Source organism: Toxotes jaculatrix, chromosome 1, assembly GCF_017976425.1.
Source record: "Toxotes jaculatrix isolate fToxJac2 chromosome 1, fToxJac2.pri, whole genome shotgun sequence".
Taxonomy (NCBI): Eukaryota; Metazoa; Chordata; class Actinopteri; family Toxotidae; genus Toxotes; species Toxotes jaculatrix.
The window spans coordinates 28,498,176-28,620,071 of NC_054394.1; the positions used below are offsets into that span (position 1 = coordinate 28,498,176).

At 40.2% G+C, this 121,896-nt stretch overlaps 5 protein-coding genes across 7 annotated transcripts; all 5 read left to right on the plus strand.

Moving 5' to 3' along the window:
- Positions 1 to 43,370: 43,370 nt before the first annotated feature.
- LOC121181138 (guanylyl cyclase-activating protein 2-like) lies at positions 43,371 to 46,224 on the plus strand. Its single transcript, XM_041036959.1, has 5 exons — positions 43,371 to 43,386; positions 44,567 to 44,766; positions 44,863 to 45,012; positions 45,860 to 45,968; positions 46,097 to 46,224. The coding sequence occupies exons 1-5, from the start codon at positions 43,371 to 43,373 to the stop codon at positions 46,222 to 46,224; spliced, it is 603 nt and encodes a 200-aa protein (XP_040892893.1).
- Positions 46,225 to 48,074: 1,850 nt separating this feature from the next.
- LOC121181422 (guanylyl cyclase-activating protein 2-like) lies at positions 48,075 to 49,295 on the plus strand. Its single transcript, XM_041037372.1, has 4 exons — positions 48,075 to 48,275; positions 48,441 to 48,590; positions 48,922 to 49,033; positions 49,153 to 49,295. The coding sequence occupies exons 1-4, from the start codon at positions 48,075 to 48,077 to the stop codon at positions 49,293 to 49,295; spliced, it is 606 nt and encodes a 201-aa protein (XP_040893306.1).
- A 2,195-nt stretch (positions 49,296 to 51,490) lies between these two features.
- Positions 51,491 to 64,470, plus strand: si:ch211-210p4.6 (malignant fibrous histiocytoma-amplified sequence 1 homolog). Of its 3 annotated transcripts, XR_005894295.1 has the most exons (12): positions 51,500 to 51,540; positions 52,388 to 53,282; positions 53,977 to 54,274; positions 54,387 to 54,573; positions 54,663 to 54,856; positions 55,293 to 55,792; positions 56,083 to 56,240; positions 56,324 to 56,498; positions 56,676 to 56,743; positions 56,845 to 57,457; positions 61,277 to 61,287; positions 64,459 to 64,470. XR_005894295.1 is itself a non-coding variant. In XM_041042072.1 (10 exons), exons 1-10 carry the CDS (start codon positions 51,525 to 51,527, stop codon positions 56,925 to 56,927), a joined length of 2,559 nt encoding a protein of 852 aa, XP_040898006.1. In that variant the 5' UTR covers positions 51,491 to 51,524; the 3' UTR covers positions 56,928 to 58,732. The 3 variants fall into 3 exon arrangements, 2 of the variants coding, with proteins under 2 accessions (XP_040898006.1, XP_040897993.1); XM_041042072.1 differs by lacking the exons at positions 61,277 to 61,287; positions 64,459 to 64,470 and having other exon boundaries at positions 51,491 to 51,540; positions 52,403 to 53,282; positions 56,845 to 58,732; XM_041042059.1 differs by lacking the exons at positions 61,277 to 61,287; positions 64,459 to 64,470 and having other exon boundaries at positions 56,845 to 58,732.
- mapk8ip1b (mitogen-activated protein kinase 8 interacting protein 1b) lies at positions 58,970 to 102,616 on the plus strand. The gene is made up of 12 exons (XM_041042084.1): positions 58,970 to 59,104; positions 72,454 to 72,565; positions 87,509 to 87,766; positions 92,125 to 92,206; positions 93,767 to 94,906; positions 97,248 to 97,323; positions 98,824 to 98,996; positions 99,940 to 100,043; positions 100,465 to 100,581; positions 101,167 to 101,237; positions 101,411 to 101,509; positions 102,093 to 102,616. Exons 1-12 carry the CDS (start codon positions 59,028 to 59,030, stop codon positions 102,163 to 102,165), a joined length of 2,382 nt encoding a protein of 793 aa, XP_040898018.1. The 5' UTR covers positions 58,970 to 59,027; the 3' UTR covers positions 102,166 to 102,616.
- Positions 102,617 to 111,583: 8,967 nt separating this feature from the next.
- Positions 111,584 to 115,695, plus strand: LOC121185092 (N-acetyllactosaminide alpha-1,3-galactosyltransferase-like). Its single transcript, XM_041043119.1, has 4 exons — positions 111,584 to 111,588; positions 112,529 to 112,624; positions 114,593 to 114,730; positions 115,011 to 115,695. Exons 1-4 carry the CDS (start codon positions 111,584 to 111,586, stop codon positions 115,693 to 115,695), a joined length of 924 nt encoding a protein of 307 aa, XP_040899053.1.
- Positions 115,696 to 121,896: the final 6,201 nt, after the last annotated feature.

Consider the following 121,896-nt stretch of genomic DNA (forward strand, 5'->3'; position numbering starts at 1 on the left):
TGAAATATTCATGCTCTTCTGGTGGAAGTTGAGCAGCCTGAATTTTAAAATGATTACACTCTAAAAAATTTCTGGAGGGACAGGCAAAAGAGGAACAGCTCCAATCAGTAATTCTGTTTTTGCTTTATCTAAGTGTAGTATCTGATAAAAATGGGGCAGAGACCCATGGATTATTTGCAAGTAGACAATGTGATTGTGACTGTGCTCATCCTCACATATACATTTGAGGTAATTAAATCAAAAGGAATATGTGTGGAAGGAAAATTTCAGTCACGCAGTTGTCGGAAAGACTGGAGTTATTTATTTGTTTGTGGGGCCTCTTCTGTTTTTGCCCCTTCCTCTGTTTCCCCAGTAGAGCAGATTGGATTATACTGAGCAGAGGCAGTAGAATTAGTGTTGGATCGCTGCATCGCATATGCTCCCCAAGGAGAGATGGTCTTGAAGAAAGTGAGTGTGTGTGTGTGTGTGTGTGTGTGAAAGCGAGGGAGAGAAAGAGAGACAGTGAGTGAAGAGCAGATGGTTGAGTTACTCAATGTTCAAACATCCCTGGGCAGTAGTGGGGTGCACATTGTTGACTCTTCGCTTGTAATAACTGCAGTCACATTTCTTACAGCCACATTTCATGCTTTAGTGGGTGGATGATGTACAATGGGCTTGTGTGTAACTTCAGATCTGCAGTGATGGTGTAGATCCAGACGAGGATGATCTAAATCTCATGCTATGGAGAGAAGATTTTCTCTACTAAATTTTTAAAGGAAGCATGAACCCGAGGCTATGCAAGAGCCTCTCATGCAGTTGAAAAGTTGTAGGGGCAGAGCAGCAAAGCAACTGTTTACTGCAGCAAACCACACTATATTGAAAAATTTGAACTGCTTCATTAAGGCTATTGATTGATAATATAATCACAACCCTGCAACATATTTTATAAGCTCGCCACGTTTTACATGTGAAATCATGGAGTAGTCGCAACTAGTAACTATAGTTGTCAAATAAATTTAGTGGCTTAAAGGGTTCAGTATTACCCATTGAAATATAGTGGGTAAGAAATACAATACTCAAGGAAAGCACAAGTACATCACACGTGTACTTAAGTGCAGTACTTTACTAAATGTACTAAGTTCTGACCTTAAATCCCACCCAACACCTTTGGAGCAGATTGGATTGTTAGCCAGACTTTGCCTAACATCAGTGCACAACCTCATGAAATGACATGTTCAGCATTTGGGAGTCCACATACTTGTGGCCATGTAGTAAACATTTTGCTGCAACAAAGTAGTTGCTTTTTTCACTTCTTGTTCCCGATAACACTTCGCTACCAGCACTTTCTGGGCTCACAGTCCTCACTGCATCTGATTAATGCCTGCCCACTTAGACCTTTCCTCTTCCTCCACTTGCTCTCGCCTTCCACCGCTGTTATTAATAGCGGGAGCATAGAGGAGACTTGTTGTGGCACAGAGATTATGCAGCTTGCAGTGGCTCACCTGCTGACCCGAGGTGACTTTCTAGACCCCCGTTCTTACTGCAGTGTTTTTAGAAAAGAGAATCAGGTGTCTCGTGATGACCAAGACAAGACCTCATGTTGTTAATAGCGTGTAATTTTCCTGCCCATTATTTATCAAGATTTTTTTTTTTTTGGCCTTTTACAGTTCATGAAACAGTCTCTGAGTAGACTGACAAAGCTGACAAGAATTATTTTCAAACATTTTCGCATGATCTCAGCTTTTGCTACAAATTAGTGAAGACTTGGCTGCTACCAGTTAGCTACCTCATCTGGTAAACAGAGTCATAACTCTACAACTTGGAGTGATTATCATAACAACAGCTGACACATGCATACACATGGCAGACTGATGAGTTTAGTTATGCATGGCAGCACTACTGCCAGATATAATGGCTGCTGGGGACAAGGTGGCCAGATGTGTATTGTACTGTGATAACTCTGAGTATCTGGCATGTAAGAATCAAGACATTGCAAATGTTTTGTTTTCTGTTATTAAACAATTGCATTCAGCCAATTAGAAAAAACCCTGAAAATACTTGGAATGAAAATTCTGACAATACTTGGAATAAAAATGTCATTGCCGAACTGTTTGACTCTGTTAATCAGTGTTTTATCTGTGATGTTAAGCAAATAAAATGTATACTTTTGAAATGCAGCAACTTATAGTTTATTCATGGTCAATCACTCGTGTAGGTGTTGGTTCATTGACGCCGTGAGCCCAAGAACCTGTAAAGCTGAATGGCAGAAACTCGCTCAATAGGCTTCACTTGCCTGAAGTGAAGTGAATGAAGGCTGTGGAGGGGTTTACACTGAAACTGCAAGAATAAATGTTTTATAATAAGACAGTTCACACTGTTACTGAGTGTTTAAGGCTATTTAATGAAAATTGCTTTAAGGCTCCAAGTTTGAGTTTCCGTTTGGGAATCAGTGACAGCTGATGGAAGAGCAGAGTGATGTCTTTGGATGGAAAAATGTGTCACATTGCTCTGCTTATAATTTTACAGACAAAAAAAAAAAAAAAAAAAAAAAAAACCAAAAAAAATGGACGGTTTTCATGATCCTGAGTGGGTTATCAACAACACTGATTAAATCATGTCCTGACTCAATTTGTCAGGAGTGAAACTCTGCATGTTTACACTGCAGTCATCTCTAAAATGAGTTTAGCACATCTGGCAGATATTCAGTGTCTGGTACGTTTTAAGGAAAGTGCTGTCCATGTGTTATTGTTATTATGAGAAGCTTAACAAGTCATTTTATATACATCTGCAAATGTAGTGTTACACTGTAAAATTTAGAGGGTGGTTTAGAGGGTTTAATATGTGGCACTTGTGTTTATTTAAGTTTTCACAGTGGTAGAAGTGATGCTGGTCATGCTGCTCTCCATGATGCCAGAAGAATAAAATGATTGCACCTGTTAGAAAACTCTCTGCTGTGATTATTGATGCCAAGGGCTGCTATAACTTCCTATATTTTTCAGAGAGCTTGCCTGGACTTGCTGCGGTCGGGCTATATGTGTAGGTGGAGACAGCAAGAGCAGAGGCAAAGATAAAAATGGTCAGAGAGAGTTTACGGCTGAGAAAAAGTCACACCTGTACTAAGAACATGTCTTGTGGTGGCTGCAATGCAGTCTGGTCTGTTGAGGTTACTGTCAGTGGAGTAACTGGCATCTCTGTCTCTTCTAAAGTGGATTTCTGCCTTTAAAACTGTTCGGCGTGGGTGCAAAAATGGGTTTTCTTCAAAGCAGTGTATGGCCTGAGTTACTGACACCAAAACCTAACATTTATTTGATGTACTACACTGAACAGCTGAAAATGTTCTTCCTTTTAAGAAACTTACCCACAGAGGAAGAAAAAAATATATGAAGCCAAACTGAAATGCACCCATGAGTGACAGGAAGGGTGATTTAGAACATTTTATTTCAAAATAAAATAAGCACCATTGTAAAACAGTGACAGAGCTCTACATTCACCTTTTTTTTAATGACTGGCTAACAAAATAATGGCACTCATACTGCCTCCTATACCCCATACAGATGGTAAACCTCCATTTACATCAAGTGTGTTTAGCTGCAGACTCTCATGTGTATATTCATTTTGTTTCTGCAGGTAGGAACAATGATACTCAAGTTCTGGTCTTTGTCCTCTTCCCAGTAGTGCCGTTTGTCAGGAATGAAAACATAATTATACTGACTGCAGGAAATGGCCCAAAAACAAAAAAATGTTGTGAGTGCAGCAAGACTATTTTTTACAGCACACAGCCCCTTGTGCTTGGAAAAAATTATTTAAAAAAAAAAAAGGGGGCAAAGCTCATTAAAGCCACCACTGAACACATAATGCAGACTAAGGATTTTCCAGACGGTAGATTTTTAGTATAAAATGACGTACTATAATTATATCCAGTTCTAAAATTGCCCCAAATGTAAAGTTAGGCTAAGATATAATATGACTTACTGCTACAAATCCCATTAAGGTCTCCTCACATACTGTATATGATCTTTGTGTGACATTTACACACAACTCACTAATGTGCTCTTCAGATTTTTTTGTCTTTTGCATGTTTCTGTTCTGAAAAGGTCAGAATGAAAGAAGTTAATCATTCCTCTCTATCAATTATCAATTACTTTTTCCTATCAGTAATTTTAAAATGTAAGTACATTTCTTTACAACATTAGTTACATTAATCCTCACATTACTTACTTTAACTCTCAGCTCTATTAACATTTGTCTTCCAACAACTTGAAAGCCTCCAGCCCCACATGTCACAGTGTAAAGGTACTTCCTGCATCAGCAGCTGGTTTAGCGCCAATGACTGCAGAAGTCCTGTCCTCACAGTCAAGCTGCAGGGTTCACACCCTTTACAAAGCTCCATGTGATGCCTGAATGTAGACTCATCAGTGCGCTAGCTGACAATCTAAAAAAAACAAAAAACAACTGAATATCAACCCTCTCGTCAAATTCCTGGTAAGAAAGCAAATAAGTCAAAACCCCAAAATGTCATAGATGTAATACATTTCAGACTGTAATCACTTACAACACTTCATACAATCATATGATTTGCATTTGTTATTAAGAGCTATGTTGCTGCTCAACACATTTTATCTGGTTAGGTATGAAGACTTGTTGTGTGACGGTATGTGTTTGACTGTGCCTGTGCGTGTCCATTCATGCATGCATTCCCCTGTGTATTTTGTTGCCACCAGTACACAAAGGCAGTGTTAAACTCATTCTCTGGCCTTGCGGCTGTTGTGTGCGATGGGACTTCTTCAAAGCGAGTGATTCTGATTTAGCAGTTATCCACAGAATGCATCACCACCCTATTCTCATTCACTATCCTGAATAACAACTCTAGTCCAACCTTCAGACTCTCCGGAGCATTTTGTGTTTTTATTTGCCCCAACTCCTGGGCAGCCTCATGGGCTGCAGCTTCCATCTGGCTTGAACATTGAGCGCAGATAGACAGGGATTTTTCAGTTTGTCTCATTTTTGAATCATTTAACACCAAAATCTCCCAACCTGCTGCACGCTCATGCTACTCATGCTACTCATTTATTTTCTAACTCCCACAGACCCAACATCATGAATTTATAGCCATCACATTGCACGTCACTGCCAAATGAAAATTGGACTGAAAACTTTATTAATTCTCATCATAATATGGGCATATACTAACAGTTACATGACCAAACCTGGTTATTATTCCACTGACTTATTATGATTCTGGTGTGTGTTGCATTATGTCCACTCGGATTGTCCAGGTTGCTTGTTTAGCCATGCCTGCCTTACATCAAATCCCAAGACTGAGCCTGGTACTGCAGCTGCACTTTGCTGTGTTCATGTAATGAGCATGAGCTTGTGAGGAGGGATCAACATTATAACCTGTGCTTACAAGCCATAGACACAACATGTAATTCCCAGAAGTCACAACAAGTAACTACACAGACTCCCTCTGTTTTCAAAAATACATTACAAAATAACTGCTCGGGGCATTGCTTAGATCTTAATGCAAGCCATTCCATAAAAGCTATAAAAGCTAAAAGCAGCTCCCTGTATTTTTGCCTTTACTGGGGAGGTGAAGAGAAGAAGGCTGTGTGATAATCGGATAACTCACTGTACAGGAAGAGTTCAAATTGATTAATATTTGATTGATGTTCCACATGGTTCTGCTCTAGGACCTCTCTTTTTCAGCTTGTTGATTGTTGCATTGAACATTTTTACGCAAATAAATTTCATGTAAGTGAAAAAAACAATTATGTTTTTCAACAAATACTGTAGAGAACTATGTCAGGTGTCAGGTGAGGAGATCCAAGTTGTGCATCTTTGTTTTAGATTATTAGATTAGATTAGATTAGATATATGTCACTTTCAGAATTATCTGTCGCTTCTGAAGTGAATTTTTCTTACTATGACAATACCATAACCATACAGGCTGTATATCAACAGGTTCTCATGATCCCAAATACTGACCCTGGGAGATCTGATGTTTGCAAAGCAATATGCCCCTGCACTGACAGACCACTGTGTTCTACACCATGGTTTTGTAATAGTCTGTAAGTTGTTGTCTTCTTGCGTTGCATGCCTCAGCAACCTGTATCGTTTTTGGCAGGTTGTAAGAAAACGTAGGACATCCACACATCTACATTGTCAATTCATTCAGCTTTTCAGTTCATTCAGCTTTGTGACCTGGACAGACAGTAAGCGCCAGATGCTGTTGTCAACATACTCACCTGTTGTTATCAATGGCTGCAGGCAAGCTTAGGGCATTATGTGACACATCAAACTTTTTCGACACCACTCAGCATGACCATCTCCCAGCTACATCTTAAATGTCGGTTTTGGAGAACTGATGTGGAGGGGACACAACTTAAATTTGAAATTAGGTACTTGTGTTGCTTGTACACATTCCCCCCCCCCCCCCCCCCCCAAAAAAAGTGGCAGAAAAAGAAAATGAGGGTATAATTGCTAAGCGGTCATGCAGTCACATGTCCATCCAGCCTGATATCACCAAATAGTGTACGGATAAAATGACAATTCCTTTATGTGTTATCATTTTGTATTTTATGCTTTTCCCTTCACTCAATTCATTAGTCTCTACTGACATATTGTACAGACATATTGTGCAGGCGTGTTCTTTGACACAACATAGAGAAAAACATCCAGATGTTCATTTTTTTTTGTTTTGTTTTTTTACGACAAACTGCGAAGATATACAAAGTGGTAGAGCAGTTCTTGTCAGAGAGCTTTTTTTGTCAGTGGCTCAGACTCATGTGAAGGAGGAGAAGATGTAAAGTGTATGCAGTATTTAAAATGTAGGCCAGCATTGTAAATGTGTTTTGTGTTTTGAAATACTATAGCCAACAGTTAGCTACTTATTCATTAAATTAAGAGAAATATATATGAAATCTAAAAGGTGAAAAATGTCACCTACACATACACATAGACCTATTGCATGCATTTTGTAGTTCTCCCAGCCACCTCACCACCTAAAACCTCAAAACCTACAAAGTCGATCATCTTTAAAAGCAAACCCAGAGGCTCTTTCAAAAGCCATCCACTCTGTTCTGTTCTACTCTGTTCTGTTCTCTTCTTTTTCCAACTTTGTCATTCTGCTTATCCCCATCTGTTTTTATCTATCTTTCTCCTGTCTCTCTTCCTCCCTGGCTCTTTCTGTGTCTGTGTTTTCAGTGGCAGGTTCCACCAATAAAAATACACTGGAAGCTGCACTGCCACTCAGGGACAGCTCCTGCCGCTCGGCCTCATCAGCGTGGACGCATAAGATACAGTGAGGGGAGACCCCTAACCAGCAGCCATCAAGGTGGTGGGTTCTAATATTTTGAGATGGAGAATTAATTGTCTTGTTGCTAGTGGGTTGTTGTATTACCAGTGACCACCTCCTACCTCATACTAATTGTTAGCAAAGTGATCTTTAACAAATAAACAGCAATGATTGATTGTCATTTTAATGTGTTGCATTAATTCCACCAGTGACCGAGCACTGGGACAACACAAGGAGTTCAGCTGCAGGTCTACATCCTGTGTTCCACCATTGATTAACAAGTATTTAACACACTTTAGTAATTTTAACTACAGAATTAAGGATAGAGTATATGTGCTTATGCAATAAGCAGAGTTTAAAATATAAGGGTCTGTAAAACTTGGCACATCAATGTCCCTTTAGGTAGTGTCTGATGAATGAATGCTACATGCAAGTGTTGAAGTGATGTGTGTTGGTGAGGGCTTTAATTATATGATAGCAATGCAAAATGTGGTTTGGGGTCCAGAGATGAACAAAATACCTACAACAGTAATTGAATTAAAAAAAAATGTAATTGTTTCCTAAATAGAGGCACTGCTTCAGGAGCTCCGAGGAGCTGAGGTGCAGGTCCCCGAGCCTCAGACTGCTTCAAATGACTGGGCCACAAGAAATGTGATGGCAGCCGAAAGGTGGAAAGAGGCAAGACCTCAGCTCCTCCTGAATGCCCTGTCATCAGAGGCCATGCAAAGCCTGTGGCAGATGCCATGATAAAAGGCAGTGGTGGAGTGCAAGGAGTGCTTGCCTCGCCTCAATATATCTGAAGATGTGCATGTAGTAGGTCAGTGTATGTAAACTATAATTTTAATTTAGCTTATCTTAATCTATCTATTTTAATTTGACTTTATGCAGAATGACAAAAGAGCAAAAAAACTGCAGGATGATTCTAGTACACTGCTTGTATGTGTGTTTAAAATTATTATAAAATACTGGAAAATCTTCTTAAACCAGTCTATGCATGCAGGAAACCATCCACTAGGCTTTGGCCATTTCAGCAGGATAGTGTCTGTGTCTCCAGTCACTCCATTTTTATTACTGCTGTTGGAAAATAGTGCACAAAAAGTATCCCCTCCTCTTGATAACCTCCTCTTCTTACCAAACACGGTATGTTCAATTACTGGACAACAAAGCATGACAATGGGATTTCATGACAATCAGCAATGAGGAACACATTTTGTTTACCAGCTGCACAACACTAACATCCTTAAAGTCTTTTTTAATACCATTACGTTCACAACCACATCTAATTTACAACATATGATCGTCATGATCGTCTACTCTCTACATTAGGGGTGAGGGATGTTTTTAAATAGCTCTGCTTAATGCCAGTTAAAGCACTGTTGGGTGTTTTAAGAAAGCTCATTCACGCCACATGATGTAATAGTAACGATTCTTACCGTTGCAGCTGCAGCCTTCTCCTCCCCCATCTCTGGAGCTGCAGGCTGTTCATCTCCTCTCTGTGGAGCTGAAGTCTCCTCCGTTTAGGGGCACAGGCCTTGTAGGGCTGGCCCATGACACACGCTGGGCAACTTTTTGGCTCAGTATTAAATCCGCTGTTGCAGGAGCTGCAGGTTTGTTGGGTGGACATTTTTTCTTTAACAGAACAGATTCACAGAAAGCATGTTGAATACTTAGTGATGTAATGACTATATAACATATTAACATAACATATATTACTTTCTCTCTAAGGATTAGAGCTTTATTTGACTATACAGAGCAAGATCTTGAAATAGGTGGAGCAAAACATTTGATCATTTTCAGTGTGTATGCCATATGAAGTTAAACAATCTACAAGGGTAAGAGATATATAGGTATTTCTATATTTCTGTTTCTGTTATTTAGCCTAGACCCACTGTCTATCTCAAGTATAAGAAAAAAGTATAGATAATCTACAAACAGCAATGGCTCACCATCTCATTTTAATGTGTTGTTTCCAAAGGCTGTGTTGTGGTCATCCACCACCTCTTCCCTTAAAAGTGGCATGTCCACAATATCACATTGGTCCATCTTATTCTCCCACTGACTGTATCTCCAAGAAATACAGAGTAGATAGTTGTAGATAGAAATCTCATTCAATGAAATTATATTTACTCTTACTCACTTTTAATAGTGACAGCGGTGTTGTTTTTGATGATAAACCATTTTCCTTTCCTGTCATCCCTCATCAGGGCTGATATTTTCTTGCACTCTGGGTTGGAACAGAAACTGACCAATGACTCATAGAGCAGGGAGGCACAGTGCATGTCAGAATTCAGTCCATCACATATATCTACTATATTTGTATAGACAAACCAAAAATGTAATATACCGCTGTGCAAATACTGTGCTTTCCACATCCTCGTATTATAAGAAATTATTATACTTATAATACTTATACACACTTTTTCTTATAGTAAGAAAAAATGTTATTATTGTTAGCAGATACAGATAAAACTGCTATGCTTTGGGACTGGAATTCTTTGTTGCTTGGTTTTTCCAATATGTTTGACCTATTTATTACTTACATATGTAATGAGCTTAAGGACAAAGAAAATGTTTGTTTTCACAGTAAATCATTTACATATAAGGCATTTCATCTTTCTCTGGGTATCTGCTTTGATGTAGTAGTTTCCATTAATAAATGAACCAAATCATTCTGTCATATACAAAGAGTATAGCTTCATATTGTACCTTCTTTCAGCATCACTCATGAGAAGATGAAGGGAGAAAAGATATAGAGAATAAGGGAGACATAAAGGTCTAGCTAACATTATACAGTTGCCACGTGCGTGTGTGCGTGTGGGTCTGTGTGTGTGTGCCACAGTTGAGTAGGCTAAGAGTCAGGACATACTGTACTTATGCCTGGCAAAAGGCTGTGTGAAAGATAGAAAACAAAAATGTCTCCTCAGTAAGTGCATCCAAGCTTGAGTCTGACCGACTGGGCTGCTTATTCATACACAGAATTAGCTTAACCTCCTCATATGAACCTTGAAATAAATTGCTCCTCCAAGTGTAACCAATACACTCTTACGAATGCTTACGACTGTTCTGAGAAAGGGTATAACCAAAGAACTATACCTTGCTCGTCTGCAGTGGTATAAGCAACCTCTTTGGTTTAAAATAAAAGCTTGAAAGGCATTGTGAAGCCATATGTACAGCAGGCATGCTTTTCAAGGTAAGTAAGTGATCTTGTGTGCCATGACCTCCTGCTTTAAACAATTTTACAGCTATAACATGAGTTGTTGTTCTCAAAGATTCTTACCAACTGAGTCTATGTGAGGCCTATTCACATAACCCCTGACCATCAAATACGGAATACATTCCTTTCTTTGAGCTCACCCCTTATTATTATTGGCGGTGCTTATATTATAATATATTACCATCTACTTACAGTATCACTACTGCTACATTTTATTTTTTCATTTGAGCTGTCCACAGTAAAACTATCCACAGTTTGATAGAGCAGCACCTGCTCTGATCTCTAATTTTTGAGAGAAAAACTGCAGGTCACTCAGGGTCACTGCTCAAGTTCTGAGACATTCAAGAAAAAAAAAAAAAAAAAAGCAAGACACTTCTGCTTCTGAACAGATGAATTGGAGGGGATTAGCAGTCATTTGCATTCACGGTGCTAGGGATTGTAGGGAGATTACAACATTATGCTGTGTTAAAATAAAAGCTAAAAATCCTTTGATGGTTTATTCTGAAGACCACAGAAATAATGTGATATATAGTTATATATAGAAATAATGTAATATAATCTAAGCAGCTGGCAGTTATTGCTGCCTGTCCCAGTCAAAGGTTGTCATTTGTCTATTGACCTCAGTAGGACACCATTACCTAATATGAGCCAGTCAGGAAGCAGACACCATGGGTGATGGAGAGCAGGACGACAGAGTGGTGTGCAGCTGATAGTGTACCGTGACTGTTGCTGTTGAGAAAATGAATGTTAACCCTCATCCCTTAAGTGTTTTGGTTTAGTTTCTCTGTCCATGTCCATTTGTTGACCTACGTGACCTGAAACCAATTCCATGCTCAGTGCAGGCCCGGCAACCCGAGGAGACTGAGAGCAGAGAGCTGGTCCAGTTCACCTGGGTTCAGGTCTGCATCTATTTAGTTTCCCATACCTTCAATATTCTAAGTGCCATTCACAGCTATTGCAGAATAATTAATTAATAAAATTATTAAAACTGGCCCCTTTTTTTCTTTGAAGATCGCTTGTCATGTTTCATATCCACCACCATCCTGCTGCTCCTTTACACTTCTCAGCTACATTGTTCCATGTTGTTAGATTAATTGGTGCAATGATGGATGGAGTAATGGTGGAAAAACAATCATGATGAAAGCTTATGCAGGCCTAACAGATGACAATACAGTATAAGTGCTCATTATCTGAGCTATCATGTTCATGGTTCTGCAACAGCACCTTCGCATCAGTGAAACACTCACTTGTAGTGAACACTTGAAACTGTGGAGGATGGAGAAGTGAAGGTGGTACACTGACTTCGTCTGTCGTGATTCACTGTACTTGAAACGTCAAAAAGGCGGCACTCCAATCAAATACAACAGCCTTGCAGTACTCCCCCCTCCCCCCTCCCCCCTCGGCCCTGTCCCAGCGTATAAATCCAGGGCTAGAATATCCTTCCCAGTCCAGCCCTGACTTGAGTCTGTATAACCAATCATTTACCTGCACCTGGAGCCCTGTCTCCTAGAGGGAACATCTGTATACAACTAATTTGCTTTCCAAAATACACAGCTGTTGTAGGGAGGAGGTGATGGTGGATGGTGACCATGCAGAAAAGAGGAGTGTGTATATATATATATATATATATATATATATATATATATATATATATATATATATATATATATATATATAATGATGTACAGATACAAACTTTCCTCTTATACTGAAATATAACAAACCAGTAGACTGTACCAAAATATTACCATAGAAATGTACATCAAAACAGCAATCTAACATGTCTATTCTGTCACACAGCACTTGCACCATATATTTCTCTTTATTACTCAGAGTACTAGTACTAAAGTTATATATATATAAAGTGCAATGTATACAAATTCATTAGTTCATAGTTCATTTGTATGAAAGATGTACAGATGTACAATTTAGCATAAACTTCACTCAGATCTTTTGTGTAATGACAGGAATATTGAAAATGTGTAGCAAAGGCAGCTGTTTTAATGAAATGGAAATCTGTAATACATACATCTGTGTGGCAAAGACCTAAAAACACATAATGTTGTTGCTTCAGTGAATCGTACTTTATGCTTAAAGTACAATGCTTCGTCGACGGACTTGTACACTTTCAAAACACAAAGCCATTGGACAGAAATTCCTTGTTTCGTAATCGTTGTGCCATGGTACAGACATAAAGAACATATGTGTTCAGTGTGTGATTTGTGCTGAAATTTCTTTTTTTTTAAATTTCCCCTCAATGGAGCACAAAGACTATTGCAACATCCAGCAAATACCTCAATGCTCAGCAACTATTTCCAGGAAAAACCTCACTATTGAACACACATTTCATCATTTCTTCTACAAGTCTTTTTTTTCTGCCACTCTTTTTAAAATGTTTTGCTCCTCTTTATTCTTTATGTTTCTAATCCAACGCTTTGTTCCTACCCTTATGATCGTTCGCTCATTCTTCTGATCAGTCCTCCCCTTATTCTCTCTCTCTCTCTCTGTTCACTAAGCTTTTAGAATGAGGGGGCGAGAAACCCCAAAGCATGAATCATTAAAAGATGTGAAGAGAAAAATAGATCACTGCAGATGCACCTGCAAAAATAACAGCATGCAATGAAGAGAGAGGGAGATGGGGACAGAGGAAGAGGGGGAGGGTAGCATTTGGCTTCTCTTCTCCTCGTAAGACGGATTTGTCCTGTGCTTAGCTGTAGCAACTCTATCTTTACAAGTATAGCAGGCTATTACAAGCGAACCAGCCCAAAATAATCTGCTGATCATTTCCATTTCCATGATCATATGCTTATCAACACCTTTTGTGGGGTTTAAATATTTTTCTGAATGGCCTGTGCTGGTTTTAAACAGCAAAGTAGATATGTTGGCATTAGTAAATACAGGAGAAGGACAAACAGAAACTGATGAAGATCAACAGAAAAGGCAGATAAAAACAGAAACGTTTCATGAATACTAAATAATCTACTTTCATTACAGATACAACTGAAGAGGCATTTGGGACTTGTCCATCCTTTAGGGGGCCAGAGCATTTACTGTTGCACAGTGCTTGATGCATCCTCTTTGCATAGAGTTTCAGTATTATGTTAGTCATACTGACGTGATGTGCCAAATTAGTTTAAAGGCTTAATGCACAAATACCATAGGTTCTGCGACAACAGTGAGGTATTGAGCACTGCTGCTTGCTCTTCTAGCAAATTTTGTCATTTTTATTGAGACTTTCCTCCCACCCCAGTTTCCCTTTCCACCCACGATGCAGTAGCTAAATGAAACATTTAGCTCCACAGCAAAATTCAATAAAGGAAAAAAAGGAAAAAAAAAAAAAGAAATAACAAAACGCATAATGAAGCTTGGCAAAATTTCAATCAGGACAACCACTATTTGTCTGAATTGAGTCCCCTTTCATTACTCCCTGAAAACCACTCTTGGCTCCTATCATCCTCACATTTCCCCACTTCCCTCTGATATTATACTGTCTTATGCATTAAAAGAATATTTATGGTTCACACCTTCAATCATGTAAGCCTAAAACTACCACTCTTTCTTGCCCACAGGAGCCAATCAGTAATCGGTATGCTCTCTATGAACCCAATTAGCTGCACCTGTCGCACATTGCTATTGATGCCTGCCTCTAACTACCCATCACCACCAGCATTTAGTGGGGAGGATATGGGGGGAATAGAGGTCATATCCCTCCAATGCATTATTTAGTGTTATCAAGATGACTTTCACATTTAGCTTTCAGTCACTCAGTTGACAGCGTATGTAACAGCATAAGATAAAACACATATAGCAGGATTGAATGCAACAAGTCCACAGACATATCCCGCTCATAAAGAATCCGGGGACAAGTTCAAAAACAGGTTCAGATTGAGATTCATCCTATATGAAGTGCAGAGATGGTTAAATGTATTTATTGAGGTTTTCAGCCTCACCAGCTGCGTGTCAGTCAGCACAACGCTTTGGTCCAGACTAAAATATTTCACACGATTGGATGGTTTACCATGAAACTTTGTAAAGATATGATGCCCAGAGGATGAATGCAGGAATTGGACAAACAAATGGTTCTGGCAAAATAATATGGAAGCAGGCGGGAGGTGGTCTTTAGTATTACATGCAAGTGGGATATTAGAACGTTTAGCTTAAGCTAAAACAGACTAACACAGTGAGAACTTTATCAATTATCCATCTGGATTTTTCTCTCGCTGTTGATAACTGCCAAACAAGACAATGTGAAATGTTTTCAGTTATTTACAACATTACATTTTAATAATCAGGCTTTCGTGTCACTGACAGAATCATAGGGTTACTACAACAAAAACATACGGGCAATCAGTCATTGCAGAAAGGACAAAACTCCGTATTTGTGGGATTTTATATGGAATTTTGTAATTAGGAAACTGGATTTTTGTCATGTGCACACATTACACCCCCAAAACACCATCATGAGCTTAGTTTCCCTCTCTGCATTGTTATTTTTCTCTCCACCTACACATGAAACTTTCACACCTGTTCTCCGGGCATTGTTAAAAGTCATTTTAAAGTAAAGCAGATTACTAACTGAGGTAGAAGACTAGGAGGCAGAAAGAGGGAAAGCTGGATACACAAATAAACACATACTTGTAAATTGCTCTATTTCATTTTAATGCTTGTCTACATGAAGCCTACATTAATAATATTTTTTATGGAACATATGTGCGAGAGAGGTTTTTTTTTTTTTTTTTTTAAGGCAATTTCAGGACTTTCAGATTTCAGCTTTAAGGGAGAGAGGTTAAATTACCTGTCGTTAGACCACCTCCATGGAGAAGAGATCTGTGGGTAATTATTCTCTCAGCTCCTGCGGCGCATCAGACAATCGTTTTATAGCTCCATGTGGATGGTGTGCTTCTAGGTACACCATCATTAGATTGAGCTGTGATTAGAACTCTGTTAAGAGCAGTTGAACTGATTAGGACTTTGTTCAGAACAGATTCTCCCATTTGTTATAAAGTTTAAGGAACATTTTCTCACAACCATTATATCTTTTATAATCACGAGCTGATTACTTTCAAAACTCTGTCAGGACAGACGCACAGTGCAATGTCTGGTCTTAAAACAATCACAGGCATTTTAAACTTTATATCGTCATATTTTTTTCAGTTGGATATTGATATCTTTAGTCACTTTTGCATACGTGCTCTAAATTAAATAGCTTTAAACTCAATTATATGTGTACCAACATGAAAGAGGCTTGTATTCAGTGGTGCTGGTTGTTGTGTTTGTCTATTTCTGTACTTGTAGTCAGGAACTGCTATTGTGTTGTCATTAGGCAATATGATTCACAAATATCTGAGGCTTTTTTGTTTCAAACAGCGTATTATTCTGAGTAGAACTCGACCTAAACTGGATTTCTGACACCAATACAAATATCAATGTTACAAGCTACAAAATCCCTAAAACAAAACATGGGCCTGTATTTATTTTTCAGCATGAAAACATCTCGCATGAACAAACATTTTTGATAACAGTCCCTTAAATCTGATTACTGAATAACTGTGACTAAGATATTTATTTACAACAACAACATGGACATGAAGCCCTCTGAAGTCTTTGGTAATGAAATACACTCACACGTGTACGTGTACACTGAAAGAGTTATTGGTCGTTGTCGTCACTGTCGTCACCGCTGTTCCTCCTGACAAGGTAACGAAAGTGCTGCGTCCACCCCCTCAGCATTAAAGTAACATTACAGCAACTGGCCTGCTGCGTGTAGTTAAAAGCAAAGGGGAGCGCCTTGAAATCAAAATACTTGGCACAAAGTAATTACAAGTAAGGAAGCTTGTGTATGAGCCAGCAGTCTGTTTGAAGTTCTTTAACTCAGAGGAACCAAGCAGCAAGTAGTGCCTTAGCTGATAAAGATCAGCACTATTATTGAAAAGGGATTTTGAATCATGAATATACATTGAGTAGCCTCGACTCCCTCCTGTATAAGTCAGTGACAAGAGTGTTTTAGCAATTATAAACTTCAAAAGGATTATGTCCCACATACACTTTCTGCTATTTCCTGTGTGTTTCATCAGATAAAGTATTCAGGTTTCCCTTCATTAAATATGTACCGTGCTGTTTTGCTGCATATAGTATGTTAGCATCTTTCAGATAGTCTTCACATTGTCTCTTTTGAACGAGGCAAACAACACACTCATCATAGCTCGGGAGAGCTACGAAACACTGCTGGCTGTGTTACTGCCATTGTATCACCTTGACTTCCCCACTTTAGACTACTTAATTGCTGCTCGTGCTTCGACTACGAATAAGTGTAGTGGGCATCTATCATTGCTGCACCATTTTAGTCTCCAGGACCACTCAACACCATGTTCATGCACACCCGTAAGACTGAGATGAAGATTTTAATGTGTAAAGGCTCTTTCTTTGGAATATTTATTTTTAGCCAAATATTTTTGCACAGAGTAGTTCAGCTGCCATTTTCTGTAGCCTTAAATGACAACAACCATTTTTTTTTTTTTGATAACTGTTTGGCCTTTTGGGCTGGTAAGTGGTTTTAGCACACATTCCAAGGTAAAGTTGAAAGAATGTTGTCATTTGGATCGTCTCCCCTGGCTCCCTGTTAGTACTTGTGTTCCTGTCGTAAGCGTGCCATACAGCTATCGATTCGAGTGAAATGGCCTTTGACTAGGAGGTGGCGCTGAACCAGCAGCACATATCACTACTCTGTATTGATTGCAATTCCTGCTCTACAGACCCTTTCCATGTTTGTTTATTTAGGGCCTCTGGTGTGTTGACAGAGCAAGGCAATAACTGGCCAGCCACACAGGACAAGCGTGTCAAACCAGGTGGAGACAGCCCAGAGACCCCGTGAGTGATTAAATGTGATTCATTCACTTGTCAGTTATTGATTGCTTACAAAAAAAAGCTGCGGTGCACTGAACAAACATTAATAATTAGCATTAGCTGCCATTTGGGCTAAATTAAAGATAGGAACGTCCTTTGTGAAGAAAGTCTACGTGTAAGTGAGACAGTCTTTGTTAAAATGCCACTGATAAAATCTCAATTAGGGAAATAAGTCAATTAAGAATGCAAATGATTGCAGATGTGTATCTTTCAGCTTCTTAGCAAACTGGTGTTTTCCTGCTCACGAGGGGAACATCAGATTTGTTGCATCAATGAGGTTTACTCAAGTCGCATAGCTCATGTCAAGCTTTCACTCATTAATTCATTGTCTCCACTTAACCAAGGAGATTCACTTTCAACCATATTCTCCAAGGAACAGCTTTCCAGGGAGTCCTCGGCACAATACATCAAACTGTGATGTTGATACTGGGATGCAGATTTTGTTGTTTGCATCTGATAAATGATAAATGTTCCAAACTATTAGTTATTCAACCTGCCACAATTATGATCTCCTCGTCTGACCATTACTTACAATGGATTTATGTATTCTGACATCCATTTTACTCACTGCATGGTTCGGTTTTCCATTTCTCCTCAGACAAGGACAGAATTGCATCCATGTATTTTGACATGGGTTTCACTACCTAACATCACAACCTGACAGGGATTCTGTGATTCATTCTGAACACTCTCGCTCCTTTCACTCTCAGAAATCCTCATTTCAAGACATGTCTCACCGTCAGGTGCTTTTCCAAGTTGTCACAAGACCTGTCAACTATGGTGACATTCAATTACTCCTTCAGTGCCTGCCATCACAAAAGTGCCTCAGCCAGGGCATCGGAGGTCACTCCATCCCGCCTTTGATTGGTCAAGTTTCGCAGTCTGAAATGAGACACTGAGCGCATCTGACAGGGATCACAAGTACGCTGCAACAGGACTTGCTCTTTCTGATACTCCCCAGTTTTGCAGTTAAAGGAAAAAGCTCTGTGTACATTGCGTCCAGACATGTCTGTGTGCATTGTACTGAGTACTCACAGTCCCTCAAGGTTCTCAGACAACCACAGTTGGTCACTGATGTGGAAATAAACAACTCTCCCACACAAAGCTCTATGTATCTACATCTGAGAACATTCAGTGGAATCTAGTCCCAGTGCTACAGTTTATAGGTAGCCAGACCTTTGTGTTGCTGTCAAAGAAACATCATTGTGTCCTTGTTATTGACTTGACCTTCTCTAAAGACCTCGCTGTTTCTCGGGTTGCTCGCAGATTCCTCTGCACTGTTCTATCAGACCTGTAATCTCTAACTGGGAAAATGTCATGATCAAAATCAGAGAACGCCAGGAACGTCAAGGGAAATGCAGATGGATTTTGCCCTTCAGTTCGGGATCAAAGGATGGCCATGTTTGTCTGTCAGTCCGTCCATCAATTTCAGACTATAATATCTAATTCATGATACAATGAGACAATGAAGCCCAATTACTTTGGAGACTCCATGCCTTTTTCCTGTTGCACCACCATGAGGTTGATAAACATTGACAAACAACTACTGGATGGATCACCATGAACTTTGATGCAAACATTCATGTTCCCCGCAGGATGAACTGCAATCATTTTGGTGATCTTCTGACTTTTCAGCTAGGATCAGGTCAAAATCTTAATTGGTCCAGTGCTTTGGTTTAGGATACCTGCAAAAATAATCATATCCTCATCAGCCTCAGTTGTACTTAGCATGCTAACATGCTAAACTCAGATGGTGACATGTTACAAAAGCTCATGTTAGGATTTAGCTCAAAGCACCACTGTGCTGAATAAGACTCCTACAGAGTTGCTAGCATGAGACTCTGTTGAGACTGTTTGATTATAGAAAGTAAAATTGATATGTACCTTCTTCTAGATGTGTTTGTAAAGTGTTATTCACGTAGCCAACGACAAGAGAAGTGTTCCCTTCGTAAAGTTAGTATGTACTGCTAATATGAGATTTTCAGAAAAACCAAAAAATGATAAAGAAGTGTGGAAATAACCACAAGCATCTGATCTGACCAGCAGCATATCAGTTATATGGCAGCTGTGTGATGAACACACAGAGTGGAAATAGATTGCAAGAGGATTTGGGGCTAGTTCATTATATCAGCAAGCCCCCTGAATCACACTACAGAGAAACATCTGAGCCACATGTTGACTGGTTCCAGGGTAGTTCTTTATTGTGATTTGATAAATGTCAGCTTGAAGTTCAGACTTCCCTCACATCCTCTTTGCTTTATCCTGGATCCCTTTGAGTCAGATCACAGCCTATGAATTTTACCATGGGGATTTGTTTTGAAAAACATGTCTTCATCTTAAAATGGAACAATTTTCTGGACATCCAACGCATCTGCACCATCCCCTGACATCTAACCGTGAAATGTCCAGCAATGGCCACAAAGTCACCTTTGTTTTTTGTAAAAGCTTAAAATTATGATCATCAACACAAAAAGATGAGATTCAGCTATTTATGCATGAATGTGTGTGCGTGCTCATGGATGCATTGTAGACAGAGTACACAATGTGTTTAAAATCACAGTTCACCATGTTCTCCTTGGTGGTGTTTAAGAAATTATGCTAATTTACTTGGTAATGCTGATTTTAGGTAAAAAAACAAACAGTAAGATACTGTGTAGGGAAGTCAACTAATTTAATTTGCGAAACTGGCTTTGTTTGGATAAAACTCAGTGCTTTCCCAGTTCCTGACCTTTGCAAATGTCCCTGTGAGAACATAAAACTGTTACAAATAATCCATTAACAGGTGCATTATTAGTACTCACTACTTATTTATGAATGAAAGTCTGCTCTCTACAAGGTAACCCATTAACTTTCGAGGTTAAGACATGCTTTTTGGTTAGGATTATAGTGATGGTTATGTCAACATGTGTTCTCAGAGGTGTAGAAATGCAAACTTGTGTCTGCATGTGTGTATATCTGTACATATGACTTTACTACACCAACTGCATTTAATATTTACTCATCAGATTTGATGCAAATAACTCAGAACGATTGCTGCATGAATACACCAGTGAGGATGAGGGGTTAGGGTTAGGGTTAGGAGACAAGGAGACAAGCAGCAATTTCTGTGTTTTTCCTGATGCTCATATTTTCAATTCTTCAAATTTTGAAGTTTGGCAAAAGATAGAAGGGAGGGCCAACAATCCAGGATCATAACATAGATCTGACTGACGGTGTTGTTACTTTGTTGACCTGTGTTTATAGTGTCATTTCCAAGAGCATTATTGCTGTTATTTATGCTATATAATCTCAAACAGTTTGATTCCAGGGCCAGTTTAGCCCAGAAACCATCAAGCGTGATGAGTTGTCAGGAATCACACTGTGACAGGTGTCATCATGTTTTTTGCTAATTCATGTCACCATAGTCTGAGATGCTCAATTTGCTAATGACTTAGGACTATCATTGCCAGTTGTATCATGCTTGAATCCAGCTCTAGCAATGTCGAATTTCCATTATGGAGCCCTGGCTTGACATGGAAGTGTGACATGTTTGGTCCAATCACAAATTTGATACCTGACCTCATTAGCTGTGACTGGATGTGTGAGCTGAGCTATGTCACAAACTGTCTTCAGTTAAACCAAAAATAGAGTTACAGCTGCTGTCACATGGCATGCGATGCTTGTAAACACTTGTCATTCAAAGGGGCCGTGGCTTTCTCATAAGTTAGAATGTAAAGCTGCCTTTAGTCGCCTCAGGCATGCAGTTGTCATTCAACATTCCCTTGTCATTTTGTCCCAAATGCTGTGTTTCAAAACAAGATGTCCCTCTGAAATAAAGGCACAGAAGAGCCAGAACTCAAATCAAATTACCAGAGTGTGCATTTAAATTTTGGCTAAGCTTCAGATAAGAGAAAGAATGCCTCTGCTTAACACCCCAAGGGGACCATTTCACATCAGACAACCCCTAGCTAAAGGGTGAAGGCAATGTCCTAATGTCAATGTTCTAATAAAGGTGTCAGGTATTTTTATTTCATTGCTTCTAAAAATTTGCTGACTGCCCTCATTGGAAGCAGAACAAATGTCATACTGCCACCAGCACCCCAGCAAATTGAATTTTTCATAAAACCTTTAATAATATTGGAAAAACTTGTAAGAAAACTGCTGATGTTCAGCAGGCACAATACCATGTTCACCATCTTAGTTTTGTGTGTTGCATAGCAAACAAAATGTTCAGCTGAGGCTAATGGGAATGTCAATAGTTTAATGTACTTTAATTGATGATGATGGTGCTTTATGGTGCTGTATTAAAAGTTAGCTTTCACCATGCCATTACTGTTCATAGACATTTTACTTAAAACCACAAGTATCGGCGTCATGGAGGTATCTATTTAGGAATCATCAGGAATAATTTTGGAGCAGTCCATCTGGTAGATGCTGGGATATTTCAGTGGAAAGTCAGGCTATCACCAAGGTAGCAGTGATCCTCTTGATATATGTGCCAAGATTCATGGCAATCCTTCCAATAGTTGTTGAGATATTTCAGTGTGGACCATAGCAGGTGTCTAACTCTTCAGCAAAACAACAAGGTGAACCATAGAGCTATGCCACTAAAAGTGCGAAATTTTCCTTAACCTCTCTTGTGATGTTGAAGCAATGGTGTCCAGTCACGTACAATAGGGGGCAAAAGGATTTTTCTTTTTTTTCCCTTTTAATTTATTTGCTTATCGTCGACCTCAGGTTGTGCTAATATAGTGATTCTCTTCCTGGAGTTCTCTTAATATTCATGCTAGCCTTTGAGATGAAAAGACTGATTTATATCTAGGAAACCAGATGAATGTCTCCGAATGAAAAACCTGCAGAAATATCACCACAACTCGGGGAATAAACAGTGAGCCAAGTAACATACAGTAGCTGCCAAATAAAAGGTCAAGTAATACAGTTGCCAAACCTTTAATATAGTCTTCACTGTTGTCAGTTTAACAAAACTGCACCGTAAAGTGTTTAGCATCCTAATGCAACTTAATCTTCTCATTGTTGAGATAGCTTCCTTTAAAAATATAAGTCCAAACTCATTTTAGACGTATGATTAGTTGTCACACAGCCCGCTGTCACAGTTTAATTTAGCCAATTTAATTGCTTTTCTTTGGCAAGGTTACCTCATGTGTTTGAATAAAAGATTGATTCTTTAAGCTGTTATTACAGCAGTGACTGGAAAAAAAAAAAGCATAATCCCTCTGTAAAGTTGCAGACATTTTGCCACGGTCTGCTGTATCTCATAAACCCAGAGAGTCAAGCATGAGCAAATTAAATGCATCTCTTGTAAATTTGTGCATTAAATGTCTTTTGACATCATGGGGTTTAAAGAAGTAAATTCTACCTTTCTAGCCTTTATAGAGACTCTCCAAGCTGACAAGCAATTGTGTCTATATTACAACTCCCTCTCATCCAAATAACAGTTTTAAACTTCAAATGTACATTCTGAAGTCCAGTTTTGCATGTAGTTGATAGTTTATGGCGTACTCCCATTAGCAGATTTAGAGACAGAGTGTGTCTGGTTTGCACAGGGTTGCTTCAAGTGTCATGTGTAAGGCGTGGAACTTCCAACAAATGTATAGTTAACTGTAATGTTTGGAAAACATGTGGAATGTGGGTCTGTTTATTGGTCTTTCAGACTGTTTAACTACACTTTATAAATGAAATAATTTTTTTATTACATAGATTTCATTTATAGCTATGCAGTTTCTGATCATCTGTAATTTGATACCTAGCTTATTTGAAACAGCAGTAGTTTGGTCATTAATGTATCAATTAATTCTGTGTTCAGTTTAATTTTAGCTAAAGGGTCAATTGTAATTGGCTAGCTGCCTTAGTTAGATTATTGCCCCACTTTGTCCAGATAAGAAACTTCTCTCTGAAATCTGCTGAATCACCCGGAGAGGCCAAGGTCAATAGAATGGTGCTAGTGCAAACCTGTGTGAAATCTGCAGTCAAAACATTCACATGATGTTAGCGAGTCACATTTAATTTTCAAAGTTGATGAGAAGTTAGCAACCCTCTGTGTTTCAGAGGCTTCCATTAATGATATAACCGATGCTCTAAGAGTAGAAGTTGTCCTCTGAGCATGCCATAGCCACACACTGAAAACAAATCAGCAAAGGAAAATAATGTTCAAGAGGAGCTTAATTATGTTGAGCCAATGTCTATGTGCCTACGACAGAGTAAAGCTGACAGGGAGTTTTGCTCAGTATATTCCAATGACTATATATGAAGATGACAACATGACAGCTCCCCAGAGAGAAGCCAAAACATTTTGTTCGCCTTATATGCAGTCATGGGACACAGACAGTTCTGCCACACAGACAAGAAGTGACATGTGAAGAGCGGGTCAACAGTCACTGCATCCAAACCTAAAAAGGATGTACCCCGCCTCTCACCAAAAACCGGCTAGGAGTGGATCCAGCCCTGCCCCCATGACCCTCAGGAGGATAAGCGGTATAGATAATGGATGGATGGATGAATTAAAAGTTTAATGTAATATATTTAGGATATTTCCCCCACACGCATTGATGCATTCATTGAGATACTCCGATCACATCCCAACTTGCCTGCACACACTTTTGTGACTCTGGTTTAATTAGCATGTGCAATCAAAAGATAATTGCGAGCCATGGTGCTCATAAATCAATTCCACCAGCAATTTCCATATTTCCCGCCTTGAATTTTATATTCCATTCTTGGCACACCCATAAATACATATGTATTACTGCAACATGGATGAAGCAGTTTGCAAAAAGGCAATGAAAAAAGAAAGCGAAGAATGTGAAGAATTCTTATCTTTATCTAACATTTTCATGTTGAAACCACACATATACGTTAGATCAATATAGCCCAAATTACACACAAAAAAATTGTTGCACAATATGTTTCATAAGCGCTCAATAAATCTGCTGTTGACACACACACAATAATAGGAAGGGGGCCCATTTTTCACACTTGCAAATGAATGCAGAAACCATAACATCATTCTTCTGCTGATCTCATTAACACCTTCACGGACATGTACTTCCCTGAATTCACTCTGAGAGAGCACAAAGTACAGCTTACACAAGGGTTCATCAAATTTATGAAGCCATCTTCTGCATGCACTGTCTCTCTGATCAGTTACTGTGGCTTTGTATAAATTCTGTAACAGCCACATCTTGTCTCTGTAGTTGCGCAGACTCCACTACAATCCATCTTCATGTTTCTGTCTCACCAACAAGGCTGAATGTGCCTCGTTTTGAATTCTAATTTATCCTTTACCCTCTCTTTTAGTCACAAATCTATATGACTCCTTGAAAGACTCTTGGAGATCACTGACACTGTGTCCAATAGCAGCCAATTCCAGCACCAAAAGGTAATCAATATAAGCAGAATGAGATGGTTGAAAGAGCTTGACACTACACAAGAGATACTTGGTGAGGTCTAATAACAAACTAAACATTAAATCGAAATGGCATTTCTCTCTGCAATCTTTATGTCATGGTTTACATGGTTACAATTTACAGGATGGATCTGGCAGCCAGACGCACTATAAATTCCCATTCCAGTGTAAGGCCGATTGGTGTGTCTGTCAAAGATACAACACCTACAAATTGGCAGATGCTGACAGTCCATTTCTCCACTTTTCCTTATTGTTTAAAATCCAAAAGTTTGGGTCTGTAAAGGGGAAAATGTGTTTGTTGGTGACTGTGGCATGGCCACGCTCAGCAGGCACTAGAAGGCGAGAGAGATGACACTGCGGGTGGAAATCAAACCCAATTACAGCTTTGGTGTATTGGTTTTAGGGGTTTCACAGGTGGCAACAGTGAGTGGGGAAAAGAGGCTGGATGGAGGGAGCGAGTGATGATGTAGATGGCAGGGGAGGGAGTGAGCTCCTAGAGGCGCCTGTGAAAATCAGTGGCCCCCTGGGAGACCAGCTGAGCTCAATTACCAGGAGAATATAGTTGCAAAGGGAAGCCGAAAGGATACAGCATCGATCTGTCACACACTGACAGTGGGGAAGAGAGCACAGGCGGAGAGGGAGGGGTGGGTGGCAGACTAGAAACAGAGTGAGAAAAAGAGATGAAATTGGAAAAGGGAGCGAGCCAGAATAAATAGTGAGGTAAAAGAAGGTAGGCGTTGTGTGAGAAAAACAAATTCTGCTGTTTAAAGGTGGATCATATTACATATGTGTATGTGTTGGACTTATGATCTAAGACAGTGAAGTTTATATTTTTTGTCTCTAAAATAAATGAATCACCATCAGATCAGACTCCAGTCTTATGGTCATTGCAAAACAATGTACAGTCTAGAGTTATAAGTTTTATCTGACTCAAAAAAGTGGGTTTCTCCTTCTCATGCTTCATTTCCACTAACAGTTGGATTGGACACATCAAACGTGCATTTGTCATTTATCAATTCATAAAATTAAAATGCCAGCTTGATCATGTCTTTGAAAAGCCAACGAGTACATAGTCATGCAATTTAGTTAATTGTAATTAAGTTGCCTTTATAAATGTTTAAACCTTCAATCTATTCTTATTGTGATACCACAAATTTCATTGCATTTGCAATGAACTGATTTTATTTTGTCATCTCTTTGTCTTTTTGTTTGTTCACACTGGACATAGGGTGCAACATTAGTCAAACTCAATCAGATTTACAGGCAATCATTAAAATTCAGATTTTTTAATTCTTAATTTTGTGATCGCTGAATTTTGTAATTGACACTTACAAGCTGTCATCTCAATTGATTGGCTCTTTTGACATTTTGCAATGTTTTCCCTGAAAGTGTTTCACAATTCATGCTAATTGTCATTGTTCCTGTTCACTGAAATTAATACAGAATTTCAATTACTGCTCATAAAACTACCCCACATTACAGCAATAACATATTTAAAAGCAGAAGGCTTGTGGCATTGCCTTTTTGCATACACGATGTGAATTATTTATTAAAGCCTAACACTGCTAATTGTGAAATGTACAGCCTATTTTCCTATTTAACCTTATTCTACCAATTGAATATTACCATCACATTGGCTCTATCTTCCTCATGGGCTTGCAGCTCTCCACTACTCCGCCAGTAAGGATACATACACAAAGGCATATATGCAGCTTGAGTAAGATAAATACGCTGTGCTTGCTGTAAATGACCTTTACAACTAGTGTGTTGATATTTGTGATATGTGACCTGTAAGAAATAATTGGAGGAGAAAATAGGTAGAGATACATGTCTCAAATGTGGGACGTGCAAGACAAAAATATAAAAGAGGAATTTTTATGAATTATGTGAAAGAGAAGCTCGTGCGGGGCAGATCTGTTAAAATACAAGACTGGAGGTATAAGGCACGAGGATGCCACAGGCAACAGATCTGAAAACACAAATCCAGGTAAGACTTGGTAAGAGAGAGAGCAGGAAACACTGGAAAATACATCAGTTCTATGCAAACCTGTTAGTCATGACCGTGCACCACTTGAGTCCATGCAGTATCGAGCAGTAACATGACACAGTAGTAGAATGATTACGCAACAGATAAGTCTTAGCTTGGATCACAGGAGATCTGATGACAACATTACTGTAAAATCCCCTTTTCTTAGCTGAGCCAAATAGGTATTCTGTATTCACTTATCAATACTTTTATTTCAGAGATATAAAACAAGTCCAAGAGTCTACTTCCATACTAGTGGTTCTGTGAGGCTGTACTTGGTTAGCATTAAACAACATATAGTTGAGACTGAGGGGAACGTCATTAGTTTTGTAGGTATTTGGTCAATTTTTGGACAAATTGAAATGTGAACTGATGATGGGACATGTTATTATAATTCACTTTGAGGAGGACATGAATGTATGTACTAGATTTCATGGCAGTCCACTCAACAGCCGTTAAGGCTTTTCACTCAAAACCACAGATTTCAACCTCATGGTGGCACTAGAGAAGATGTCAGGGGATCACCAAAATCATTAGGATACATAATCTGGGTACCATGAATCTCTCTGCCCAATTTCTCAGCAAAACAATACAATATCCATCTAGACATTTCAATAAAAGCTAACAATGACAGCTGATGGTGCTGGAAGAAAAGTCAGGGGATCACCAAAGTCAGTAGGATTCAGTCTCTGGGAATCATAAAACAACAACAACAACAACAAATTTATAAACCAAATCATCCAGTAGTGCCAACAAATCAGTGTCTTTTTTGCAGATTTTGTGAAAACATTATGAAGGTCTCTGTTCAGCCTGTGATGTATTAGCGGGACTCTTGCTGATGAATCAGAATGTCATGAGTTTGCTGTAGACCCCAAGGCGAATGGAGCAGCTGCTCGCCAAGGATGATCTACAGCTGCCTGATTCACTGCTGCTGTGTGTCTGCTCAGTGGCCTCCAAGAGCAGTGGGATGCATGTGACTTGTGTCCTGCAGTCACCTGAGCACAATTAATCTTTTTAAAGAAAGCCTTGATTTTTGGCTGAAAGGATTCTTGCCAACAGAAACAGTGGCCAGGACACAAGCATGTGTTCACAATAATAAGGACCCAAACAGATCTCTCAACTACTTCAACTGTCTTTTTTGTTTTTTGCATTAGAGAGGCCACAGAGATTGCACGAGGTGCAAAAGAAATTAATTTTGCAATTTTAAAATGAATGGAGGTGTCGCAGCCGCAGGTGTTTGCTGAGGCTCATTTTCAGATGCAATTATTAGATTGGATCAGTAGGGTACGTGAGTAATCATTTGTGGAAAATCAGTTTTCATAGGATTTTGATGGCACTGTCTCAGCAGGCTAAAGCAGCAGATATTCAAATGTTGACTAGTGTGTTTGAGGAGGAGACAGTCACACTTGATTGGTGACTGATCCCCTGCAGCATGTTTTTTCTGGCTCTAATGAGGTTATCTTTTATGCAGGAAACTGTCAAAACTGTCTCTATTTTTCAGGGATTATGAAGTAAAAATACAGGCCTTCAGTCAAAAGATCAGTGCTAAAACACAATATTAAAAACAGAAAGAGGAAATTGCGCACACACTGCTGCGAGCCTTTGAACTTACTGTCTAGAAATAAAACACAGTGGAACATAGATGTAACATGATGTAATACTGTAACAAGAGGTCTTGTGTTGTCTTGGTTTGAAGCTTACTGTCATCTATTGTTTACATTTACTCATTTGGAGCTGAAGTTTGAAAATGAAATAAAATTTGTTCTGATCTATGCAACTCTTTTTTGAGCTGTGTTTGACTTTTAGGATTTCTTTGGACTTTTGGAGTCTTTTGTTGGACTTTTTTATATGTTCTACGCTTGAGTGAGTTTCTGTATTTCTTTGCTCTTTTGAGGGCTCCTGTCTGGTTTCTTGACTTTGGGTTCTGTAACTGTTTTGTTTGTACTTCCTGTTTTATTTTGAAGCCCTGGCCCCTGTGTATCAGTCCCCAATCTACTTCCTGTCTTTGTCTGGTTTCCCTCCTTTTTTGATATTCTGCCCCGCCCTGATTGGTTTCACCTGTTGTCTGTTACCTTGTGTATATAAGTCTCCTTGTTCCCCTGTGTCCTTTTCAGTTTGCCTGTGTTTGTCCTGTGTGCCTTTCTGTCCTGCTTCACCGTGTCACCTCCTGTGTCTGTTCCTGTGCCTGAGTGTAATGTTTTTCACTCCTGAACTTACCTTGGTTGCCTTTTGATCTAATGTAAGGACTTTTGAAGTTTGCCTTGTGTTTCCTGTTTTTGTTCCCCTTTGTGGAGGATTTTTAGTTTCAAGTTTTCGTCCGTGGCCCCGGTCAAGGTGCATCTAGGAGGTAAGTTGCTGTTTCAGGTGTATATTTGGTAAACCAGATGGTGTCTTTTTAAGAAATGTTTGTTGTGGTTTTGTAAGACTGATATGAATTCACCCTTGTTACATTTCAGATCTTAAAACTTACTGCAGTGACTAAATGTTTTACCATTAGAGAATACCATACACCACCAGTGTACCATACAGCTGCTTTCCAGTCAGCTCAACTGTTTTTCATGTAGTGACCAGTCCAACTTATTTCATTTTTAAAAATACAATAGCTGCAATAAATATCACAAGCTTGTGATAATTCAGTTTTCAGAGTTCATCAGAGAGGTGTCTCTTGTTCATTTTATGAGTCTCATTACAAAAATTATTAGTTCCATATACAGTGTTTTTCTCTGCATAGTCAAAGCTAATTCTTTACCTCTTTTATCAGGAAAAATTGAACTGAAGCTTCTCAAAATTGCTTTTTTGATTGAAGAAGAGAAGTACCATCCACACAGGGTAAGTTACTCTCAGGTGTATAAATTTATTAGCTTTTGTTACATGTGGTTTTTCAGAGCTAAGTCAAATTACCTGCCCTCTGTAATTTGGACACTCACTGGCACAATGATATTAATTTGTCTTCTGTATGATGATATGCTTTAAGCTTGAACTATTGTGAAGGTGTTCAATGATATGCCTTGAGGGCAACTTTGAATGTGAAGACTCTACTGTGGTTATTGGCTCTGTATTCAGGCCCTTGTTAGGTTGGGGATGCACTTGTTTTTTGTTCTGCTGACTTCCCAGGCTTTGACAATGACCCTGACAGGAAATGAAAACAGGTAGGACTGATTCAAAGACACTGAGATTTTCTCCTTACAATTTGTTTCAATGTGACAGGTTTGACATCCTCCTCACTCCACCGTCTCTCTGGAGAACATCCAACATGCTCGTTATTTTTCACACCTCTCCTGAAGCAACTCAGGACTTCCCTCAAGACATGTAAGTTATTTCTGTTATTGTTTTTTTTCCAAGGTGTATGTATATTTCATAACCAAATGTCAACAAAAGTTTCTGTTAAAAAAACGTCTGCTACCGACAGCAGCAGCTGGGCACCAATTAAGTGGGCAAATGAGGCTTTTAACTTCATTGCTCATTAAAGGGCTAATCTCCTATTGCATATTAAAACTGCATTGTAGTTGTAAAACCTTTTTGTGCACAGATAACTGTCAGAGATTGATGCACATTATTACACACATCTCAATACCTCATCTTGAGACACAAATTACGAGGAATTTCGTCTTTAACCTTTAAATCTCACATCATGAAAAACCCATCTCCTAAACCAGACAGCTTCAATGGCTCTGATCATCCACAAGCCAAATGTAGCAAAAGCATCACTGTACAGCTGCTTATTCATGCAATCATCCAACCAGCCAATCATGTGGCAGCAGTGCGATGTATAAAATCATGCAGAGAAAGGTCAGGAGCTTCAGTTAATGTTCACATCAAATGTCAGAATAAGGAAAAAATGTGATTTCAGTGACACTGACTGTGGTGTGATTGTTGGTGTCAGACTGGCTGGTTTGAATATTTCTGAGAGGGCTGATGTCCAGGGATTTTCACACACAACAGTTTCTAGAGTTCACTTGGACTGATGTGAAAAACATCCGGCGAGCAGCAGTTCTGTGGACGGAAACACCTTGTGATAACAGAGGCCAGAAGAGAATGGCCAGACTGGTTCGAGCTGATAGAAAGGCTACGGTAACTCAGATAGATCTCTTTACTGTTGCATTGAGCTGAAAAACATCTCAGAATGCACAACCTGTTGAATCTTTAAGGTAGAGGGTCTACAGCAGCAGAAGAACCCATCAGGTTCCACTCTTGTCAAGCAAGAATGGGAATTGGATTTTGTGGAGGCACAGGGCAGGGCCAAGGCAGGCCCAGATGTGGAAATCATATAGCATCTTCAAAACTGCTGTACGACTTTGAAGACCGCATGTATTCATGCATGAGTGAAACTAATCAAGTTTAAATACTACAATAGAACCCAAGCATTCGCTGATAACACAGCCAGTGGTACATTGAAGGAGGTACAGTATATTTGTGTTTCACATAATTGGAACAGGAGCTTATCCAGGTTTAAACAGAATGTGTCATTAACAATCATAATATTTAAATATTCTGAATACTGAAGGAGCAGCAATTCCAGAAGAGGCTCAGGAGAAAATGTACAAAGGCACTGCACAAAGTTTGATGCTGTGAGTGCTGTACATACTCCCCCTGCTTAGAATGAGTGTGTGCATTTTCATCTGTACAATGTAGTCACTGAGTGTGTCTTTGTGTGTCACAAGAAAAATAAGTCCAACCCTGACCTGAAACACTTTTGACTTTAGGTTTTTCACTTATTAATTTAACAGTACACATCACTGTGTTCACAGAAAGCTTTCAAAATAATGTAAATACAAAGTTTTTTTTTCAGTTCATTTGTGATTTCAATACACTTAGGCCCTCACACTGTCTTTGTTTATCTAGAATACATTGTGTCCTTGATCAAAATTCACCCACAAAAAAGTGAAGGCGTAAAATAACAGAAATGTTCGTAAACCACTGCATCTGAGCCATCCAACAGATTTGAAATGAAAAATGTTGACGAAACATACACAGCCTGTTATAAAACACAGGATACCTTAAAATGAAAACCTGAACAGCTCCACACTGACAATGTGGACATGAATGTGAACGAGTGCCTGTGACAGTGAAGGCAATCTCAAGATGCAGTTGTTTACCTCATTTTCAATTAAAAATAGGGTGAACTAGCACGTTAACAAAAATGTCAAGGGACATTTAAATTTATTCTATGCATTTTTGATACTCTTGTAGTTAGTACAAAGGTCATGGATCATTAATGTGTGTAATTTTACTAATAATAGTAAGGCAGTGCAGTAAGATGACTGTTTCACTTTGCTAATCTCCCTAATACTCTGTCAAATAGTGCCAAAGAGGCACAGATGCATTTACTGTACTTTTGTACAGTTCCAGAAATAAGATCTGTATCTGCTATTGTTTAGGGTCATGTTTTCCAAAGAGAAATGAAAAAACGGTTTTCATCTCTGCATGTGATAACACAAGGCTTCCAGCTTCTCTGTTCTTTATTACCTTTTTATCCTCACCCCCTTAGCTCCTTCTGGACCAATTTCACATGGCAGTAATTACAAAAACAGAATGCTTTTGGAGCCTCTAAGCTCCTGGACAGGGGCAGATAAGGAAAGAGTTCTGGACTGCATAATGGTCAGGATTAACCTCGCTTACACACAGACTTCTCCCTAAAAGCAAGACAGCTGACAAGAATGGAGAGGCTACCATCAAACGGTGCATCACAAAAATCATCTACTGCCAGAATAGTAAATCGCACAAGTCGCCTTTCTTGAAACCTAAATGGCCCCAAGTCAGATTCCTGAGCATTTATCCTGGTAATGTGATAAATAAAATGCAGTAATCAACAATTTATAAAAAGAATAAATAAAAAAGAAGCCAGCAAAGTCAGTGGAGGTAATTATCGAGTCTCACCATATCAGACAGAATTTTTGGTTTGACATTTTGGACAAAACTATCAAAATATCAGTAAATACTATACAAACTTTTTTTTTTTAAATATCAGAAAATATGTCGTTGAAACATCAAAATGTCTGTAAAATCTAGTCAAATATTACTAAGTATCCAAAATAAAATTTCAAAATCTGAAAAATATCAGTAAAATGTCTCACATCCATAGGTTATCTGAAAAAATACTAGTAACATAATGAACAAATATTAATACAATATCCAGACATAGCTGAAAAAAATTAATTAAACTAGAAGTACCGCATGGCGGTGGTATGCCGTGCAGTTAGGTGCCTGTATGTAGCAGATGTCGAGGTTATGGGTGTTTTGTAGTGGTAATGGCAATGTTTGGGAAGGTTAGTGTTGGGTGTTCACAAGCAAAACTTACACAAGATCGCAGTGGCCTTGACCTTTGACCTCAAACCTCCAAAATCTACTCACTTCATCTTGTGACTGTGAACATTTGTGCAAACTTTAAACAACATCCTTCAGTTGACATTTGTGTAAAGTTTGAAAGCCATCCCTGAAACGGTTCTTATCTTATTGCATTACGATGCAAAACATAAATATGGTCATAGTGACCTTGCCCTTTGACCTTTGACCTCCAAACTCTTTTCAGATCCGCCTTAAGTCACAGTCAACGTTTGTGAAAAGTTTGACAGAGAGACCACAAAACATTCTTGAGATATCGCCGGTGCAGAGGCATCAAAACTATACAATACCACTAAAATATCCTGTACATCTGTAGTGGGGGCGATTTTAAACAAATCTCTGACTTGGTAAAAACTATTGGGGAAGTACAGATGAGACTTCGATAAATCGATAAAATCATATTTCACATTCATAGATGTACACAGGTCACTGCTGATAACTATACCAATGAGACGCTAACCACGAGTCCCTTTTCCCCAGGCTTCATTTTTAAGTGAATTTCTCTGTGGAATAGTATGGTCTATATTTCCAGGAACCTGAAGCAGGACCTTGTCTGTGACTTTAATCATTGACCCAGACTCTGTTTCTAGAGACAAAGGACATGATTTAGAGACCACCATGGGTGTGCACACACACACACACACACACACACACCACAGCCCTCCCTGTCTGCTTAGCCATGTGGTCGATATTCACCGGTGCATGTCATTGTGTCTGGGGAAGGGAGACAAAGGTTAATGATGGGGTAAAGGGCAAAACCTCCCTCCCCTGTGTTCAGTTTGTTCCTATTTCAAATGGAAAAGACAACAGGCAACACACCACAGAGGGCTGAACAGGGATAATAATTGATGTACAGAGTTTGTGTGTGGATTTCCTCAAACTGTCTGTGATAAAAACGATAGTTTGGACTATATAATTTCTCATTAGGCGGACAGTATCTGGGTTATTTGACTTAATTGTCCTCTGTCTTATCTGCATTAAACTGGGAACACATAATAGAATTTGGTATGTGTTTGGCTGCAGCAATTTGTCCTAGATCATGGAGAGTTTGCATTGTTCTTTGTTAATGGCAGAATAGAAAGCTTGTTCGTGAAAATAATCTCCACAAGTCAGTCTTTATCTTGGTCGTGCCACGTGTTAAAGGGTAACTCTGGTTTACCACAACAGCTTTTCCCATCATTCCTATTTGTGTGAAATTAAAGTACTCGCCAAATTAATTTCTGAGATCTTAACTTACGACATTACATGATTTTGAAAATGGCTAAATTACCCCGGTGTTACTGGGAAATACAGTAAACCACCACCGGCCCTTCATGTGGTGATGCTAGCAGTCAGACTTTCACACGTGTGCTGCAACCATGTTCACCATCACCATGGTCTCTACTCTTAGTCGTTTCCTGTAGTCTTTAAAAAAACAAACAAACAAAAAAAGTCTCTTTCTATGTACAATTACTGTAATTCGGTTACAAATCATGGAAACAAGTGAAACTGGATTGTTGGCACACAGCAGCTTCAGCCAGCTTTTCTGTTCACATTCACACATTTTCCATGGTTGCTAAGCTTCAGAGGAAGTTTTGAGACGCTGACTGTGTTTCTTGCAGCGTAAATACTGGATAGGTAATAGGTACGTATAAAATACATATATATATAAATATGTTTTGTTTTTTTTGTTTTTTTAAAGAGCACCTGTGTAGAATTTTCTGTGATATCTCTGTTCTACATTAACGACCCCAGGGCTACAGTGAAAGCAGACTCCAGTTAGAAGCCCTGATGCCTTTAATCCTCTTTAACTGCACCCTGCTTCTCTCACTAAAGAGAAACTAGCAGCAGAAAATCATTTTTCTACTCCACATCCCATCAACAAAGGCTTACATTTGGCTCATGGCTTTGCTCAATTTACTCATGGAGAGCGTGAATTAGTGAGATAGAGAGAGAGTAAGAGGGAAAATAACACATCAACATCTGGTCACAAAAAACCCCCCAAAAAAACAGGGTGGCATGGCCACTTGGCCACTGTCATAGTAATTTTTTTTAATCCAAACAAAGGAAAACCCTATGCTTAGAAGAATTATTCGCTCTGCCTCAGTTTAACTCATTTTCTAATTAGCTGATGTTGGCCTTCACATCCCTTCACTGGGTATCACGTGGTGAAAATAATGACACTAACTGTTTTCATAACTCTCATGAGGCAAATCCTGAGACAGATCTCAACACAGGCTAAAAGGTTTTTACAAAGGAAATTCATTTGACACTTCCAGCAATTTGTCCCTCATAAATTCACAGTCTTCGCAGTCTTTGCATGTCTCTCCCCTCCCTAGTATTTCTTGTCTGTGTGTGACTTAGTTCCAGTTTTCCCACCAGAGCTCCTGCTCACCTGTCCTCAATCACCTCATCAGCCACACCCTCAGTCTGCAGTATATTAGCACCGGATTCTCACTCCACTCTTTACCAGATTGTCTGTTCACTCTGGTGGTAATGCTTATACTGGTTTCTGCTCTGCTCCTCGTTCACCTCTGCCAAACGGTGCCTTGTCTGTCCTCATCAGTGTCCAGTGCATTCCTGTTTTCCTAGCTCACCAGTTCCATCCCTGTGCCTTGCCTGGACGCACTCCACTCCTGTTTAAGTCTGTCAACAGTCCCTCCCAGTCTGCCTTGAACATTGTTCCTTTTGGCAATAAACTGTTTCATTCCTCCTTCCTCTGAATTTCAGTTCTGCATTTGGGTCTTTAACTCTAAACATAACTTTTTATCCTCCCCTTGTGACAATCATAACATAAACATTTATGACCCTAAAGAGTTTTTGTTTGTTCGCGTGTTGCCATATGACTCTGAGTTGTTGTGTTGTGGCAGAAATTTAGCCAGATTCTTTGTTTTTGCAGGATGACCCTGTGTTTCTTGGCCGGAGTCATCATCCCGCTTGCATCACTACAGTGGCTTCATTGAAATTAATAAGTAGGCTGCATTCTTTCACACAGTGCTAATATAGGTCTGAATATGGCCTAAGGGAATAGAAGAGCTCAGTCTGCTGTTGAGAGTGGTCCCTAGTAGGGTAGATGGATTTCTTGGATTTAAAAATTATTGTTGCCTGGAATTCCTGGGGTCTTCACCATGAATTAAATTCATTTTTTTGTAGATCATTTATCATAAAGTGATGTTTATTATCTACATTTTCTTATATCAAACAATTTCTTTTGAAAGCACAATATCTTTGAGCTCCTGAGAGCTTTGATGGGGCATAAGACTCATCCACATGGTCGCAATATTACAAATGATTTCACTGTTAAACTGAGAATCTCAGTTTACTTGTTGCTCCTCCTGAGGTTTCTTCCATGGTTTTTTTTTGGGGGGGGGGGTCAGATTCGAGGATCCGAGGGTGTCGTAGTGCTGTACAGATAGTGAAGCTCCTTGAGGAAGGTGGATGGTCTGTAAGCATACAGGAAACAATGAGCTGCTTCTTTGTTATGTTTCCATATTGATTTGTTGTAGTTTCTGAGTAAACCTTTAAACTGACAGAGAACCGTCTTGGATTTGATTCACAATTGTACATTTTCAGATTTAAGATTTACCACTGGCAATGAGGTTGTGTTTTCTAACCATTTAATTAGTCTCCATCTGCCTTTATGATATCTCCAAAACACTTGACTGTATTTCAATGAAATTTGGCAGATATTTGCCTTCAGATAAAAAACAGAACTACTATTTAAAGTTTGGTCTTAATCTGGGATTTCTGCCATCAGATGAAAAATATATGTGACTGTGAGTGACTAACACAGATAAAGACTTGATTCCAAACCCTGAGGGGGCGCTGAAGAAATCATTCATTCCTCTTCTAGAGACTTGTTGATCAATCGCAGGGCTGGCACACAAAGACAGACAACCCCTCACGCACACCTAGGAGCCAGTTAACCTAACGTGCATGTTTTTGAGGTTGTGAAAGTACCCAGAGAAAACCCGCGCAGGCACCTGGAGAACATGCAAACTCTGCACAGAAGAGCCCAGACTGGGGTTCGAACCTGGAGCCCTCTTGCTGTGAGGCGAGAGCTAACCACTGCACCACGGTGCCACCCTTCTGAAGAAATCAATTGAACTGAAATGTAAGAGATGGAAATGTTGTCTTCAAGTGTAATAGCATGAGAGGATATTCCTCAGCACTGGCCAGTGTTTCTTCTGTAGTGCTTTTCTTAGTTTGATTTGTCTCTCTGTAGCCTCCTCCGCGGACCTATGTGGTGTTTTTCCTGCTTTAGCTCAGCAGTGCTGCTAGGATCAAACTGTATAAATGATTCAGGATTTCCTATACCTCTCAACTCAAACCATGCCTGTTATCCCCACAACACCCCTTGTACAAAGAAAGCATCCACGTAAACACACACTAACACACCAGCACCACCCCAAAATAACTGCATTTGCAATTTAGAAGGCATCAAAGGGGCTTGCAGGCCTTTGTAGGAAATTAAACACTGCAGTAGTGTGGAATGGAAGTGGCTGTAAAGCAAAAATGTGCAGTAAACTTTATAATCTTTATTTATTTTGTTGTTTTGTCCACCCAGTGAGTATCACTCTCATTAATGCCCCATGTGGACATATCCTTACGATCTCTGTTTGGGGAGGGGTTTAGCAAACAGTCAGTTCTATTCTGCTTCATTGTACTGAGGAGGCATCAGAAGGCGGATATCTGAAAACCTCAGCACATGAAACCAAAAATATCTGCATGGTCAGACACCATAAGGTTATGCGTGAAATTAGTTTTTCTTTTCCTGGTAATTTGGCTCAACAGCCCCTTTGAGCATGGAGTTAATCATGGAGCACCAAAATGACCCAAAGTTACTGTACGCCTTTTTTTTTTTTTTTTTTCACCTAAACTCAAAGCTCTATAATCGATAAGACCTTTCCACTTCTGCCACCAACTGTTTTCTAATGAACACATCTCCCTGATCCATTACTCATAAAGTCACAAACCGTGCTGTGCACATCCTCCCTTGAGAAGGAAACCCATAGATTTTTGTCATTTCAGTCATATTCCCAGACAGTGTTGACACTGAACGTAATGGCCATCTGGGGAGATTATTAGGCCCTGATGAAAGTATATTCTCTGCTGGGTGCTTTTATGTATGAGCCTACAAATTATACGCTCGGTCTCTTTTTTAACCAAGGAAGTGGTTGGAAATTTCTTATTTAGTGGTAAATTGCCCACGCTATCTTAGAAGAACACAAGTTTCCATAAAGTCTGAAGTTTATTAAGTGTATTGTTCAAAGTCACCCATTCTGACTGCTGTTCATTGCACATGAGAAATTGGGTTGTGATAGAACAGGGGAAGGACCAAAGGACCTCTGTTGTAAAACCAGCAAAAGAATTCATCCGCTGTGTCCTTGGGATACTTTAGACTGGTGTGCTTCTGTGTGTGTATGTGTGCTTCTGTGCGGGACTGTCTACTTGTGTGTCTGTGTCTCTAAGAAAAGAACAAGGAAGCATTAGGACCATATGTTGACAGAGCGTTGTGCAGAGAGAAATTAAAAATCAATGCGTCCTCCTATCATCCGTGCTTTTCTTCGCTTTCATCACAAGCAGTGGTGACCATTGACCCCCACAGACTGTTCATCATGAGATGCCAGGGGGAGAAGAAAAAAGTCTCAGGAAACACTGCACCGACCTTGATTCTTTTTTTTTTTTTAACCATTAAATGATTGATGAAACTGGCCATTAGCTAAGAAATCATCAAACATTATCTCTACTGAAACTAAACCATAAAAATAATCAACAGTTTGAGTGTCATCCTCCCAGGTTTGAACCGGGGAGGTTTGAACACCTGTTCTTTCAGGATGTCTGTTTCAAGGACAGTTCATAGAAAAGGGATTATAACTGTCTTATGTAATACAGAACAGGATTTGGGTTGTTCGTTTCCCTCAGTAGAACAATGGAAACCTTACTGCATGATGCTGCAGGCACTTGGAGGCAGAATGACTCCACAACAAACTGACAAACTCAAAGATTTAATGTGTTATGGCTTTATAAAGTCATGATGAACAACATTTGGCTATTTACACATCCAGCCGACCCGAAGCAATGTGAACATTCATTTGCACTCATCTTTCTGGCCGTCTGACAACTCCAAGTCCAGTAGCTCCAAAAGTTGGCCAGCGCACTGAACTGGGAGACTTGATGGACACGCTGGAGCGATGCAGGACTATTGATCATCACAGGCAAAGACCTCACAGCGTTCAGTTGTTTCTCGTCAAAGCATTAAAACACTTTCAGTCTTCAAATTACTCTCTCAACATGGGTCAGTTAAGGAAAACCAGCTATTCGATTCTCCTTGAGCTGTTTGATCTTTATTTTGATCTTTCCTGCCTTGGTTGTAGTACTTCTTTGAAATACTGTCACCATTTTGTTCAGTCATTTGGTTTAAGTTATTTCCTTCATATTACATCTGGGCAGGTTTTTCCTTTGTTTTTAATAAAGTCTTTTAGGTATCCAGCACTCTTTATGCCATCCAACACACAAAAGACTTTCTCAGCTTTCTGATAAAGTGAGATTGTTGGATGTGTTGACATGGGAGAGTAGTTACATGCTATATACACAACCTTAATGGCTGTTTACAGATTTAAGGCTTTCAGAAAAGGAGGATTTCAAGAACTCTGTGGTTGGGGTACATATGAAAAAGATGCTTCCATTCTGCAAATGCTGTCTCTCACACTGGGAAGGATGTGAGCGTTGCAAAATGTGAAAAGCCTCTCGAATTCTACAAATAAACCTCCCAGCTGTGACACTGATCTTTTTCCAACCTTCCTGCACTTTTGCGTGAAATGGAAAACATTAAACAAATAAAGGGAGGGCAAGTTTTGTCCTCAAAAAGGACAGGAATTGGATACACCAGTTCTCTGTGTCACAGGTTGGTTAAAAAAAAAAGCAAGATGTAAATTCTACAACTGTATCACTGACAGGCAGGTATGCTTTCAGCATTTTGACTTTGACTCTTTTTATCTATTTGTAAGCGATTACTTCTTAACCTTTAGTTCAAGCACACAAAAAATGGTTGTTTTCAAGATGTTTGATTTTCATTCATCTGTCAAAGAATATAACACCTGTTAACTAATATCCATGTTATGACTTAAGTTATACATTCTTATAACAAGTGATGGTAACTGCACAGGCTCCATCTGCTGCAAAAACTGTGAAATGTGGTTGAAAACTGTGGTTTCAGTTATGTTTCAAATGGAGTTAGATCACAGGATGTTGGCCGTAGATTTGAAAAGCAAAAATTAGGGCTGGGCTCGGTCGGATACAGCACCTGCTGCAGCAATAGCAGTGTCATGCACAGCATATTGCACATGATCGGCATTATCTTACAGAAATCAGTTTGGTGCAAGTGGAAGGAGGGTGTGAATCATGCACAGATGAGAATGTGTCTTTGAGAATGGCATTTTAAACTCATTTTTCGTTTTAAAAAAGTTTTAGCAGAATCAGTAACTATAACACCTCAGTAATTGTACTGTGTTTGTTTCATTATAGCTTTATCACTTAATTTGGCATTGTATCAGTGCTGAAGTAACAGAATCACATGCATATATGATGTGCAGTAATTCTAAGTATCTTTGATGATAATGCAGTCCAGTAAAATGTCTAAAGTTGAATTCTGCGTGAAAGCAATGAGAAACAGTACAGTACGTTTATTAGACCGTGTGCTTCTGATGCCGGTGAGTATTTTCAGAGCAACAAACTGTTTCATTTCAACATTTAATTTGGTGACTCTTGAGTAATGTATAGCTGTGATGTATTAATTTTTGTATCAGATTAGATTCCCAATGGCCTGCATTAAATGAAAATCTCACTTCATCCACAATGTGCAGCCCCAGAGCTCCAATACTGATCCAACATTACCATCTAGTGGACATGATCTAATGTGGTAAATATGCAGTGTTTCTGCAGATGTTTCTGCTGTTTTGGTGTTGAACTCATGCAGCAAAATAATATTGAGTAAACTTTAACACATTTTGTAAAGATGAAATTTGGCAATACATTATTTATCATTGGACCAGTAAAGGAGTTCAAATGAGAATAGAAGAGGAAGTGAAGGTCAGAGCTCTGTGGAAAATCCCTCCTCAAGAGTCTAATCTTGTTAGGCTTGTTTGACTCTGTTGGGTTAAACATAATTGAAGACGAGTACCAACAAATCATAAACCCAAACACAGACCTAACTGACCTTAACGAGTGCGATTTGACTCTTCTTCTCTTTTCCTTTCTTTGCTTTTCTTTTTTTTACACTGACAAAAATTACATTTACTTTTGTCTAAAATAAGGTTCATTTTAACATTTACAGTGGGTTGGTCTTTAATCAGTTTATAACCAAAACACAGATGAGCTCATCACCTGCATCTTTAAAACTAATTGTACTTTGTCACAGTCTTAAATTTGGAATTTCATATTTTGGGAGCATTTTGAAGGCTATGTTCCTTTCCCTGTCAAAATAAACATTAAATAAAATTGTCTTCACAACTGAACTGAATATACAGAGTAGTGTGGAAACATGCATGCCTTACATCTTCATAAAATCATTGCTAATTTTTTATTTGTTTTTTTTTTAATCTTGGTAACTTTCAGACATGAGTAGAGTAACCCATGATGCCTTTCATCAAATCCTCTTAAGAGACAGACTGAGTAAAACCTTCTCTAAACTTGGACACGGCGGAGCTTCTAATACTAGATCCATAGTTTTGCTTTGTATTTAAGACCACATGTAGGTAGTCCTGCCTTGTGTGGTCTCTCTGACAGGTTGTAATGTGCATAATATTAAATGTAAGAAATAATTTAATTTTCCACACAGTGGACAAAGACAGTCATCTGAAAAGGACTTTCAAATTTCTCTGAGTAAAATGTAATTCTAATTTTTGAATGAGATACATAGTAATGCACACTGTACAGAAGTGTAAAAGCCACTGACAAGTAATTAACACATAGCACTATAAGGAGTTCACCAAAATACAGAGGTGAGAAAGGGTTGCAGGTGGTTTGCATGCCTGGGATAAATCAGACAGGATGTGCAAAGTGTTCTCCACTCATTTTGTATGACATCAGTATACAGATGTATAGATACAGCATTGATAAACTTCTTAAGACAACTTTCACAAAAGAACCATCAGCGTAGAGGAAAGTCACAAATGAACCCTCAAAAGAAGATCTGGAGTTAAAGAGCAGATCTCTGCTTACATATACAGGTTCACTTGCCAAACTTATTACCCGGTCTTAAGTGATTACTGAACTTGACAGCAGTATCAAAGCTTCAGTTAATGTGATTAAGAAAACCGCTTCGCCAGGTAAAATCAGCTTGTGTCAGTGTGTGGTGCAGTCAGCTGAAGGAATGGGTGTCATAGGATCACATATGCCGCTCTCATTTACATCCTTGTCCACACTAAGAATTGGAGCAACAAATTTATTATTTATTCAATCCTTAAATCCTCCTTAAACAGGCAGTGTCTTTCAAATCAGAATGGATATTTCAATCTTTTGTCATATACAGTATGAGGAACAATTTCTACCTATCCATTGTCCATTTTGCGATGCGGGTATATTGAGGTAAGGGTGCTGTTCTTGGGTAGCTGAGGATCTTAAAATATACTTGCACCCCGCTGCCAGTGTGGGAGGCAGGCAGAAGCATGCCAGGCTCAGTGCAAATAGATCCACAGATAAAGCCTGACAGAGCCACACAATTAGATCAAACACGGAAAAGTAACTGGGTTCTTTAAGGTCACAGCACCAAAGAAAGCAGCAAACAAAGCACTTTATTAAAAAGGATAAAGATATTATTTGATAAAGACTGTGCATTAACCTTATTCTGATTGGAAATGTTTCCAATGAAAAATAAAGCAACAAAATGTTTATACCTATTTGCACAATTTCTATGTGAATATCAAAGACATAAGCAGAGATACAGCACAGCAGCATGTACATGTAATTATAGGTTGTTCAAATATAAGTTACAGACATCATTTTAGTGGACCTCCTCTTGTGTGCTGATCTTAGTCGCCTCTATTCACCTCTCAGGGATTTCAAGGTCACACTCTTAATACAGTGCCGACTTACCAATGAGAAATCAGCATGAAAGGAATCCCAAACTATACACCTGGGATTATTTAATAGACACTGAGCAGAAAACACTGAGCAGTCTGTGCTAGCCGCAGGCACTGTATTCAGATATCAAAAAAAACATAATTACTTAATGATCTTGTACAGTAGCATACTGTGAGGATGAATCAGTAGCAGCTACAGAATGTTACTGGGTGCTAAATAGTTACGGTTGTCCATCCATACTCTTGCCCAATAGGTTTGGATGCTGGAACTTTAGTAAAACAGCAACTAAACAGCAGCAACCAACAAGTGATGATCTATTCTCAAAAAGTTGTCGGACAGTTATGGCTAATTTGGACACACTGAGGGATCCTCTCAATCTGTACCTTCTATTGGATTTGTCTCCCTTGCCTTTCCACAGAGCTAAAGCAATCTAATTAAAAGAGATTGATATACCAATTCCAAATTAGCATGGCCTAGAGCGAGACCTAAGTCTCTTAGCTTCTTTTTTTCTGAACAGAAAAACAACACAGAGACTGATTAAGGACAGAAGTACACCTGGACATCAGCCACTGCCACTTAAGATAAATTCATGGACATGAAGCCATGTGTTTGTATAACAGCTTTAACTCTCGCTTTAAAAGTCTTTTAAGGTAAATCCCTATCAGGGTAAGAAAGGTAAAACTGTTAATGGTACAAAAAAATCTGAAGAAGGCTGAGGAGTGTTCAGTTAACAGGATGAGCCAGGACAAGTTTGTTTTGTTCTTATCAGCATTGCTTTGAGCTAAATGTGAATTTTACCATGCTGATGAGCTCACAATGACAATGCTAACATGCTGATGCTAAGCAGGCATGTGCTCTGCCATGTTCACCATCTTAGTTTAGCATATGTTAGCATGCTAATATTTGATCATTAGCACAAAATACAAAGTGCAGCCCAGGGTAATGGGAGTGTTCTCAGACCAAAGTACGGGATAAATCTAAACTTGAGCTTATCTCTAATAAACCTACACTAACCAAATTTAAATGGCAGACATTCAAAATTACTAACAACTAGCTGGTTGAGAAAGTGCTACATCAGCTAAAGAGCCACCTGTGTGTTTTAGCCTAGACCCACATTTAGCTGCAAACCTAATTAACTCAGAGAGGAAACCCCACCAACGTAATACCGCAGTAATCCCAGGGCCACACTAATCACCAGTCTCATAAGCAAACTTGAGCTCTGGGATTCCACATGGTTATAAAAAACACCTAAGAGCATGAGACGCCCATTTCAAGCCTCGTCACTCCATCGGGAAGTAGGTACCCAAAGGCTACAGGACTATGGACTGTTGAATTACAAGCCAGCCATGGGACAGACACAGCAAACAGAGAACAGTGATGAGATTGATGTCAAAGCACTTCAGGATATGTATAAAAAGTTTGTCATGGAGTGCCCGAGTGGACTACTTTTTCTGCATGAGTTCAAGCGTTTCTTTGGTGTGGACCCAACAGGAGAAGCGTCTGAATATGCGGAAAACATGTTTCGAGCGTTTGACAGAAATGGGGTGAGAGAGTAAAAGCTTTTACAGTCTAACTTACTGTACATCTTTACCAAAACATGAAAATATGAACCAGCTTTTCTCATCCAACCTGTTTTTCAGGACAATACGATTGATTTCCTCGAGTTTGTGGCAGCACTGAATCTTGTTTTCCGAGGAGACTTGGAGCATAAACTTCGCTGGTCATTCAAGGTGTATGACAAGGACAGCAATGGCTATGTGGACAGGGATGAACTACGGTCAATAATTGATGTAAGTCTATCTGAAAGTCAACTAAAACAAAATATCTTCGGGGTGTTGCGTTCAGCTAAAATAACAGGTTTGAAAAAGGAGATTCCCTTACAGTAAGATCCCCTTTTACAGAATGGTTCTCATTCTCCCATATTCATTGCCACCCTCTAAAGTGCCAAAAGTACTTTTCTTTTTTTTAGTTCACAAACTAAAGAAGATGAAGACTAAAGAAAAAGGAAAAACAAGATGTGGATGTAGCCTATGGACAAGTGTTTTCCTTCAGAGGGATGCAATTATTTGCATGCACAAAGCACATTTATTTCAATGGATGGAGATAGAATCTTTTTACTGGTTGTGCTGAAGTGCTCAAATTATCTTGTTGACTTGGTATCAACTGAAGCTACACCATTATATCATCAACCTGGTAGTTAGTTACATCTCTGACAGCATAAATCCTCACTTTACCATGTTTTTTTTTTTCATTGAGATAAAAACAGCAGACTAATATATGTGCAAGAAACAAGAAACCTATATTTATTTTCTGAATACTGGGTTACTACTGTGTATTTTAACTGTTAACATATGAATTTGCATCTTTTTGCTGATGAATTATTTTTCATTTAAAGATGGTCAAAGATATTCTGGATTTATAGTTGAAAGAGAAACATAAAGCCAAAGTGAACATGATACTGTAATAAGAATTCTTAGATATCCAATACATAAATTCCATTATTGGATATTTGTGTTTTTGTGTGTCGTACATCATCACCAAGTGAAGCAGCTTATGCTAAAATGTGGTTCATAACAACACTGTTGTGTTAACATGAAATACAACAATTCCCTTTCTTCTTTTGTTTTTTCCCTCTAGAGCATCTATCGGATTAAGAAAGGTTCAAAGACAGACTTGAGCGATTCACAGCTTACAGTAGACGAGGCTGTGGATCGACTCTTACAGGCCGTCGACAGTGATGGAGATGGTAAGCATTTAGTCACATGTCATAATTTCAATGCAGTGGAAACACCTGGGAAGCAACAATTAGACCGAATATTCTGCTGTGTCAGCAGAGAAAATGAATCCTGCCTTGACTTTTTTTTTGTTCCACAGGTCAAATTAACATGGAAGAGTTCATTAGAGGCGCACAGCAGGACCCCTGGGTGCTCAACATGTTGAAGTTGGACATGAACCCTGCCAGATGGGTGCTGGAGCAGAGGAGAAAGAGCGCACACTTCTGAACCGTCAAAGTGCATAGGCCTTTCCCATGTGGACAAAATAATGTCTTCAAAATGTATTGAACACGCATCTTACAACGAAAATAGGGGTTATTTTAGATCCTTTGTCCACCTATGCAGTTTTATATGCACAGACAACAAAAGACACTTTTCAGAGCTGGCAATCTTTTGGCTTTTAGTAAAGGAACAATAGCAGCTGAAATCCCGGGAAGAACTGACAGAAGAAAAACCACATCAACACACAGAAAAAATGTGTGATCACTACTTCTTCCTTTGTACACTTTATGCTCTATTTCAGCTGTTAAAACTATAATAATGGTTAAACGTCATTTTACTTTATTCTCATTTATCTTTGAATACTTTTCAAGCAACAAACTCCTGTAATTTTAAACAAGTGCATGTATAAATTGCTTGCTAACTCAAGTCACAGCCTTTTTAAATTATCAGTGTCAACATGTAAATAGTGACTGATTATAATGTATGCTTTTTTATTGTTATGTGATTTTATTGTATTATTTTTTTTTACTGTTTTTAATTTTTGTTTTAAGCACATGATAACATCATTAGGACATATTTATATCCTTATTGTGAGTTTTGAATTAAAGCCCATACTATTTTACCTGATTACTGGTGTGAAGGGCAGGAGTTTACACCTATGAATTCAAGTTCACTAAAAAAAATAATAAAATCTTTATGTCCTGTTTCACAGCTGCACAAATGTGTGTTAATATTTGTCTTCTTTTTCCACTGAAATAGACCTGAAATGCATGCTCAGCTCTTTATAATAGTGTTTTACATCATGCTCCTATCTAGAACAACATGAGGTACAGGCACCATCTACTGAACCACCATCAGCCTACTTTCAGTCAGTGGCATGGCTCCCTTTTCTGAAATAGTCATACCCATAAACCCCCAGGACTTACTGAGTTGTTGAAGCTTTGCAGATTTACCTGCACAGGTTCACGTGTTTATCTGAGTGTCACCATGTCAGTTATACAATCGATTCTCTAGTGAGTCACGCTGACTCCATCTAAAGGCAAACTGCAGTTTATTATACACTGTGATTTGCAGTGTTTTTTTTTTTTCTTGTATGAATCAGGAGCTAATGTCACATGTAAACATAGTTTCTAGGAGATAAGGTTGCAATGAATGATTACATAGGCCGTCTTCACGGAAGACATTTCGACACTTCACACTGAACAGGTTCAAATAGTAAAACAAACAATGGGTGAATCACATTTAGCTGAATTTCATTAAGTTGAAAGAAGCAAACAAAGAGATTAAGCACTCACTAAAGGATGTCATTACTGTGCAAGACCTGACCAATAAGGACTTATTGAGCATTTGACAAAGTAGTGCAAAGCTAATTCAGGGTTGTTTTATATGTACAAGTAAATTAAATCAGTAGCTATTAGTCTAGTAAGTAGCAACAGTTTGCCTGCAGAGATTTCATTTATCCTGTACATAAACCCACACACAGGAAAAAGACCTCTAGTCATCTTTATGAGCGATCATTTCAGTCAGTAATTTAAGTCTACTAGTGACCCTGGGTCACTAAAGGTTCAAGATGGGATCAAGAATGAGGATTACTGCTTTAAACTCAGTTTGCTGAAGCCGCGGGCTAAAAATAAAATCTCTTGGTTGGGGTCAAGCATCACATGAATCAGTTGTCCACTTGGTTCTAGACCCCTGAGCTGTTGAAGAAACTTTCAGTAGCAGCCATGAAGTGGACACTGGACTATTCATTGCAGGCAGTCTTTGGGATATCATTCTACTAAAGTGTCTGCATTTATTTCTCATACAAAATAAGAAATTCACATTTTTTTTAAGCAGCGGTGAAATCTGGATACAGAATGGGTCAAAATCAACAAATACAGACACAAGCAGAAGAACTGGAGTTAAACAGTATCCAGGACCTCTACAAATCCTTCATCGTGGAGTGCCCAAGTGGATCTTTGTACCTGCACGAGTTCAAGAGAATGTTTGGGGTACAGAACGGCACACCTGAAGCACACTACATGGACAGCATCTTCCGGGCTTTTGACATGAATCATGTGAGTTACAAAACTGACTGTGAGGTAAAATGTTAAATTTCAAGTTCAAGAAGCCTGTACAACAATAATTTCATATCTGATTTGTGTTCTTGAATAAATGCTTTTCATCTGCCTGCACAAATACTCCATACTGGGGGTTTGGTAATAATGTGTCCCTATTTTCAGGACAACACTTTGGATTTTATAGAATATGTGGCTGCACTTCATCTTGTTCTGCGAGGAAAACTTGAAGACAAGCTGCGGTGGTCTTTCAAGGTGTTTGACAGTGATGACAACGGTCGTCTAGACAGACATGAACTACAGAAGATTGTAACGGTAAGAAGTCTTGATTTCAGAGGATCACTTATTCACAGTCTCATTGAAACAAGTGTTTGCTCTGAGGTATAGCTTCAGTTTTCATGTGTTTTTTGACAACAGTCTTTACATATGTAGTATAGTTGTGTTAACTACAGTTGATCTTCTTGGGACCATGAATGTCTGAACAAAATTGAATAGTTATCTTTCCGGTACTTTTTGAGATAGTTCATTCTGGACCAAAGTGGTGGATCCCTGGAACCATGCTGTCAGCATGGCCAGAAACATCACAATTTCTCAACAGCTTTATACAAGACGAATAAACAGTCTAATTCCTGGATTTGTCTTTCAGATCATCTACAAGATAAAGAAAAACTCTTTGTCTGATGAAACAGGAACAGGAAGCCTCACTATTCAGCAAGTGTGTGATCGTATCTTTCAAGAAGTTGACGTGAACAGCGATGGTAAGTTGTCTGCATACTTAAAAACAAAACATCTTCAAAAAAGAAAATCCCTCAAAAATAGGTTTCAACAATATTAAGTCATAAACAATTCAGTCATAGCTGTTCTCTTTGTGCTATAGGTCAGATTACACTGGATGAGTTTGTACAGGGGGCTCAGAGGAGTCAGTGGCTGCAGAACTTCCTTCGTCTCGATGTCAATCCCAGTGGATGGGTCCAGAGGTACTTGTGTGACAGGAAACTCATGAGTACCAAAGACTCCTGAAGGAGTCTGGTATATTCAGACCAGCCTGCCAAATGGAAAGGAACCAGACTGTGAACTATTGGGAAAAACATCAATTCTTCAACCAGCAGTTTTTGTGGCACAGTGTAAAACCAGCACTGTGGTGACTAAAATCTAATAATTTTTGTTTAAGCCCTCTAAAAATTCTGTAACTGAACACACTGAGCATTTTGACACCCTGAGGAAAACAAGCTTCCTTTTTTTCAGATGCAATTTTTGAAAGAATTTAAGATCAGTTTAAGAGAATATAATGTAATTGGTGACCTCATATTAATCTGAAGTGTTTATGTGTCATTGTTTAATATATACGTTTTTGTTTGTTTTGTTTTTGAATAAATACATTTTAAATAAATACTGAATTGAACTGGCACTGTATGTTGCTTGGTAGCACACCGTGGGGTTTGGTATTTTGCTAAGGCTACAACAGGGAGAACGTACTCTCATGTTTGATTTTATGTCTCAATGGAAATATACGGTTTACAAAACCAAGAAACAGAAGCAGTCGGTTTAAAGGGGGAACTCCAGTAATATTAAATTACTGGAGTTCCCCTCTTTGAACCTTTAAATATTGTACTTCTATTAAGTGTGAAGTGAGACGAGACAATATGAGACGAGCTTAAAATGATGATGCAACTCCATTGTCCTTTGTTTGACCCTTCCTAACTGGTAAACAGCGATGTCTTTAAACTCTACAGCCCTGATTGAAATGTAAATTTCCTTTTCAAAATTTCAAGTTTTCAAGTCTAAACCCAGGTAACCCTAACAACACCATCAGGGTAATTTTCTCAAACTTGACAAAGCTCCTCCAGAACCACAGAAAAAAATCAAACCACTGATTTCACAAGCTGAGTGTAGTCTGCCTGATGCGTAAAAGTGGTGCAGTGCCCCTTTAAATTGTCAAGCGATTGACCTAGTAATGTCAACATAAAGTATGAGTAAGTACAGAGCTGCATAAATCATGCTAATGTTAGTCTGTGTGTAATATACACACTTTGCTGGATGAGATGCTGTAATTACACTTTGCCTTTTCTTTGTGTAAACCATACCAAACAATGAATTATGACTGATTGTAACTGACTGATTTTCCATCCTGAAATTGTGTTTTCATGCTGTTTATCTGTGATGGTACACCACAGTGTTTACCATGGGATTTAGTCCACATGTACATGGTAGCATATGTTTAAATATACATCTGAATTGGTGCTTGCAGAAGCACTTGCAGGGAAGCTTGCAGGGAAGTAACATAATCAAGGAAGAGCAGACAACTCTCTATGCTCCAGACATGAAGCGTGGCCTGGGCAGAGTGTGCAAGTTTCTGCAACACAACACACCTGCACACACACACTCTTGTTAGGAATAAAGAGATGCACATGATTGTTGCAGCACACACACGCCACAAAAACAAGCTGAAAGAAGATTAAGAATAGTTAATGTCCTGTTAGAAAACATTGCACATGTTCAGAGCAAATTTCAAATTATTCCATTTAATTATCTTGTGTGTGCGTGGAATATGGATGTGTTTTTAGCAGCGAAACTGTTAAAGTAAAATTAAAGATGGTACCAAGCTTCTGAACACAACCAGGCATTTTGCAATTTTGTCTACACCTGCAGCACAGTGAATGTGCATGAGTACAGGAGTATTAAAAGCCACAGTGCAGCACTTGTCACTTTGGCCCCATCTGGTGGTAGCATCAAGAATGACACTGTGGCAGAGAGGAGTCTGTTGAACGGGTCTGAGGACTGCAGAATGTGTTTAATTTCCCACAAATAATAAGTTGTTATCTCAGCAATAATAAATAATTATGAAATATTCAATGTACTTGCAGGCTGAAACATAACACAGTCACCAGCTGAAGACAATTTAGATCTCTATTTTCTAATCTTTACTGTTCTTTTTATCACGACTTGCATTACCCATATATTTAACTTAACTTTTTTCTGACGCCATATGTGCTTTTGTTATATCTGGGTTACAGACACAACAAATTCTGATTTACATAAATGTTGTTATTTGTCTTTTTATGTACAGGACCACACTGATTTCTCTTTACAATGGGAAACAAACTGCGGTGGTGTATTCCACTTCCCTAACTCTGTGGGGGAAGCTGGTGGTTTGCGTCAGTCATGAAGTAAGTAGCCTGTTCCACCCTCAGCACACTTCCTGAGGACATTACCAAACAAGACACCACTCCACAAATATCTGTGAAGAAAATGGCTGCTATGAATGGTAAGCAGACTAATATGCCCTTTAAATATTGTTAGAGGCCTGTGATTTCTGTTGGGAAGTGTTTGCTATGGTGTAGGAATATTGTATTGAGAGATTTTTGTAAGGGTTGCATAATACATACAGTACAACATTAGCATGTTTGAGGTAGGGAACATCCAGTGAGGTCTTATGCCTTGAAAATGTATTATTTCATATCCTGAAAACAACTTCAACGTAACTTTATGAGCAACAGACTTAACCCAAATACCAAACTAAACACTGTTAGTTAAAGTTAATGATTCAGCCAGTAGCGATGATTGAGTCACAATAGTCAGTTCATTTTGAGGATTTGGTGCTGTAGATTCATTTGTACACAGCGTTTACACATCGATCAGTATGTAATGTGTTTTATCCTGTTATTGATCAGGATATGGATATGGTGTTCATGGGGAACAAGAGCATCCTCATTAATTTCACCCTAAACATCATTAGAATCTTCTCCAGATTTCTGAACTTTCTCTGTTTTCTCTTCAACTCCATGACTTCATCAACACTTGTCTGACTTGTACCAACTTCAGACACATTTCTTAACTAAATTCAGAGTCCATAATGGAGTAATATTATTAGCTGTATTACACCATTCAGTGTTATGTAAACCTGCTCTGAGTAAAAAGTTCTCCAGTGAAGAGATGCAGTATAGTTTGTACTTGAACCCAATTTATGCTTGATGCAAGGAGTTGATGCAGCTCCTACTCTACATACTTACAGTGAAACTTTAGATTTATCATTCAGGATTTCACCCCGTCATTATGCTAAAAAAAAAATTGCTAAAATTAGAGCATTTTTAAATGCTCTAATTTTTAAACAGAGTCCATATCTGCAGATGTATTCCACACAGCTCACAGTTGGGAAGTATGGGACCTATCGGGACAGAATCTGAAGTCCCTTCCTCGGGATCTCCTAACACATGCTACGAGTGTGGATTTGCAGAGGAACAAACTGAAACGGGTCATCGGCATCTCCAGATTCACCAACCTGATGGAGCTTAATCTCTCCAGGAATAAGTTAGTGGAGTTTTCTCGGGAAATATGCTACCTGCACAAACTAGAGATACTCTACATGAACCAGAACAACATCAGATCCATTCCAGAGGGAATCTTCCCCCATCTTAGAGTGCTAAAGTTTGTAAAACTCAGCACCAATCGCTTGACCAAGCTTCCTTCAGATATAAACCAGTGCACCAGTATCACTCACCTGGACCTTTCCAGGAACTGCCTGCAAAACATCCAGCCTCTAATTGGTCTCCCAAAATTGAAGGAGCTTTTGGTTGAGAGGAACCAACTGACCGAGCTCCCATTCCAGCTCTTCCAGAGCGGTAACTGTGAGCTGACTGTGTGCAAGGCCACGGGCAACCCGCTCAGGTGCCCACCAGAGGAGGTCTGTGCTGGAGGGGTCATGGACATCCAGAGCTACTTCTGTCAAATGGAGGAGAACCCAAATACATGCCATGCCTGGACAGTCAAGACCATGTTCCTGGGCTCCTCCATGGCAGGGAAGTCCACACTTTGCCGCAGCCTGAGAGAAGGAAAGCCTGTGGTGGTGGCAGTGAAGGACCGGACCGAGGGAATTGAGATCAGTCAGCTGTACACCCAGGAAGTCCGTTTCCTTCTCTGGGACTTTGCAGGGCAGGAGGAGTACTACCTGACACACCACGTCTTCATTACACCACGAGCCCTCGTCATCCTTACTATTGATTTAGCCAGGTGAGCGAGTGAAATGATTTTGATAAATCATCTTTTAAGGCAGTGATTCCCAATTGTTTTGGCTTTAGACGGTGTAATGCCAGGCTCAGATTATTCATTATTTATTCATTCATTTTATTTATTTAAAACCTTGGAAGCCTCAGACTGAGAGAGAACCCTCATTTTCAGCTGTGGTGAGGTACTGACATATATAACTGAAATCCCATGGCAAAAAAATAAAATGTCTATATCAATCAAAACAAGGTGAAAGTAACAACTTTAAAAAGTAAAAGACAATGAGACAAATAAATAAGAACAAATGCTGATCCCTCCTCACTGCTTCAACAAGTTCTTTTTCTCATAGATAAAGAAAAACTTAGGTTAAATTAATATTTAATGAAAAATTAATAATAAAATTAAAGTAATAAAAGAATAGCACAATGTTTTTTTATATTAAGTGCTAAGACTACATTGTTAATAACTAAGAAATTAGGAGAAACAGTTCTAAGCTTAGACATGAGTACAGACTGAAATGGAGTTCGTATGGAATTCATGGATAAAACTATTTCACACTACATCATATTTATGTTTTCTCGGGTGGTTACTATGTCAAATTACATTCGCAGTACATTGCCTAAATTCCTCCCGTGACTTGGCCAAGAGACAAGCCAAACATATGATGATCAATCATTATCTGATTTTGATTTTCAATCAGATACAGCATTGTAGACCCACAGTCTTTCAAAGACCAACTGTGGTTCTGGTTAAACAACATACAGTTGCGTGTGCCAGACTCAGTGGTCCTGCTGGTGGGAACACACTGTGACCAATGCAGAGACCAGGAGGAGGTGATGGAGAAGAAGGACGACATCGAGGAGAAGGTCAAAACCATGTTGGAAAACAGGAGGCTGGTTTTAAAACACCAGAAGAAAAACCTGGAGGAAAACATAGACACCTCTTTGTTCACAGACCAGGTGGATGAACTGGATTGCCTTTTGGAATACAATCTGAAGGTAAGAATGATTTGATTGATATACAATACTGTTCATCGTATTACTGTCTAAATGAACTTTTCTAACCTTGCCTACACAGCCTTTCACAAAATGCTCTTAACCTTCCTTTCAGGTTCTGGATCTTGTGACTCTTGACTGCACAAGGACTGAGGATATAGCTAAGCTCAGAAGTCATATTTTGATGTGCATTCAGTCAGAAAGTGTGGCTCTGTGTTCCGAGAGTATCTTACCGAAAAGCTATGAAGAAGTGGAGCAAGCCATTCATACACTTGTTGCTCTAGAACAAATTCCTCAACATGGTAAGTAGGACTGCATACTTTGTTTAAAGAAAAATAATATTCTGTTGACTTTACATCACAATTAAAATGTGTTGTTTCTTCCTTATCAGGTATTATTCTACTTGAAGAACTGAGTGACTTAATTCTAAACCATGTTAAACTGAGCAAAGAGAGTCTCTGCTCCATCTTGCAATTCCTCTTGAGATATCTGCACCGTATTGGGGTGATTGTTTGGTACGAAGACATCGATGTACTAAGTGACAGAGTGTTTATCCAACCTTCATTCCTCATCTCAGTGTTCAAGGTCAGCAGTTCCCCTCTATCTCCCCTCTATCTCCATCAGAGAAAATAAACCCATAAAAAATGCAGTTCCTACACCAACACCTCAACCTCTAAATTACACTTTCACTCTGAAAATACAACAGAACAAATTCAAACCAGCTTCCTTGAAAATATATGCCCTCTGGGAAATTCAAATAATTATATCACAGTTTATCCACTCTTTCTGCTCACTGGGAAAGCTGTTTTGTGAATATGTGAAAATAAACATGAGAAACAAAATCAAGGAATGTACCTTAGCAGCATCTACACCCATTTTCTTAACCATGATGAAAGTGTATATGGGTCTTTGGCTCATTTGTTAGCTGTGGGGCTTCGACCGTATGTGGAGCAGTAATAAAATTCCCATCACAGATGAGGTACCACCATTTCAGTCTCCTCGCCTCTTTTTCTAAATACAGAGCATTGTGAGACACGACCTGGTGGAGTGTCTGGAGGGGGTATCCAGAGACCATCTCATGCAGGAGGGGGCCCTGGTGAAACAAAAGTTAATCTGGGTGGATGACTTGAGGTGCAGAGGGACCCTACACAATGCAGCCATGCGCATCTTGGTCCGCAGAGAGTTAGAGAAACTGGTCGTGGATGATGATGACTTGATCAGAGAGGTGGTGGGAACCAAGAGGGAGGAGGGCATAATACTCACCCTGCTGCAGTATTTCGAGGTCTGCCTCCCCACTCTTGTTGGGAGTCCCCTGGACCCCCAAGCGCCAGAGTTCATATCTGGTATGAAGCAGTGGGAGTCAGCCAGGGAGGCCAAAAGAAATCCAGATGGAGCGTGTCTCTTCCCCATGTACCTGAAGGATGACCTCATAGTGTGCCAAAACTGGGGTCAGGACAAGCAAGATGACCTCAGGGTTCACGTCTACTTCCTTCCTGAGATTCCTCATGGCTTCTTTCACAGGTAGCATAGCACAGGTTTCATCATTTGGCATTTTCTGTATCACGTATAAAGATTACGTCCATGATTAAATCCATCCATCCAATTAGCATATTGTTACTATACCCATTAACTGAAAGTAGCGTGAGATATGAGCAAGACTGAAGATGTCTTACTCTGTTGGAGCTGTTGGACCCACAGAAACACAGGTTGATTGTATTGAAAAATGCAATTTTAAACTTTTTTAAAAAAAAATTCTTCTGACACCTGTAAATGTCTGTAAATTTCTTGTGTCGACTGTGTGTAACCACCAGAATGATCATCAAGACGTGCTCCCTCTTCGCGACTCACTGGGTGGGTAAAGAGCAGAGTCTCTTCTGCTGTGGGAACAAGCTGGCTCTGGTGAGGCAGAGGAACAAAGATGAAGATCCATTCATAGAGATACGCTGCAGGAGACCTGAGAAGGATGAGGGTAAAAATCTATGACCGCTCCATCATAATGAAACCAAATGCTCTGCACAGCTACGGTGCAGACAGCTGTTTTTCTCTCCGCAGAGTTTCGGCCGTTGTGGGATCTGATCTTGGCCGTGATGTCCAACCTGTTTGTGCTGTCCAGGCAGTGGCCAGGAGTGACCCATCAGGTCCACACACCCTGTCCAGAGAGAGGCTGTCCACACTACTTCACCTGGAGAGACTGGAAGGAGCTCAGCAACACTAATTTATACAACCTGTAAGTGTTGTTTCACTTAGCATCAGTGTAAGGACAGAAAATCCAGGTCTTTTAAATGTATATTAATGAATGATAAACTTTTTTATGAGACTTGTCTGTAGGCTCCCACCGTAACTGCTCATTTAATGTGTTTTCAAACATTCATCTGTTGTTGCCGTTATCACATCTTTCAAACAGTGTGAAGGAGGAGAAATTAGTTTGCCAGAGAGGCCATACGCGACGGACCGAGCTGATTTTTCCAAAAGGTAAATAAATGTCTGAGTGAATGTCTAAAGTAAATTGAAAGAAAAGGATGTTTTGCTTTGATTTTTGTTTTTAATTAATCAGCAATGTGTTTTCACTTCAGTTCCTACTCTGAAAAAAGGAGACTGTTGGAGAACACCGCACCACGAAGATGACTCACTCCAAACGCTTACCTTTAACCTCTGAGGTTAAGACATAAGTGAGAGGAAAGAGGGGAGTTAAGGGAACTGACATGCACAAGAACTGGATCAACAAATGGAGCAATCAAATAAACCAAAGGGACAAACAAAGTCCTTCCCTCAGCTGGCTATGGATGAAAAGGTCATTAGGAAGCACATTGTGCTTCACATGAAAGATGACTGATTGGATGACAGTAATACTGCATTTGTAGTTATTACAGTAAGTTTTTGAAAATATTTGAAGGTAGGTGTATGAAGTGAGTCCAGTTACAGATGAAAGATTTGATGGGATGGTAAGAAAAAAGAGAAATTAAGAAAATAATAATAGCGTCTGTGTCATCACTTCCTGTATTTCTAAACGCAATGTGCAGTCTGTCCGTGCAAAAATATCGCCCTCTGCTGGTTTCTCTCTGACATGATTCCTTCGTGGTCTCAGTTCTTGTTCTTGACATGTCAATATCCTGTCTTCAGTGTGGGTGTTTTGTTTGTTTTACGGGACAAATAAGAGCTTTCGTTCTCAGTACTAAGGGGTTTTCTGTCTGGATGAATTAACTACTGTTGGTATCTGAATCTGCGGGAGAAAATACACCTGTCACATGCAGAACAGTTACACAGATTTGATGAATATGTTGGGTCAGATATTTCAGATCAGTTCAGTCTGATTCAGACTGCTGATATCCACCTAGCGGCGATCCACCTGTTTTTCTAGTCCCAGCCCTCTCCTCTCTGCGGGAGCTCCTGCTGCCTTTAAGGTCTCCTCGTAAACTCCAACTTTTAGTGGAAATACTAATGCACGCAGTGTGCTGTATTTTTGAGTTCTGTGAGTCAGAAGAAACGAAAAAATTACTAATCACACACAAGTTTTCATAGAGGAGGATACTTTATTTTGCAAACGACTGTTTTGTATCTCCAAAATTTTAGCTCATCTCAGATCTAGTATCCACGTATCTAAACAAAACTGTTAATTAGGCTGAAAAACACCTGCGTGCCCCACTCAGGCACTTACAAAGACAGCCTGGGCCTGTGCTCGGGTCCTCTTTGCCACACCAGGAAGTGCTACAATGGCTAAGAACAAAGGTAAACTACAGAAAAAATACAGAAAAAATATTATAATATATATAAGTATTTCTGTAACTTACATACAGATCTTATTTAGTGGTGGGAGATGACTGTGGACAAAGCAGTGGCACACAGAAATTCTTTTAACCCAAATAATTCAAATACTTTAGGCTGCATGCAGATTAATATCAAGTGATGCACGGGACATGTAGAAACAATGAATACATTTACTAAAATAAAGAAAACTAATGTTGCACAAACTGTGTGTGTTATGCATAAAATGTAAACGTTGACATAAGATAAAAACACTAAAAGTAAATAAGTTGTTGTGTGTTCTGGCCGCCACAAATCATGATAAAAACAAAGACACTGTTTCCATCATGACGTGGATTCAATTTGAGGGATTACACTTTATACAGATACAGAAAAAATATTGTGTGGCCCACATTCATCCATTTCTTTTTAATTAATTTATTTTGTACATGTCTTTTTGAACAGAGTAGTGTAACAGAGTCTGACTTGTGTGATCTGGTTATCTGTTCAAAACTGTGGTCCCACACACAATGAAATGATTTAGATTGAATAGAACTGTATCTGAACTGTGACTGTGACCTGTTCTGATCTGTGCACTCTAACACTGCAAATATTCTGGTGCCTGGCTTTTTAGGCATTTATACACATGACGTGCTGGTTAATAACCACATTAGAAATGTTTAACATTTTTTTGTACAATTGAAATGTTCAATTGGCTCTTTTCTTGTAGATAATAAAGTTAATCAAACATATAACATCGTCTTACCTATTTTTAGTCTGTATGTGAGCCTGATGTTCATGAGAAGAACCAATAAATTACAGGAATGGGCACTGAAAAGCAGAGCAAGTCGTCCAAGTTACCAAATTGGTTTAATCATTCTTGCACACTTCAGCCGAGTTGTCATTTTCCCCACAGCCCTCAAAGGCGGCACACTATCGCAGCATCGCCGGACTTCAGGTGTCTCTGCCGCGCGGCTGCACAGCGGAGCCAATGGAGGAATGATAACGGGGCGGCATGGCGGACAGAGAGAAGAGGAAAGCCAGCCCGACGTCTGGCCGCAGCATCCAGGTGAACTCCCCGGCCAGCTTCAGGTAAGAGCTCCGTCGGTAGTACCCCGGGCAAGAGGAGGGGGGGCCGAACCGTCTGCCTGCCCGCCGGGCTGAAGGCTGTGAATGAGCCCTGAGCCTCCGCGGCTCTGCAGAGCCGAAGGTGCTGATGCTGGGTGGACGGAGCCGCTGCAGCTGCGTTTGGCTGCTGTCAGCTTTGCGGATGGAAGTCGCAACGTGTTGTTGAGTGGGATGCGTTGTGTTTGGGCGTGTCTGCTCCCCGAGGACTGAGACGAGCCGAGTCCTCCCTGCATCTACCAGAACCATGCATTTTTAAATACGTCGTATACTTTCTGTTAATCTCCTCCGAACAAAAAATACTCGCAGCCCGCTGTAGACTGATTTTATGAGTTCCAGCTTCCAGTAATGAGTTTTGCTGTTGGCCTTCGGCCTTCTGCCTTCTTTATGGGATTTTTTTTTCCCTACATCAAAATGCTTTTACTGAAGGATAGTTTCACACTACAGTAGCTTCATTTTGAGCTTGATTTGTTATAAATATATTGCTGTGATATCGAATTGTTGTGATGTCTAAGTGTGCTGGTGTGGCGTACATAAGTGATTTTATTAACAGTGCTCTTAACAGCATATAGGCTATTAATCCCTGTAACAGGCTATTAGAGGAACTCGTGTTGTTTCTGCAGAACTCACTGGTGAGTTTACAGCAACGTTATTAGAGCTGTCAGTGCTCCACCTCCTCACTGCTTTGAAATTTAGCAGAAATCTTTGTAATAATATTTTATGGAAGGGAAATTTAAACCTGGAGGTTTGAAAATAAAAGAAACAAACCAACAAGTAAATGAAACTTAGCTAATGTTTTACAGCTTCGTTTTTTTAAATTTTTTTTTTTTGTTTGTTTGTTTTTTTAATTATTAGCTCACAGTCTGGTCACAGAATTAATCCATGGTCATTTTCACAATCAGTTTCTTTGAGAAATGTATCCTGTAAAATATCAGCTGTTTGCTGATTATAGTTGTTTATTTATTTATTTATGTATTTATTTTCTATGTCAGTTTAGTTTAAATCTCATGTGCTTCTTGGACTGGGACACTATGGGCTTTGGGAACATGAGATGGGAATTTTATTAATCTGTTGCATAAAAACATAATTGTTTCTGTAGATTAGTTGATACCAAAAATAATGTTGAAGAGCCACAGTACAGGTAACCCAGAGTTCATCAGGTAGGTGATCAGTTAGAAAATTCAACAGTTCAGATCAATTTATCATGCTTTTATGTACACACACACACACACTCACACTCAGAGACCCCTACAGTGGTGTCTGAGGAGAAGCTGTGATTCTTCAAAGGCATTACTGAGTGAATGGAGGCCTATGATCAATATTCCCCAGTGAGACAGCAACACACACACACACAGACCCACCCTCAGGCTCAGTCTGTCCCAGTCTCACTAACCGAGCTCCAAACACGCAGATCCACAAGCATCTTTCTGTAGATTTTCATCGCAGTGGCATCAGCATTGCTCTGGCAGCGTTTGATTTATCTGACAGAAAAATATATAAATAAACTTTAAAAAGAAGTGCCTTAAAGTTACTCAAACACAACAATCAAACCGCAGGGGGGAATGCAGTAGCATGAATTAAAGACGCGTCTATGATCCAGATGTAAACTAAAGCATTGTGTTATCAGCAAAATTCAAAAACACAAAAGATGAAACCATACAACCAGTGCTACTTAATCAGTCATGAATGTTAATGTCGAACTCTTAATTCAAAAACAGAAGAAGGGTAAAAGGACAATTAAGAAATTAATCAATTCCTTGTTTTAAACCAGAGCTGATGATTTAAAACATAATGTTTTATTCTCATGTTACTGGAGACTGAGCTGTATTGATTGATACCTCAGTGTTGTAGTAGACTAGAGAAAGAAAGCCAGATAATCCACAACCTCGGGTTTGGCCCAGTCCCAGAGCAGCCATATGTTGGCATGTTTTCCTCCGTCACCCTCCCTGCCTGTGGTCAAATCCTCCGTCTCTCCTCAACCTGCTGCCGTTAGAGATCTACTACTGTCTGTGAAGCTGTTTGTGTGGAGATATTCACAGACTTAGATGCAGGAGAAGCTAACTGTCAAATCTAGATCCAGTTCACGGTTTCTTTAGTTTTTTAACTGTGACCCTATTTTGGGGCATTTCTCATCATTAGAGACTTGTCAAGTTCTCATTTTAGTTTGATTAAAGCATATTTCTGTGTTGTTTTTAATAGTCTGAATATAAGAAAAAGAGATGGGGGATGGGGACACAAGGGATGAAAGGTTTTTTTTTAACTAAAGCAAAGACATCTATTACATTTCATCAAAGAAAGGCATCAATATTTCAGTCACAGAATCCTCTGCAACCCCTGATGACTTTTCCAAGGTTGGAAACTCTGATTTCGTTTTTGTCTTCTCACTTAACCAATTATACATATTAATGCTATCCAGAGGTGTAACGTACAGCTCTAAGAAGCAGAACGTGACAGATTTCTTTGAGCAGCTCATGGAGATATAGATATATGTTGTTTTTTTTATAAGATGATCTGAGGGTCCATAACTTTAAAGGCTTCATTTTCTGAGTGGACTGGTGCTGCACCCGCTGCACGACATTAAAACCCTGAAACCTTGTCGCGTTACACATCCATGATGGAACATGAACACACAGCCTAAAAAAGGAGCATTTGAACATCATTGTTGTGTTCATGCTGAAACTGAAGACAGCAGATCACCACTGAACATCAAGACACTGTAGGGCGTTGCACAGCGCTGCATTAAAAGCTTTGATTCAAGGTGTATTAAAATAGTGTCTTAAAATACTACGAGACAATGTGTAGCTGTGCAGCTGTCCTGTAGTTTTTAATATGAGATCAGGTCTTGCACTCAGCAGATGTTCAGTGTTAAAGGGCTCAGATTATGGTGTGAGCCCTGCTGTGTGCTTTTCTGTGTAAGTGGTACTTCAGTAGCTTTAAAGCTAAGTTGCTGTGTTTTGGTAGTTGTGCTAATGTCACTGTGGCTGAGCTTAGCATTCTCATTCACACTGAATGGGAAAGAGGCCTGTGCCTTGGTGAACTGTACCTTTAAATTCTCCTGCACTGCTTTGATCATCTGTGGCACTAGAGGGCGTAGCAGGAGATTCTTTAACATAAGCATGGTATTTATATGTTTGTGTATGTGTATGTGTGTGTGTGTGTGTGTATGTATGTGTGCAATGCAGTACACATAGAGCAACAAGACAGTGGCGGATTGCATTCTGTGGTGCATTATGGGAAAAAATGGGGAACTCATGACTAACTGGAGATCCTTCTTGAAACAAAACTAAACCTCATGTGCAGTTCAGTATCTGACTGATTTTTAAATGACAATAATGCCTGACACCCTAAAATAGGTACGAGTAAAAAGTAATAAATAAATGAACAGATGATTAAATTTATGGGAGCATACTTTTTTTTTTAATCTTCTTACTTGTTGCTGCTGTTGTGTCCAGTCTTGGAGAAAACTTATCATTATGTTTAGTCACAGCACTTGGTTAATGCTGAGGAAAGCTTATGGTTTAGTACAGAAAATAGATCACGATGACTGAGTCACAGTCTTTCCCTAACATTAACCAAAGTGCTTTAACCTAACCCTGGACTCTGGATGCTAACCCTGGACTCTGGAGTCAGTCCTGATCTCTGAATTAGGAATATGCACTGAATTAAGCATAAATTATGTCATTACATTCAGAAAACAGACCCATGAAAATAAAAACAGACTTGTTAAGCACCTGAATAATGAAAATGAGAGCGCAGAGGTGTCCATGATCTCTCTCTCTCTCTCTCTCTCTCTCTCTCTCTCTCTCTCTCTCTCTCTCTCTCTCTCTCTCTCTCTCTCTCTTTCTCTCTCATTCTCTAAGTCATTGACCCTCTTCTTTTTCTTTCATCTTTTCACTGCAGCTTCCAAACTGATGCGGCTCTGCTGACAAGATCTGCTCAGGCAGATGGATTCACAGGGTGTGGGATGTGAAAGGGATGTGAGAGAGAGAGAGAGAGAGAGAGAGAGAGAGAGAGAGAGGGAAGTTAAGGATATTTTGAGGTGTCGGTTTTTCTGATTCACTGCATCCGTCTTTCATTGACTTTGATGTTTTGTTGTGGAAAAAAATTGATTTCAGGGTTTTTCAACAGGATTAACTTGTATTTTTTCAGCTGACTTTCATCCTCAAACACACACAGAGAGAGAGAGAGAGAGAGGGGAAGAGAGAGAGAGAGGGGAAGGGAGAGAATTGAGCTGATTTGAATTTCATCCACAGTAGAAGCTGACAGGGTGGACAGTAATTGCTCTGGTTGCAGTTCCCCCCACACTGATAATTTACTGCTGTCGCTCAATTCTGCTGACAAGGCACGTTCCACCTGATGGCACCTCCCCACTGCTTATACAGTAAGCTCTCTCTCTCTCTCTCTTGCTCTCTCTCTCTTTTTCTTTCTCTCTTTCTGTACAAATTTTACAGCTTTAAGCTGTATCAAAAAAAAGAGAAGGAAAAAGATATGTGCATGTATACACATAAACATACATGTATAGACATGCATATACACATATTCAAGTAAAATTGCATTTCAGACTAACACACATGACGCTTCATTTTACTACAACCTCCTGCTTTGTGTTTGTGGAAGATGAGGGATGAGACGAGGACAGCCGCCGCCTTGCCGGCTGAGGAGGGTTTACTCTCTCAAAGGCTGTGTAAAACACAGGAACATCAGTACGACAGTTTCACGTGAGCATCTCTCCTCAGCAGGGCCTGCTGCCAACTGACCCCATGATGTAGTCCTCTTATGTCAGGTTGCAACAAACGATTGTTTGCCTTGTCCATTTACCTCTGCTGATGAGCTGCACAGGTATTAAATGTCCATACACACACACATACAAAATAAAACTAGCATAAATACTTTCTCTTAGAATACAAAACAGTTATTCTGTTGTTGAGTAGGGTGTGTGAAGCCAAGTGTGTGAAGCCAAGGTCATGCTGCATGTCCATATGGCTGCATATGGCTGAAGCTCGTGGTGTAGAAAAACAAGGATTTAGTGTCTCTGACCTTTGTAAAGAGAAGCTTGGAGTTTGGTTTTCCGAAGGAAAACTTTACTTGCGCACCTGTGTTAAATTGTAATGGATGCTTGTGCTGGGACTGTGTGGCTGATTGAAATGCATTTGGAGCTTTATAAATTGATTATTGGTCAGTGGGGGAGCAAAGAAAGATGATAAACAGCTGAAAAATGATCGTGTTATAAAGCTGTTATAGTTTACATGTACACAGAACAATCCAATCAACATTACAGTTGTTTTTTGCAGTAGTTTTCCATCTGATGAATGGAAGTCCAGTATCCTCTCTTCCTTATCTATGGTTTGATCTTCTCCGTCTGCTGAGAAAATCTCTGGCCCTTTAGCTGCAAAATGTTATTCTTCACCAGCTAGTTGCTAACTGAGTCTGTCTTCCATTTAGTTGGGGGGGGCAGGTAGCATAACTGCTGCCTGTTGCTGCTGGAAACGAGGTTGATGAGAGTGGAGTTTCAGACCAGAAAATCAAAGCAAATACCTAAAAGATGCTTAAACGCTCCATCAAGCTGCTCTGCAGAGCTGGCGGATAATACTGTGTACTCATCCCTCTGAGAAAGCCTTTTTTCCTGATGCACAGTCATTCATTTTCTTTTCAATTTTTTAGATATAAAAATATTGATTATGTTGGCTTTAACAGTCTCAATAAAGCCCAGTGTCTGTGTTTATGTTATTAGTGTAATATCCTTCTTGCTCAGCTACTTAAGCAGAGGTGAGAGACACCTCCTTACTTCTTATATTCATTGAAGCCTTTGGTGGATATAATTAGCACAGTGCTCCAATGTGCTAATGACATATGAGATGATGGAAGGAGGTTTTAAGGTCAGGCGGGGTTAATGGACTGTGCAGTTCTCAGTTTGTGGGTGTGTGTACAATATCACACACATGTTGTTGAGGGTCCATGTTGAGGAACCTTAACCATCTGCCTAAACAAGCAAAGACCAGGACAGGTTCAAAGAAAAGTCTGGTTTATTACAACTTTAATTTTTAACAAACAGTTTAGTCTTCGTTAAGCCAAACATATTTGTTAAAAAAAGAAGAAGGAGAGGGCAATGTTATCTTGTTTACAAACTTTCTTGTCATGTGACTGCTTGTGTTTTATTTCCTGTCAGGCTTTTTTTTTTTTTGTCGATGTTGCCATGTTGCTGGAAATTTACCATGGAAGAGTGCAATACTATTTTAACTAATAGATCTAGCGACCAAAACTACTAAAATAAGTCGCAGTGAAATTTTCCTTTTAAGAAGATGAATGGAAAGAAAGGGAGAGAAGGGAAAATTAAGATCAATGAAGCTCATGAATAATTGAGCACAACGGTGTTTTGCAGAGAGTGAGAGAGAGAGAGAGAGAGAGAGAGATGAGTGTCCTCTTGTGCTGATGTCTCTCCTGTTTGGGCTTGCCGTGGCGTTGGATGTTCTGCTAACACCGGCAGTTTCCTGCGGTGGCGTAGTAAATCTGATGCACACAGGACAGAGTAAACATCAGAGAGAGAGGAAGAGAGAGGAGTAGATTATATAACACTATACTCCTCTCTGGCAGATTCAGCACCTCTGCTTTAAATAACCACCCCTCTATCTCTCTCTTCTCCGGATGAACGGCAGCAGCAGCAGGGCTCTGAATCGGACGCTTCTCCCATCGACCCGGACAAGCTGCACCCCTCCTCCCTCTCCTCCGGCTCTCTTCCTGCTCGCTCCTCCCTCTCTCCCTCCCTCCATCCTTCACTTTCTAACCCCCTTGCTCCCTCTCCTCCTCCTCCTCCTCCTCCTCCTCCTCTCCTCTCGGCTGTGGATGCCCTCCTCACTTACAGTATGGATTCAGGAGGGGAAGGAGGAGAGGGTTGGATGGAGGACCAGTGGGAGAAATGGTAGGACATCTCTCTCGTTTTTCTCTTTTTTTGCTCTTTTCTTTTGCTGGTATGCAGCAACATGGCTGTGTGTGACCTTGTGAGTGTGTAACTGCTAACATGCCTCTTTCTTGCTATATGTCATCTCCTTGCATCTTAAAGCTCGGGACGGGCATGCCCTTGAAGGAGAGCGGATGCATATGGCTGTGTGTATGTTTGTGTCTGCAGAGGAGAGGTAGAGCGTGCAGCAGAGGTGGCTGGTTGTGTGTTGACCAAAAAAAAAAAGAAGCGGAGAAGCTACAGAGGAGAACACACATCACACCTTATGTTAGTGTGTGTGTATTATTATAGTAATGCTGGTGTTTGAGTTTGTTTTCATACAGCAGATTATGGAGGGAATTTTTTTTTTTTTAAACCTGGTTGTGAATCAGATGGGACGGTCCTGATCCTTATCCTGATCCTCGTCCTGGTCCTGTCCTTGCAGGAGGGCGAAGCTGATGAATGACAGACAGCATGCAGTCTTGTAATATCTCAGCGGGAGCATAAACGTGTGAATTACTGGGGAGAGATGGGGCAAAAAGACACAAGCGAGGACATACATGCATCTGCTGTGATGACAAAGTGCTGGGCTTAACGTGTATGGACGGTGAGATGATTGAATTGTAACAGCACAACACAGATGCTAGTCCTAGGTAACGTGACTGTCCTGCTTCTGCTGATGCATTAGCAAAACAAATATTTCAATGAATGAATGAGTTTTTCACATTTTTGTTTTTTATTAACATTTTTTATTTTTTGCCCAGAGCAATGCTGGTCCATAATTAACAGTGCACTTGCACTTTGTCCACATTTTCTCTTCACTTTGTAAAGCTGGAGGCATTGTGCTTATCTGTCTTCACCACAGCGTGCCCCCTTTTCCACTTGAAAGTGCAGGAAAGCGTATTTTTCACAACTTGTGTGTCTGCTTGGACATAAAATTCTGGTGAAAATCAGGATGAACTAATCTTCTTTTCAATGAAAATCTGTTAAAACAAAGACGATGAGCCGGACTGTTATCTAAATTTGACCTGACGTTTTGCTTGTGAACGAAAACTGCAGTCAATGTTTGCAAGCAGGTCGTACTTAAATACAGTGCTGTCGGTATCAGGGTCATAGCTGGATTCAGATAAAGACTAATGAACTGGCCGGGCCCATCATGGCCTGAGCGCGAGGTCATGCTGTCCTTCATTAACACAAGCAGAGAGGCAGGCCGAAGAGGCACAAACACTCCTGTAGGCTGCCCTGTCACCCTCCACTGTCAGAGTACTGCAGGAGTTTATCCCAAAACAAACGAAACACCTGTCCTGCAGTGTTGTCGTCCGCTTATGTTATTTTATAACATAGATTGTGGACATTGTATCTGCGTTGTCACAGTTTCTGAAGGGACGTTTTGAAACAAGGACTTTATCCGCACACTGCTATTTTGTCTTCTATCTGGATGCAGAAAATCTGAATGTGGGCAGAAGATTGTGGCCTAGAACTGACCATGCAGCAATGACAACAGCTGGGTTTTAAAAACCTAAGACACATACCTCTGAGTGTAAGCCAGTGGTACACCTTAAAACACAGAGTGCCTACGTTAACAGGAGTTTACCTCATCTGGTGATCACAGAGCACAATTAAAAAAAAAAGAAAATCACGTTATTAATGTGGGAATAGTTGGAGAAACATCATACCTTCTGAGAATGGGATCAAAATCAATGAGCAGCACTTGAAATATTAAAATTGCCCCGGGGAGATGAACTTATATATAAGACACATTAGAAATAAAATTAACTAATGAGCCTCTGACATCTTGTGGAAAAGAAATGATATTTTACTTTATTTTAAGATGTATGATTGGGGTGCGTGGGGGGGGGGGTCTTCTCAGCTAACTTAGATTTCCTGTAACTGGTTCTGAGTGTCTGTTAGTGAACTACATCCTGAGATGCATCTGCAGCTGCTACAGCATTTAGCTGTGAAACCATCTTTCCAAAACTTTACCAGTGTTTTAGCATCATAATCTAGGCAACTAAGTTTCTTCTACAGTGTATTTGCTTATTTGGCAGATAAGATTTGTGGTATAATAATGTATCGTTGGAGACTGGGGCTGGACCAACAGATTTACAATGAGCCATAACTTGTCTGTCAGAGGCAAAAACTATGAATGTATGATGTGATAAATTTTTCGGAGTTCCCTTCAGGTGCCTGCGCGGTCTTCAGGGTCCTGTGAGGTAACAGTGTCACAGTAATGATGTCGGTGTCAACCTGTCGCTGTGCAGTCACTGATTTGCTGCGTATCACTTCCAGTGATGATGACACAGTAGCTGCATCGTGGCCATCTCTGACCTGGGCAGTCCAGACAGTCTGCTGTGTCAGCCTGTATTGATCACTGAGGGTGTTGTGAGTATGTGAGAGGGTTGTTGGCAGAATATGGTACAGGAGTACAATCACAGAGGAAAGTAACGAGGATGTTTAGGTTTCTAGATTTTCTAGGTTATTGACAAAATATCCAACAACTAATTGTAAAAAACTAAGCATGAAAGTTTTAGGAGGACACCCTTGCACGTAGGATGTCTTCACACTGTGGACAGTGCCACACCTGAGACTGTTTTCGCTGAGAGTCTGAAACTTTTGGGGCATTATGGATGCTACTGTTTAGTTCGGGTGCGGTCAGACAAAAACAAAACCATCCAAAAAATTTAAAAACCAGCAAACAGAAGCTGGAAGCAGTGGATTGTTTTTCCTTAACAAATGACAAATGATTGATTATCAGAATTGCTGCTTATTAATTTTCTTACAATTAAGTATAAATTATCATGTTAAAACTAAAAAAAAAATTTTTTTGCTATTATGGATCTGAGAAATCAGACCCACAAAGAAATCATCAAATCATTTACATAAATTGAGAAAAAAAAAATTGGTGATAGGTTTTCACACTGCAGATGTGATGTGACTCTGCAGCCTGTTTGATCGTCAAGTGTGCTCGACATTGTGCGCCCTGTGCGCTACCCTGTGATCTTTGGGCTGTGATGTGTGACAATGTAATTTGCTCTGTATTATACACTCTGTTGGTTTTCTTTGGTGTCTGCATCCCTCCTTACCCACAATTCACTGCAGCAAAGGGGTCACCCTGTCCCGTCCAGGTGGTTTATCTCCAAGTGCTTAATTTTCTCCCTCCCCCCACCACCATTTATTTTTGTCCCCATGACACTCTTCATCCTCTCACTGTCCGCTGCTTCTGTTTGCACTTTCCTCAGGGTTTGATCTACAGTCACATTTCTTCTCACCTCCTTGTTCACCACTCATTAGGCTCCCCTCCTCTTTTTGTCCTTGTAAAGCCCCAATTGTGGGTCACCTGGCAATTCATGGTCAAAATAACATGACATACGTATGGCTGATTGGCGCTGATCGGCTTTCATGCACCTTGTTTGCAGTCTTTCCTTTGCTCTCCTTCCCTCCCCTCTCCTTCACCGTTCTCCTTCTTCCTGTAAGTGATGCTGATAACAGGGGGGGCACTCAGGAGCAAAATGATTTTGTTCCTTTCCCTGGCATCTGTCTGGGGTCTAATAAATTACATTTGTAGTGAACTGATAAGCGTACAGTTTTTTGTTATTCAAAAGCACAGCAGTGTCCCACCGCTGGGCCTGTCGGTCCAATTCAGAAATTAAAATAAAGGACTCCAGTGACTCTCTGTGAATGCTTCTGTAAATTATACAGAGAGGTAGCGGCATTTGTAATTCTGCTGCAAAGTAATGTATGTAACCCACTTAAACATTCCCCAAGTGATGTTTTGAGTGTTAACAGTCAGTCAAAAGACACTAATGTGAAAGGACTGAAAGCGGAGAGTTAACACCAACCCTGCTGCTCCATGCAGCATTTAGCATCTTGTAGCTAAATGTAGTGGTCATTAGGCAGTCGTTTTCCTAACATGTTAGCCACAACTACTAGATAACCTGTGAACCTGTTTCGGAGTCATTTGACCCTCTAGTGGTCAAAATACTTATTGCAGCTTTAAATGAAAGCAAAAAGCTTTTAAAGAATTAAGAATAATGCTATTGTCGTTCAATATTTTTCCTGTCAACAAACCCCAGAAAAAGGCCAAAATCGACAATGCGTTAGTCCATTTCTCAATTCTTTCTTATACCCAGTGTGGCCTAACCCTACTCATACTGACAACATGAATCTTTAGAAGCTTTTTCATTACACGGATACGTTTTTCTAAGACTTCTGGGCACTGTGGTTTTTAGCAAACTGTTCAGTCAGGAGTAAACAGTACTCCAGTAGTTTGTAGGAAACTATTTTCAGCTGCAGATAAATGCGTATTTGGTGCTTTAGTGAGGATTTACAGAGGCAGGATGGAGTGCAATGAGTGGGATTGATTGGATAAACTGTATAAGGTTTTGTTGCAAAGGCAATATTTGTGCGTAGGATCAGTTCATTGTTGGTCTTTTTTTTTACGAGATTCATTGACAGTAAGAAAAAATAGAATATCACCGGCCTTATCCTAACTTTACAAAGCCAGCTTTAATTCCAGTAGCACGAGCAAATTCAGTCAGATTTTTTTCAGCTTTGCAAGTCAACCGTTGCACTACTTTGCATTTTTGTGTCATGTTAGAAAGTCGACCCTGGATGACAAACAATGAAATCAATAAACCAATCAAGCCTAAACCATTACTGATACCTTAGCTTCAGCAGCTGGAGGATTGTTTAATGATTGAAGGTGATTATATTCCACTAGATTCTCATCCGAGATCCTTTAGTCTCTACCAATAGATTGCTGTATTCATATACTCTCTCTTTATCTTCCTCACTTTCTTTCTCTCTTTTCTTTTCCATCCTTCAGCCCTTCTCTCCCTCCTCCTTCAGGGCCTCATTACAGAGGTAAACAGATGCTTCTTCCCGGGCTATTTAACTCCTGTACTCATCCTCCGACACGTGACAGCTAAAGAAGGTTGCAGCTGTGTGTACATTTGCAGGAGGAGACAGCTGCAGTGTCAGTGTAGCTAGAAATGACATTAGCATCGTGCAGTAACAGGGGCATCCGTAGCTCTCCAGGTTCACCAGGTCTCCCTGACAGCTCGCTGTTATGCTCCTTGTGATCGCCGTCATCCTCTTTTTCCTCCCTCTAATAACATTTTCCTGCTCTGTCTCCGTCTGTTACACCCAGGAGGCTGCTGGGTAGAGAGATAACAGGCGGACATAATTACAGATGGGGAAAACAGAAGCATTGTTTACTGGAAGCTAATTGAATCCTGCTACAGACAGCAGGACAGTACATCTCCCTGCCTGAAACTGGTGTGATGTCCTGGGTCGCCACAGGAGTGAGCAAGACCTTAGCTTCTTCCCTGCAAAATAAAAATGTTTTCTTCCTAATCCTACATTTTTTTAAATGTCTGTGAACATTTAAACACACGTCCAGTAAACTTAGAAGATGCCTCCAAATGCACTTGACAGCCTGAACTGCCACACCAGGTCGACGTGCTGGTAGGAAACTGATGCAGAGGATGACATTTTATAATTGTTCAGCTTTGAGTTTTACACTCTGCTGTGTACCTTGTACTTGCTAAAACAGCTAAATCAACAGTGTGCTGGTTAATTTATTGCATTAGTTGTATTGTGAATGAACATTGTGGAATCTACAGGGTGCCAATGAGGCTTTTTGTCTTGCTGAATTATAGATTGAATAACTAGTAATTTTTGTCATGCTGTTATTTGGAACAGTTACTGTTTGTGTTACAGGGCAGAGATGATTATTTTAAACTACCCAAACTATGTCTCTCTATATCTCTGGAACAGTAACTCAAACTCTTTGTCATCAGGTTTAATTCATCAAGGATTAGTTCAGTCTGCTCTCAAGCTGCATTAAGCCCATAGCTTAATTATGATGAATTTCCCTTCCACAGCACTGAACTCTTAACTTGGTTTTACAGATGGATAGCAGATGGAGTTATGTACCAAAATGGCACAAAAAATACCAGAATCTGATGATTGTATTTCCAGAGTAACAGCAGACATTAGTCATTGAAGACGTTTTTGTGGAGTAGTGGGGAGTACCAATCCCCTCATCTTACGAAAGACGCAAACCAATAACTTATTTTATTTCTTTTAGTGAACATTACATTTCAAAGGCTAAATACAATCCCTATTTTAAATTACATCCACTAAAAATGTGGAATGCCCTTTTTTAGTAATTATTTTGTGTTCTCAGTTATGACCAGATCTTGTGATTCGAGTTCAATTGTGTCACTGGGTGTGGAGTTTGGCTCGCAGTTGCACCCCCGTCAGACGGATAAATTTGGTCAAGAAGAGATGTGCTGTGGCTGCGGATGAGATAAACATTGATTTTTTTTTTCTTCACCCTTTTCCTCCCCTTCTCACTCTAATCCTCCCCCTCAACCAGGTTGACCCATGACATCAGCCTGGATGAGTTTGAGGATGATGACCTGTCGGAGATTACAGAGATCACAGACGAGTGCGGGATGAGTCTCAACTGCAATGGCCCGGATATAAAGGTAAGCGGCTTCCACAGAGAGCATGGTCTCACCAGAGTATGTGAAATAAGTTTAAATTCTTTGGAAGTCTTCCTGTTTTCAAGCTCATTTACAGTATGTAACTAATGACCTGATGTGTATCTGTGAAGGTTCATTCAATCAACAGTTGTTCCACTATGGATTTAGTCCCTTACTGCTTCTTTCCCAGCTACAAGTGAACAAAGAAAATCATTTTAAATTGGCAGCTTCTCCAAATTTCCTGGGAGCCAAACGAGAGGAGAGTTCAGTAAGAGGTTCATTTCACACAAATGTGGCGTCTGCATATTCTGCTTCCATTCTTAATGTTTTAATCTGTGTTTAAAAAACTAAAATCACCAGTTATGTCAGACATTGTCGCGTCCCTTAGAGTGTAGGTTAAGAGCACATCATTTCCCTGATCAGGAAGGGAGCATGTCCTTGGATCTATAAAAATTGTTGATATTCAAACATGGTGGCTCATTCTAAGTTTTACGGTTGCGTTTTTCAGTGTTACACAGAGGTGTAGCAGAGGTTTGAATCATGCGAACCTCCTGTCAACATTGTGGTGTGATTTTGTGGTGGTGTGGTTCAGTTTTAGGTAATGACTCTCAGAAACCAGAGTTGCTTTCTGGTTATATCACAGAGAGTTGTCATCTTATTGGTTGCACTTGGAGAAGTCGCTAACAAAGTCAAAGTTAATGGTAACTGAACCCTGAGCACAGCTATCCAAGGGTCGTAGAACAACTCAGGTTACGGTGCTGCAACGTTTCCTTTGTCCACAGGAAAATATTTCACAGCAGCACAGAGCACTTGCTGGTCTCTACTCATGTCTTGTGTATGGGGACATAGTGACTGTCTGATTCTGGCAGGCTGACTGCTGGCACAGATGAATGGAAAAAAAAGGGAATTTAAAATATATATTTATTTAGTTTTTAAATGATGAAGCCAACTCATAATATCCATTCTTAATGCTCATGCTCATTTCACCCCATTTTGCATAACATGTTGCCGGCATTCTGCGACACCGTGTCCAAGTCCGAGCTCGGCAAGGGGTCGGACTCTCCTCTCTGTGGTGTTTTGTCCTGAACAGCTGCTGCATTCAGCTTCCTGCCAGCACAGGAAAGCGGCCAGAGGCAGAGAGGCCTGATAGACAATGACAGAGACAGAAAAACCTTGAGTCTGATTGCAAATGATTGCCCCGCTTCATCCTGGGTATCTAAATAATTCACTCTGAGCTGTTTACCGTTTACCTCCAAAAACCTTGCTGAAGTGGACTTTTTTTCTGTAAGTTCTGAGCACCCTGGGCCCACCAGCACCCTGGTATTCTAAAATTTTACTGCCATAGCAGTGAGTGGGTCATTATCAAAACTGGAGCGAATATAAAGCGCAACCATGAGAGAGAGAGAGAGATGTGGGGTGGCACAGAGGGAGAAAATAAGCAGAGGTAGATTTATTATTCCGTCAGATCTCTCCGGCTGCGTTTCCAGTGAAACCATCATCACCTCCTCCTCCTCCATTCAGCTTCACTGCCGTAACCAAGGCAACAGGAGGGCCGAGGGGCTTTTTTCAGTGTCAATTATACCAGCAGATGAGAGATATTTCCTACAGTGACTTGTATTTGATTGCTTTGCTGACAGTGACCTGACAGATGAGGAAAATCGCTGTGATACTAAGGAGTGCTGGGAATATTTTTGGGTTGAAAAGCCAGTTCTCTCTCTCTCTCTGCTTTTTCTTGTCTTCCTATCCTGGGAGCTAATTATGGCCCAGATTATTGAACGTGAAAGCTCTCTGCTGGAGGTGTGTGTGTGTGTGTGTGTGTGTGGACTCTGATGACTCATCCTCTTGCAGGGGCCTCACAGAGATCAGAATCCAAAATGGCTCTTTGACTAGCAAACAACATGAGACAGTTGTGACTGCGACAACAGCAGTGAACCATATGTGTGTCATTCACACACTCCCTGGACATGAAACTAGCTGTTTGGCTTCTGTGAATGTAGAGCGTGTACAGAATGATTCGTTTTTGTTTTTTAATAAATTTTGTGGGGAGAGAGCAGGCTCTGCTGGTTGGTCTCAATAATGTGTTTTCGCTCCGTCGCTCAGTCTCATGTTGATTGCTGCTCGTTTGGTTGTAGATCGTCTCCTCCTGTTTGTCTCGTTTCCCATCAGACAAAGATAGTATCTCGATCTTGAACGTTGCACATCCATGCAATGAGCTTGAGAACGCACTTCCAATAAATTTAGCTAAAACAGCAGTTGGCGTTTGAAGTATTTTTCTGGAACTAACTGTGAAACTTTGAAAAGTGTGTTGGATAAAACAAAAAAATTCAATGAATAAGAAAAAGATGCCACACAAAAAAAAACAAGACATGGGCAGCACAAAAGTAGGTAACTGTTAAATTAGTTGCATCATCCCTCATGCCAGAAAGAAACAAAGCACCAGAGTGAAAGACAAGCATTAAGTCCTCATAGTTCGTGTAACAGTAGGCTTCTGTGGTGTGTTGGTTAGTAATGAATAGCAAAACATAACCAGAAGTCAGCAGGAGCAAAGCGAATTTATTGTGGGATCCGTAGAAAAGCAGGTGAGGGAGGTGGTGCTTTGAACTTAAACCTTACAGATACACGTACAAAGATTTGGGAACCTTCCAAGCCAGGTAATAAATATATTTCTGTCTGATTTTGTGTATTTTTTTAGCCTTAAACTGACGGGGCTCTGGGTTCACTAAGTTCAGTGAAATCCTTTCCTAATAGAACATTGGAAATTAGGCTGCTATTCTGATGATTGGGCAGGTTCTAGGTTCTGATAGGCCAACAAAGTCAGGATAAATAAAGAAGACAGATTCCCCTCTGAGATTAAGTAAAGCCTGCTGGTGGATGATGGGAATTCTCAGTCGTATCTCAGGGAACATCCTGAAGGTCATGGTGGTGATGAGAGAGACGATGGATTGCATAGCAGTGCGGAAGATAAAATGATGCAGTGATATTTTAAGAGCAGCATCCCATTGTAAATCACTGGCTTTAGGAGTGGGTAGAAAGATGAGTGGCCAGATAAAGGACCTGTGAATTCTGACAGCTTTGAAAAGCGAAAAGTGTTAGAGAAGACTGAGTGGGGAGAAATAGTAAAATTAAATAACGATAGAGGAATGAAGGCAGAATGAGAGAAACACTGAACTTATTGTTATTAGGGATGGTTTGTAGAAGATTTTTTTGTTTGTTCGTTTTTTTGTTTTGGGAATCTATTTCCTGTGTGGCCATGGTGCTGGAGCTGAAAACTAACAGATGTGTGCCCAAGATGAGCTTTTTCATGTAATTACAGAAAAAAATCAGATATTCATTAGTGCAAGTCAGAAACAAGATGCATCATCTATCTGAGGAGTTTTTTTTCTGTGATGTTGCATTTAATCTGCAAGTGCACTACATTCTTTGACGCTGCTGAACATAATGCAGAAAACAAATCCCAGAATACTCACAATAACCGAAGACTGTTTGTTTCATTAGCGATTAATCCACTCCAGATGGAGGACCTTGTAGTGGAAGACAAAGTCAAAAACCACAACAAATTACATCACAAGGTTTAATTTTTAATTGCTGCTATTTTCATTCATTCATATAAAACTGGAGGGAGCTGTTTTCAGCAAATAAGCTCTGATAAACCCACTGTTGGCTCCCTGTTTAGCACCAAATGGCAGACAAATACAATTAGCTACTAGCTATAGAAGAAAGTGGAACACCTTTAACCAACGAGTCAGTTATTTTTCTCAGGAATTGGTGGAGCCCAACCAGAGCTAAAAGGAGAGTGAACATTGAACATAAACACAAGTCTAATGGGAAGCTAATGTTGCTCTGTGTCTGCTGAATATGTCCGTAGACAGCTGTCTGCTAACATGTTAGCTATATCAAGTTAACAGACAGGCGGTATGTGTTTGTGCTGAGGGTCAGGAGAGCTGGTCGTCCACTAAGCGGAAGTTCAGTGGTTTGATCCCGAACTCCTCCAGTCCACATGTCAGAGTGTCCTTGGGCAACATACTGGACCCCAAATTGCCTCTGATGGCGGGTCCAGTAGTATGTTAGTATGTGTGTGTGTGAATGGGTGAATGCGGTGTGTGGTGTAAAGCGTTTTGACTGGTTGATGAGACTGGAAAAGCGCTATTTACCATGATCTCTTCCGTATAGTTTTGAGTTTACAGGGGTGAGGAGCAGTGAATGAATCAGCTGGGTCCGACAGACTGACTTCTCTGTCAGATTTCAACTGTCATCACAGACTTCAGAGACACAGCTTCATCTCTCTGTTTTCTATTTAAGAGTGCATTTAAGAGTGCACAATGTTCGATGGAGGCCCGGCCCGTTTAAAAATGTATGAGGAGGTGGTGCAGCTGCAGAGCGTCACGGGATAAAGGGGTTATGAACTGTGAGCTCTTTGTGCGGAGTCCTCACATGTATGTACAAACAGAGTGGTGACCTCATCAGTGAGCTCATTATCCCAGGGGAGTTTCAGGATGCATCTTGTCTCATCAATAATGGACGGTCACATGGAAGGAGGATCACACACCCCAGACGGGCGTGGTGTCTGCCTCAGCGGGGGGGACGGGCAGTAACTGTGTAAATGTGTGTGTGTGCGTTTAGGGTTTTATAGAGAGGGGTCAGAGAGCATGGTGCACATGTATTTGAAAATGCCAGTACAGGTCAAAACAGGTTTCCCAGTCACATTAGCATGTCCAAATATAAAATGTTTCCAAAAAGTGTTTTTAAGAGCCCAAGGAGTTTACTCCAAATTTCAACCACTGTAAAATCCTCCTTGCTCTGCAAGGCTCCCAAACCAAAATATCTTTTCTGGACTGATTTCCCTTCTGACACCCCTGTCTCCACAAGAGTGCAGAAGGACCACCTTTCATAGCTCCTGGCCCCCAGAAAAAGAAAATCCCTGCTTCCAAGGGAGTACTTCCCAAAGACTCAGGAACTGTCAGATCAGCAGTTCGCTGAATTAAATGTTGTTGTGTAATATCCCTTTTTTGCTGCAGGAGTTTTAACCTGCATTTCAAATGGAGGGGACTGCTTCTAAATATACTTTGAATCCCCAAAGAAGTGCCAGAAGCCCCTGCTCTGGGGCTAGTACCTCACAATAGGAACTACCGAGGCAGAGTTAGCAGTAATGTTACTGAATTTTAATGAAGTTATTTTAAACTTCCTCAAAAGAGCAACAAATAGTGGCTGAAATGAAACATAATTTTGTTTGCCAGTTGTTACAAAGCAGAAAATAATCAGAAAACCACTGCAGACAGTTTGCTCACCTTCCTGGGATTTTCTGTTTCCTTTTCTATTTATTTACATATGACAACAATAATCTAAAAATGACTAAGAACAAGGAGCTGATTCAGTGTTTTTTTCTCAAAGTTTGCTTCTCAAGCAAAGCTGTTTCTTTTTAGGCTGTTCTCAGCCTGATTTATCTAAATGTTTGTGGCTCCTCAGATGTGATGGAAACACAAACATGAATGTGATAAAGATAGTTTTACTTCCTGAGTTTCGAGGCATCTTTTGAAAAGGCCTTATTTTGAGACCGATACTTCATCTGAATTATTGTGCACATGGCTGTAGTCATGAAGGATTAATGTGGAGCAGTTCAAATCCAGAACGAAACATAAAGAGACTGATGTTCCTCAGAGACATGAAATGACAACATGCATTATCTTAACGACTGTGTGTGTGTGTGTGTGTGCGTGCGTGCGTGCGTGTGCGTGCGTGCGTGTGTGAGAGAGAGAGAGAGAGAGAGAGGAGAGTGCTTCCCTGCATGCATGCAGGGGTGAATGGATTTGATTAGTGGACACTTGTTGTATTTACAAGGGGTGAGGTTAGACAGAATGGGCAATTACATTTAAGTCACTGCAGAAGTGCACACATAACCGCAATAAAGTGTCGACACAGACGTATCATACAAATAGGGGATTCAAAGCTTGTTAATCTGTCTACACTGCCCTCTATTGTCACAATGTGTTAGACACAGAGACAGAGAGAAAATGTAAAATTAAATGTTAGATGTTAGATTAGAATATAAATAAGTTATTGTCTTCACATCAACCAGAATGATAAAATCCAGTATGGATCACAGTCAAACACATCACACAGTTCTTCTCCATCATATCATCAGGGTGGTATCTGAGGTTGTTTCCTGCTTATTTAGTCTGTTATTTACTCCTGTGACTTATAGGTCATCATAAATACAAAGAATTCAAAACATTTCAACTGTCTTGTGCAATCTAAACCTTGTCCAAGATTAGACACACTTTTTAATTTACTTCCCAAAACATACACACAGATAAAAATATACATTATTTTCAGATTATAAATTTTAAGAGTAAAATATACATGCACAATTTTGCATATAAATCCTTTTAGATATTTTAGTCTTACTTAAATGATTGACATTTCTGAGGTTCTTCAGGGCAGGGTAATATTGTTTTAAAGCCTTTGTCAAAGATGATTGATTTTATTTAAAGCTCTTTAAAACAGTTTAGTAACAGTGCTAAACTACAAGCAGATTTCATTAACCGAGAGAAGAAGAGGGAGCGAGATAGCGAGAGAGTGAGAGAGAGAGAGAGGGAGGAAGCAGCAGAACCAGACAGAGGAAAGGAAAAGAGAGCTGAGACACACAGGGATACAAAGTGAGTGAGAGAGACAGGGTCCAGCACAACACCTACAAGAGGAGAAAGAGGTCTATTTCCATGGCAACAGTGTTTCTCTCACCTACTGCACGTGTCAGAGCTGAAAATACATGCAGTGTTGGCACTCACACACACACCGCCCCCATGGATACTGCTCACGTCATCTCGTCCACACATGGTAACAGCAGAGAGGAACCTGCTTCATCAACACAAACAGAAACGAGAGAAGCCCCTGCTTGTCTCTGGTCCTGTTCACAGCATCATTTACTGTCAAACACTATGTTTACTCATATTCAGCTGTTCGCAGATATTCATGCATCATTCATGCCCACCGGCATCTTGTTTACTGGGACTAATCAGTTTGTTCAGCAGCCTGTTATTATCCACTATTTATGTTTATGGCCACTGCAGAACACGTTGAAAACACAATACTTATATATTATCACTTTACAAAATTCTTATGCCATGTTATGTGTTATCTAACAAGTACACATTCAGCAGACAGGGAACACCATTAGCTGTTTTTGTGTCCACCAACTCCTGAGAGAAACATCTGGCTCTTTAGTTACCAGATGTTCCCTTTCTTAACCAGCTAATTGCTAACTTTGTCTGACTGCTCTTAGGACTGGACTTTGTGAGGACTTTAAATGGTGTCTCTTATTTTTGGAGTCAAAGTTATATGATTTATTTTAAAAACTTCAGATGATGCTGAGATTAATTTTTATTTAACATGTATCTTCAGATCTTTTCAAAGTTTTAAGGGATTTGTGATTCAGATGTTTCATAGTCTGATAAAGGAATCTGATGTCCCATTTGAAACAAATCAACATCAGATGTTGAGTTTATATTTTTGGACTTATTATTTGTTTATTTGTTCATTGTATTGATTGTATTTGTTCTTTTTTTTAACCACTAGATAGAGCTCAGCAGCAGGGCTTGAGTCCTGCGTTGTTATATTTGACCTGTTGGCTGTGTGATTCCCCTGTTCCGGCTGCTCTGATTGGACTAGAGCTGAGCATCACTGTGTGTTCAGGGCTGCAGCATCTCCTCAGCCTCCTCATCGTCACGGAGCCCCTGGTCTCCTAGCAACAGGGGCCGGGGCTCACTTAAAGGGGCCGGTTATAATTTAAAGCCATAAAGCAAGAATGCCAACTTACTGCAATAGCAGGGAGTGATCTTCAGCAGGTGAAAAGGTGAATGGGGGAAGAGAGAAAGGAGAAGAATGATAGTGGGACAGTGGTTGTCTTGTTATCACATGCACAGAGACAGACAGTGGTATGCTGTGACTGAGCTGAAAATACAGGAGGAAGAGGAGGGGTAACAGGATCATCTTCTGACAACTCATCAGACAACAGAGTGATTCATGGGTATATGATGGGTGGATGGACAGATGGACAGGCAGATGTATGAATGATTGACAGACAGGTGGACAGTGCAAGCAGGATAGACTGATGGACGTATGATTGATTGATTGATGGATGGATGATAGACAGGTGAATATATGAGTAACAGGATGGTTGCTTGAGAGATAGCCAGATAAATGGACGGATGGACAGCCGGATAGTTGATTAATAAATGATTGAGAGATGGACAGATAAATGATAATTGATGGATGGATTGATGAATAGACAGGCAGGATTGACAGACTGGATGGATGGATGATTGATAAATGGACAGATAGACGAATCAAAGGCTTTACAGCCAAGCGTAGTTAAGTAAAACAAAATTACCAATACAAACAGAGCTTCTGAATGTATGAAGAGTGAGTACACCTGTCAAACAGCAGCAGTGATAAACGTCCACATTAGTTCTGCAACCTGACAATTATTGACTTTTGCTTATGTCTGTAATTTTGAGAGCGATTGTTCCTCTGCTGCTTTTGTTCTACATTTTCATTCAACACAAACAGTCTGTTTTATGCCCAGCTTCTAGTATTTACACCCTGTGGCATTTTCAGCGGTGCTCATCATTTGATGTGTTTACCTGTGACTGATGACCATCTGCACGTCAAAAAGAACTGGTGAATACAACATGGTCATGTTATATTTCCGGATGTTACCAGATGACAAAGACTGCCTGAATGCATCATTCAAAAAAAAAAAAAGGCAGCATTTCTGGTCTAAGTTTGGAAAAACATTTGAAAAGGGACAGGTTTTATATTTGTATTAAGTCTAGAAATGTGGACTTTTCAAGGACGCTGTGCCTGAATAGGAATGCAGCTTCACATTTTAGCTCCAATTCAAAGGTCTCAAATACACACAAGCTTCTTTCTTGAGAAAGGGAGAGAGTGAGACCTCTGGATATCTGTGTTTGGTGTCTTGCTGCATACAAATTTGCTTGAAGGCAACGTTTAGCCAGTGGAATTGGATTAACCTCCATTCCATTCACCCACTGTGAGTTAGCTCATTGTCTGCAGCTGCGAATTCACGTTAATACGTGCTTTGCTTCATTTACAAAGGAAAACAAATAAAAATTTTCACAATACAGTCATTCATCAACATACAGCCAACATGGAGGTATTTGCAATAAGCACGCATTCTATTAAATACCCGGCTCAAGATTTTGGCTTTGGGTTCGCGTTCGCCCCTGGAAATGAACATTAGTCAGGTTGTCACTGATGAACTGGTGAACACATATAAAATGTGGGTTAAATGATGTGTGAAATGTGACGTGTGAATTTTGTTTACCTCTCATCTCTGCTGTCAGTGGTCTCCTCTCCTGAAATAGTCCAGACTGCGGAGAATGTGGTTATCATGGCGGTTAAGTCTTAACACAACCCTTACATTGTTGTCCTCCTGTCTCTGGTGCAGGTCTGAAAGGAGCATATTGGCTTTCTGCTCAGTTTCTTTCTCCACATTACTTTGATCAGTAACTGATTGTCTCGGATTCAGGGCTGCTGTATGCAGGCCAGAAGTTTTGCTTTGCTGCATCTTTGCTAATTTCCCAATTAGGATCTGACTGATCGGTTGATCTGGGTGATAATTCATTATCATGTATCATCTCATAAGATAAGAGTTAAAGGGTTTATTGTTTGACTAGATATAATAACATGTTCATTTAGAGAAAGTGTGATAATAATTATATATAATCAGTCTAGTGCGCTCCTGCTGTGTTTTGGAGATGTTCTCATATTTGGAATATGCTTCACCATGATTTGATTTTTGTGCTAAATTGCCAAATTTATTTAATTTTGTTTTCAAGCTCTTATCTGGAGGTAAAATCCTCTTAAGGTGTCAAGGTGTCTAAAACCAGACTGATGACAATGTTTCAGGTTTATGGGCTTTTTAAGTCAAAGTGGTTGATGCATGATTTCATCGGATTTTATCCAATTTTACACTCTGTAGGTGTTGTAGGTCTTAATATGGCTGCAGATTAAGACTTGCATTTTGTGCACATGCATATTTTTGTGTTTATGTGATGTGTCTGTTGTTTGTGTATTTGTTATGTGCCCATTTATACATGTCAAGCAAAGAGGGAGCTAAAGACAGTAATAGGCTTAGCGGTGACTCTGGTGCCAAAGCATCTTCACCAGCCAATAGGAGGAGTTACCATGTCCCCCATGCCCCTGTGTGTGTGTGGGTGTGTGTGTGGGGCTGCAGGGATAGTGATGGTAATTGAAAAAGACTGTACTGGCCCAGTGCCCTCTGACTTACTGTCTCTCAGATGACGCCCATGTTTGTCACTGTCTTTGATTTCAGCAGTAATGTAGAACACAGTCAAAGTGAATCTCGACACAAAATTAAACAGCTGCTCTGATCTGTTTGAGTTTTTGGCCAAAAAAGTTAAGTTATGGAATATGAGAAGAGGGGACTGGCACTTTAACAACATTTAATCTAAATGTTCCAGATCTTTACAATCAGAACAGTACGATGAAGTATAATTGTAGCCGATTAAAATCATAAAACATTCTTATTTAAATAGTCATATATATTATATGGACACCAACCTTTCAAGAAAAGACTTCAAAGAAATATCTCAGATGCATTATAATTATAATTATAACTATAATTATAATTATAAATTCATATAATAATTCATAGAGATGATCGTCCCTCATTTGGTATTTATTTTTCTTAGGAATGGGGTTTTGTAATGTTGCGAATTTCTTTCCCTCGTGGAGGAGTATTTCAGTTCCCTCTGTTATCCTTAACCCTGATAAATCTACTCATGTCCTGTGGAATCTGAAGGGAATCCCTCAGTGGTTTCCCATCTGTCAACAAGGCCAGTCGTGTTTGTTAGAATGAACAACCAAAGCTGCTGCTGAGTATTGAACACTGGGTCTGTGCTGTGGTGTGCAAAAACAAGCCTGGTTCCAAACCTCTGAATCACCGTCGACATCTCTGATTTTTAATGGATTGACAATAAAAGATGCGTGTTTCTGTGCCAGAGCGAAGAAAACAGCAGCAGAACGAGACTGTGGGTGCACAGCTGTGCTAACAACTTTGTGAGGCTGCACTTAGGCACAGCAGTGCTTTGGGCTGAATGCTAGCATGCTCACCGTGACAATGCTAACATGTAGATGTTTAAGAGAAATAATGTTCAACACTTTCCCCAACTTAGTTTAGCTTATTAGCATTCTAACATGCTAATTAGCATTGTTGGATGAAAGGTCAAGGGATCCAAGTTACTACCCACTGAACATTAGACGCATGATGGACGTGCAGATCATGTCTTGCGTCCGTCGGTCCATGACCAGTTTTGGACATTTACATAACGTGCAAACTAGGTCCGATATCTGGACGTCTAACCACGACCTCACTTGGACGTCAATATGCAGTTCAACATTTGAACGTCGGACTAGGTAACTTTTTTGGACGTCGCGTGGACGTCTAAGATATTATTAATGAATCTAATTTTTTTAATGACAAATATCAACATTGTTGTTATCAACATGATTAATGAATACGAATATAGATTATTTGTGATTAAACATTATTTGTTAGTAATTATTTATTTATTATCTGTTTATGTTTTTAGTCATATATTTATTTGGAAATGCAACTTGTTGGAAATTAAGCTTCAGAAAATAATTTAATGGTACATAGGAGCCTTGATTTTATAACTCTTATGATTTCAACCAGTTAACGCCACACTGATTGGCTGAGGCAGCACGTCGTCATAAGCCAACCAGTAAACGGCACCCTGATTGGCCGAGGCAACACGCCAAGCTTTTGGCGCGATTTTTCGAATTTCATCGACCGTCTCTCTGTCTCTGATTTCGTCTCTGTGGAAGCAAGTGGCCGTTCGGCTCTGTTCAGCGTACACCAAAAACCACCGTTTTCCACTAAGTTGAAAGTAAGTTGGTCATGTTTGTTCATTGTATGCTCATTTATGTATTTATAGTGTTAGCTGCTCTAGCTTTGTTGTTTTAAACTACCTAAAACTGCTGTGGCTACAATTGGCATTGCATGTCATCATATCAGCTAACGTTAGCTAAACTTTGGCCATAGTTAAAATGGAATTGGAATTACTTTTGAAAACGACCGTGCCTAAAAATAATCACGTTAGCTGAAGCTTTAACGTGAACAAGCATTGTTCGGTCGCTAAGTCACTACTCACTAACAAGAGCTAGGCTGGTAGCTCACCTAAGCTAAATTCGCTAAGCTAGCGAAAAGAACAAGCTGCAAACTTTATATCTAGCGGCTCCCTCGCGGCAGGGAATATGCTTTTTACATGCTAGCGAGCCACGAAAATATAGGCAGGTGGTGATGCAGATGTATTAATCCAGTATTGGTAGTGGATGAATAGAATAGAATAGAAATACTTTATTCATCCCAAGTTGGGAAATTTCGCTATCACAGCAGCAATACACAGGCACTCAGCCTCCAAATATAAATCTCTAATGGTAAAAATAAGCAATATAGACATTATTTACAGAAATAGGAATTTAAAATAAGAGTACAATGCACAGGCAACATAGTTTTGCTTACAAATATGGGGACTTGGTGTATGTGTGCTGTCTTTAAAGGTTAAAAGTAATATATAAAGTTCATAAGCTGAAAGTGTTAAAAAGTATAAAAACGTAAAATGTGTATTTTCCTTTGGTTCATGGAAGTTGTATCAGAGTCAGTGTTCTGTACTTTTCTTAGTTTTTGCAAACGGTGACAGAGTGAGCGCTCTTTCTGTTAATGTTCCAATTCGCATCTTTGCCGCTGCGCTCCGTTCGGTTGCTTCAGTCAGTAAGTTAGGTCAGTAACAGAGATGGGCTCGTAAAGTTGAATGTGGTTGCGCACGTTTCAGCCAGGAAACGTACAGTCTGTAAGTATTGTGTGCGTCTAGTTTTCAAAGTGGTATGTCTGTGAATGTTCTCATTCATCCAGGTCATAGTTCTCTTTGAAAATTGAATCGAAGGCAACTGGACATATGTTTGTCTGGGAAGACGTTTCGCCTCTTATCCAAGGGGCTTCATCAGCTCGTATGCATCGGTCTATCTAGTCTGCACTAGTCTCAGGCTAGTGTCAGACTAGTGCGGACTAGATAGACCGATGCATACGAACTCAAGCCCCTTGGATAAGAGGCGAAACGTCTTCCCAGACAAACATATGTCCAGTTGCCTTCGATTCAATTTTCAAAGAGAGATTCAAAGTGGTATGTTTATTGTGTTGTGTTGTTAGCATTGTTTAGTGGAGTTTGTTTGCTAGCCGCATTACATTTTGCGTAATGTCCTGTCGGTTAATGTATTTGTGTATTTATATAGGCACCGTATTTTTGCGTAAGTGTACGCGTGGTGACAGCAGTACAGAATTACTGCAGATTGCCTTTACACATTTCTAATAATTTGTCTTTTTCTGCTCGTGCAGATGGATTTATGAAATTTGATGACACAGAGGACAGAGGATGAAGCAAAGGACCGCAAAGAAGTGGAGCTGGAGGTTACACAGCAGTCACTCAGGACTGATTATCCATTGTGGAGAATGTTGTCACAGCTTTTGTGCATTGTCTTCTTTTCTGTATTCAGAATAATTGGTTTTGGTTGGATTTTACCTCTAATCACATTGTTTAGCACTTTAATTTTTATTGTTTTAAATTTCTGTTGTGGTGTATTTGTTGTGATACAGACCCAAGCAAGGTGGGCTGTGTAATTTATTTAATTATTTTATGTTTATTTATTTTTATTTTTCTATTACTGGTAGTTATTGGCTCAGTTTCATTTAGTTTTGGCAGACAATCAAAAGTAAAGCATGTTGGCTTCAACTGATGAACACTGAAGCAATGTCCACATGCAAGCCATGAAATTCATGTTCCTTGTTTTTACTGCTAGTTGTCAGGAAGTTCAACAGAAGTCAAAATCTTTATTAGTGACATGTTTGTGCCAGCGATTAACAAAAATAAAAATGGAAATAAATGAGTGGGGATTGAATTGTGATTTATTGTAAACCTCTGTGTATAACTGTTGTCCCATGTGTTTCCAAAAGGTGAAGGACCCGTTTCCTGTACCAGTTAATTTTCCTGTAGCTTCATTGGCTCAGCAGAAGGTTTAAACTGGAAATGCATTACACCTTTGTATGCGTTTCCAGTTGTCACCTATTGCTGTGACAATCAAATGAAGCTATAGGAAAATTAATTGGAAGCAGTATAAAAACGATGTCTAAAATGAGTTTAAATTTGACGTCGAAAAAACGTCCACAACGACCACATTTGGACTACAGTTAGCCCTCATTCAGAGGTCCTGTGGACGTCAATACTGGACGTTCGGTAGACGTCGGAAAAAAAGATGTCGTCTGGCCTCACAGTCTGCTCCTTCCGGGGACCAAAATTGGACGTGCAAAAACGACGTCGAAAAGACACAGTGGGTACAGATTGTCAGGGGAGGTCAGGGGATCACCAAGGTCAGTTCACTGCATGCTCTGGGGACCATGAATATTTGTACCAAAGTTAATGGCAATCTAGTTGTGGAGATATTTGAATATGGACCAAAGTGGTGAACCTAGATTTCCATTCCTAGGGCTAAAAATAGCCACAAAAATGGAATAAAATAACAACTCTTAAATATTTCTTCCATCAACATGACAAACATTGGGTTAAGTACTCCTTGCAACAAACCACTACTGCAGCGTGTCATTTATTAGCATGGCTAAATGCTGTCCTGTGGAGAGGCTGGGAATAGTCTCTGTCTCTGCTCTCTGCTTTAAGCTGCTCAGTGTTGGCAATGAGAGTGTTACAGTCTGAAGACAGAGCAGCTTCTAATTGGCCGGCTCAATCTCCTCATCCCATCCACATTCTCTCTCTCTCTGTCTCTCTCTCGCTCTTCCACTGCCTACAACTGACGGCATGTTTGGTCCAATCCCTGCAGGGCCATGTGAGGCGAGGAACCAATAGCATGTCGGGGAGGGCAGAGCTGGGCGCCGTTGGCCAGCTTCAGGCAGAGATGCTGCATTTGGACCTCATAGACGGTGCTGACGGTTACCGCGGTGACAAAGAGTCCTCGAAGGCATCCGCCGTCGCACCCCCGCCAGTCACCAAGGACCCTGCAGCACCTGTTACCATGGATACATACCGGCCCAAGAGACCCACGACCCTTAACCTCTTCCCAATTGTGCCGCGCACACAGGTAAAGCCCAGATCAATGTCATCCACACACACACACAGAGTTTGACTGAATATTGATCAAAAGGCAGGAGGAGCAGAAGGAATGTTTCAGTGAAGAAGAATTTTTTTCTGTCTGTCTATTGCCTGTCTGGTTTCCTCCTCACACACAAATATAAAAATGGAGATGTGAATGGACAACCTGGCTGACATCAGCGCTGGATTCCTCACAATTCCTCCTCTGACAGGATGGTGTTTACTAGACTGAACAATAGCCTCAATTGTCAAGATTTTTTCCCTTGGTGCTTGTCTCTGTTTGTGTTTGAATGCAGCTAGAGCTTGTGACTGTGTCTATGTGTGTTCTGTTCTTGTACTTCGGTCTTTGTGAGGGCCAATTTCAGCTTTACCCCTCGAGATAGAGGACATTTTGTTTGAAGGCTTCTTTTAAGCTTCACGGTAGAATCAGGTTTGGGTGAGGCTGTGTGTGCAGTGTATATGCTGTTTATCTCATGTTCATACAGCAGAGCTGTGGTCCATGTTTTCCTTCGTTGAATGGACAGAGTACTGGTGTGTGGGTGTTAAACGCAGACACCTCAGTCTCAGCGGGATGTCATGATTTGTCTGTTCCTTCCAAAGCTGTTACAAATCACTGTTCAAAAAACAAATCTGTTTTATGATGTACCAACACTATGGTTAAGGTTTGGTTAGGTTTAGGGAAACATCATGATTCAGGTTAACATGACAGCAGTAAATTTAAGGCTGGGGAACAGCTGTGGTCATGCTTTCAGAAATTGACTTTCAACCCATTCGTCTACCCTCCTTACACAGACTTTGTCGCTCTGTAAAAAATTGACCTGAGTTCCTCCTTTACTTTGTCATGTCTTTTGACAGGCCAAAAGCTACCTGCTGTTACTTGCTGGAAATGAAGTTGATGAGAGAAGTGCGAGTAAACCATTCAGTATATTTGCCTGAAAGCAAAACTACTTATAAGGACGCGGTCTGTAAATATGCAGAATAATTCAACGGCATTGAATAGCATTGAACTAATTAATGCATTTCCACTTCCATGCCTGCCAGCTTCCACAGAAATGTAGATTCCTGTATGATGATACTCTTGTTATGCAATGTGTACAGTGATGTATACGCCAGTGAGTTTGTCCATGACTCTACCACACACATACACACGCCCCCACAGTACAGGCTGTCAACATGATCAAGCAAGCAGCGCTATATTTGTCTGCGCTTTGTTCTTTGCCCAGTTTCCATGATGTGGAAACAAGCCTACTGTATTGTTACTGCTACTGTCAGAGCAGGAAAGCATTAAGGAAATAATTCCAACGAGACATTTTTCTTTGTGGGAAGTCTTCCTGTCTCCTGGGACCTTGGGTCTCCTGGGACCTTGTTCACTGCTTCTGATGCTGACCATATTTACAGATGATGTTCTAATGTTCTTAGTATGAAGTGAGAATTTCACTGTGTGCTATAATTTTTAGTGAACTTCAGGAATCTTAATGGGCTAACAGTAAAGAATAGTGTCAGTTATATTAAGATGCGAGGGCAGTCTCGATTGGTCTGTTTTGTTTTAGGAGTGTGATGAACATCACATATGTCTTATGCTGCTGCAGGACGATGGAAAAAGGTTCCCCCAAATCGTAAGTTAATAACATCACAACAAACACTTTAAAGTGTCCTTTATAAGGTGGTTTCTTAGTTATTTGTCTTTTAGGTCCTGAAAAGGTGTCTGGAGAGGGAAAAAAACATCACAAAAAGGCTGTTAAACCTTAGTTCTAAATACAACAACAGAACTGCACAATACAAGCTGTGGCTGCATTGCATTCTGGTCTATTTTTTGCTCCTGTGGGCGCAGGAATTGGTCTGATGATATAAAATAACCAAATAAGTGAATTGATTTTTTTCTCCCTTACCCAACAGATCCTGAAATGTGCAGCACATCACCAAAATAGGTTTAAAACAAAGGTGAAGTGTTTTATGGTGGATTGTTTTTTTTTTCTCCATCACATTTATAACTGAGCCACTGCAACAGCTCTACCAGCTCCAGCAGAGCTGACAGTGACAACTGAGGTGTAGTCAGGCGATGCAGGCAAAACTCAGATGAGATGAGATAGATGAGTGTTGATGATCTCCAGGCAGTTTTCCTCAGACTGTAAGAAGAGAGAGAGCGCGCTGGGAGACTGTTTCCAGGTCAGTGGATCAGTAAAAAAAAAAAAAATGCAAAATATACAGTTCTGCATCATTTGGCAGAAAGTGACGGAGCTCTGTGGTCAAAAGCAGCTCTGAGTGCTGATGGAGGTTAGAGTAGTGAGGCTTTTTCAAAAGCAATATTTTTAGATCCAACAGTCGGCCTGGTGCCAGCGTTTCGTGCCAAAGAATTGCGAGGTGAAAAATCCTACGAAGACTCAAACTGTCATGAGACACTAAACACAGTTTTTTTTTTTTTTAGGCAGGGGCAAGAGTAGTGGCTAAAACTAGGACTGGTTTATTCATTTTCACAAAACTTAGCAGATATTTTTAAGGAGTAAATAACGGATTTGTATCCGGGAATCAAAAGAGACTGTCAGCCACAGTACTAGAAGAAAAAGGAAAAAATACAGTGGAATGAGGTTTTATTTCACAGATTGTCTCCTCTGAAGCTGCTCATGATTTAACAGACAGAGGGACAGACATCCACCTCAGGGAGGATTCCTCCGACGTAATCCGAGTCAGACTCTAATCTCTCATCTGTCTGTGGCAGTTCCTTAAGGGTGTGAGTGAGAGCGAACATGTGATTTGGAAATTGTTCCCACATAATATGCTCTAAGTTGTACCCAAAAAATGGAGTGGAGTTTCAGTCTGGGTTTATCATTTACCGTCATCTTTCAGTTGTAATGCAGAAAATCCAAATCAGGTCAAAGGGTGGAGCTGATGTGTGACGAGCAACAAGCAGCCACCACAGCTGAGTGTCGGGCGCAGACTCCTGTCAGTCAAGGCAAACACTCCCCATAATAATTCCAGTTTATTCCAAGTTTGTTTACAGCAAAAATATCATCAGTCTCCCATTTAGGGAAACATCCAGCACATTTTACAGGTCGACTTCCTGGTTTAGCTGTAAACAAGCCACTGAAATGTTTACAGTCTGTAAGCATGTTTGTGTGTGTGTGTTTTTTTTGCCATTAGCCAAACTCAGATGTCTGGTTGACAAGGTCATGTGCTCTCAGAGTCAGCTCCATGCAGATCTTAGTCATTAATACACACACACACACACACACACATACTATATGAGTCACTGCCCTGGGTGAAGATCTTTCTGTAAAACAAACCTTTGCTCTTCAGATTGATGCTGCCGTCTCCCACCAGCTGATTCACTCGTTACCACGGCAACAGCTCTGCCTTCGCCTGGTACACGTATATGAGAACTGAGTCATGCGGTGGGTGGACAGAGGAGGGAGGACAAATGATCTTATTTTGGGCGATGCGTCGTCGTCACAGGAGTTTCCACTTCTCCTTCCGTCGCTTAAAATCTCCCTTTACCGTCTCAGTGTGTCTCCTCCTCTTATCCGGGGCTGGATATCAAACCTCAGCACTCTTCTGGTACTGACTGGAATGTGTCTGAACCAGTGAGTCAGACGCTGAGCGCTGGCATCGAATGTTGGTCAGATTTGTAACCTGATTTGCAAAGTGCTTCACTGCCCTCTTGGGCTGAAAGTTTCAAATCTGTTGCACCTGTGACAGGGTGTGGTCAGGAGCTGCACCTGTAACCACACTAAACAGTGATGTCACTCTGCACTGACCACAACCTGCAGTCTTTTCCCGAAGAACGTTTGCATTTTCTTTTCTTGCTTATCTGTAGTTATAAAAATAAGTCCAATGAAACAGTTATTGTGATTTGGGTAAAATGACCCTTTAGGAAGAATTTGAAAGAAGGAAAAGGGCATTTGAGGGGTATCATGGTTTCTAGAAAAGACTCTCTCCTCTGTGAACAACTCCCCCAAAACGGTCTAAAGAGACTCCCACTGTTTGTGTGTGTGTGTTCCCAGTAGCTTGGGTAAGAGGTCTGGTTCCCTTTAAATGCAAACCACGGAGCACAGACAAAAGAATCCCTGCCCATTCAACAGAATAAAAGCTTTTTGTGTGTGTGTGTGTGTGTGTGTGTGTGTGTGTGTGTGTGTGTGTGTGTGTGTGTGTGTGTGAGAGGTGATAGAGAAAGAGAGAGAGAGAGAGACAAAAAGTTGTGTACATTTAATCATCAAGGTCCAGAACTCAGTAACCAAACTCCTCTCTCTCTCCCTCTCTCTTCTCTCTATTTCCCTCTGTACTCTCCATCTATTTTTCTTTCTCACCACTTCCTTCCTCTTCTTCTCTTCCTCTTTGTCTGCATTTCCACAGGACACATTAAACAACAACTCATTTGGAAAGAAATACAGCTGGCAGGAGAAAGTTTCAGGCTCGTCCTCGCCTCTAAAAACAGGTGAGTTTCTCTTCCCCGTTACAAAGCTCATATTTTAGTTTACTTACCTGATTTTCTTTCATGGGATGTGCAGACTGAAGAGTGTGTGATTTGCATTGAGTCTGACAGTGTTAAGGCTTGGATTAGCCATGATGTGCTAAGGGTAGCTAGCTGAAGCAATGGTATATACTGTGCATATGCGTGTGTGTATTAGCCAGCTTGGGGCTTAGCTAGCCGGGAGCTGTCGCAGCTCATTGCAGCAGCTCTTTTCAGAGCGCCGTGTGAAAATGAGATGGACCAGACTCAGTGCCGACAAGTCCCCACTGCTGGGAACAGTGATGTATTACTTATTATTTAAATCCTTTTAAAACACACTTTAAGAAAAACCTTCAAAATTCAGGATAAATCATTTGCCTTTTGTGCTTCGTTCAGGTCATGGTGGCAGAATGCAGAGTGGAAGCATTCACACATTATTCTGAGACAGTTACCCCATTGTTGGCCTTGCATTCACACCAAATAAATTAGCATCAAGCCAAATGATGAACTGAAATTAGTTATGTCTGTTAATTATTATTATCTAGCTCAGTTTTGATTAGATTTAATTTTGGATCTTATTTCAGTGGTGAGACACATAAACACTGATCTTTGTGAAGAAAGTTTAACAGAACTTCACAGGATAATGGTAATATAATTAATTACAAGAATGGAAGTACTGATTGTTTAACATTGGAAACGGTGATGTGCCAAGCTTCAAACCTCTAAAGTTTAAGGACATTAACAACATGGGCGTTTCAAAATCCAACACAGATCCTTAAGGACATTTATTTTTATGGCATCTCAAATGCAAGCTTTCCACCATACCTGGAGCCCACCGGTTTATGTTTCCTTTCATTTTCACAGTCGCAAAAATAGTTAGTTGAGTCCTTTTAAAAGCTCCTGACACTAACTGTTCTCAGACTCACTGTGATAAAACCAGCAGATTTATTCATGAACACAGCCAGTGCCATTCAAGGAAGCAAATGACATCATGTGGCCTCACAAATTCCTGCGACTCATTTTAGGTTTGCTTTAAGGAGGCATGTACCAAAATTCTGTTGAAATTGAAATGCAGACCTGTGTCCTCACTACTCCTCAGGTGCCTCGGTGTGTCTAAAACATGCAGGACTCACCTGTCGTTTGCTGCCATGTAGCTTCAAACGTCAGTGTTGCGTCATCCGCAGTGAAAACATCATGACTGGATTTCCTGTCGATGGATTATGACATAACACGTCAATCACCTTCTCTTGGCTGCTCTCTGATTTTGATGAGTAATGGGGATTTAGCTTCATAATCCTGACGTCCGTTACCTAACCATTTCTATTTTTCTCTCTTGTTGTTGGTGCTTTATTTTATCTGTCTGTGCATTCGTTGTCATGTCGTCCTTCGTGTCTGTCTGTTCATTTGCTTGTCGGTCATGTCTGCGTTTCTGCATCATGTATATTTACTCTGTGTGTGTGTCTGGCCTCTGTGCGTGCCTGTGTGTCTGCCTGTGTGCTTGTGCGGCTGTGTGCGTGTTGTTGTTTGCCTCTGCCCTTCCTCCAGGTGAGCTCACCCCTCCACGTGAGCACAGCTGTCTGAGCGACGAGGACAAGGTCCAGGGTGGGGGAGCACAGACCAAAGACCGAGGGACCTCCACTGACGCACCCTGCAGACACAGCCACACCTCCGGACACTCGCACGGCTCATCTACAGCAGCTGTGACGCGCTCCAAGCTTCAGGAGAAGCCACCCGCACCCCCACCTCCACAGAACTACACACCAGCTCCCCTATATCCAGCGGCGAAAGCAGATGGCGGTGGACACCATCGGGAGAGGATCCGCTACCACACGGACGTTCGCCTAGAGCCCACAGAGGAGATCTATCTGACTCCTGTGCAGCGATCAGCTGACCCCCTAGAACCCCCTAACGTGCAGGACCGGCCTTTCCTCTCACAGCAGACTGAGCAGGGCCGCATGTCCATCAGCTCCGACACTGAGGGCCCGCCTCCTTACCAGCCCCTCCCAGATCGGACAAACCCCTCCATCTATGAGGAGGACGAGGTCTACATCCCTCCACCTTCATATGCTTCCTGCGTAGAGTCCCTCATCACACCACCCAGCATGGCTCTCTCAGCTCGTTCCTCCCATGCTCTGGACCTCAGCTTGAAGGGGGTAGGAACGGGGGCCGGGGCTATGCTGAGAGCCGGGTCATCGGTGGAGTATGTGGACGCTACAGACGAAAGTTACTGTGGAGAGGATGAGGATGTGGACAGGATAATAATGGACGGAAGGATGAGGAAGGGGGGAGGAAAGGGTGATGGCGGCGGCAGCAGCAGAGCCGCCCCGCCCAGGACTTCCATGAGCTCGGAGGCCAGCGGCCTTTCATATGACTCGGTCAAATACACGCTGGTGGTGGACGAGCATGCTCAGCTCGAGCTGGTCAGTCTGCGGCAGTGTTACCAAGGCTACAGTGACGACAGCGACTCGGCAACTGTCTATGACAACTGCGTCTCCTCCCCCTACGAGTCGGCCATCGGGGAGGAGTACGAGGAGGAAGATGAGGAGGAGGAGGACGGGGCCCGGATAGGAGGAGTAAGACGAGAGGCCACAGCTTGTCTGTCTGAAGACTCCACTCCAGAAGCAGACCTGCACTTCTCCAAGAAGTTCCTCAATGTCTTCATGAACGGACGCTCTCGCTCCTCCAGTAAGTCGTTGCTATGATAACGCTGGGTTCTCCACAGCAGTATTATGATTATGATTTTTGCCATTTGGTCATTTTTGTTTTTTAATTATAAAACTAAAAAAAGAGACGGGGAGAAAAACATGAATCCAAATCTTCTCTCTGAGTTTGTTGGCAAGATCAAGAGAATAATCATAAGTGCAAGTGATGAGAATGGGAAGAGTTTGGGTTTGGTTTCATTTTCCTTCTGTACCTACAAAGACATGCAAACGAATGCACTCCCTCTGGTTTATGTATGGGGTAGCCTCATAAAGCGTCCCTTGCATTTACCTCTGAGACTTGATTTTTATTTCATTTTGAAAATATGTGCCTAGATCCAAAGCTTTAATTTCCCCCTAAAATGATGGGTCAAACAGCCTGCAAGCGCATGGGCAGTGCAGGCTGTTGTTCTGTGTAATTCCCTTTAAACATACAGTGACACAGCAGTGAATGCTGTCTCGCCGAGTTGGCAGTGTGGCAGAAAAGGCTTAAAGTGATGTGGCCGATGAAGCGGAGCCACAGAGATATTCAGGAGCTGAAATATTCTCGTGCAGCACAGATCATTGTCCACATGACTGGTTGGACATGGTTACCTTCTACAGGACAACAGCACTGAGTTAGATTTCACTTTATGAAAATGCTAAAACTGGAAGATTTGATTTTAACTAAATGTTTTGCAAGCAGTACTGATCAATAATGTTCTATTATTGAGGAAAAGTTTTTAAAATGTTTGTTTTGTCATGCCAGTGATCAAAAGATGAACATTAGTTTGTCTGACCATGTGATTTACTTGAAAGTTGTACTAATTTAGGCCATATCACCCAGCTCAGCTTGCAAAGTCTCGTAAATGAAAGCTCCAATTTTTGCTGCTTTGTTGATATCGTTATCAGGACTCTGACAGCAGCACGTTCAGGGCAGAAACCCAGCTGGACACTTAAATGGCCTGCTGGGTGAAGGGGACACTGAGCCAAAACCAGTTTGCAGTTTCATGGATTTGCTTCCAGCCCCTCTCTTTTCTTCTGCTGTCCAAACCAATCATACTCACAAACAAGTTCTGAGCCCTTTTTCTAGGCATTAATACAATGGCAGCCCTATAGAGGGCATTTGGAAGCACTGAGGAAGAAAAAAGCAATGACACAGGCAGTGAGTGGGTATATAAATAATATTTTTCTGTATTGTTATTCAGTTAAATCTGCAAAACATTTTGTCACCATCTGTATTACAGCTTCATTTTGTGTGATGACACTGTTGGCTGTCTTCTTTAGTGCTCTTTAGCAAAACAATCATAGGGACTTTAACTTAAAAGACTAAAGAGGCATGGAGACAGGATAAAAAAAAACACTTTGCTGGTGTGTACATGTGTGATAAAGGTGTAGGCAAGAAGATGAAATACAATCCAAGATATCTGGTGTAAGTATTGAGTTCAGAGGCTTGTCTAAACTGTCCACAGCAGTTTGTAAAACTAACAGAGCAGTTTTGGGGCAATTTTGGAAAGTTATGATGGCGAAAATAATTTTATCCTCTGTCTTTTGATTGTTGGGGAATCAGCCGAGATATGTAACTCATGAGGAGGCTGAGTTTTTTTTTTTTTTGACAGTGCAAATGTCCAACAGAACATTGTCTAAGAACCTTATGGGACTAAAAAGGCTGGCAGAAACATCAATGAGCCACCAAAATTAGAGATCATCTGGAGACTTTGTCCATGTGCTTAGAGAAACAGCTTCTAGTTCCTACTCAGTTCCCAGTTGCTTTCCCAAACTGTATCTTTGTCCTCTGTCAGTGGAAAAGATGGAGGATTGTTGGACTTGCTCTCATTAGGTCTACTGTCACCTCAGGAAAAGAATGGGAAATATCAACAGGCATACACTGGCCCACGTTGCAGCATGTATGTGAATGTAAAGCAACCAGCGGTAATGAGCAGAAGGGAGGATTCATGTGAAAGAGACAGAGAACGATAGATTTGACTATAATGCAAGCGTGGTCATTTCCTCTAATAGTCCTCGCTGTCCTCTTGGACGCCGTCCATGTGTTTTACAGACTCATTAGAAACACCACAGCAGTTTATCTGAGTAGTGCAGGAGGGGGTAAGTGATGTCTCAGGGGAATGTAGGTAGAAATACACAGTAATCATCTGTTTCACGCCTAATTAGAGTGTGATTCATCTGCTTTACAGTACACACCATGTCTGTTTGTCAGTGATGGACTTTTGTTGTAATGGGACGTTGTCATTAATCTGTTTGCCAGCCTGTTACAGAGACTGAAACTACACTTTGTTTATTTTTCATTGCCCTCGTGTCTATTCTTTTTTTTTTTCTCGGTATTCAAGGTGCAGAGTCCTTTGGCTTATTCTCGTGTGTCATAAATGGAGAGGAGCGGGATCAGAGCCACAGAGCCGTCTACAGGTGAGGAAGAACTACATCACTGTCATCCTCACCATCACTACTATCCACATCCTCAGACCTACGTGCATACTAAATATTGCATAACACGAAGGAAGAGCATTAACTAATTTAAACATGAATGGTTTAAATACCCATCTTCCATAAGACAGGTTGTAAACAAGTATACAGCTCAGCCCAGTTGTCGAAACGTGGCTATTTAAGAGATGAATTACCAATGAAATGTCACAGAATTTTCAGTTTCTGAATTAGATAATATGTCTCCGGAGTCATAAAGCCTGGCCTGAATATTCATTTGTCTTCTCCTGTCAGACTTCTTTTTAGCAATGCTTCTGCCTTCTCAGAAATTAATTGAACTACCATTAAACTCATCCTTTGCACTAGTTTGTAACTACCAAACCACCAGACATAATGGCTCCACATTAAAGACGTTTAATGGGGGAAATGTGGTTGTGAAAGGTTTTATCTAAATGTGTTATTAGCGATAAATCAATAGTGATTAAGAACAGAGTTTGGTGGGTTAAACCATTTACATGTCTGATCATCTGGCCAATGTGGAAACGTCCCAAGATCTTAGAAATGAAGTCAGTGAGCAAACCCTTTCCATAACTGACAACTATGATAGCCAGGAGTATTCCTGTAGTGACAGTCATGTATTTAAAAAAAAAAAAAAAAAAAAGTGGAATTTTCCTTCAACATGCTCAGCTTCATCTCCCATCACTTCTTTCTGTAGCTGTTGGAGCAGAAAACACTCAGTTTCTGCTTGTTTCCTCAGTAACGGTCTCACTCCAGTCGGCAACATGGACGACTTAAAAAACAGCTGCTGTTGAAAACCTCGGGCTGATAAATGTATGGGGGAGGGGGGCAAAAAGAACAGCAGTGCAGTCATGTGAATAGCAGCATCTCTGTGCATGAACAGATCATGTGATGATGCAGGACGTTATCCATGCATAGCTGAAAGCAGGGGACTTAAAACAGTGCCTCTTTAATGAAATGGATTTATAGTTTATATGTGTACAATGCATAATTCTGTATTTCTGTATCTACAGCCTTTAGCGTTAGACCTGGCTCGGTTATATCATTTCTTTGGTCTTTGACCGTCTCACGTAAACTCAAGAATGTATGCTGGTCTGTTTTCTGGTTTAATTTTCTATGAAACGCTGACACTGGAAAACCGCGTTCTGAGTGTGAGCATGCAGCCTGTAGGCTTGAGGGAGACAACAGCTGTTGGATTCACAAATGCCCTTTACCATTTGTGACCAATTTAATCGACTTCTGGAAGCTGCGTGCTACAAACTGCTAACTCTGCTAACAACAAAAGAGTTTTACCATGTTTTGATGAAAATATAAGAACCTGTAACACATGACTACAAAGTGCACGGAAAGAGACAGACAACCCGAGATACAAGTCATGGTGTAGATACTGTGTACGGAGGCGATTCAGCTCATAAAAAGCCTGTGAGGCTCCTCAGATCCCCTACATAACTAAATCCGTCTCAACAGGTTTGTCCCTCGACATGACGATGAGTTGGAGCTGGAGGTGGATGATCCGTTGCTGGTGGAGGTCCAGGCGGAGGATTACTGGTACGAGGGCTACAACATGCGAACCGGTGCCCGTGGGATCTTCCCTGCTTACTACGCTATAGAAGTGACCAAGGACACAGAGAGCTACAAAGGTACTGACCCTGTCGGCAGACACGCTGAAATTCCTTCTTTAGGTTATGGTTTGAAACGTATTGAAACTGTGCACAAGAGGATGAGTCAGCATTGTTGTTTGGTTTCAAAATGTAGAAATGTATCATGATTAGACCAGAAATTGTGATAGTAGTGATCAAACTTCCTCCCGCTCCATTTAAGCTGGTCCTTGTTCCTCAGAGCGTTTCTTCCGTATTCTTCTCAGCAGTGTTTCATTAACAGGCTGTGATAAATAAGCACCTACAACTGTAGTGGCACGTAAAAATTTGAATACCTAATTTCAACAAAGATAACACAATTATTTTGTTAGGATTCAGCTGGAGCTGTAGTTTAAAGCTAACAAAAATTATCCAGAAACCAAATAAGCAAATAATAAACTTTATAAGCCTTTCTATTGTACATTTTTGTTTTTTTCACCTTCACGCAGAAGCTCAGTGATGCTTCTCTGAGTCATGTCATGCCTGTGAAGCTGAAAGTGATCTAAATTTAGAAGCCATTTATATTCAGAACATTTTTTGTAAAGAAGAAAAAGGACAGAATGAGTCCACCACAATATTTTGGCTGTTCTGCAGTCAGTTGTACAATTTACAATTTGCTAGGTTCAGTTTCCAGCATCAGCACCTCTGGTTTTGTTGTGCTTTTTCACAGTCAGTGATGTTTGTGGGTGGGTTAGGGCTAGTTTATGTCCTACTGATCACACTGCTCTCTCTCAGGTGTAAGCAGCTGGTGACAAGGAAAATGAATTGATTAAACAGGCGTAAAAAGACAAAGTAAAGGCAGAGTTGCAGATAGATTATGTCAAGACATCTATGTGTAGACAGTCATAGTGGAGAAGAAACAAACTGGGAAAGTACTGATGCTGTGGAGAAAGAAAAACTATATATTAAGACGCTTATTCTATAATTTTGCTTCTTTCCTGTGCAGTGAAGAGCAGTGAGTGGATGGACAGATACCGGCTGAAGTTCCTGGGCTCGGTCCAAGTGCCCTACCACAAAGGAAATGATGTTCTGTGTGCTGCTATGCAGAAGGTACAAGGCCCACGTCCTGTACATGTGTGTGTGATTGAGGGTGTAAAGAAATTTACTACTATAGCAGTTAAACGCCACCTCGGCTTTTGTCCCAGAAAACTTCGGTGTGATATGTGGCATACAGTAAAATAAGTAATGAAATCATGAAATAATTTTCCCAGCGTGCAACACACAACAAAAATAAAGGAAGTACTTGCACTTGGCAACATCTCAAAGAATAAACAGTGTTATTTTAGCTTTCTGTGAAGTTTTCAAACTCTCCAAAATCGCCGTCTGAGCAAATTCCAATATAGAGCTCTGTCAACATAGTTCAAAATTTAGTTTTACTTTTATATTACCATCTAGTACAGAACTAGGTTACAAAAGTCCCGTTTTAAGAGTTTTGAGCTGTTTACATTCACCTTCTACATTTGTTTTACAGATTGCCACCAACAGACGGATGACAGTCAAGTACAACCCGCCTTCCTCCTGCATCCTGGAGATCAGTGTGAAAGGCATCAAGCTTGCAGTTCAAGAGGACTATTATGCTTGTGACAGAGTAAGAAACTTTCTGTCATATGCAAAGTGAATTAAGTGCAGGTCATCTTCACGCAAGGATCCCATTGAACAATTGAGGCACGTCGCCCCCATGTGGCTGACAGTGGACACTGCAAATAAGGATGTTAGGAGACACCAGGGAAGTGTTTTCTAAAAGGGATCTAACATAAGTATTTACAATTTGAGCACTTTTAAACTTTTTGTTAACATTTCAGAGAGAAACACCGCACCATACGAGAAATGCAGCTGAAAGTGCCTTACAATAAAGAAATGTGCGTCACATGACCTTATCTCTGCAATCTGTTACCTGGACAAGCTACAACATTAAAATGCTTTAAGAACTTCAGTAATAGTAATGCATTAGTAAGTGTCCAATAATACAGTGCTCTGAAAGGCATTATATTATTATATTATGACATTCTGCATAATCAGTATGTTTACTTGAATTAGATGTAGACTAATTTTGAGTTTATTGATTAATTTTTTTTTTAAGCAACAGGTAAGAGTAAAACTGATTTTTGGTAGCTGTATGGCAAACGGTCTTTTTGATGTTAATCAAAGACATTTATTCTGCTCGTTTTCACAGAGTAATGAGTGCAGTCACTTCTTCCAGTTAAAGAACGTCTCCTTCTGCGGCTATCACCCCAAAAACAGCAAGTAAGTAAAAGGCAGAAAGAATGAAGCACTGCTTTCAGTCAGCGACTGCCACGTTGAAAACAAACAAATCATTATTATTACTGACTGGACAATTAATCAGTTCAATGAACATGCTATCCACGCTGAGCTCCCTCAACTGTGGGCCTTATCAGTTTTCTCCATCTTCTCTGCAGGTATTTTGGTTTCATTACGAAACACCCAGCAGACCAGAGATTTGCCTGCCACGTGTTTGTGTCTGAAAACTCCACTAAACCTCTCGCAGAATCAGTAGGGTGAGTTGAACTGATTGTCTCTTAGTTTTTCAATAATCATTCTCTGCAAGGAGCAGGTTTGCGCATTTGCTTCATCTTTGCTGACACAAACAGACGGATACTCTGCTCCAATCAGGACATGGCTTTAATGTGATGAGAAAGAACTGATCTGGCATAGATGTAGATCACAGATTTATTCTTAACAATAGCCCTGTGCTAAAAGTGGCTGTGAATGATTTGAAAAACAATTCAAAGACTTAATTCAAAGGTTTTGCAAGTAATTTTTCAACGTTTCATCATTTTATCATGAACTACTCACATGTATGTAAAAACATGTGGGAGATGCAACTCATGATTGTCTACATTTTCATGCAGATCTTTTAACTACTTGGTTGTGCATCAGTGTTTTCTGGCTGTACACAGCATTACAGCCTCCAAAATAAGCAGGAGAGATCAGGTTACTGCCTACAGTTACTGTAAGACTAACTGCATCCAGAATCCCACTGGACAGACCAAGATGAATGAGGAAGAAGACACAAGGGTGTACGCTTTTAAGTGAAGTCTGGAAAAGACTTTTATGTATGTATGTGTTTTTGTTTTCCAGGAAAGCCTTCCAGTTGTACTACAAAGAGTTTGTGGAGTTCTCGTGCCCTACAGAGGACATCTACCTGGAGTAGCACTGCCCAGCCTTCAACCACAGCACTGTACAGTACACTGTATCATAACATAATGTTGCATGAAGGACAGACATATCTAAATTGAAATAAATAAACAAAATAAAAACTAACACATCTGACAAACAAGCAGGAAAAGAAGGATCAGGTGTCGGAACGGTGGTGAAACCTTTGCGCAACATGAAGAGATGAAAATGTGCCAAAGGTGATGTGTATTGAAAAAGGAAAATATGCAAAATGGAGTCAGTGATGAGACAGTGATCGCAGACTGTCAGTGGAAAGCACAAAAATTGTATCACCGCAGCCTTGGCAGCGCTAGTTAGCCTGTAGCATTGTCTCAGCAGGTGCAACACTGAAAGCCCAGGAGCCGTACTGGACTACTGCACTACCGTTGTATTTTACAAAAGAAAAACAGCGGCTGAGATTTGGAAAAATAAACACATAGTGAATTTGCTTTGACTTCAAATATTTACAGTCTGAGAACGAGGTGAAATGTATATTTACTAAATGACATCCTCACACTGAAAATGTACTCTCAAGTGAAACAAAAATCCATGTAGGAACAGTGAATTTTTTCCTTTTAGCAGCACACCAATTATAGAGGTGATTCACATTGTTCAAAATCCACCCTATAACACTGTTAAACCAGCTCATGGTGACGTTCTTTGCATTTTGGGGTCCTTTCAGATATTTAGCATTCTGTGCCAAACCTGATTGTCAAATCCAGGCATTCTCATCAGCTGATTGACAGCAGAAAATATTGTAGCCGCCTGGAAGATCAAAGGAAAACAACAGGTTTTGGTGTCCGTAGGACTCTCTACACATGATATGCTGTATGAGCTGTGCACACTAGGTGGGGCTCAGAGTGCAGTACAGAGGCACAAGTGCAGCGAAGGTCTGTATAAACATCGCTTATGTGAGCTGAGTAATGAGTAAGAGTCAGGAAATTAACAAAAACAAAACCACCCTAGCAAAGACCACAAAGCTGGGTAAGGGCCTGATTAGAACTGAAACGGTTAGTCAAATAAGAGAAGAAAAAATACACTACAGAGATCAGTTTCTACATCCAAAAGGACAAGCGGCAGACAGTGCAATCCTACACTGAGGGAAATTCTGGGAAATGCAAGTAATCACTAAATGTAGTTACAGAAGAAACGGTGGTGCAGAATGAATCACAAAGAACTCCTGAAATGCAAAGAGCAAAACAAAAACAAAACCAGTTTGCGGGTGTGTGTGTGGATTTTTCCTTTCAAACTTTTTAGAGGCTTCTACTGGTACTGTAGTGCTCAGCTAAACAGACCCCCCCCCACCACCACCACTTGCCCAGTGAAGGCCTTAGCCCTAATTCCCAGTCTGATGCCAGACGCACACTGTTTGTTTACTGTGTGTTCTAACACGGTATGAAATCAGCAACAAAGATGTCTGAAAACATCTGGGTTGGGCTCTGTGGTGGCACAAGATGTGGGCCGACATACAGAATATCCTTCGTGTGGTGTTCTAGAAACTTGCTCCTTGTAGTTTCCACATCAGAAATGTTAAATGCTCTCAGTGTGGTAATGATAAGATAATAACGATAAGGCTGATCCTCACAGCAGTAGGTACAGGTGCTGACAAGGGAGCAAAAGCAAAACTCTGGTGTCTTCGGATCTTCACTAGTAGTGCCTCTTTCTCATCAGATCATTGTGACCTTCCTCAGTGAACATTATCACGGCGTTTTAAGGGATTGCCATTGCGTGTGTGTTGAGTTTAAGAGTTTCATGCAGAATGAGATGTAGGATTACGTTTGGTGGAAGTGGCACTTTTCCCCCCACTGCATTAAATGTGCTGTTCTGTACCTGTGCTGTTAAAGTCCAGTTTTTCCTGCCGTATTTGTTTCAGAACATGCAGGCTACAGTGAAACTGTGCTAATACAGAGCCTTTATATCTGTCACCCGAGAGTAAGAAGTTAGACAAGACAGAAAGACTCAGGTCAAACCAAGAAAACTCTCTAAGCAACGGTCTGTGTGACCAGTGTGGACAACACATTCAAGAAATGATGCATGTTTATGTTAGAGACAACCAACTCTCGCCCATTAGCTGTCTGCTAACAGTTACCAAACCAACCCTGCTAATTATACAGTAGCAAAGCTGTAGACATGGGATTGTCACACACACAAAAAATGAAGACTTGGACTTTAACTGCTATAAAACTTAATTTACCGGAGAGGATTCAAGTTCTGACCCGCTACAATCCTCGAATGTTAACAAACAGATAGCGACGACCAGACTTCAGGCCAGGCACTGTGACACTGTTAGCACAGCTTTGACAGGAAAATGGAAAATATCATTAAAAGCCATAATGACATTTTATTGGTCAGCATCTCATCTGAACTTACAGTTTGCTCAGAAAGACCTGACTACAGACCACAGGCTTTATTGATTAGTCGTATATCACCTTGAATCATCCTGCGTCCAGCACAGGTACAGCACAGTTGTTCTGCAGTGAAAAGCAAACAGAAAGTGTGCTTTCTACATCGTTTATCACTAACATTGATCTGATTTGTAACAGATTATATAACGTGATCTATATTTAACAGAAGATAAAATGTCTGTAAAAGAAAGATTAATTATTGAAGGATGTAGAAAAACTGTCAATCCCAGCCATGTCACCAAAAAAAAAAAAGACTTGAACAAAATAAAAAAGTTGTCTGCTGTTGCTAATCAAAGCCACTGCATTCGCATCAAGATATCAACACTGACTTTTATATGAGTTCCCTTCTCAAGAGCCAATCAGGTGGACAGAAGAAAACGTGCTGTCGTGGGGGCTACACAAAGGGTGTACAGACATGCCATATATAAATAAATAATTTAATATCTGTAATTATAAATATGACATTGTATTGATTCAACATGTAGTATGTGAAATTTCTCTTTATTTTGGAATTTTTTTAGGTGTGAATTATTCTTTATTTAAAAATTTTAATGCAGATCTCACGGTGTCCTGTCATTATTTTGTTGGTGTTTAAGTATGGCCGTGCACACATGCACACACATACTAAGCCGTCTACTGTCTTCTCATTACTTTTAGTCTTGCCACCCTTCCCCTCTTCTTTCTCTTTCTCTCTCTCTCTCTCCTCCTTTTGTTCTGTATCAAAATCCTTCTTGTGTTACTTGTAGTAATTCTCTGCATCGTTCCTATCAGTGTAAACAAATCCCTAGAACCCTATATGCAGTTCATATTACTTGGTAGAGTCATGGGATTGTTTGCAACTCATTTAATCAGGCGACTGCTCATGCTGCTGACAAACTTCCACTGTAGCGATGCTGCTGCTGCTGCATCCCTAAATCTCAACGATTCAGACCGTGAATAAAATTCATTGTATAGTTATACTTGCTTGTGAGCAATAGAGTATCTCTTAAAGTCACTCACTGCTTAAGTACAGTGGTACAGCTAACAACCCCCACATACAAACCATATCTCCGGGAAACTGATGAACATAACCCTCACTCTGCTGTCCTTTCAGGACCTGATATTGGGCCGAGGCTGGAGAAACATCCTTACCCCACACAGGGGCCAGGCCGACCTGCACGAAAAGAGGTGGTGGGAAAACAAATGAGGACACAATGGTCGAAAAGGTATAATCATACTGACCTGCATGGCAGAACGACCCCGTCTGATCCGACTAAAACCACCTCTGCAGGACCCCTGGATGGAACGACCTCGGTCCTTGAACGTAACGCAGATGCAGTGTTGGCTGAGGCTGGAGGTGCGCTGGCCTCCAACCACCAGTTGGGGGCCATGTGCCTCCCAAACCAGCATAAAGCTAGAAAATGGAGGAAAATCTTGGACTGGCATTTTAAAGGAAAAAATCCATTTGGTTTCTAGGGGATTCTAACCTTAACTGTATAACACCACCATACGCCAATAGAGATATTCAAATCGATAGTTACATTGGGGCCGCTTTCTATCACTTTCAGCAGATCCTGGAGAAGACACCTGAGCATCCCTCTATCACGTTGGTGGTGCTCTCAGTTCGGATTAATAATAGAGACCAAGATCCCTACAAGACCTCGATTAAACACCTCCGTCTCCTATACAGGAGGGCTCAGTCTGTCTTCCCCACCGCTAACATTGTTTTTCCTTTGATTAACTAAAAAACAGCAGGACAACCTTAACATCATTAACAACTTTATTTTCAGCCACCTTCCCTTCCTGACACTGTTACCGGTCAGCCAATTCTCCACGTCATCAGATAACATTCACAGGGCGCAGGAAACAGCTAGAAGCATCTTTAAACTGTGGTGCTAAATGCTAAATAAGCATTTAATGTGAACAGCATTTATGTGCTCATGACTGAGCACATATCAAAGATTTTAACAGCTGTTGAATGACTGCTTTTATTGCCTCTGGGCTCATTTAACTTATTTGTTTATTGGAAAGGGAAAGGAGGATCAGAACAACAGCACACTGGTGCTACAGGGGAGAGAGAGAGAGAGAGAGAGAGAGAGAGAGAGAGAGACTGACTCTAAAACTAAATGTTACAAAGAAAAAGTGAAGAATTTATTTTCTAGTTTCTTAACTCATTTCTCTTTAACACATGACAGAAATGATGAGAGTCGCAGCTGAACCACAAGCTCTAACAAAAGGTGTGATGCTTGTCAACTTGTTCCAACCCACAAGTATGCAGTACTCAGGTAATAATGTAGTGGATGGGAACGACTGAAACTGTTCTACAGTGATCCACTACTTGAACAATAAAAAAAACAAATGTGAGCCAGGGACACAAAGTTCCCCACTTCCCGCGCCCTTGTTCATCTTCATCTTCAAACTTCTGCCAAAGTGCTCAAAACCAACGCTGTGGTAGTTCCCACTACAGCAGGTTACTACAGCACCACATTTTTCCATGACAACACTGTCACAACAGGTAACGATTATGCACAAAACCCCAAGCAGCTCATGAACTCATGGCACACAGATTAGTCACGCACACTATTAGTGTGACAGTAGATAGTCAAGATCCACAGACCTGGGCAGTGCTGCACACACATGGTGGATATGACTTAAGCATTTCTAATATCATTGCAGAATTAGAAATGCTAATGGTTATTTATATGTTTTTTTTAACCTTCTAGGGAAGATCAGGTCTGTTTTGGGGGCATTAAGCCTCTCTGACTCTTCTGTAATTCTAACGCTGGTTCAGATCACATACTTCGTTAATAAACCTAATAGCCTATGTGGTTTACATGCATACATTTCAGTGTAGTTCTGCTTTTTGTTAAGATACAAATGGTGGAAGTTACTGTAGGTGAGTGAAAAATTATGGATGGCTCAAAGAGATAACGCGATTTTATGGCCACAAAATTATCTGGCAAGAGTCAACATAAATACAGGTTTATGACAGCAACTGTGTGATCTCTCTCATTGCCACCATGGAAACACTTTGAATAGGCCTGGGAGTATAACATTTGAGGCTTAAAATCACCCGTTCACCTGTTAGTTATACCTATCCCAGCTGAAACTAGGCAAGAGGCAGGATACAACGGACTCTAAATCTCCCTCTGCAGCTTCAGCCATTATGTTATGCCTACAACTCATCAAACAGTTTTGACAGGGCACTGCTACCCAATAACAGCAAGCCACAGCAAACAATCACCCTCTCTGAACTTTGCGAAGGAAGCTAACTGCACATGCACCAAATAATAAATAACACTGATAAATCTGCAAAAATGTGGGCACAGGCTTGGTGATCATTTGTTCCTTCAGACTTTTAATTAAAACAAAGAAATCAAACATGGCCAGGTTGGGGATAATATCACATTATAGACAATAGTTATAAATTACAACATTACAGATAATATGGAGGCTTTTTTCCATAGCATTGTCCTAAAAGGCCTAAAAAAATGAACAAACAGGAAGTAAAGGTTGTTTTTTTTTCCAGTTTTTATTTTAACATGCTATTATTTTTGTTGGCATCAATTTCCCTCGCAGGGCCGATCAGTTTCATTTCTCTGCATCCAGAGCTGTTATGTTCAGTAATATTCATCCTCCAGATGAGGCTGATAAGGATTTTCAGTATCAGCTGGCAAAGGAGGAAGATGGGGCCTCTCACCATAATCTGTAGCAACACAGTGGCACAATCAGATGGATGGAAAGTGTCCAACCATTGCTTTAGCCACACTGCCCTGCCTATTTCATTAGAACTACTTTTTTTCAGTGTTTGACTTGCAAAGCACTTGGTACCTTGTTTGGAAAAGCTCATTGTACGGTATAATTAAACTTTATGACTGGCTGAGAAACTTTAACAAACTTCTGTGTGCTTGTCTTACCTCCAGTTAGGCTGACACGTTGTTTGAAGAGGCCAGGGTCAAAGAGCAGCTCCAACTCTGCTTCACATTCATCAGCTCCGCTCGAAGAAGACACAGCACTAGATGAAAATACAGTGACAGCAGCAGCATCATCACCCACTGCAGTGGTGGGAGTTTCTACACTTGCAAAGGACACAGTCCAGGGCACTCCAGAGGATGCTGCTGCTCCACAATCAATGTTAGCAATCTCATAAAAACATCACCACTCTGGACATTATTTAACTTTTACTGATTGAACTAATGCAGTACTGGAATTTATGTAAAAAGGAAAAACAACTCAGTGAAACAGGTTTTTGTCCCATCCTTCACGCCCAACGCTCCCACCCCACCCACCCTCTCCCCTTCAGAATGGTCATACAAACAACTTCTTGTGTGGCTAACAGCAGGTCAGTGTTCACATATAACGCTAAAAAGGTCATGCAAAACGTGCAAAAATCGCATCAGCAGTTATATCCTCTGGACATTGGAGGACTGTGTTGCCAGTCGACCTACCTGCTCAGCACAGGTGCAGATAGACCTCCACCAATCACAAGAAAGATAAGAATGAGGAGAGCTAACATCTCTTTACCGATTGTGTCTGTCTATGTTGTTAACAGAGCACCTAGAATATCAAATGCATCAAATCACAACAAAAATAATCAGATTCTAGAATGAGTTATTACATTGGTGCAGTGAGAAGTTGCCCCTGCTGCCTCCATCGTTTTCAATGTAAACACGTTTAGTGGTATCTATGTTCCTGCTCAGATAATAAACTAATCAACGAAGACAATCATTAATCACATCATACTGCCAACCATTTCCTCAATTTAAGCTATTTAGGACATCAGTAGCTGCGACTTTCTCTTAAGGAGTTGCTGATAAGGAAATACTTTCATCTGGTCTCGGTGCTGCCTTCTGATGTCCTATGGTGGGCTTTCCCAAAACTAAACTCAGACAATGTAGATTAATTTTCCTCAGTTTTCCAGATTAAAATTCTCATGCAACAGTTTTTACATTCCATATTTATTTCTTTATATTATCAAGGTCTGTATAGCTGACACTAAAAGCTGGGAACCAGTTATTTCAGAGCCCATCAGATGCATTAAAATGCAGTGTATGCTATCTGAATTAAAGGCCATCATGTGTCAGGTTATAACTTTAACTCCTTTATAATTTATACCTCCAATTGCTTCATAGTCCAGAGTTCTGTGGCTGACCCAGTCATGAGCTTAATTAATAACTACTATTGCTCATAATTAAGTTATACAGGAACTGTGTCACTATCAAATGCATTTAATCTGTATCTGTTATGCCAGCCATAAATTGGAGCCGCAGCTTGTTCATTTAATATTTTATAAAAATGTAAAATGTTCAGTGTGAAATTGTTAAATCGAGCCACCTCCAGGCTTGTCAGGCCAATCTGAAAGCCATCATTAGAAATTAATCTTTGGTATGGTAATGGTAATGATCAGTGCAACACAGGAAGAAAGTTCACTTTCACAGACTAATGTCTGCATTTACTAAGGTAAATGGTAGAGGTGAGTCCAAGATGGCAGCTGGGCCAGTGGTTAATGATGGATGATACCTAAACTATTGAACTTCATACAGATGTGTTTTGCAACATCACTGATCCCAATGCTGACATGATAGTGCACATTGTTCTGTTATTGTTTTACAAATATAAAATTTAAATCAGAGTAACCCTTTCAAATTATTATAATGCTGTTTTTTTTTATTAAAAGCAGAACTTCACTCATCTTACACATAAAGTTTTACAGGTATTTCGTCATGATGTAGCATTGGACAAATTGAAATTTGACCTGATGATGGCACAAAATGGAAAGTGATGAGATCAAAGTTATAACAGTTCACAGAGGCTTGAAGTAGGATACATTTAGCACCAGAAAAAGGTACACGCCTTACTGCACCTGCAAGTGAGTCATGTCATGTCGTAATCTGCCACTTATCTGGGTCCAGGCCCAGGTTGCGGGGGCGACTGCCACCCAGTCCACAATGCACCAAAATCCTATGGCACCTCCCACAGGTGGTGAGCCCACAGGAGGTGGTGCTGTCCGGAGTGGAACTCAAACCCACAACCCTAAGAAATTGAGTCTTATGCACTACCAACTGAGCTAACCGGGAGGCCCTGCAAGTGAGTTTCTAGTCATAAGTCGCTCCTAAAACTGAAATCATCTGATGAAATCAGTGGTTAAGAATATCTACTCTGGAAGGAAAAAAAAAGAAAACAAATGCCCATTCACATTGGACCTGCACAGAAGAGTCACGCCCCTGTTTTCTGCTAAATGATCATTTCAGTGCAGCACTGTAAGGGAGATCTCTGAAGAAGTGGAAATCCAGCAGCATTAATCCTGTTCATGATCTGCAAATTTATACCTGTGAAAACAATCTGCATGCAGGTAAGTGATCAATATTGTCTTCCAGGAAAATTGTGGCTCCCTTTGACAATTTAAAATAAGTTGTAATTATTCTATAACCTTTAATACTTTGCTTGTAGAAAAGATAACACTACTGTAATTTTAACTACATTTTTAATTTACTTCATAAATGTTAAGTAGATGTTATTCTCTGTAGCAATTCTGTTTCATTAAAAAGAAAAGTTCAAAAAAGAATTTATTGGTCATTTGTGGTAATCACTAAATATATTTCTTAATAAAGCGTTGTACTCTACTGAATGTTATGACTTGAAGTATAACAAATAAGCTGCTATCTCTTCTCTACCAGTGTAAAAGTATTACAGCCCAACCATGGTGGAAATTTTGAGCTGAGAGTGTTTTGATGTCTTTGATATCTTTATATTGCCTTCCCTGCTTTGTAGATATGTTAGGTTAATTTTTGGATCCTTAGTCAGTTCCTTAGAAAATCTCACTGGTTGCTGAGCATTAACAAATGAATGAAGTTCTGAGTTTTTACAAATAGAAGGGTGTCCAATAATTTGTACATGCCACACTTAATTAAAAACTAAATATACACTGAATGTCATTTTCTTGAAGGTGCCGTTTTATTAACTTGTGAGCAGAGACCTTCACCTCTTTCGAGTTTGTTTGCCTGAAAGTTGAGGGGGCAGGTTTTCACAGCTATGAGGTAACATGTCTCTCACCTTTCAGTGTTATCTCTATAATATTTTCTGTGGCCACGTTAATGAAAAGAAGAGCTAATCCCAGCCAAACACCAACCAAAAATGTTCCCTGTGATAAGAGGTACAAGGTCTAAGGATTGTGCCGGGATATTGTTTATGGGCATGGTGAGTTTTAAAATGCACTGAATCTTTTGGTATAATACCACTTCCCCATACAACTTGACCAAATCTCTACATGTCTGGTAAAACAAGTAAAAAAACGGGGCACTGCACTGGTGCCCCCTGCAGGCATGTTCAAATGCAACATTTTCCTGCCTTTCAGTAAAAAGAAAGTCCTCTTGTGAGAGCACAAAGATACACTATATGTAATTTATAATTATATATTATATGGGTTAAGCTGAGGGATTTTATTTTTTGTTTGTCTGCTCTTGCATTATTCCTCGCAATATCCATTAATGTGCAATAACCCATACTTCCTTGAACTGTGCACCTTACCACCCCCCCTTGTATTTTTTTCCTTTTTTATAACTCTCTTTTCATATTTTTATATAGTTTTCTTTTTATATATTTTTGAACTTGCACTAAACTTATTTCATCTAATTTTATTTTATTCTACTCTATGTTGTATTTTTACATGCGTTTGCACTGAAGAAGGAGTTGCTTTTCATCTCGTTGTACATGTGTATAATGACAATAAAAGGCATCCCGGCATTCCATTCCATTCCAGTGGGCCCATTCACAAGGGAAGGGCAGCTGGGATCTTCTGCTGTCTCCTTTTGTTTGGTTTCAGCTTGATCTTCTTATATTTAAGGTGAATACCAACAGCTTAATTATTGCTCTTCATGAGTTTTAGAAGCACATAGGAGCCAGTGTGATTTATTTGCAAGAATCACTTAAAAATTATTTTACTCTTGTCTCACAATGATGGTCATTTTTCAATATTAGACATCAGACCAGCCTCAAACCTACAAACAACCTACCAGTGACCAGAGAAGTACAGCTGAGACAGAGCATCACTTTAGACGACAAGCTTAAATTTGGGTAAGTGATCTAACCCTTTAGCTTTGGCTGCGTAGGTTCAGAAGTTAAGTCAATTTATTCAACAGGCCTATTTAAAAACAGCATACTCCAGCATAATTGCCATATTCAGAATAAAAATGTTGTAATTATGATTTTAATCTTGCATAAACACACTGTATTTACCAAAGAAACATTATCTTATTACCGGTACTACTTCTATCACTTTTAATTCTAAGTCAAACTTACTTTTTTTAACTTACTAATTTAACCAACTTATAATTGTGCCATTGCTGTGATTTGATCCATTTGCCTCTAGCATAATGTGAATGCCAGTTAAGCGTAACGTAATCATGCTATTTTCAACACCTTGTTGTTCTTGGATTGTTAGTCAGCTCTTCAAAATTCCAATGGCCTTACAATACACTTTGTTATAAGAGAATTCTTCCACTAAATGTACCTGGTACGCTTTACAGGGTTCAATCTGACACAGTGGTTGATTCAACTTGCTCTTGATGGCTTAAACTGGGACCTGACTACTAATTTTGTGCCACAACATGTAAATGTACTGGTATGACAATAAAAGATTCTTGATTCGTTCTGATCCACTTACACTGTTGTCCTTTAATCCCATCTGGTTGTAGTTGCGTATAATATGCACGCAAATGTTGCACACTAAAGTCCCTTTTAAGAAATGAAGTGTTTCTGTCCACTGAAATGCCAAAAACTTAATTTGAAACAGCAGAAGGATGTGTTGAGCTTATATGAACTACATAATGCAGAAACTGCAACATGGAAAAAACAAAAGGAATTAGAAATTAAGTCCTGAGCAGTCATGGTAAACAAAGGTCCCAGTCAATACCTGAAGAAATACTGTACAGATTCTGAATTTTCTGATGCAATTTTTTTTCTGATGAAAGAAACAAGGATCCATTAAATCTGACAAACGCAGATGTGGCATTTTCGCTATCCGACACATCTCAGTTACAAGTAACTGAAAATGGAGTATCTATGTAGAACTCACTGCATGTGGAGAGAATTTAAGTAGTGTGCCACGAACAGCAAGTTCTAAGACAACTGTAATCTGGTGTTGTTCCCAGGCCAAATTATCAAAGTACTTATAGACAGGCAGGAATAAAAAGCACCTGGTCATCCAACTTTAAAGCCAACAAGCCAGCTGCTATTAACAAACATTACAGTGGCAGCATTGACAGGGTTATAGTCAGGCCATAAAATAATATAGTTGATGATTAATAAGAATGAGAAAATATTAAAGAAAAACAATAAAGTATAGGTTCATGTACTGAGCAACTTATTTGTCAACGAAGGCTTTGCTCTTTTAGACCGCTGAATCCAAACAGCAGCGTTGGGGCAGGACAAAACAGCATAGCCAACAGGACCAGCAATATTAGTGAAATCCAAAATACACAGGTAGATGTGTTGTCCCGAGACTTTTCAGTCATTTACTTGGCCGTTTCCTTTACTTGGCCCAAGGGCTGCACAGGACTCCTGAAATAGTAATAATGTGCATGGTATCTTGTGCAAAGTCACTCTATACACTTTGTGTCCCCATCTCCAAGACCAAAATGACCAATCGCATTTCACATTTGAGTCAGTAGGTGGTATAACATGACAAAAATATACTGTTGTGCAGTACTGTTAAGAACTGATTAAGTTTTATGCATTACTACATCAATGCTGAGTCTTTATGCATACAGTTTTAATATCATTATCAACAGGTGTTTGATTTTTGCTATAATGCAGAGCAGCTCTCATTGTAAAAATGGCTTGTTTACAATATGGTAATTTCACACTTTTCAAATATAGATAATAATATATTTTTTTTACTAAAAAATGATGTCAAATCAAATATGAGTAGTAAACTAAAAACATTCAGAAAATAAAAAAATATTACAGCAGTATGATGGACACAAGAGAACACACCATTTTGTGGCGGTTTAACATTATCTGTGTTTTCATCTTTCATTCAAGGGCCAGACAGGATGTTCAAACATTCACATCTTGGGAAGCTCCTATCATGTGGGAGGGGGTTTTTGACCCTCTTCTCTACGACCAAAAGCATCTCCAGCTCCAGTCGTCAGTGGCCCTCACTGTGTTTGCTGTGGGCAGGTTTGTTTCTCAGGACTGATGTTTATGGACCATACATCATCCCTAATTTTTCCCGAGAACATCCAACTGGGTACAGGCATTGTTTTCTACCATTGTTGGTGAACACCTCCACTTCTGTGAGGAGTGTGTAAACATATAACACTTGACCACAGATCTGCAGCATTATGGGAAGTGGGGACAACTGAACTTCAGTTGAGACTCAAAGAAGTGTCACTAGTGTTGAAAAAGACTAAAAGCTCTGAACTAATAGAACTGTTTATCCTCTCTGTCTCTTACTAAGGTATCTGGATGCATACCTCAAGACTTTTCTTACCTCTGCAGAAAAGCACTTTATGTTGGGATTACCAGTGGCATATTATGTGTTTACGGATCTACCAGAGAAGGTACCACACATCGAGCTTGCTCCTCAGCGGAGCCTTAAGGTTATCCAGGTGAAAAAGTACTCCAGGTGGCAGGACATCTCTATGATGCGCATGAAGATGATATCAGAAGTCATAGAATCGGAGATTCGTCACCATTTCAAATATGTCTTCTGCTTTGATGTGGATCAAGAGTTTCAAGGGAGATTTGGCTCAGAGGCTCTGGGGGCTTCTGTGGCTTTGCTCCATGCCCACTTTTACAAACTTCCAAAGGATAGGTTCACCTATGACAGAAACCCCAAATCCAAAGCCTTCATGGAAACTGGAGATTTCTACTACCATGCCGCTGTCTTTGGAGGATTGTGGGAAAATGTCAAGAAGCTGGCAGATGCCTGCTATCTGGGCATCATGGAGGACAAATTAAATGATGTGGAGGCTCTGTGGCATGATGAAAGTCATCTGAACAAGTACTTTTGGCTGCACAAACCAAGCAAGATTCTCTCTCCTGAGTATTGCTGGGACAAAAGAATTGCTGACAAGAGTGCCATAGTCATCACCCGTCTGGTATGGGCACCAAAACATTATGACACACTTCGTACCCCATAGAGCAAGTACAATCAAATCAAATCAGGCTTTATTGTCACTTTGCTGTACATACAACTGCAGTGCAGACAAAATGAGAGGTTTCCTGGGGTCAGGAGAGTCAAGGTAAAAGCAAAAGAAATAAAAAATCGTAATGATAAATACTAAATAAATACTAAAGAAAAAAAAGCAAAAAACAAACAAACTAATAAAAATGGAATGTCGTGTTGGAATGTATGTTTTCAATTTGGTAAATATTTTTTGGTTCTCAAGAGGTTATTTGTCTCTAAGGATTTGCATCCTTTCTGTCAGCACTAAAGAGTGAAATTGCCTTTATCCATATTTATTACAGGGCTGCACAAAAGTGTAGCTTTGCACGTACACTTAATGTTTTTGTGCCTTAGAAGCCAAAACCCATACAATCCTGTTGTGCTGTCTCTGCAGTACATAGATGATACAGAAATGAATACTGCATGTCAAGAACCAGTTTTCCGAGCTCACCCCTGGGTGGCCCAACCCACCGCTCAGCATGAACCAAACAGCAGCCACCTGTGTCATTCAGCTGACCTCGGATCAGCTTGGACCTGTCTGACTGAAGGCAGTGATGCATTATTCATAGACTGCCACCATCTGGCACATCATCACACCCTGCCACCTTAGCACTCACCCTGTCAAAGACATACAAGCAAGAAAAGGGCAGGATATCATCAGAACAGTCACTGCATCAGTGCCTATAGTTTAAACCCAAATTAAGGGATATTTCAGGTTAAATGGTCTGTTAATAGAATTATTTTTAAAAAGATTCCTTATTTGCCTTTTATTTGAGGGGGAGGTTTAAGGCAAAATGTGAGCTTGTGAGGGGATTTTATACAACACATCCCAGTCAAGGAAAGTGTATGTACTTTAAGAGATTCAACCACTGGAGTCCAGTCTTAAAAGCTGAAGAAAGTAAAAGGCTATCTAATCTTTGAACACACAATACAGCACAGCCTCCCAGTTTTAAGAGCAAAGAGTGAATGCTAATAAAGAAATAATCCAGTTAAGTGCAGTTTAGCCATGTACCACTTGAGGGAGCTAGTGTCAAGTCTACCTTTGATAAACGCCATCAAACCTTTAGCCCATGTATATCTGCAAATGTGAGCTTATATGTGTGTGTTTAGTAATGTAATATTACAGGTTCCTCCACCAAATACAGATTTAAGAGATTATATTCCACAATGCCTGACATCAGAGACTGCACAACCACATAAATAACTCCCTTCAGTATCATATACCACAGGCTGGCATCAAATAGTCTGACTGTTATAAATAAAGGATTTGTGTTTCTTCTATGGGTCTCACTTATTCAGCCTCATAACTGATACTGTGCAGCTTTATGGTTCTACATCTCCTCTGTTCTCCTTTCTTGCTATTACTTTTTGGCTCAGGTGTCTGTCAAGTCATCTTTGCCTTCAAGGATTATTTGGAGGACAAATATTCTCACTGGTTGAGTTTCACTACATTTCTACCTACTGTCCATCACTGAGTCCTGAAAAAACACCAGTGCAGTAAGATGACTTCTTTTTTTTTATTAACAAACTTAATTCCAAACTTTTGGTAATCAAAAAGTATTTTTTCTTGAGTGATGATGCTGACAGTCATTTCTACAAACAGGGTTGATTTTTATTGGAAACATGAAATAATCTTATTGCATTGGCAGATTTTTGCACATTTAAAGAAAATTAGAATTTGTAAGGATCAATAATGAACAGAAAAAAAGCTTGATAAGATGCACTGTATAGACTGCACCAGATACTAGATGGAAAATACAATCTGCCCAAATTCACCACTCACTTACCACTTGTAAAAACACCACATGGTGGTGCTCAAAGCACATAAAGAACATAATAATAATAAGGGCAAGGAGCACAAAGTATTTTCCAAACAAAGGAAAATGCAATTACAGTAAAATCATTGAACACCAGCAGAAAAGCATAAGACCAGGACAGAGATTTGGTACAGAGCATTATTTTACAGACAATATCCAAGCTAAGTATACTCCACGTGGTTTTGTTTCTTTTGGTTTCTAGTGATAGACAACTCCAACAAGTTCAGCTAACTGAGTCAATAACAGCTGCTTATCCACATCAATGTACCAGCTGGCCTCAAAAACATTTCTAAAAGGCTTAGTGTCTGATGACTAATTGAGCTTGTGATTATGTGGACACAAGAAAAAATAACACTGTTCATGACTGCAGAGTGATATGTGCCAACCATAAGAGGATCATCTTTGTATTTACCTGGACGTTCACCAACTAGCTAAACCATACAACAGCAACACTGCTTTACTGTGCCACCAACAGCACCTTCTCTCCAACTCCTCTTCACTGAGCTGTAATCCATCATTATTGAAAACTAACTCTGGCAGCAGTGCAGCTCTGTCCATGCACACTCTTTCAAATAAAGCTCAGGACACGCTACACAGCTGTAGAAATTCTAAGATGTCTACTGTGCTCACATTAAACAGATTTTTTCACAGTAATTTCCACAGGGAAATGAAACTCTAAATCGTGCATTACACGCACACACACACACACACAAAACAGAAAGGGTTCGGGCATTGCGGCTCTCAATATCTGCAGTATTAATTACAGAAACAAATGTGAAACATGACTTTGATTCACTCGACTCGTGTCAAATTAGGGCTCGAGTTGTTAGATGCTTTCGAGTGGTATGTCAACACTTCCACTTAGGCATTTTTTCCTAGACGCCAACAAGGTATACGTGCATGTATCAAATACAGGCCTCTACGTATCTACAATACACACTCACCCAGCATTTTATTTAGAAACACCTGCTTATTAATTCAATAATCCAATCATTTGACAGCAGCAGTACAATGCATAAAATCATGCAGACACAGGTAAACGTTTCAGTAAATGTTCACATCACAAAAAAAAAAAAAAAACGTGCTTTCCGGGAAACCTTGGGGGCTACAGCATTTGGAGGACCTTGTTGGGTTCCGCTCCTGTCAGCCATGAATAGAAATCTGAGGCTGCAGTGGGCACAGGCTCACCAAGACTGGACAGCTGAAGACTGGAAAAACATGGCTTGGTCTGGTGAATCTGGATTTCTGCTAAACATGCAGATGGCTGGGTCAGAATCTGGTGTCAAAAGTATGAATCCATGGATCCAACCTGCCTTGTGTCAACAGTCCAGGCTGGTGGTGGTGGTGTAATGGTGTGGGGAATGTTTTCTTGGCACACATTGGGCTCCTTAGTGGCAATCAATCATGGTTTGAAAGCCACAGTATTGTTTCTGACCATGTGTATCCTCATATGCAAAGACAGGCCCTACCCTGTATTAGTATAGTGTTCCTAATAAAGTGCTCAGTGAGTGTATTCTTGGCATTAAAAAGGGCTACAGTATTCTACTTACTTTGTAAAGCTAATTACCCTTTGTACAGCAAAGTTTAACAACAGGAAATTAATGACCAAAAAAAAAAAAAAAATCTCACAAGCACAGGCCACAAACGATAACAAATCACACAGTCAACCGGTGACTGAACAAACGAGAAATGCAAAACACCAAATTAATTCAAAGCCTCAGCACAATCTGTCCCTGGTTGTTGTGTATACATTATTTGATGCTCAAGTATCTTCCCACTAGGTGAAATGCTCCATGGCAGGCAGGTAATGTCCCACTGTCCTTGTTTTTGTGCTGCTAACTTTTGTTTGGTTGTGGACATTGCTAGCTCACTGCTAACTCAAACATTAGCAACAAGGGGAAACTAGCTAACTCTCCGGACGGTTTCATTTCAATTATGTTGCTAACTTCCAAATAATTAGTGTGTTGTGAGTGAGGGCAGAGTGGCATCAAAACTTTATTTTCCAGAATCATGTCCACTCCAAATTCAGTATGGCAGTAAACGCACCTCTTTTAACTACAATCAGGGTTCGATCCAGTAAAAGTACATGTAATTGGCCAATCCCTACACTGATTACAGTGATTGGCCAGTCACTGCCCGTACGACGTATGCACGCGGGAAAATCGAAATGCTTAGCGTGACTCGGAAAGATGTCCGCGGGAGAGTCCTACAAGACTGAGGGGAGAAAGGGGGGCTGTTTCCCGAAGTGGAGGGAACAATATGCTTGGCTGAACCACGGCGACGGGATGATGTATGATGTATTGTCAGGTTTGTCGAGAGTTTCCAGCAAAGGCTGACCGCGGTGGATCATTTTTCAAAGGCACCGACAACTATCGGAAGCATACACTGGACGCCCATGACGAACGCCAGCATCGTCTGAACTGTGTGTTAGCTAAGCCTGTGGCGGACAACCCCTCCTCAGCAGGCCCGATGAAACACCTGGGCGAGACGCGGAGACGGAGAACGAAAACAGCAGATCGAGAAACTGATCGATGCCGCGTATCACTTAATCAAGTGAGCAGCTCTTTGTGGCATTAGGATAAACCGTCGCGCTTCTCAAGAAGAACGGGATGGATGCGGGCTCCCGGTACATCTCCGATGTGGCGTGTCGAAGGTGAGTTTTCAATCAGACCCATTGTAAATTCTATTATATTGTATGTGTGTGTGTGTGTGTGTGTGGACAGGTGGTTGGTAGGAGCAGAAAGAAGGAGTTTGGAGTAAAAACAAAGACAGAGGTATGCACACAGACAGACTGACCGACATTTGGTGGCGCTATTTCTCTCGCTTTAAGATTCTGACCGGAAACGAACTGGGACGATGAAATAATAAGATGTGTGTTGTGTGACCAAGGGGCCAATATATCTGCATCTGTACTAAAATCATAATGGTGGCTATTTTGAATACAAAATAAGATAAACTCAGACTAGTAAAATTCCTATGCTCCTCTAAATTGCTTCTGGAAACGCACAAAAATGTTAAAGGCTATTGTAAGTTTATTTAATTTGGGTAAATTTTGTCTGAATGTGTGTATTTGTGTTTATACGCCTACTGATAATAATACAGCAGGCAATTTACAGTGTAAATACAATACTTGTTGGTTCCTGCTGGAACAGTGGAACAAAACAAGAGTACGGGGACTAATAATTTAGCATTTTAGAGGAATGGAGAAATAAACTCCACTCAAGTATCTATGCAAATACTGGGTACCTGTGGGGTACAGTAGGCCTAATGGGAAACAAAACAGTCTGGGAAAAATTGATAATGTGTGAAACTTGCAGATTTATTAAATGCAGCAGGTAAAGTGGAAGAAAACAGTATTATAGGAGGCAATGGAATAACAACCACACCTCCACCGTAGTTTTTATTAGATGGACAACAGATTTTCTGTTCAGCCTTTGCAGTGGGTTTGCATTTAACGTGGTTCAGTCCTGTATACAGTAAGTATGCTGCTGTACTCCATTAATGATTGACAAGTACCCCATTAATCCAGGATTTGTACCCTTTTCCCAACCCTGTCATTTTGGCAACATAACCCATATTTTCCCATGCGTTTCAGTAACCCCTCCATCTGAGTTTTGATTTTTCCAAATCCCACACAGTTTTCGTAGCATTTCACAATTGTAAAATACGTCATAGCAAAATTACTTCATGGGCTCTGAAGAATATTAGTGTTGTTTCCAGCATTTTACTGGATTTCATGTGTAGAAGTTTGACTTTGAGAATTTCCTGTCCATCCAAGGCTTGGAAGTGCTTGGAACTGTCGGCCGCCTAGCATAGTCTATGCAGAAAATAAATGGGACTTTAACCTCCAGAAGCCTGAGCAGCCAAAATAGCTCTTCCCACTTGGTTACTCTTTTGTATTTTGGCAGATGGAAAAGCTGTAGACAAGTGCAGTCATCAGGCTAACATGGAAACATTTAAATTTTAAATACTGTGAAAAAAAAAAAAACAAGCTTATCCCAACGTGTGCTGCTAACAGTACATGACAAGCAGACTCAGTAATCGCAGCTAAATACAGTGACTTCAGCTGCTGGTATGAGAATTATAGCAGGAGAGGTAGGGCGGGTCCTTAAGAATCCATGGATCACAGAGCTGACAGCATTTTCTTGTAAATTCTTCCAGCAGCAACAGCACAATAAATCCTCAGCTTAATTCCTTTGTGATGGCTGTGTGTGTGTGTGTTTGTGCATGGCGTTTGCGTGTCAGAAAGAGAGAGAGAGACATAGTTCAAACAGGGAAATTGTAGACATTCAACTGTTCCACAGGTGGCTTTTATAAGCATCCTGCCACCTTAAGACATATTTGTACACAGGCTCAGA

Excerpts from the sequence above, each read along its gene's own strand:
- mapk8ip1b (XM_041042084.1), top strand. The coding sequence starts at position 59,028 with ATGGCGGACAGAGAGAAGAGGAAAGCCAGCCCGACGTCTGGCCGCAGC. Across the intron at positions 98,997-99,939 it reads GGACACAGAGAGCTACAAAG|TGAAGAGCAGTGAGTGGATG; the intron begins GTACTGACCCTG and ends TTTCCTGTGCAG. Across the intron at positions 101,510-102,092 it reads CCTCTCGCAGAATCAGTAGG|GAAAGCCTTCCAGTTGTACT; the intron begins GTGAGTTGAACT and ends TTTGTTTTCCAG.
- LOC121181422 (XM_041037372.1), top strand. The coding sequence starts at position 48,075 with ATGGGTCAAAATCAACAAATACAGACACAAGCAGAAGAACTGGAGTTA. Across the intron at positions 48,276-48,440 it reads GGGCTTTTGACATGAATCAT|GACAACACTTTGGATTTTAT; the intron begins GTGAGTTACAAA and ends CCCTATTTTCAG. Across the intron at positions 48,591-48,921 it reads AACTACAGAAGATTGTAACG|ATCATCTACAAGATAAAGAA; the intron begins GTAAGAAGTCTT and ends TTTGTCTTTCAG.
- LOC121185092 (XM_041043119.1), top strand. Across the intron at positions 112,625-114,592 it reads GACGACAAGCTTAAATTTGG|GGCCAGACAGGATGTTCAAA; the intron begins GTAAGTGATCTA and ends CTTTCATTCAAG. Across the intron at positions 114,731-115,010 it reads ACTGTGTTTGCTGTGGGCAG|GTATCTGGATGCATACCTCA; the intron begins GTTTGTTTCTCA and ends TCTCTTACTAAG.
- si:ch211-210p4.6 (XM_041042059.1), top strand. Across the intron at positions 53,283-53,976 it reads CTTACTATTGATTTAGCCAG|ATACAGCATTGTAGACCCAC; the intron begins GTGAGCGAGTGA and ends ATTTTCAATCAG. Across the intron at positions 56,744-56,844 it reads CGAGCTGATTTTTCCAAAAG|TTCCTACTCTGAAAAAAGGA; the intron begins GTAAATAAATGT and ends TTTTCACTTCAG.
- LOC121181138 (XM_041036959.1), top strand. Across the intron at positions 45,013-45,859 it reads AACTACGGTCAATAATTGAT|AGCATCTATCGGATTAAGAA; the intron begins GTAAGTCTATCT and ends TTTTCCCTCTAG. Across the intron at positions 45,969-46,096 it reads CGTCGACAGTGATGGAGATG|GTCAAATTAACATGGAAGAG; the intron begins GTAAGCATTTAG and ends TTTGTTCCACAG.